The sequence below is a fragment of the Leptosomus discolor genome, chromosome 8, assembly GCF_034619465.1.
Source record: "Leptosomus discolor isolate bLepDis1 chromosome 8, bLepDis1.hap2, whole genome shotgun sequence".
Lineage (NCBI taxonomy): Eukaryota > Metazoa > Chordata > Aves > Leptosomiformes > Leptosomidae > Leptosomus > Leptosomus discolor.
In genome coordinates, this window is record NC_141398.1 from 18,977,160 (window position 1) to 19,121,338 (window position 144,179).

The 144,179-nt window shown below is 41.9% G+C and overlaps 1 protein-coding gene across 1 annotated transcript; it reads right to left on the reverse strand.

Annotated features, from left to right (window-relative positions):
- Positions 1-827: 827 nt before the first annotated feature.
- On the reverse strand, positions 828-104,576 carry ANKH (ANKH inorganic pyrophosphate transport regulator). The gene is made up of 12 exons (XM_086469279.1): positions 104,481-104,576; positions 43,211-43,427; positions 33,846-33,964; positions 32,664-32,747; positions 29,948-30,118; positions 29,208-29,342; positions 25,594-25,686; positions 21,728-21,823; positions 4,968-5,097; positions 3,836-3,959; positions 3,150-3,249; positions 828-944 (listed from the first exon to the last, which is right to left on the reverse strand). Exons 1-12 carry the CDS (start codon positions 104,574-104,576, stop codon positions 828-830), a joined length of 1,482 nt encoding a protein of 493 aa, XP_086325405.1.
- Between the last annotated feature and the right edge of the window lie 39,603 nt (positions 104,577-144,179).

Below are 144,179 nucleotides of genomic sequence, written 5' to 3' on the forward strand. Positions count from 1 at the left end.
AGATTACTATCTTTCTGATGGAACGAAAGCTAAATAGAGTTCTTGTCCTGTATTTTATTTATTGTATGCATATATATATAAATATATATATATATATGTATGTCTCTGTTTAAGTAGCTGTGTGTGTATATACACATCCACACACTTTTAACACAAGAGAGGAACCCGTTTTTCTCCACTTTCTATGTGGAAACTTACACATTCCTCCCTGTCTTGTACCCTGTGCAGTATAAGCTTTAGTGATGAGGCCAAACAAAAAAGATATAGCTCACCATAGTATATTAGTTTATGTAGCAAAGTCACTTTTCAAGCAAGTAAAATAAAGCTCTGTATTCCAAACTTCTTTTCCTTTACATTTCTCATAAAGAAAAGGAAGGAAAAGGAAAGAAGGGAGGAGTAGGATTATGGCAGTAGCATTGAGCCAGTGGCACGTGTGCATGTGTGTGTGTGTGAGTGTGCAAGCGCACACACACACACACTCACAAGCACAGAAAGCAGGGCTTTGGTTGACAAATGCAGATTGTCCGGAGAAGGTGGATGCATGAGTAAGGAAGACTCTACAGTGATGCAATTGTATCTTTTATGTTTGCATGGAGTGAGAAAACAAATTCAATTGGGGGGTAAAAAAAAAAAAAAGCAAAGACCTCTTTTTAGGTCCCTCATCAGTGAGAGCATACTCAGTATGCTAGAGAATTTATCTGAAACCTTTTAAATCAAGGCCTCTTTATTACAAAAATAAAAACAAACAAACAAAAAAGTATGAGAGACGACAAGATGCTGAAGTGTCACTCCGATCGTCCCTGCAGAGAACAATTGCATCCCATTTATTATTCATTCTCTTCTCTCATTTCTACGATGTCTGTCATTTCCTCTGTGTGAGGCATGTCGGTCATTGCAGAGTCTTCCCCTTCTGTAGCTGTTTCATTCTCATTCCGCTTCTTTTTCTAGATTAAAATAAGCATTCAGAAACCTATCAGTAAGTTGTGCATGAACATAGTCCTACAAACTTTGGGCACTGGTAGAAGCGAGGTGGAATAATTTTTTTTTCCTAGAGTATGTTATTATATTATAAAAGCCTACAATATTTGTGTCATATTTGTGGCTTGTCACTAATAAGTTGGCTTAACTTAGAAGGTTTCCACAACCTTCCAGGCGTTCAGCTTTCTCCTTTCTAACACAAATGCAATAACAGAGGCATTTATTATACTAAGCAACATCCCAAACAGGCTTCAGTGTAACTGGAGGAGCATCTGGAGCCTTTGACATCATGGACTTTTATTTAAAAAAAAAAAAAGAAAAGCAAACAAAATATGAGAGAAGATAAGCTGCTCTAGGAGCAGAGACAGAGGTGGCAACCTAATTTCTCGAATGTCAAACTTCAGGAATTTTAAAAGACGTAAGCATTCTGGCTTTTCTTGCTATTACAGATCCACTGTGATCCCCTACCCCACCAACGCCAAGTAATCATAGAGTAACTTTGCCTAGCAGGAGCAGGAGGGCATTCAAGAGTCCCATGATTCATCCAGGATGTCCTGGATTAGTAAAACTAAGAAGCATTCAGCCCCACTACAAAACAACTTGAAGCATCTGTTCCTTATTATCTGTTTCTCAGCAGACTGACTAGTTTTACAGAAAACACTTGTACAGCTGACAAAAATTCCGCCACAGGTTTATTGGTTCAGCTGAGTTGGGCATATCGGAGTTTCAAAATTTCAGAGGTGTCTACACAACACTAGATTTGCAGCTTTCAAACACCACCCACTTATTACCACTGTAGATGAAAACCAGCTGCTGTACACAGCTACTGGTTGGCTCTGCCACTGTCACATTGGCTGTTGAGACAATGCTGCCAGCTACGTACTAATTCTGGTAAGGGAATAAATTAGGCTGGCACAGTTGTTATTACTACTACCTGCACTCATCACTGCAAAAAATAAAGCACCATTTCACTGGCCAGAAACACTCTATGAGCTACTACTGTAACAAACAAATGATGAGGAGGTTAGTCCAAACAGACATATGTGGTGAAACCACAGGCCAAGAACAGTCATTTCAGTGTCTACAGGTTCTCAAGAAAAATGTGACAGACTAATGATGACAGAGATTAAGGTCTTCTATTTTCTTATGAACCTTGTACACTTTAGTTTATTGCCATGGCCCGCACTGTTAATACATATCAAAACTGCACTTAAGGCTTTTAGATATTCCATCTTCCGTATTTTTTTGCTGAAAAATAGAAGCGGCAGGTATCTTCACTTGACCCTTAGTAAGAAGTCTAATTAAATTAAAAAAAAAGTAATTGCATAGATTATATTTTCTGCTCCCATCCACAGCATCCTTCTGCACTATAGTATGATGTACACACTGTGCCGTTTCTGCTTGGAGCTGGACCTGGTGCCCTACACAGTGCCTTCAGCATGTAACTGGAAGGACACCACATGCAGGTACTGCGAGGTACCCAGTCACCCAGATGGTATTTATCTTGCACTTTACTTAATTTAGTGGAATATTCTTTGAAATCCACGTATCACTGCTACTCTGTACATGCAGGATTGTAGTGTGTGAAATATATAAGAGCATGCCTATGAGAAATCCTCACCCATTTAAGTATTTGTAAGCTCTTATCCTGTACTGCTGCAGGAATGTATCTTGTTTTAAGCCACTTCTTCAGGTGGCAAAAAAAAAATAAGGCAACTGTACTTTTTGTCCATTTTCAGCAGAGCTGGTTTTATAAAGAAATAAAAGTATACATATAGACACACATATACACATAATAAGCTTGGACGAGTAGTTCCTATGCCTACACAAAGAAGCTATGTTGTACTGCAGTGGGAGATCTACAGTGCAAAACAGGTGGTGGTAAGGAGATGATAACCATGATACACGTTTTGAGGAGCAAGAGGTTTACTTCAGATCAGCGTGTCCCATGGCCTGAGCACCCACTAGCAGCTGGAGGGCACCTTCTGGTTTTATTTCAACCCAAAGAATCCCCAAGTTGCACATGCTTGAGATCGCACAGGGAAGCAAACCAAATTCAGTCAGTGGGGATGCTGGGGAGTTACATTTCAAAAGTGTACTCTTTAATCTGAACTAAACTCCATTATATTCATCAACTGCTTTCACCAGATCCTGCAGAGCCTAGTTCTTACCTGTTTCCGATAGACGTAACAGGCTGCTATGGCAACCATGGTGGATTCTCCTACAAAACCAGCCAGAAGGGATCCTACTCCAAGAGTGGCTCCATGAACTCTGTGGGTGGCATAAAAAGAAAGTAGTCATGGTTGTGTGAGAATGCGTGATTCATAATTATATTTTCACTGACATATAGAACCAATTTGTTGTTAGAAATATTTCCTTCAAAGACATAATACACTGTCAAAGAGAATAACCGTTATTTTAAAGGACTTTTGTGTTTCTTAACGGCTTCACTGTTTAGTAAAAGAATCACATTCTGAAGCAAATTAGAGACTAAGAATTTAAAGTCTTGTACAGAGCGCTGTAGAATACATTACTTAACTTAGAAACAAGATATTCTTCCATTAGCTTTCTTAACAGTGCATTTAATAACATGGAAATAAATTCCTCTTAGGACAGTTTTGCCTCTGACATTTGCATATTTTTTCAAAAGGGACATCACTATTGTGCCTGCCTAGAGCAGTCACACTTGCAAATTTGTAAATGTTTCATTTCCAGATATTGACACTATTTAGGCTTTATATTATGGTTAGTGTTCGGGGAAAATGTTCTGAGCTACGCAAATTCAGCTGCCAAGTGACAGAGAACAGGAATGAAGAGGAAAGTAAACCCATCAGCTCTGTGGAGAATAATGATTTACCCCAAGTAAGGCAGCACAATGAGACTAGTGATGAGGACGATAATCCGCAGCACTGAGCTGGGCGCCAACACAAATGTCTTCTTCAGAGTCATCAGCCAACCAGTCAAGTGCGCTCTGACAGTCACTGTTCATAAACAGAGGAAGGGGAGGGGATGGGGAGAAAGGGAGGCAAGAGTAGTAATAAATAAGTCAGTCATCTCATATGAAGCTTTTTCACGCAGAGAGCACTGTTCAGAAATAACCCTGGTGAAACCTGTTTCTGGTAACTGCACACTGGGAAACACTACCAGAAACGAAGTAGATCTTGTATCCAAATTGCTTTAATATACTGATTTTTGAAAGAAAAAAAAAAAAAGAAGCCAGTTATGGACAGCAATCTTTCCTAAGAGCTGCTCTCTTACAACCAATGTATTAGATGGTCCATTCTGTTTTCCTCATTAAAAAAAACTTTCCCCTTCTCTAAAGAGAAATCATACCAAGGAAAATTTTCCACCTAGCTCCTGTGTGGTATACGGTGTAACAGCTAGGCACAAAAAAAGATGTCTATATGTACCTATTCTTGTATTTGTAGTTCACCTTTATTACAAAACTGTCCTGTCATAGAAGCAGAAAACACTATATGATGTAGCATTTAATTATGGAAGATAGAAATGTTTTGAGGAAAAACATTTTGATTATTGCTGTCAAGTTTGTCTCTCTCTTGAATAAGGGCATCAACTTTTATTTTTTATTATGCTCTGACGATTATCTGAAAGAGCCACTGAGTCTGGCAGCAGAAGGGGAGACTAATGGAGGTGATGTTACTGTGGAGGTGGTAGTAGATGCTATTCCAAATAGCTAACTTCAGTCTTGGCAGACAGGTATCACTACTGCCATTCATGCGTGTGTTCTTGACCAAGTGTAACAGACAGAATTCAGGCTTTGCTTTTGTCAGTCAGAAATCTGCTCTTACTGCAACATTTGTATCTTGACTACCAACGTAAATAGACTTGGTCTACATCAGCTTCAATAAAAGCAGTGTTACTTATGCTAGGCATGCATTTAGCCTGTCTTGTATGTACAGCCATGACCACATCTATGACCACACCTCACAGCTGGTTTGGTTTTGAGTTTTTATTTTCTTGGTTTTTACCTGGAAGTGGAAAGAAGGAGAAGATGCGCAAAGGAACAACACACAGCTCCGCAAAAGCAAAGTCCACTCCAATTATGTCAACTAAAATCTTCTCTGACACGTTTGGCGTCCAAAACATCACAAAACAGAGCTAGGAAGAACAAAATTAAGAAATGTTTGTATTTCAGAAGTCAAGCACAATAAAAGATAGGCCTGGCCCTCCTGGTCTAAAACATTTGTTTACATACTGATGGGCAGATAGCTCTACTGATGGTAAATTATAATTGGCTTGCATTCAAATATGGAGAGCACACATGTGTACGTATGGGAGGCATGTTAACCTCAGAAGCAATTCCTACTCTTCATGTTCCTCACATACCAAGACTGATGCATACAGAAAGAATTTTTAAGGTGCTTGCAATTGCTTGTACTTGAATGGTTTAATTGTTACAAGAACAGCGAGAAACTTGATTTTTACTGTACTCGCTCTGGTTAAGACACCCATATTCCTAAAAAGATTATAAAGCATTTTAGCAACTAAAGATTTGAAGTACTCCAAGACTTACAGATCTGACCTAAATCTAAGACAAGGGGTTTAAAGGCACTGCTGATACTAGTACTGTTGGTATGCAATAAGCCTGATAGCATGGCAAAGGTGTTCAGCACAGCCCTGCAGACACGGTGCCCCGAGGCCACAAATCCACAAAGACTTGTTATTTTTATTAAAGAGCGTGCTGTTTAGTCCACACATGAAAGGAAAACTTACATAAAAAAACCCACAACGAATTGTACAGCAGTAGCACCTGCTGCTAAATTTTTTGGTCAATACTGAGGCAGGGCTTCTGTCTGAGCTGAGGAGGCTGTTGGCAGCTGGCAGGTCCAGCTTCGGTTCAAGGTACTCACTGAAGAACAGTGCTGGCAGCCCTTACAGGACTTTTCCTGTAAGAAGGGGTACCTGACATCCTTTCAAGTACAACTACTTTGTTATTTAACTTGGTTTTGTGATATTAAAAAAGTTATTTCTTCCTGTTATTCTCACAACAAAGCAGATGTTAAGGAATCAAGTTGACTGAATGGGGCAAAACTTGGGACCTTAAGTACTCTGGCACTCCTCTTGTCAGGTTACAAACCAGTGTACCAGGTACATTATGCGCACTGGCTGTACAATCTGATGGCTCTCTAAGACTCTGTAACCACTCTCTTACAATTTAGCCTATACGCTAGTATCATAGTATCTAGCTCTTTTCTTTTTATCCAGTTGTCACATCCCTACATGTTCAAACAGCTTTTAAAGCTAATCTTTAAAGTCCTACCACCTCCAAGACAGTTGGGATTTCACTCTCATTCTTTGGTTGTGTGCCAAAGATTGTCCTTTCTGTTTAGGCTACAAGTACCCAAACCACAGGAGTTTGCCAAGGCCTGCGACTGAGTCGCCTGTGGGAGGTCTCACATTCTGACTGCCTGTGTGGTGAACAAAACATTTTGTCTTCCTGCAAAAACGCTCATCTTCAGTTTTCTTCTCCACTTCTTACGGTAAGAACGACTATTTATCTTTCACAATTGAATGTTTTACTTGACTTATTAGACGCTGTCTTGAGGTGTATCTCCATCACCCATACAGAGAATAGTAAGTGGAGGAAGGGAAGACCAGAAGACAAACCAACTGAGCATGGATTTTTTTCTGCTTTATCCAGCACTTCTCTCTTCCTGCGAAACTACTTGTACAGAGTACAACTGAAGCAGAGGGGACAATCGAGAGCAGAGAAGGTTGTGTGGTTGAGAACCCAGTTATTAAAAATTAACTGTATAGTGGCAGAGTAAATTCCTTCATTGTTGCAGACACCATTAGGCAGACTGCAGTGATTTGTGCTCTTACTGTCGATGATCTGTAGAGCAACCATACAGGGCATATTTTGTCAAATCTTTCTTCAAAGTCCAGCAAACAAAATAAGAAGCAAAGGTGTCCACTCTTCAATTATAATTTGCTGTTTTCATGAAAGCAAAGACCTTCACACTGCTTGTACTGCACAATGCCATTACCACCCTACTGAGCAGTATAGTTACTGCTGCTGCAAGATTCCATACATTTATGCTAACAGCAGAGTCTGCCCACTGCTAGCAAAGGCAAATAGAGCAAACTTTCCTTCTTCAACAGCCATTTGAAAGAGTATTCTAACATGGTTAGACAGGCAAGCGATTAAGTGACCAAAAGCACTGCATTCAATCCTGTTCTCTTTGAAGTTAAATTTTGATTGTGGCCTTAACAAGAACAGACTCAATCTCCATCGAGCTCCTACGGGAGGAAGGTCAGTTTGCAAATCAGGGGTAATGACTTATAGCCAGGTGGCATGCAGTTACTCCTCAGCTGATGCAAACTGCAGTCTTTCCCACCCCCACCCCCCCATCAGCAGTGCTGACAAATGTCTTCAAAGAGCACTTCTTATAGAGCAGCTGGTAGATAAAGACAGCAGTGACTGCTAGGCTCAAGAATATGCAGTTTGAGGAGGTGAGGCATAGCAGCAGAAGGACCTTCTATTTCTGTCTCAGCATGCTTCCATCTTTTTTTGTTGCAATATTGATAACTAGTTTAATTTTGCTAAGATACTCCTCTCTGTTATCTTATAAGCAGATGATACTCTCATTGCCCACAGGGAACAAAGCCTGAGGAAAAGAAATTAATGCTTTGCATCATGCAACCCCTTTGCAATTTAACTTCTAGAGCACTCGCAACTTGGCAAATTTCCATATTATTTCAAGACAAATTCAAGATGTAGTGGAAAAAACCAGGCTTTACTTCAAGTAAACAGTAACACTAAATATATAAAGGAGGGAAGGTATTTTGGCTACTGATTTTATAACAGATAATGTATACTGAAAACAGGATGAAGTCAGCTTTTTTGTGATGCTGACTGGTCTGTCTTAAGTTTGTGATTACCTTGGTAAAGGGTGATGACTGATCAGAAAGAAGACTGGAGAAGACGGTAACAGATTAAATGATGCCAGTAGTCCAGCAAAACAGGGAGTGTGGCACATGCAATTAGAGATGGGATCTACCGGAGTAAGCGGTACTAACGTCCTGGGGCTCAGACTGGGAAACAATTTTAGGAAATAGATTCACCTATAGTACGTCTCTTATCTTTCTTTTAGTTAAATACCGTTTGCTTCCCCCTCCCTCTTATGTCTTTCTGTGTGTCTGCAAGGTTACAGCACAAATAGGCTTGGGCAGGGTTACAGTTATACCTTCATTTAATTTAATATCAAGAGGTGGAGTTGAAACAGTAAAAGCCTCCACACAGGCTAGCAACACGTATGCATAATGGCACTGCAGCTTCAGGTTGCAATTGCAGCTGGATGCAACGGGTCTATACAGTAATGAATATTGTACTTGGCAACTCTCCTGAGGCTGAAGCATTTTAACGCTTTGGGAGTAAGGATTTTGCTTGTGGAATTCTAGCAACAGAGTTGATTTGATTTTCTGTTACCTTATGGTATGAGTGCAGCATGATATTAAAGGATAGTTTTGTTAAAGCCTTTGGTCATTTATCCAGAACTTCAACTAACAGTGATGAATGTTTTAAAAATACAGGAAAAAATGAAGATACAAACAGGAGAGTGGAACACTACAGAGAATACACAGGCCTGAGTAAAGGCAACAGTATCTATTATGGTGGTGTTATCTCTGTATAAACAGTAGCCTAAGCATTTCTAGAAGTGTCTTAATCATTTGAACTGATCTGAAGAGTTGTGCTATTGGGTAATGTGTCTTTAACTGATCTACAATAGTAAAATTTGAAAGACTTTACTGAATATGTTAATAACTTGCAGCACCATAAGAAAATCAGTACAGCTGTACTAGATCAGACCAAATCTCCAGCTAGATTATCACCATCTCCCTGCTAAAGGTCACTGGGGGTTGCCTAGCAAAAGGGCACATAGAGCTGGGCAAGTGCAGAGTAAGAGATGCCCTTTTGCAGCTGCATGGTCTGAGCTGCTGGGAGTTACGGCTTCACGAGTTCAGTAACTGTGGTGCACCTTCATCCCATGCAGCATTATGTTATGTGTACAACATCTAATAGTGATTTTTTTTTTCAATCCAGCTGTGCATTAAAAAAAAAAAATCAAACCCCCCTTCCCTTGTGGCTTAGATGCTCTCTGTAAGTAGGTGTGCTTGCTTTCACGTGGAACCTTGCTGTTCTCAGCTAGCAAATTCAGTGTCTAGGCACATTAAAAGGTCACGCACCAAAAAGTTCTGCTGTCAACAAGCCTGAGAGAATGCACCAAATCTTTGTTTCAGTAGTCAAAATATCAAACTCCTAGTGCTCAGTCCAACTTCTCTTTAATCTTTTTTCTTAAGTCAAATGCATGAAGTGTACTTTCACAAATGATTGTGACGAAAGACAGTTCATGAGATTTTGTTTCAGATGCTGCATGTGTGAGCTTGAATGCTGGTAGTTCTTGGAAACTAAGAGCCTTTTCATAGGCCATGCATCTCCTCGAAGCTACTTCCATTTATTCTGGTTGCTGACAGGGATTACTAAACCTCAGAGACCCAGTACATAATGCATTATAATACAGTGTGCTAACAAAGGCGACTGTCATGTGTATAGTAATCTGCAGGGTGCTAGACTGATTTGCTTTTTGGAATTTGTAGAAAGCTGCCTGTCTTTTGGGACATTCCTTGATAAATATAAGGCACAAAGGAGTATTCCAGTGAGCTACGAACAACAGCACAGCATTTCTGGACTTCAGTGCAGTCTCCAGTTAGAAGAAACACTGCCTGATGACAAAGGCATGATACGGCTCTATGTTCCTCAGAAAGAAGCTATGGAATCCAAAACGGATGCTTTTAAAAAAAAGGTTAGACCTATTTTTAAAGCTGGTGCCTGGAATGAGACTGGACTAACAGATTCTACCATGGGGAAGGGTACCATTAGCCTGTCAACAGTTCCTCTGTGATGAAATGCAGTTCGTATTTTTTTCCTGCAAAATAAGTCTCAGCAGATGTTTCCTATCATTTGTGAACTTGCTGTATTTGCAGAGTTATGGCTGTCCAAGAGAGGTGTTTTACCCTCAAAATGTCATTCATTGTATTGAGGATTGTATCTCAACTAATTTAACCCATGCCTTGTCCATGACCTCTCTATTCCCATTTACACTACGTGGTGCCCAGTCAGGGCAGAGGAAATCTACACTTTATTACACATCACAGCTTTGAATTGCACCTCAGATCTTTGGGATAGTATCACTTCTATTAGATAGAAGTTTGTCAGATAGTTTGTCACTTCTATTAGTATGGAAGAATAGAAGTCATAATTTTGCCTTTTGAAGTGTGCAATAAACAAATAAAAAAAGTAGCCTGAGTCTTACGTGGTCTGATCTCCTGATTTGTCAAACATCTCCATGGCCTCTCTTTTTCTCACATAAACATAACCCTGTCTCCTTTCAGAGCCTGTATCACACTTAGAAGATGAGCTGATCTTGAGATATGTTTGTAAATCAAAATAATATCTTGTTCTAACTTGCATCAGTGTGAAAAACTGAATTTGACTCCTCTTTTCAATATCCTGTTTTGCAAGATGTTGGGGGGAAAAAAGATGTTGAATTTGTTAGTGCTGTTCTTATGGCTATTTCAAATCCATACCCTGAAAATTTAGTTCCGTAAATGACTTTGTAGTACTGGGGCTTGTCACTCAAAAACTTACTCTAGCATCTTGATCTTAAAGGAAACTGCACTTCTTCTGTATTTTTATTAAGAAGAACAAAAGTAACAATAGTTTTGAACTGTTAACTACTAGTACTGAAACTATAGAAATAGCTATTAGGTACACTCCAACTGTAGTCCGAAAAAGGGGTACGTTTCCATGTTGAATACAGCTGTGCAACAGAATACAAACTGCTAATACCTCCTGAAGCCCTCATTCCACTATGCAGTCTCTGAAGCAGTTGAACCACATGGAGAATGTTCAACAGGGTTCTTACGAAGGAAGGAGATCCAACTACTCATCCATTTACACAAATAAAGGATTTTGTGGACCAAGAAATCAAAAAGTCTAGGTTTTATCATAAAATTATTACTCCCCATTGATAGGAAATCACATGTGAGTTTAACATGAAAATAATCAAGTGAAAAACTTCTTGCCTTTAAAGACTTGGGTTTTTTTTTTGTTTGTTTTTTTAAGCACAGGGCTACAAACAATCATAAAGTTCTTTGGAAGCTGTGGAGAAATTGCAGGGTATGGTATGACACTAGAAGCCAGCATCATTGGCTTGCTAAGGAAGGTTGCTGCATACCTGCACCACAATGGACCTGGAGAATCCTATCCTATTTTTGCTGTAAATCATGTCAGAGAGCAGTCTTTGCACAGCCACCCCGGTTTTGGCAGTTTTGAGGAGTTTTTGATACACGGCTTTTAAGACAAAAAAAAAAAAAATTATCAGCCCAAACAGAGGTATTGAAGGTTCCTGCAGTCTGATGTTCTGTTGGGATATACCGTGATGACGTGTTTGCGTGTCCTGTAACTCTGAAGCAGGCAGAAAGCAGGTCCTTTTCTTGTGTGGGAAATGTAAGGTTTTCAAGACCAGACTGGACAAAGCGCCAGGGAACCTGCCCTGACCTCTCAGCTGACCCTGCTCTGAGCCAGAAGCTGGGCCTGATGAACTCTCAAGGCCCTTCTGACCAGAATAACCCTGTGATCCTATGAAGCAAAAAGCCCTGGTCTGGGTGCAGCAAAAATGTCAGACTGCAGTCATATTCGAAAGTGGCTTATCACAATGCTGATGACTTGAATCACAGGGACATTCTCTTCTAGCAATTATCCCTCAGGCACATGCAAGTCAGTATAGATTTCTGTGATCTTTGTGTTCTGCAAAGGGTGGTGTAAAGCTGAAAACAGCTGTCATAAAATCTGTCAAGCAGCAGGGGGAGCAAAAGAAACCAGAACCTGCCTGCGGGAAAACTCCCTAACTCCACATTTATCACAGAATCATAGAGCGGTTTGGGTTGGAAGGGACCTTACAGATCACCTAGTCCCAATCCCCCTGCCATGGGCAAGGACACCTTCCACTAGACCAGGTTGCTCAAAGCCCCATCCAGCCTGGCCTTGAACATTTCCAGGGAGGGGTCATCCACAGCTTTGGGGAACCTCTTCCAGTGAGTGTCTCACCACCCCCACAGTAAAGGCTCTTGCCCTGAAATAATTGGTTTCTACAGATCTAAGTCTCCTCTTGCCTCCCCCAGCTTTCCTTATAGATCACAGCGACCCAGCATTACATTCTTCAGAAATAAAGTTAGGTCCAGCAGCTGCACAATACACTGGCTCTCCGACAGCATTAACATGATGCCATACCTGCTTTCCCCCAGCTGCTGCCTAAAATACTTAGGTGGTACTTTTCAGGCTGGGTTATCACTAAATTGAGATAATCATTATATCTTCCCATTGAATTATGCTGGTTTATTTTTTTACAGAAAGCAGGATATTTTATTTGGTACATCTTCACTTTTAAAAAGCTCAAATAAATCAAAGCTGGCAGATTCCTAGGCGCTCTTTGAAAACTGTAGACCTCCTTCACAGCTCAGTCATTTTCTTCTGCAGCCCTTGCTGCTTCCTATTGTGATTTCAGAGTTTGAGCAGAAACATGCTGCAGTGACAATCTTTTACCCTTCCTTTTTTGATTGCTCCAGTCACTCGTGCAGAATAGACCTTTGTGTGAAACCTGAACAATCATGAAGGAGACTTTAGTCTCCACCCCACTGGAACAAAGACAAATACTTTGTTCCAAGAGAAAGGCTCAGTGCAGTACCACAGATGGGACAAGGCCCTCATGAGGATTTTATAAAGTCAGCCTCTGGTGGTCCAGCACCTTCTTGAACAGGCAGGAATGCTTCCACTCGTGTCTGAAATAGTTTTTACTGAAGTGGGAGCTAAACCTGACCTTGAAAAGGTAAAAAGCTTCTTGAACGATTGTCTGCCAATATGTCTTTTTCCAATTGTTATTTCTGTGCCAGCAGCCTGAAGATAAAAAAAAAACCCAATCTGGGAGTTCAGAGGCAGGCAAAATCAAAGCAGTGAAAATAAACTCATCCACTGGATAGGGAGTATTATTCTAAAAGCTGTCTTTGGTGTCCCTATAGTGTATGAGAGTAAAGTCCAAAGAAAGTGGATTTAGTCTTAAAAGTTAATGCCATTTTTTAAATGTGGATATCCTAGGCAGGACTTGTGAAATCTCCTTAATATAATGAGGCTGTAATGAAGCCATGGCTGAAATAAGACTGGGAAATGTGGGGGAAATCTGTTCCTCACTTTTTATTTCCTTTTTTTGTGTACTCATGAGAGATAATGACACTGAATTCGGTCACTCAGGGAATTTGAGATACTGGCACTGTCGGCAGCTGAGTCTGTGTCCTGTGAAAGTGACTGGTTTCTTGCTGTGACATTTCTCCCTGTGGATTTTACTGCCTCTCAGTCCTATTATCCCATGACTCTAATAAAGCCCAGTTGTAACCCTTGATAACAAAGCAATGCAGGGATGTAAAATAAAGACAGGAAAAAAATGAATGAATTGAGCACAAATCCAGTGGCCTTTGCAATGGCTTAAATTTTTGGCTGCTTTTTGACCTGTGACACTGAATGTCACATGTATATAAAGTGGCACCAAAACATGGTTCCTATGCACATTTCCCTTCATTTATCTTTAAATGTGTGAGGAAAAAATACATGGAAGGCTAAAGAGTGCTACACAGTACTTTGATTCCGAAGAAAATGCAGTTCGTACTGTTTCTTACAGCCAACTGCTAGCCGGGCCTAAGCTCTTCTTTGTTATAAAAAGGTATTCCTGAAAGCAAGCAACAAATACCAGGAATGGAGAGATACACTGCAGTAGCTATGCTGGGTCTGAAGCTCTTCAGCACTACACAAGGGGAATTATTCTCACAAGTAGAAAAGGAGATATTCAGGGAAAATCTGCTGTTGAGGAGAGCTGTAAGCATGACCTTGGACAGGGAAAGATGAACTCCTGCTTGAATCTGAATGAACCGGACAATGTACCATAAAGTATGATTGCTTTAAATTTGGTAGAAGGGGAATGAAGATAGCCAGTATTAATCTGCGATTTGATATTGTGTGATGCTTTGACAAATTTCAATTATTATTCAAACTCTAAAGTTCCATAGTCAGACTTAACTTCTTTAAAAAACAAACAAAAAACCACCCACAAAAATCATACAACCTTAGTCAGCCTTAGAAAGCAACAAAGGCTTGCTCTAGTTAACACAGTAACAGAATCGACTTTAAGAAAGTCGGCTGTTAAGTAATCTTCCATTTATAAATTCTAGTGCAGGGGCTGGTAACTGATGTGCTGGAACTACAACACTGCAAAACTCTAGCTCATGTCCCTGGCCACATTTGTTGAAACACAAGCATCTCAAAAACTGTTAAGCATCATTGCCATCAGAAGTCATGTTACCTTTCTGATCTGGAATTCAAATTTTTGATTTCTACAGAGTAACTTAGTCTGTGCAATGTTATAGTCTCACAGATTTCATTGTTTACGTGAAATAAATCAACATGACGAATCCTGTTTTCCATGCTGTGGCTAAGCTCTTTCTTCTAGTAAGGCAGAAATGCTACAGCAGCCAAATCCTCAAGATAGATGAGATTAATGAGGTTTATAACTGGCTGTCATATTGCATTCCCCCTCGCAGGAAAGATGTAGAGTATCTGAAAGGCCAAGGAAGTTAAAGTATGACTTGCCCTTTTCAGACCCTGATGCTATTCCCTTGCCCATGAGTCACAAATTCATGAAAAAATTAGGCTTTGTAAGCTTCAGCCCATTTGTAACTACTTGTTCAGCTGCTGGGCTCACCTGCACTGTCACCGCATAAAGACTACATCTTTTGCTCTCTCTTTAGCATTAAATGCTCTCATATTTCACTACACTCCCCTCCAATCCCTCCCCCTTTCCCAATTCCCAACTTGGCCCTGGTGGGCCATCTTCTCAGTATCTGCTATCAGTCATCTATGTAAGAGTTGAGATGGGCAAGTGGGAAGGCTTCAGCATTGCCTGCAGGTTAGGTGTAAAGCACAGAGAGGAATGCCTACATTAAGGACCTCAGAAATCACTACTTTGTTCCAAAAATGCTTTCTTCAGCTTGTGAACCAAGAATGAGCACTAGCAGTCTGGAATGTAAACAGGTCTCAAAGCTATACAAGTTGTAATAATGGGCTGATTTTCCCTGGTAGCACCCCTCTCTCAACACACAAAGCAAAACTGTGGCATCAGTCACAAGGAAATAGAAACAGTATTTTTTCTTGTTCCCCTTTCCAGCATCTGAATCACTTGAAACCATGGGGATGAGGTGGCAGATGCTTGGCTAAAGGCGTTTTAAGTGAGAGTAAAGGGGAGATAATGGAGTAAAAGCCCTGATAGTCTCTTGCATTGGTCAGAATTTGCAAATCACTTTGCTCTACTCTAGGCTGATCTTTGCCAAACTTAATCAAATGTGTACACGGAAACTTTCTCACTCTGTCTGCTCAGATGCACGAAGCTGAGGACAGAAATTCTAGTATTCCTGTATTTTCTTGATACCTGACAGTCTAATACTGATTTCACAGTAGTAGTGGTAACTGACGTTATTTTCTTTAGCAAAGGGGAAAAAAACTAACTACATTTTTGTGAGAGTATGTTCACATATACTGCTAGTGGCAAATTCAATTTTAAAACACTTCTCTGCATACCCTCTGCCTACAGTGAAGCTGCTTAAGGCATCTAAAAAAATTAAAGCTAATCTCCTGTTAGGTCCTGAATGCAATTTAATGTCTCTCAGCCTTGAAGTAAGACCTTTCAGGTGTTTCATCTCCAAAGATGGAAACAAAACAAAGCACATGATACTTCTGTAGGCATTGCAACTCATTAAGTGCATTCATGGTGGCTAAATGTCAGCCTGCGTGGGACTGCAGACACCAACCAGCTGACACCCAGTGAGAGCTGCATACTGCAGGGAACTGCCGTGCAGCTATTTCACACTATGGACATGCCTCTTCTGCCTTCAAGAGATTTCATCAGTGAAACAGGAACACGTTCCTTGGCATTTCTCAATGTGCAAGCCTAATTCATATTGCCCTGAATGCAAGCTAAGGATACCTAGTAAGACAGCAGTCAGTCTTGCTGCAGAGATGCAAAGAATTCTTTAACTTCTGTCCTTTACCAACAGTTGCTTTATGCCTCATTGTTTAGTGGGACAGCATAGCTGAAAGCATCAAATACATTAGCGTCTTACACATGCAAGAGCTTTACTCAGGATACTTTATCATGTGAAAAATTAACTTATTGGCAAGTGCAGAAAATGATACAAAAGGGCATATTTATTAGACTAGAGACTGAAAATTTGAGAGCAAGCGGGCCTACTGAAAACTGGATTTTCTTTGGTGCCCTTGAGGGGAAAAATCAGCTGCTGGACTGATGGCTGGGAAATAAGATTTGCTGAGTTCAACTGGAAATTAAACAGGTATTGAGCATAAAATGTTTGCATAGCATTGGGGAATACCTCAATAAAGCAATGCTATTGCAATAATATACTGATCAGGCTGGTAGGAATAATCTGTCTTCACTTACAAAGGCTCCAATTTTATCTGCCAGTGCCTACACTTCACTGGCTGGTGAAGCCTTGCTGACCAACACGACAGGAGAGTCAGCAGATGGTATTCACTTGGCAGTCCCTAGTTTGGCATAACCAAATCCAAAGCAGAGCACAAAAGCTTGGGCATCTGGAGTTGCCTTTTAAACAGACAAGGCTTCTCAGCCTGAATGAAACACAGCTGCTTCTCTTCCAGAGCAACTGACTCTAGCTCTTACAGAACTAAGAAATAAGTAGAAAGCAACTACTGAGTCCTATATTCTGTATTTTTAATTCTTTCATATAGGGAATTTTCCCTGTTACACTGGCTTCCTTGTTCTTGATCAGGGTTTTTTTATCTCCTAGGTGCTTGATGATCAGTTACAGAAGATAACCAAGCAGATCAAGACTGGAGATTAGGAAAATGATGGGATGGCTTGCAGTAAACTGTCATCAAATGGAACAAAGATTCTTCTGCTCCTCTTCAGGTCCCATCACAGGGACCCAGCAAAAGAAACCCTGTGACTCTGGAGCCCTCTCTACTGTTTTAAGACTGTGATGGGGTCCCTCTATTGAATCTTGCAAGATCAGTTAAACAGTCTATGGTCCCCAGCAGTCTGTCCCACTTTTCTGCCCGTGGTTGGGGGGAAATAAGAGATGCACAGATAAACATGTTAAACGCTTTAGCTTAAAACTTCTGATCATTATAATACAACATTAAAAAACCCCCCACTTACAATAACTACACTCTGCATATGATTATATACTTACCAGATACATGCTTATAATTACATATACTATACATAAATATGTAAGATGAATATAACTGCCAACTGATGGTAGCTTATGCTGCTGTGCTGCAAGATGTAAGCACTAGAGAGCTGACACAATGTCTGTGTCTGCTCTTCCTAAGGGGCTGGTAACTTCCAGCAAATGAAAGAAACAAGACAGTTGACAATAGTAATTCCTTAAACTATAGATGTTCATCAGCAGGAGCCCTTAGAAATCAAGATGTTCGTTCCCCTGTCAAAGGAACGTGTTCAGATATAACCCTAAGCATTACATTCTATTTACAAAAAATGTACTATTTTATTATAGAATATTAAAAATGGCCTAATATAGAAAGTAATATTTTAAGTATTAGAAATATTTTAAAGCTGTCATTGGACTCTTCAATTACAGACAAATCTGAGTGTAAAGCAGGTGACATTTTGGCAAACTGACCAGCTGTTTGCTCCTAAGTACATTAGATTTAAACTTTCACTGAGATTTAACTCTAATGCAGGTTACCTGGCATTTGAATTTCATTACCACAGCACAACTGATGCAGGTCAATTTGTTTGGCTTGAGTGCCTGAGCCTTCACTTTACTTGAAACTTCATGGCAATGTTTTGGGTCCTTTTTTTTTTTTTTAAATAAAAAAAAAAAAAAGGGGATTTACAGTTTTTACTAGTTTGTCTGTTGTTTGAAACAAGTAAATCTGCAATTTGAAAGCCTTGTGTAAACCACACACACACATGAGTGTAAATGTGAAAGCCTTTCCTCCACTCTACCTTTCAGTCTCCTTTTGGAATAGAAGGAATGAAAAAATCACAGGGCAAACTTGAACATCTGGATTTTGTTTCTGAAGCAGTGTCCACTAATTAAATATAAGATAGCATTCTACACAATTAGTTTCTCCCCTTGATCAGTTTGTTTATCCATGAAAACTGCTACTTTCCCTGTTTGTCTGTAACTACGTGTCCATTAAAAAAAAACAAGGCAAAGCAGCATTGAAATTCCTTTTATAATAGCACTGGTGCTATTATACTTAAAGCTGGAAAGAGCTTTTGAGCTGTTTCTAATAGAATACATGTGAAAACTGAGGAGCTCTCCTGCTGTGCGTTAACTTAGCGAGAGATAGATGAATGTGGCATGGTGTGCACAGCATGTCACCCTTCGCACCTTAAGCCTGTCTTATTGGTAGGGAAAACCTGTTGCAACGCATAGAGCACTCAAGAATATGAAGACACAACTGGCCACACGTCTTTCTGACGCTTTAGTCAACAGGAACCATGCAGCTGACAGGAGCTGGTGTTTGTATCCCTAAAGCACTGTGGTCTGTCCCAGCTGAGGCTGCTTGAGAAGGAAGCTGAACTGAATAGCGCTGTTCACTAACTACTGCTGTAAGAACTGATTGCTCCTTCCCTGGTATAAACAAACAGGTAAGCACAGACTATTCTGGGTCATTTCTAGTAATGGTGAGCTATGGAGCTTTCACGGTGGTTTCTGAGAAATCGCTTTCTCTGATCAGCAAGCTTGTATGCTCCTCATGCAGCGATCTTGCCACACAGAGCCAGCCATGCTTTTATCCCAGTGGCAGGGACTTAAAAGAGGGTGCTCATGGCTCTTGTTAAATAAGACATCACTTGCCTTCCAAGCCAACTCCGAGACATGAACAGACGTCATCGCTCCCAGTCCCCTCAGAGTTAAATGTCGCACCTTCCCTAGTGCTGCTTGCTCAACTGATGGCCTGCTTTCAACTCAGGGCACGCAACTTCACTGACCTGCACAGGGTCTGCACATAGATGTGTGCGTGAGGGCCCGGCTGTGACCGCCATGGGGAGGGGGCAGTAGCAGGTGCAGCAAAGGAGCTTGTGCCTTCCTAAAGGAGCCCTCTGATCATCACTTTCATACAGCAGGCACTAACTAACATGAAATCAGCCTGGAGAGCTTTGCAGCTCAGAGGCAGATGACCAAACGCTGATCACATGGCTGCCAGCAGCTAACACTGGCCAGGGAAAAGGATCTTAACTGACTACAACATCTGTGTCATCACAGAAGACTTAAGGAAGAGCTCAACTGGGAAATGCTGATAAATGTCCAGAAGGGTTAAGAAAATAGTTCAGAAAAAGCTTTGAGACTCAAATAGTATTCTCAGAACAATTTATAATGAGGAAAGCTTTCCCCTTTGTGGGTCTCTAACAACACTGACAGCCTTCAAGGGAGGCTCCGCTGTGGAAAACATAACCTTCACTTGGCACAGCACACAAGAAAAAAACCTCAAGGTGTGTGATGGCAGATAACATGAGAGCTGTGGAAAGCCTCCAGACAACGGCCAATTCGGTGGCCAATTTCCTACGTGCTGTAGGAAATAAGTCAGAGCAAGAGCTACTGGCCTCCAAGCTGCATGAGAGGGAAAAAAAAAAAAAAAAAAAAAAAAAAAAAAAAAAAAAAGAAAGAGTTCTACCTGAAAGCTAGGAAATGAATAGACAAAAGTGATGCCACACTGGCTCAACCAATCCTGTCTTTGATAGTGGCCAGTTGTAGCTGTTTAGGGAAAAAAAATACAGGAAACAGAGCAGAAGAAATCTCCTAATTCAGCTACTGATAGATTGAATTGTATTATTTCACAGTTGAAAATGAAGCAAAGTCCCACTTTCTCAGACTGGGACACGGGGTGGGGATGGTTGCAAATACTGGAAGCTTGTGTACTGTAAGGTTTCCTTTGATGTAAATTAGTTCCCCTTCATGCATAGGCCACGTGCGACTGTCAAAAGGCTCTACACTAAAAAGGAGAGGAAAAATTATGTCAGCCCTCCATTACTCAACAGTTAAGTTTGTGAACATGGGGGAAGAGGGTTACAAAGCAGCTCCATGGAAGAAATATAACACTGGGGATACAGAGAAAGCCTGCCTGGCATATCAACAGATTTAGTTTTAGGACTCTGAGTGTTATATCCTAAAACAATTGCAGCATTTCCCACTTAATTTTCTAGTGTGAGGAAGGACTTTTTTCTTTAAGAAACTTATTTTCTTGGCTTTTGCCCTGCTAGTGCAAATACTGAGGAGCTGTCATGGCCCTGAAGGCACCAGTGGCCCTGACCGCCCCTGCCCAGCCCTCAGGGCTTCCCCCCACCTGCCACGCCCCAGGACCCCATGTCAGCCCCACAGGGCAGTCAGCCTCTGCGCCAGCAGGGCCGGTCTTCAGCTCCCCACAGCCCTGCCCAGCCACGAGCCCTGCCCAGCCAGGCCCAGCTGTGGGCTCACGTCCTGGCCTTGGCCCGTCCCTGTCCCCAGGAAGGTGCCCGATGTCCTGGGGCCACCCCAGTGTCGCCGGCTGCCCTTCTCCTGGCTGGGGGTGGGACGGGCCCTGGGTGCCAGGCCCGGCCGTGACCAACGGCAGCAGTTCTGGCACCTGGCAGGGCCCTGACAGGAGCCAGCCCAGGACTCCTTAGGACGCTGTGCACAGATCTGCTAATGGCTGTCATGGCCAGAGTTATGGTTGCTAATGCAAGTCCATCCCAAGTGGGAACAGGGTGGCTTGACCAGCTCCAAGCACTAATGTAAATCCATTCCATGTAGAAACAGAAGTTGGGTTTACCCCAGTCATCTGCTCCGTTATTTGCCATGATCCCTATCACCTGCATGTGTTTTCTTCCACAACTGCCTGTTTGTTACTAAGACGACATGCAGAAACAGCCTTCTTGGGGAAGATGTACTGTTTGTATGTGTGCAAACTAGTTGTTTTGAAATGTTGCAGGCTCAGCAAAATTTCTCCCTGAATGTCAGCTCCTCGCAATGCTTCCCAGCACAGACAAGGCTTTAGATGCTTTTGTCAGTGTCAGCACTGTCTCCAAGATTGCCCTTTTTAGTTAGTTTTGACAGTGAACAAAACCAACATGCATGAAAGTATCGCCAGCATGGAAGACCAGTGCCATACGAGGTGGCAGGGAACAGCTACTGCAGTTTTGACACGTGCTGCCTTTCTCACCGTTGACAGTAGATGAAGGATGACCAGGGACAGGCTGCCATCCCACTGCATATGAGCCAAACGTGGTTTTTCATTTCCCTGACATGCTGGTTAACAGAAGTTTTGTTCATTAACAAAAAAAAAAATAAAAGCAGATCTCTGATATCTACTTGCATGTGTAGGCTGACTTGAAATGATAAGTAGTGAGAATTAAACAAAGTAACTCTAGCCCTTGAGATACCTAGCCTGAGTTAATGATAGCTGATTTTCTTTGTACTCCAGTACTATGATCACAGTCCCTCCTCCAGATAAAAGCAACAGAGCTTCATGAGAAAAGACAACTCACCTTTCTTGAGCTGCTAGTAATTTTAGCATTAAGTTGAGGAGATAATTTTCTGGTTCAGATGAAAGCCAGAGAGTTGAACAAAGATTTCTTACCGTTAAGGACAATGCCATGCAAACAAAAGTGAACTTCTTGATATGTGTCGCTGTGACAGTGCTGTTGGTGTTCACCAATTTATTGCTGGGGTTATTCTAGAGAAAGAGAAAGAGATAACGAGCATTAGCTTGGCTCCAGACTACTGGGAGGCTAATGGTACCAGGGTCATGTGTTGGACCTGACTGTCTGTGCTCATGCATGTCTGCCTTTGCTTGTTTGCTTTTTAACCTAGAGCTTTCCGAGTACCACCACAGAATATTTTCCGCTTAAACTGACAGCAACTGCTCCTGTGGTCACTGAGGGCTGAGTAATCTCCTTAATCTTCTAAGAAATAAGTCCTATTGAAGAAATTGAAAAAAAAAAAAATGAAAAAGGGTGGTAGTTCTTTATAAGGAAACTCCACATGACTTTTTTTTTTTTTTACCTTAAAGTTTGTAGCATGTTTTCACAGGAAAAATAGAATTTCATTCCCTTTTACCACAGAGTGGTACCAAATCCATACACCAATGCAAGCACCCTTACTGATCCAATTAGACAAGTAGGTAATATAAACAAAGCTCCTGGAACAGCTGGCTCCATTAATGCAGTTTAATGAACAGAACATAATTAGGGCTATTAGATGTTACACTCAAACATGGGCTCCGCACTCACATGGCAGTGAAGTTTTATTTAAAATAACAAGAAAAGCTCTCTTCCAAATGTCTAATATAACAAATGAAGCTGAAGATTTAAAGTTGCCCTTGGGGAACACAAAAACAAACTAAATGCTCCATGAAAGCAGAGGATGCCTATCAAAAGCAGGAGACCATTAGGAGCCCTGTAGCAATAGGCTGTTGGGTCATCTATTGCATTTACCCTGGAGCTGTTTGAAATACCCAAGAATGTGCCCCACACTGTCAGCCTCCTTTACTGAAGTCACTCGTAAAAGAAAAAGAAACTTATGCAAACATATCTTGGGAGTGGACAAACCGAACGTGAGCTCTGTGAAGGGCACATAATTTCACACACATTCAAGTAGTTGACAGAATTTTGCAATTTAAAACTTTTGTGGTGATCAGCACAGCAATGGCACCTGGACCCCACGCTCCTGCCTAAATGTCTGCTTGGAAGTTTGGGTGAAGGAAGATGCACGTAGGCAACCCAACCCTAAAGCAGGAAGCTACTCCCACATTTGCCCTTTTGGGAAACAGGTTATGAAAACTCTGTAAACATTTTTTTCATGCATCTATTCTTATTTCTTGTGTTTCTGAAGAAATACTTCGTTACCGTTAGCTTTTCATATATGTGAGGATAGGCCTTCCCTACATTGCTCACCACTGTTTAAATGAACTCTGCTGCATGGCTCAACTTTCTAACAAGGCTAAAATAACAGAGGAAGGAAAGCACACCCAAATCCAGCCACCCAAAAGGTCTGCGAAGAAAAAGGACTCTCGTTCGTTCCTACCTCACTGCTGCTAACTCTGCCCTTGCTCTACCTCTTGACCATGTACTCTATTCCTATCTCTTGCACACTATTTAGTTCTTGGATCAAAACACTAGGCAGATTATGGAGCAAAAAGAGTATCCACTCTCATCTATTAGTCAGATAAACAGCGTTCCCACGGCCTCTCACAGGCGATGTTGTAGCTCCGAATAAGACTGCACAGTCCACTACGAGTAATGGCATTATCACCATATAAAACAGCAAACAGAGCACAGAACTACGATATACCTTTTTTTTTTTTTTTCCCAGAAAATCAGTAGTAACCCTTAACCTGAGTGTAACTGCTAGGCCATAAGGTTGCTCTGGACAGAATCTCATAAAAGACTGAAGCAGGACCCTGCATCTCTCTTACAGATGTGACAGAGATAACGATTTCCCTGTGAAGACAAGAATCTGACTCTCAAGTAGAGACACTAAGCAGGGGCATACTATCTGGACCCCAAATCCCATCAGTCACTTAAGGCAATGCAGTGTGCTTCTGATGGCCACCAGCACTGCCAGCTTTCTGAGTAACTCACAAAAAATAAAATAAAATAAATGGGAGTTTGCATGCATGCAAACTGCTTTGCATCTGAAAATCAGATGGAGGTTTTATAGAGTCCAGAAATAAAAAGTGCTTCTATCTGGATTCTTCTGAGCAAGCCTTAGCTTAAGAAAACAAAGCTTTTGAGGGGCACAGTGACATGCAAATGATGTGTGACTTGAGGGTAAAGCAATTCTCACAACAACCAAAAAAACCCCACTGTAGGTTTCTGGTTTGGTATTTATTACCTGAAAGGTACAGTGGAGACATTTACACACATGGTTGCCAGGATGAGATACCCCTTATACTGCTGCTACCTCACTTCGCATGTTTTATGCCAAACTGCTCTTAAAAAACGCAACTAAAATCCCCATTATATACTTTTTCAACAATTAGATAAACTGTACCTACCTGTTCCTTACCCTAGCTTTTTCTTCCTCACATTTGTTTCACAAGAGCTCTATGACACACCTTTTAACTGAAATAAACAGACAATATCATGCTCTAATCCTGTCACCGCTAAAGTTGTCAGCATGTCTTCCACCAACTAAATGAGACCTGAATTTAGGAGTCTTAATTGCTGTTAATTTTGCTTGGCAATAGTGCATTTGATTGTGGCTCATAACAGATGAGGTTAGCAGGCCCTGCGTTTCCTGTCCCAAACCATTTTTATCTTGCAGTTTATTGGTTTTGCATCTGCAGTTCCTTTCAGCAGCACGACCTCTGAAAAAGCCTGCATGCTGTATTTTATCTAACAGGGCAATTTAGCTGCACACAGACAGGTTAGGAAGTTATGAGTGATTTGACTTTAGTTTGGTTTTAATTTCTCCTTGGAAATACAGTGGATCATATCAAACAAGGCTTGCTTCAGTTAAGTACATCCCAGAGCAAGCAAACATTTTTTCACCGGTATTTGGAACCAGAAAGTTCAGTTACTAATTGGTAAAAAAAGGGAAGGGCAGGATCTGGCATTTGAATTAAGAGTGTCACAGGACATGATGTGTTCTTCGCACAACATTTGGGCTAGTGAGTACCAGTTTAAAACACAGGAAGAAGAGAGTCAAAACAAAATTAATTTTGATTATATATTTACTCCGTGCTCAGTTCCAGGAGCAGTCCTTGCATTCTATTGTAATTACATGATTTACCAACAGAAATCTTCATAGTCTTGGTCACCTAAGTCAGTACTACCAAAATAACGTACGTCATCTATGTTACTGTCAGTCTTTGAAACAACCTTTGCTAAATATTAACATATGCACACAAACCCAAACTCATTTGGGAGATACCACAGAATCTGCAGAGACATGAGCTTGCTCACTCACTGAGGACTTTGTGAGAAATCACTTCATTAGCTAAGTAGCTATATTATAGTGAGTAAGTGAGGATTTTTTTAATCCTTAAAGATACAGCACCTATCTATTCAAAAAGTAGCTTAATACCTTGTAACATAGAGCTAAGGTTAAAATCACGTATCGGACAATAGCTTGAAGCAACCAAAACCCAATTCATTTTAACTAGGCTTTTAAGAAAACCTTATCAGTGAGACAAAGAACATTTTAACTAGTATTTTAAGAAAACCTTATCAGTGACACAAGGAACATCTTTTGATAGGCATCAAAAACAAAGGTAAAGAGAAGGAAGACAATAGATGGCCATTAATACAGCACTATTTAATCTTTGGTTGGTTTCTTTTTTAAAGAATCCGTTACACTTGATTATGGAACCATGAACTAACTTTCTTCATATTTGTTTGGCAGAAATTCCTCTGATGTGACTGAAACTACACCTAAATTAAAATATTGTAACAAAAAGAGGAGGATCATGCATGTGAAACCACGCCTAACACGGGCACTCACCTTGTCAAAAGCAGGGTATACTGCTCTAATCTCAGTCAGCCAGCCATACGGCATGTGTCCCACAGGATATGTAGCTGTCAGAATTGCCACTGCCTATGAAGAGAGACAAGGAAACACGAACTTCAAATCTTTGAACAGAACAGAACTAACATAGGGTGCCACTGCCCACCAATATCACCACATTGACTTTTGACACAGTGAGAAACCAGGCAGGCAACTGGAAGCTCTTTGTTTCAGAAAGACCATTACAGCGGCCATCATTTGGCCTGGTGTTTTAAGCTTACAAAACCTTTCGTGCCATGAAGCTAGGCTACGCAGCTTTGTCATTTCACCATCACTCAGATACTTTGCGATAACAGTTAACTTGACCTGGTGCCTGCCCCTCAGGCAGGCGAATAACTCTCTCCCACATTGCTCCTGAGTTATTGTACCTACAGATACCTGAGTAGCAGAATGCCTTACAGCTCATGGTAGCTTTGGATCATGTTTCATAATTTTAATTCATATACCTTTTACTTAGTTATTCATAATTAAAGCAGCATTAAGACAGATAGACTACAAAACAGCAGACCTCAGTGGCTGACTGACTTTGGACATCTAACTGACCTCTCTGGGGCAGAAGGCACTTCTGAGAAAAAAAAGCAACCCCTCCCCACCTTGATGTTCATCAACAAAAACCAGATAAAAGTAACTCTAGATGACCATTTTTATCATGAGAAACAACTCGCTGCCTGCAATTTAAAACTAGGCCCTTTTGCACTTCCTTGTGAAAGTGCACAGTCCAAGTACAGTCCAAGAGGTACATCAGAGACATATACCCCCCTACATATTAACGTATGAAAGATGTTGCTGATGTTTCTAATTTCTGAAGAAGTCCAAATACATGTACTGCATGTCTTTCATGTAGCGAGGGTGTTCATGGAGCTCTTCCTGCAGCTGCTTGGCAATCCACTGTCACCCCAAGTTTTCTAGTCCTCAGAGCCAAAGTATGCATCTGTACCAATAACTGCCTGGCTCTCTTAATTCCGGAAATTGAAGTGTTCGACTGCCTTTTGCTTGCAGGTTCAGATCTTTTACAATCTGCCTAAATTCAGATTCATCTCACATCTGGCAATTGTAGCATTAAGAAAAACCTTTTTTAACTACTGCTGTCTCTGTTCCACTCCTAAAATTTCTTGGTTATCTGAGCCCATTTTCCCGTTATAAACGTAACTGCTTTCCTTGTTTGGTTAAAAGATCTATACAAATACAGGACCATGTAGCAAGCTAATTTGTTCCCTGTGCTGTTTAAAAACACCAGGGAAAGTAGTGATATTCACAGAGAAGAAGAGAAGGGGATAGATTCTTTCCTGCTAATAATAATGTTTAATGTTCTTTGAAAAGGAAGTTGGTTCAAAGAAAACAAACTGGAATTCTAAGACAGCATCCTTTTTAATTGCACTCCCCCCCTCATTATTGTATTTTCAGCAGAATTTCCATCTGCATGAAACCTAACTAGGTTAAATCAAATAAGGAAATGTCTATGTTTAGCCTGTACCCAGGGCTAAACAGTAACAGCTGCTCTATCACCCGATGAACCCCCAACAGCCAGGGAGGGGAATCAGGGAAAAAAAAGAGAGCAGACTCACAGATAGAAGTACAACAAATTTAACAAAAACACCACCAACACCACCAGAGATCTACTTAGCCAAAAGAATATGCTCTTGTCACAGTCTACTGGAGAGCAGTCCTCAGCAGAAGCCAGAGGAGGAACAGAAAAGACCCCAGTATAAACCCCACATGAGCTCCCCTTCCTCAGCAAACCTTCCCCCTTTATAACGCCCAGGCCATGATGGGACGGGCTACACCTGTACCTCATTCAAGTCAGCTGCCCTGGCTGACTTGAAACTGCCTAGCACGGCTGGCCTATGACTCTACCCCAGCCAAACCAGGACAGGAATATAAAAGATATTTTGCTTATTTTCATGAAGTCCAAAAAGACTGCAAAGACACAGTAACTGTAAAAAAAAAAAAAAAAAAAAAAAAAAAAAAAGTACTTCACTACCACATTTTGTATGCTAGATTCCACTTGGATTAAAATATTGAAGTTTTTAACAGTGATTTTTCTTCCAACATTTTTCTTCAATTGGTGGGATCCCAAAACATGTGCATGAAACCCTTCCTAAACGTCTAGAACCTTGTATTTGACAAGTGAAAAAGTCCCCCATCAAAGCCAACACAAAAAAACCCCATCCCAATCACTATAACCATGCTGGCAGTCCAAATGGAAGCAGTGGGAGTTGGCCAATGCAAGTGGACTTGCTGTCCTCATGAATGTGCTACAGCCTAGTCCTTCACAGGGATATCCTGTCCACACTGATATTATTGAACAGGGGACCTATAAAACTCCTGTGTACACTGATGGTCCAGAACTGATGTTATCTGTGTTGCCAGCACCTCTCTTTTCAGAGGCAATTATTTCAGAAATCAGAGAAAGCTGAGATGTGACCATTACTTTTAGTGTAAAAAGGCCAGCAAACCACCAGCTATGACACGTATTTGGAGTCATTCTAATAATAGCAACAAAATGCAATTGGCTAGCCATGAAATGTGATGCATCTAAAATCACAAGTCACCAAGAAATGCAAAACTGATCTCTGCTAACCTATTCTGGCTCCCCTTGTACTGAGACTGCTATTAAGATGCTATTAACTAGTAACTGCTATTATTAAATCCCTGATTTATGCATGTGAAACATAACAGCATTATGTTTCCTAAATTCCTTCCCCTCAGATGTTTATTTGCAGTCACTGGCAACTCCTGAATGAGTGAAATACACAGTATCACATATGACAAATTAGCAGTGCTGGGAGAACATTTGTTAGGCATCAGCTGTTTGAATTTTCCTTTCCACTTAGTATCTTACAGCTTTGTTTTTCCTATAGAAAAAGCATAAGAGATTTGCTAGTGACTACATGAATCTAGACATCCTCCCACTGAAACTGGCAGCAAAGGTTCCCCAGACTTCTTAAGAGAATAGGTCAGCTTATGGTGAGCATTGGTGAAGGCTCTGCATTACAATCACAAGCATGCCGCCCATCAGCTGTAGGAGACTATTGGAGTAATCTGAAATCCCTCAAGAGAAACAGGGTGCATTTCATATTCTAGCAAGGAGACAGGGGTTTTTTAATGTGCTTCCTTACATCTCTACCCTATTCTGTGTGATGCACTGACTGCTAACGGTAGTTTCACATCAGTTTGCACAGCCATAAATGTACATGACAGGAAAAACAGCGGAACATGGGACTGCTGACAACTGGCCTAAAATCTCTGGGATCTGAATGCTCCAGAGCATATGTACCTATGTGTAGAGCATGAAAATCTCATGAAAAAAACGCAGGAACTGTTCAGTGAAAAAAATTCTACTGGTCTTGTTGAGGGTGAGGACCCACTAGGCCTGGCAGAAATGCTCATGGTAAGAGTCCAAGCAGTCTTCTTTTCAAGCATAAAGACAGCACTAAAGAGAAATGTACTTAAAGACAATTTTTTCTTGTCAGCATGGCTGAGAAGAGAGACACACAGCTAACTCCATGCAAATGATAATTTGCAGTAATGGAGAGCACTGACTTTCTTACCTCTGTGGCTGCAGAACTGCCACCTAGGTCCCGGGAGACAAAAAGGTTGACAATGGGCCTACTTATTCGCTGAGTTGCCAAAATTAATGCCAAAGGCCACCAGAAACTCAGCATCTTCCTTATTGTAGCCTCTCCCTGCAACACATAGGAAAAAACAAAGAAGAAGTGGGTTTGGAAAAAAACATGCAGAACTGAAACGAAAACACAGAGAAAGGATTTTCACTTTCCCACACACTGGCAGTTTTGTACATTAATTTCAATAGTTTTCAACATGAGGAGCCTAAAATATTTTTACTCACGCTAGTAATACTGATTCAAAAGAAGCAGTGTCATGGTTCTCAATAAATAATGTATAAGGTACCTATCTGCATAACTTGCTCTGGCTACCAGACAAAGATATGTGAAAACCAATATGACATTTGAGGAAAAAGAGGAATTTTGGGACCGTCTTCTCTGTGAAATAAGGTGTCCACTTAGTTCATGCTGTGCTGTCTTATAGCTCAGTACAGAGCTCGGTATAGAGGTGCTCAGTAGACAGCACATCCATACCATGGGAAGCATTGCCTCACGTGTACTGCTGCTGGAACAGTTTTTTACCATGCCTCTTTTAGTGAAAATGTTTTTTCCTGCAGGACAGAGAGAGCCAGCCCCTCATGCGCAGTGGTTTAATACAGTATTATAACTCAAAAAGAAAGTTTAAAATTATTGAATTTCAAAAAGTACAAAGTATTAAGACATACCCCCATTTCAGGCCCACTTCTATCAGGAATGACATCATGTATGTTCCTGTAGTATCCGAGGCATAACGTGGTACATCGGACAAGTGCTCCCATGTATAAGGACAAGATTGGGATCAAGAGAGGCTCCCTGCACTCCAAGTGACTGTGAAGCAAAATGGCTACAAAAACAACCTGCAGGGCAAACAAATAAATGATTAGTATTTTGCCTGTGTGTTTCTTTAGGGTCAGCATATTTCCTGTCTGACTCCAAACTAGTCCATCCGAACCAACAACCATGTGTGATTACAGTATCTATCTGACTTCAAACTTGTGGCATTTGAAACTTCAGTTAGGACTCCTCCTGCATTTGGTCATATAAATGAGAAGAACAAGAGTTAACATCATACAGAAGCTCTGTTAAACAGTACTTGAAGGTATGGGCAGGTGTCAGACTAGGAGCCATAAATAGAAGAAGGTTAGCATGAAAGTCTGGCAAGGTCTGCCAGCAAGCATGTGGCTGAATGTCACCCTTCCCAGGAGAACGTGCTATTCTGACATACACTGAGGTTGGACACATGCTTCTAGGGTCAGCTTCTAAGCCCAATTTTTTTTGGGGGTGTGGGGGGGGTGTGGGGTGTGAGCAGTGGCAATGAAAAAGCCAGATGTTGTAAGGCATTCACTTCCACATTTAGAAGCAGAAGTCTAATGTCATCCTAATTTTCTACTTTTCTGAGTGAAATTTCAGTATTTCACCATTCTCTTTTCAGCTGAGTGCCACATTGATATAAATGAAATGGAAACTTTTGGGTAATGAACAGCTTATAATTCAGTTTCTAAGATTAACTGCTCAATCCAGAAAATGAAAAGGAATTGATTAATATGATACCATTCTCTTTGTTAAGTACAGAGCTGATGGCATGCCTGTTAAATCCCGAATGTCCCTGGATGGAGGGCACAACTGGAAAGCCAACTGTGTTTGGTGCTGTGAACAGCAGAATCAAGGACAACCCCACCGGGACGTACTTGCATTCAAGTGAGTTACAAGAAATACAAAACACATTGTTCAGGGGCAGGTTCTTTCCTTCATTGCTAGAGCTCAAGAAATACTTAAGAAAAATCACACTGTGCAAATGTTTATTAGGCCACACTGTTTATGAGCATTTGCAAAACTGGTCTTTCGAACCCTATAAAAGAATTGGTTTTCAGCAAACAGAAGCAAAGTCAGTCACAAAAGTGTGTATAAGAAGCTACCCAAGGAGAATTAGCTACTGCCTGTGCACCTATTGCTTGTGTAGGGAGCAGACCTAGGTCTAGAGAGTTCCAGGGTATGGAGAGGCACAACTTCTGGTCTTACAGATTTGCTCTTGCTCTGTGTAGTATTTTGTTGAGATAAGATGCCAGGTGTCTTACTCTTCACAACCCTGGCATCCCACTCACCAACCATTGTGGAAAGGGCATGTGTACCACTGCCAAAATAGGAATGTGTTTCTGTATTTAGCTGTATATGACACGAAATGCATGCAGGGTCAGCAAACTTTGTAGGTCACATCAGAACAAGAGCAGATCCTGAGGGTTAAGATCATTCACAGTAATTGGTATTATCTTCAGGGATTTAGTCCAGTACTGTAGAGGGGCAGACCTGCCCAACATAGAATAGCAGCTGACTCAATGGTTCAACCTGGTTTATGGTTTGCTCATATTTAGTGGGAAGAAAATGCTATGGAAAATTGAACTAAGTGCTGTTGACTTCATATTTCCTTTGATGTTGTACTGTCATTGTCCTCTTTATTACCTGGCCATTACACCATTCATCTAGTAATGGCGCAGTTTTACTGTTTTACAGGTGCTAGGACTCGTCATTTCATCATTATTACTCTCCATTTTATATATGCTTTAAAAAGAGAGTGGTATATTGCTTCTCAAATGCTACAACACTGGCCATCAGAAATATATACGAATGTTGTTTTTTAAGTGTGTCTAGTACAAAGCAACAGGATAGTTAACACCTCCCTCGCAAATGAAAGTTCAAATCACATTTGGTCTTCTCTGCATCACCCAGGGGCTATCACCACAGATCCCTTCTACTGCAGTTCTGAGCCCTCACCTTTTGGACCAGTGACAAGAACAGTGCCATGCTGGCTCTCAGAAGATGGCTTACACTACTGCATTTCAGCAGTAGGTAGACAGCATGTGCAAACCTGGCAAATGAACTGGAGAACGAAGCCTTAACTTCCCCACCTGCAAGCCCCACTCAGGATTTCAGTGCAACTGTGCGAAGCGTGGGGAGAATGCATGCGGGGGAGAATGCATGCAAGGGACTCACTTTGAAAGCACTCTGTCAGCCTCAGGATTGGTAGCAGCCATTGCTCTCTTTGCCTGACCTTTCTTTTTCCCAGATGTACACATGTATATACAACTTGTTTCTCAGCCATTCTAAACAGGGTTGTGTAGGCACCGGAGAACATGGCCCTAGCCCAAGCAATCCTGGTTCCCTTCTCCTGACATTGGTTTGGGACTGACTTGATCCAGTCAAGTGAGACCAGCCTAAACCACAGCTGCCAGCAAACAGCCTCCACATGATGAGGAAACACCAAGAGAACAGCACACAAGATGACGTTCTCTGATGTGCTGTTAACAGTAGAGAGAGAAGGCAGTCTCTGTGCAACAGAGTTTCTGCTTAGGAAAGCATCCAGTCCATAACACAACAGAAACAGTGACTGCTAAGAGGAGTCATCACCTGAGCTATGACATCTGAGATGGAGGCACATCCCACTAGGAAACTGTATTTGTGTTTCAGCAGAATCCCAGCATGGGTCCATGCCTGAAAAAAGGCAGAGAAGAGTTTGGGAAGTTATTATGATATTTGTGAATAACTTCAGGTCCCAGAATGCTGTTTTCTGGTTGTTACATTGTACACAAACAACTTATGAAGCTCTTTACCACCAGCAGTACCTGGTGTGAACCTGGGCAAATGTTAAGCCAGTAATGCAGAGAAAGCACTGTTGCATTCAGTTCCTCACTGCCAAGGCTGACAGGGAGAATGGAAGTAATTTTATAGATAGCATAGAAATTTCTGAGCAGGTGTAACAAGAAACTGCCCCTTCCGAATAAAACAGATGCTGAACAGGATGGATTATCATACTAAATAATCTGAGGGGAAAAAAATGTTTATTCTCATTCACCAGCTGGATGCGCCTCTGAAGTGCCCGCTCATCGGCCCACTGAGTTATAATGAGTCTTGTCTGCTAAAGAAAACTTAATGATCCAGCTTCTTTTTATTGCCAGTTACTGTTTCAGGCAAAGCGGTAGAGAAAGCTTTACCTATTTTACACAAAAGTCGAGGCATTAAAGAGAGCTGCCATACTTTTATGTTGTGCGGGCCACAAGCAGTAAGCCTGGTGATGTGGCAAGCAGCAGCCCACCCCACGTGTGGCTCTCTTGCCCAAGCATTTGAGATATACTGGACTTAGCTGTGCTCACAAAAATTGATGGTAAAAAAACCCTTTTCAACAAATTTGCTTTGAGAAAATATTGAGCTTATTCCTTGTGAGCTCTGCAAGTGATCTGGGAATGCATGGCAAATCCAACTCTTTCACTACAAACTGGAATGAGAGGACACATACAGACAACAGGTGCAGCTCATCACAAGACGACCAGTGCTTTCCAGCATGCACATACAGTAACTGTAACAAGGCAGCTGAGGTTTTTTACATTTGTCATGATCTCTGGATGTTCAAAGTCCACCCAGATGCTTTTTCCAGGCAGCAGGAGATGATGTGTCCAGAGCTACCACTTGCAAAGGACATACCTTCCTTCTGCACACCTCCAGCTTCCCATCAGGTAACAGACTTTGTGAACTAAGGTCACCAAAGAAAAAAACACATTAATATTGAAATTCAGTTCTGAATCAGGAACTCACCATGGCATCCATAAAAGGGAAGGCAGCAAGATAAAGGAAGGCCCTCCGAGTTTTACTTCCCACTGACTCATCCACATGGTGCAGCTTATTAATAATGTAATACCCCAAATCACTATATGCTGTAGAGACAAAAGAATAGGAATGAATAATAAAGGTTACATACGGACTGTTGGTGAGATACTCAGAAGTACGTGAAAGACTGTGACACCCAGGAGCTCAGACATACATCCACTTAGCAACAGCTGCAGGGGCTTCAGCATATTACAGCCTCACCAGCTGCTGTTTATGACTAAGGAGTGCTCTCGCGGTTCTGTTACAAGAAACCTTTGGCAGAGGAGTGATAACAAATGGCTGGGTTGGGAGATGGGTATAGTAAGTGCCACATCTGTTTGCTAAATGAACACACTGGTACTCCAGAAAATCTACTGCTCTTTCATTAACTCAAGGCTCTGTTAGAAAAGCTGTTTTCACCAGGCACTGTGTATTTCATAGGATGTAGTACTTCATAAATGCTGAAATCATCTATTGTCACTGCATTCGCACGACATTACCTGTAAACCTGCCCAAAGCTGTAAAAGGATACTATGAATTGCAAAGGCATGCAACAAAACATACTCATTATGCCTCTCCCTTACTCTGCCTAATGATCACCTCTGCTAGGACCTGTCAGGGCACTGTGCCCTTCACTATACAGTCTCCGGGCAGCCTCGACCAGCCTTAGTTTCCTTCCTTCTCTAGAGCCAGCATCTCAGGAATCACAACTCAGAAACGAGCACCATGGGAAAACAGGGGGTCGTCACTTCCAATCACCAGTATGTTATTTCCCCGTCCTGTTTCAACCTGAGACAAGCATTTTGGCATTAAGCAACATACCTCTTGTCAGGTCTCTCTTCCCAAAGCGTTGGGTTGAAGACAGCACAGACGCCAGGGACTCTCTAAAGACACACAGCTCTCTAAAGAACTGCTTACATCTCTGCTAGCACCCATGTCATCCAGCTGTTTTAATAACCAGGAATAACGAAGGGCTAGCTAGGACTGGAGTCTCTGAACTAAGGAGACTTACATAATATGCATAGTTAAATAACCCAAATAGTTTTTAACCTTTTATAAACTATGTTCTAGACCTGCATATGATTACTTAGATTCCTCTATACACTTGTAATAGCTGTTAAAAGAATGATAAGGTTGTAAAGTCAACATCCCAACAAGTAATGGCAGAATTACTTGTGCCTGGGGAATCTTACCTCAGTTCCCTTCCAACTGTGTGTTTTCTAAGATAATTATTTCAAATGTGAACATCTATTTGATTTTCCATTTATAACAACTCTATTGCCATAGAATCACAGAATCATAGAATGGTGGGTTGCAAGGGACGTTAAAGATCATCTAGTTCCTGCCATGGGCAGGGACACCTTCCACTAGACCAGGTTGCTCAATGCCCCATCCAACCTGGCCTTGAACAAGCCACAGTTTCTCTGGGCAACCTATACCAGTGTCTCACTACCCTCACAGTGGAGAACTTTTTCCTAACATCTAATCCAAATCTCCCCTCTTTCAGTTTGAAACCGTAACCCCTCATTCTATCACTGCACTCCCTGGCAAAGAGTCCCTCCCCACCTTTCCTGTAGGTCCCCTTTAAGTACTGGAAGGTTGCTATAAGATGTCCCTGGAGCCTTCTCTTCTCCAGGCTGAACAACCCCAACTCTCTCAGCCTGTCCTCCGAGGGCAGGTGCTCCAGCCCCCTGATCATCTTTGTGGACCCTTGTGGACCTGCTCCAACAGATCTGTTTCTTTCTTGTACTGAGGGCCCCAGAGCTGAACACAGTACTCCAGGCTGGGTCTCACCAGAGCAGAGCAGAGGGGCAGAATCACCTCCCTCGACCTGCTGGCCATGCTTCTTTTGATGCAGCCCAGGATGTGGTGCCAGTGACTGGCTTTCTTGGCTGTGAGAGCATGTTGCTGGCTCACGTCCAGCTTTTCGTCCACCAACACCCCCAGGTCCTTCTCTGCAGGGCTGCTCTGAACCCACTCATCGCCCAGCCTGTATTTGTGCTTGGGATTGCCCTGATCCATGTGCAGGACTTTGCGCTGGGCCTTGTTGAACTTCATGAGGTTTGCACAGGCCCAGCTCTCTGGCCCATCAAGGTCCCTCTGGATGGCCTCCCTTCCCTCCAGCACATTGACTGCATCACACAGCTTGGTGTCACCAGCAAACCTGCTGAGGGTGCACTCAATCCCACTGTCCATGTCACCGAAAAAGATGTTAAACTGCACTGGTCCCAGTACTGACCCTTGAGGAATGCCACTTGTCACTGGTCTCCACTCAGACATCGAGCCGTTGACTGTGACTCTCTGAGTGTGATCATCCAGCCAATATAATTGTACAGACCTTCACACAGGGTATTTCAGGAAGGTTATCCTTTTCATGCATGCAGGTCACATAATCGGATTGACAAATGCTAACACTAGCTGTCCAATTCAATCTTTTTAGTCTAAAGCTCTCTCTCATAACTCATAAACAGTGTTTGGAAGCAATTAAAGAGGACTTTTAAGTCATCATTGTTTTGTGATGGCGTAGAGACACAGCAGTTAAATGGTTAACAGGACTGAAAGGACTTTTTCACTCTGAACAAGACAGCGTAAACAAGGTAGTAAAATAGAAGGAGGTGGTATGACAGCACTGGGAACAGGCATGAGCCTCATTCCAGACAATCAGGAGTGCCCGAAAGATGTTAAAATGTTAAAACTCCCCTTTTCCCTATGCTGGTCCCTATCTATATGTCTTTCACCTAAACTGCGACTGTCAGACTCTCAGTCTCCCAGTTCACCCAGTAATCCCCAAGCTGCTTAATCATCCTCATGAGGCACTCCCAGCCTTGTTTCCTTTTGAAGGGTGTTGGGGAAGAACTTTAAACCAGGACTCCAACCTTCCCTCAGTTCAGGGAAGCCAGTTTAGTTCTTGAAGTGTTCTTGTGCTTTTTACAGTCCAGTCACACATCAAGCACACCCTCTTGTTATTTTTGCATGAATACCCACACACCAATTTTTGCTCAGCATTTTGAAAACTGTGTTATGCATGGATTTTTTGCATGGTAAGTCCATGTGGAAAGCCGGTTTTACGGCAGGGCGGCATATGGATGTTTCTGGATCAACTTATTTGAATGAAGAAGTAGTTTGGAAGGCATGTGAGGCAAGCTGCCTGCAAGGGTCAGATTTATCCAGCTGTCTCTTAGGTTCCATTGAAGTTGCTTTACACTTCTGCACAAAAACTTCAAAACTGCTGCAGGAAACACACCAGCCTTATTCCCTACATGGGGACTGACAGAATCAGAGTCGAGGTGCTGAGGAATCTGCTGCTGCGGAGATGCTGAGAAGACAGCATGCCACAGAAGTCCATGCTCTCCATGCACTTCACCTGCTTGGCTTCCCCTGATTCAAGGGAGTCTTCTAAAGTGTTTAGAAAATGAGTAATGAGTAACTTTTTTTGGCTCTAAAAGCCATTGAGATTTTTTGTTTGTTTTTGAAGTTCACTACCACAGAAAAATTCATAGAATCAGAGGGGTCAGAGGCTGAACTACTCTTACTTCTAGGAACAGACAGTTGACCACAGGGTTGTAGTTTATTGGCAGGGCACTCTCAAGGGACTAACACCACCACAGCTCACAGGGATTCTAGGGATATCAGCACTGTGCTCTGTAAGATTTAAGATTCTTTTTTCTCTCCCCCATCCAAAAAAAAAAGTCTAACTGTAGTTTTAAATGTGATTTTGATTTTAAATGGTAACAGCTAAGCTTAAAAGCTAGTTTTAAAATAGTCAACTATTCCACATGCCAGTGAAAGCACACAATTGCTTTTGCTGATATCCATGAATGTTTCCATCCCCAGAAAGAAGGACTCAGCAAGCTGAGATTTACTGACAAATATACAGGCATGTGTCTCTGAGTTGTGAATAAAGCAATTGCTGATGCAATTAGAACTTAACCTTGGCCAACCTTACAAACTTATGATGAAGCATGGTACAAAATTAATAACACAGACAGAGCTGAAGAGTATTACATGAATCTAAAGCAGATAGCTCTTCCATTCCTTCTATCATTTCAACCAAAACACAGAAGTCCAACTCCAAGAGAAGCTGCCTGTTTGCTCTCCTCTAATACCTCATTTATTTTGATGTCTATGGATTAGTTTTGCTACAGAATTTAAGCAGGAGTTCTTGCTTTTGCCTTTTCTAGTTGAGTTTTAAGACCCAGAAGCTTAAGAAATGAGACTGAAAGCTGCATACCTAATTGGATCTCCTCTTCCCTAGACTTCTAAAAGCCAATTACTACCACAGAAACTTCAGGCATTCTTAAAACAACTGAACACACTCTTAATAATGCCAACAGTCTCAAACAAATAGCTGTAGCATAGGCATTTTGGAGCTGTCTACCATCCAGCATGCTATACTTACATCATAAAGAAAACAAAAAGAAACCCTCATAGGAAGCGATACCATTTACTTCCAGACACAAAGCTACATAGGTCAATATTAGCTTTACTGGAGGAGAAAAAAATCCAAAAATGTTTTTGGGTTAAAGTGTGTTCTTCTTAGATGCATTCCATTTTCATACTTTGCTGGCAGTTTTAAAAATGAACTTGAAGACCTGAGGTAAAAATCTATTCTGCTGCTTGTCAGAAAGATGGCTCACCTGGTCAAAAGCGGTGCCGGTCAGGAGTTTGTTCAGCTAAGTATTTGGGCAGATAGAAAAATGCCCATTTGGAAAAAAAATAAAAAACAAATGGCAAATCTTCATTTGGAGATGACAAAGGGCACACAGATTTAGGTCTTTCATTAGCCTGACTTAAAGCAGCAGCAAAAGCCTGTGTCCCCCTCATGAAAGCCTGGATGACTGCAGTGTTTCAGGCACTGTGATTTTTTTTCTTATAGTAATAAATTAAAAACAAACAAAACAATAGCTTAGGATCATCTCAATGCAGACTGATTACTGCAACCACCTTTTTCTGTGCTCAGGTCTAGTTCAAAAATTGCATTACCTGATTTTCTCAAATCTATCAATGACTGTTAGTCTCTGAAATATCTTTAGGTAGGCCAACATGTCATAAGTCTCAAAATTAGACAGTTTTAGCTAAAACCCAATCATTGCTATCCTTAAATCCACAAATGTTTTGGTCATTGGTTTTCTTCCTTCTTCCTTTGCCCTGAATACCTTGCTGATAAGAAAATGCCCCTGTTGTGGGAGAACGGTTGGGGCAGCTGGGGAAGCATGTTACTGCTTTAGCAATGGTCTTCTGAAGATGCTGACACAGGACACATTTTTAATGAACAACATATCATCTTTTAGAAAGAAAGAAAAAAACCAAGCCTGGATTACATTCTGATCTGTATTCCTGTGCTATCATCTTTTTCCTGAGCAAAACATTTAGTACAAGCCAGTACAGTGGGCACATCAGAACAAGACAGACTGGAAAAAATAGCTCAGGTTACCATAAGCCACTCCATAACTCTTTGCCTATAGAAAATTCCAGTAGCATTACACTAGAAGTGGTGGGATTACACCTGTGTCTCACTTCTTATACAGATCCTTCATGTACACACAGTGACCATGCATGCGGGAAGTTCAAAAGAATCAGTGGAACGACTAGCAACTGCTGAAGTTTTCTCCAGGCAATCTCTGCAGGGAGTAGCCCATGCCCACTAGTCTGTCAGTAATAAATTGACACAAAACAAATCAGTTGTGTCTTGACCATCCAGACTGCTATAGGTTTGCCTGGTTACTGAAGTTTCAACTTTTTTTTTTCCTGGTGATGACAAATGATCCCTCATGTAGTTTTTAATCAGGTGTAGTGGGAACCAGTTATGAATGTCTACTTCAACAAAGAGGCTTGTTTCTCCAAAGTAACTTCTGCTTTGTCATTTCCAGAACAGAGAGCTGTAAAAAGTAATATTAATACTGAAAAGGAAATAAACTGTCTCAGTATAGTATTTCTCAGTAAACTAGTGAAATGATGAACAATGCTGGTTTATTGCCACAGAAAATACGCATGTCTTTCATGACATTGGTGTTTAAAGGACCTACTTAGTATGAAGAGCTTACCAGCAACACCATGAAATGCATTATGTTGGCATATTGTTATACAAATGATTTCTATCTGTCAAGCTGGCAATTTACTAAGATGTCAAAAATATGCACAGACAGGCTTAGCATCTTGAGTCCCTCCTCTTACAGCCCAGTATTCCCACCAGAAGTCGATCTCTGAAATACTGAGATGCTTCAGACCTTGGCTACACAGCAATCTTCCCACCAGGAAACCCTAACTGGTGGCAGTAGCTGCCCCCAAAACAGTACAAGGGAAGGAAGGCAGCATACTATCTTCTATTTCCAGTTCACAACTGAAACAGCAAATCCAGGAATACTGTACTGATCAAGGCTTGCAGCAGCATTGTAAGTGGGACAAAAAACCATAGTTTCAAAACCCCTTGGTCAAGGTCAACTTGTTTCTTGGTCCTTACTGCTACCTGTACAGAGGAGTGATAGGAAATGCTGGTGAGGACTTTGTAGATGTTCATGGGGATATGGTGGGGTGATGACTTCAGGACCCAGAACTTGCAGCTGTAAGTGGTTTGGCTCAGCTAGTCACTGCCACAGAGAACCACATTAGCCCCAGTGGGGAAGCAGTACTGAGGAGCTGGTGCTGAAGCAATGAAGCAGGAGTCAGGTGGGTGAAATGGTCTGTTTTGATATTTTAAATAAGCAGAGACTGCTCTTTGTGAGGACTTGTCTGTGCAGACTGCAAACAGTCTCCGTCACAGTTGGAAATGTGGTGATTCATTGTGGTCACTGTGTTTCTACCACCGCTTGTTTTCTTCCTTCTGACTTTTGGTACTCCTCCTTATTTCACCGGGCTTTTTGTTCCCTTTTCCTTCCTGGGCTTCAACAGTCCATGGCAGACAGTCATTTAATGTTCCTTAGCTCCATACACACGGTATCTGGAAGAAATTCAGTCCCCCAAGCACTGTTCGTTTCTTTTTCATCTGCCAAACATCAGTAACCTGTATTTGTGTCTTCTGTAGGTAGCCTGTTATAGGCTTGCAGCTGCTGGTCCTAGGAGGTTGCCTCTCACTGGACTCCTCTTCCTCCTCCTAGGCAGGTTGTGCATCTGTAGGTCAGAGAAGAATAACCAGGATTTGAAACAGGTTCAAAGGAAACTTGGAACATAAAAGCTTGGCAACATTACCCAGGCAATTGGTGCTAGAATCTGACTAATTCCATTATCTCAGGCACTTTGCCAGTCTCTGCTGTGGCCTTTGCATATTTTCAGGCATAGACAAGTTAAAATACTGAAAAATATTTTCAGTCTGCCACCATAAGCAGCTGAAAGATTGTGTGAAGCCCATTAATTCAGGACTTAAAAGCACGGTTAAGTACAGCCTTTTTTTTTCTCCTAGTATCTGCAGAGAGGTTATTTCAGAGGTTCTGAACTCAGCAGGGCTCTACTTCCAGGGAAAGGCAAGAAACTTCTGGTGTGTTTTCCAACGGTTGCCCCAAATATCTCCCTTCAATAAGAAGCCCCACACGGAAAATCCAGCTATGTCTTTCACCTGGAAATTTGATAGTTATGCTTTAAATTTTAAGCTGCAATAGATTTTAAGAAAATGTTGGATGGCTAGAAAGTATTTCTTTATCCAGCAGGCAAAGCCAAAAACTTTGACCAGTACTGGCAGGAAAACAAGCAAGCAACCAGAAAAGCAGCTCTGGGGGCTGAAGAAACATTCCAAGCAAAGAAATATGAGCACCAAATGTACAAATGGCCCAAAGTTTTTAATAATGACTCAATAAAGCTGCCTCAACTGTAAACATATTGAGGAAGTGACCAGTTGATACCAGTGAATTAATTTAGTTTGAACACATGGATTCAGTTTATAAAATTAGCAACAGCTTATCCCTGGCACAGAGTTGCCACAACTAATGAGCCATTACTGTAAGCATTTATTGTGACCCTAACATGGAGTAAACACAAAGAGTACAGGGCTGCCATATCAGTGATGGAATGAGACATGATGGTCAAAAAAACTGGAGTGCTTGGGAAGCACATAAAACTGGTGAATGTAGCTGGCAGCCTGTTAAAAGATAAAACCAGGGGGCATTCACGTTTACCAGACAGCTCTTGTACCTACTTGGGCAGGAACTGAAATGGTCTATCCTGTTCTGTTCTATAGGCTGACCAGCAGCACGTGCTGCTCTTGACATACTATAAGCCTCATCCTGAATGGTACCTCTCTTCCAGGCCACTCCAATCTCACAGCAATTCTGGATACTGCCATCACATTCGCATTTCCCATCTTTCTGCAATGGAATGACCCCCTAACTGCTGGTCACCCAACTCAACCCTACTGCCTGTCAACCAACATATGCCTCCATAGGCTGTTCCATTACCTCCCTCCTCCCACCCTGTAGAGCTCCCAGCTTTTAGTATTTTACCTGTTGAATGCAATGCATTCTTTGCTTCTTCCTCCAGTGTCTCCTGTTCCTTGTTGCTGAGGTCCAGGGGTTTTGGCTCTGTAGAATGAGCCACAAGGTGCAGAGAATCTGATGTAGTTCTTGGAGAGGATGAAGTTAACGTCTTCCAGGTCACATGGCTTTTTATTGCTGTGGCTGATTCTTGGGTTGATAATCCACTTCTCCAGGCTCTCAGAAACTGACAAATCCTGTGGCTGCCTTACTCATCTGCTTGTGTATTTTCTTTCAGAGTACACTCAGGGAGCTGGTCTCAGTTTGGCATACAGTGCTCTTAGTAACTATTTCTCCTACAGATTAATTATTCTACAGAAGTGGATGATGACTAGCACTAGTAGAGAGTAATACCCAATATTTTAATGAGGATGCTGGCACCTACTTGCTTAGTTTTATACTGCAAGATAACTAGCAAAGGAATAGGTACAGAGGGAGTACACCAACAATGCCACCAAGTTCTGACAAACAGCCCTACCAAGCACACCTTGAAGTCCTGCTAAATGCATTTGGGTAGATACTGCTAGTTGATCGTCACTACCTAACAGCAATACTGAGCTATAAGCTTCATGCAACCTGTCAACCTTGCCAAAGTTCTGCTTGCACACCTGACTGAAAGATCAGCAGCATGTTTTGCTCCCAGACAGGAGACCATGGGGGTGGAATCTGCCACTTAATCTGTTTAAAAAGTAATAAAAATTGTGTGGATGGGCATGATACCAGCCCAAGAGATTTAATCTTTTGCATCTCTTGTTGCACTTACAAATGAAATCTTAAGCCTACAGATTAATCAGTTTGCAGAACAGGCAAGGAAAGCAAGTTAAAAGACATTAATTAGACATGAAGTGACCTTACCTATTAAGGTATGAAACACAGCAGCTACAGCACCAGCCACAACCATGCACAAAACTGCTTTGGTCCTGTCTCGCTTGCTGTTCACAAACACCAGACCTACATTTTTGAAGTCACTCATCGGACCTGTGAAGAACTTCATCAGGGAGTATGCCAGCCCATAGCTGGCCAGCATTTCCACAGCATCTTCCTTGACAGCAGCAATGCCTCTATTCAAGGCCTGTTGAAACACAGAAAGAGCAAATAACATAGTACATGTGGAAGTGCATCAAAAACAATCTTCTGCAGCTGGTTTCTGAAGGAATAAGCAAGCTCAGCTCTTACTGTTTTCACACCAAATGGGACCTTATTTCTCTGCGTTCAGCAGCAGTAACTTGTGATACAGGCAACTTCATACTTTCAGACGGACACTAAATTCAAGTCAAGTAGACTTGAAAATAAGGTAAATTTTCTAAAGTATATAATGGAACTCCTGCTATACCAGAAGTCAGTCTTTTTCATTTTTAGACTAATTTCATGACCTGCTAATAATCATGGATGATACAAGACCATTTCAATACCACTTTGAGGCCTCAGCCCTGAACTGAGCAAAGCAGTCCTTTCATGCCAACTTTACAGGTAAAAACTCTGACATCATTATATGCTGAAATTTCAGAAGCTCAAACTTTTTTCAGTGTAATGAGCTTTTCACTACATACCATGTAATCCTTGTGTATAGCTGATCTTATCCTACGACATTTATTATGAAACTAGGCCAAATATGCATGTGACTAAACATAACTGTCCTTTCACGTATTTCACAAGGTTCTGATCCTATATTCATCCGTATCTCCTTGTAACATTCAAAAAGAAATACAGCACATATATTTCAAGGCATACTCAGGCTCAATTAACCTACTAACTCATTCTAGGTCTATATTTAGGAAACATCTGCAAATGAATCACTGAGAATTAGATGGATCATTTTCATAACCAAGATGAACCACAGAAAAATGTGTAATATTGCTTCAGATTCCAGCTTGCAGCAAAATGCTTCTAAAATATTGAATAAAAATGACAGAAAGATAAATTTTATCTGCAGTGTGACAGCATCAATCAACTGGTACACACAAACTGTTAAAACAAGATAGATTCAAAAAGCATGAAGGATGAAATAAGACTTGTTTTCGCAAGTATTTAGTTCCTATGCATTACAGCTGATGCGTGCTGACAGGGCCATGGCAACGAGGCCAACCAGGAACATGTCACTAACCCACCATCCAAGTCTCTGTCTATCCACTTACACAGCAGTTCTAATACCACTCTTCCTGAATGAACAAACAAGGCAGAGTATCATCAGGTAATCATGGTAAAGTCCTTCCATTTGAAATGTAAGCATAGCCTTTTTGTTACAGTCTTTTGACTTTTTTTTTTCCCTTCCAAAGACCATATAAGCAAGCAACTCACTGAATTCAAAAGAAACCATATCGCCATAGCAGAAACAAGCATTTTTCCTACTGTTCTTCTCCACTCTTTCTGCTAGATGTGCTTAAGTTTTGAAACTAAAGCTGCACTGACAACATAGCAAAAATCTGCAGAAAATACCAACTTCTCCATCCTTGGTATCTACGAAATCTCTCTTGCAATGTGCTCTGACCTGAACACCTGAGGATCCAAACATTTTCACCTGTCTCGCTCCACTTCGCCCCTTCCTGCGAATAGGATGTGTTAGATATAGAATATCAGCAGCTGCTATATGCAGCCTTTTCTGAGGTATAGATAATTCCATTTATTGCATTAATAAGAGTTCAGATTATATTTAATCTGCAGATGCCAAAATCACTAGTGGGTGCATAAAACTGTACTCACTTTGTGGAAAAGACTGTGACCTCTAAAATGAATAGTCAAGTTTAGCTGTCTTTTGTGATGATGCTGTAATCAAGATCAAGGTGTATACAGGGTTATTTAAACTTCCTAAAGATGCTGATTCACCCTATTGCTGTTGCCGGTAATAGGCAAATAGCCTTAAATTATGCCATATAGAGGGTTCTTTGATCACTGATTCTTCCCCCTTTTGTCAACAGTGAAGTATTTCTGGCAGCTTCAATTTAAAGAGAAACAGCTAACCAATTTCAGGTAGTTATGTCCAGCACAGTTTCAAAAGCAAGTGCTTCCTTCCTGGTTTGGACAGCTACTGAAAACCAGACTCTGTGGAAGATGTTAATCCACTTCTGACAAGGTCCCTAGGATAAACTAAGAAATCATATTTCATCAAGAGGCACAACACTATGATTCCTCTGCAGAGAGATAAATCTTTGTTGAGCATAGTCCTCAAGCCAGTGAGAGTAGCTCTGTGTGACTAGACCCAGTGTAACTAAGTTTTCAACCCAAGTACGACAGACAGAAAGACCTGAGCACTCCTCTACCTCTCCTTCTGGTTGTCTACATTTAGCCTGTACCTGGGGCTAAACCATAACAGTCACTCAATACCCAACAACCCCGCACCAGCCAGGGATAGGAAGCAAGAAAAAGGAGAGCAGACCCACAGGATAAAGTGAAACAAATTTAATGAAACACCACCAATACCAACAGAGACACATAGAGTTATACTCAGCCAAATGAAGCTCTAGTCCTCACAATCAACCAGAGAGCAGTCCTCAAAAGAAACTAGAGAAGCAGGATAAACCTCAGCAGAAATCGCACAGGAGCTCCCTCTCCTCAGCAAACCTTCCCCTTTATAATGCCCATGCCATGATGGGATGGGCTACACCTGTAGCTCACTCAGGTCAGCTGCCCTGGCTGACCTGAAACTGCTAACGGCCTGCCAGGCATGGCTGGGCTGTGACTCTGCCCCAGCCAAACCAGGAGACTGGTTTTACAGCCTGAACTCAGATCTGTTTTGTATGACCAAATGACAGTCAAGTAGATACTGAGTCATTTTCCCCAGAGACACACTGTGTACCAGGTCAGGTAAACTGGCAAAATCCAAAAGGGACTTTTGTAAGAAGTATGTTGCCATTAATTTATACTCCTGTCGAACAGTTGGCTGACATGAGGAAATACTCTAGAAGCTAGCCCTGGAAAAGAAATCCTCCTAAATGCTTCTTTGGAAAGATCCTTAGGAAATGAACAGTCAGTAGGGCTGTGTACAGATGGTTTACCTTCTGTAGCTTTTCACTTTCCCTTTCCACTTCAAGATGACAATGCAAAAGGTTCTTCATCCTCAGCTTTCAAACACTATATGAGAACTTGTATAGCTTTTCTACCCCATGTACCTTAGAATATTTTTTGCTACTGAAACTGCTGATGTCATATTTGATATCATTAAATCCACAAGAAATCCCAGATACTTGATAAAGGTGCTTTGGGGTGCCATAGGAAAGACACAGCCACTTGACTGTTCATAGCATGCCAGTCATGCAGTTGGTAATCTTGCAGTCTAATTTCCTGTTAGATTTCAAATTAAATTTCTCATAAAGGAAGAAAAATATAAACAAGGGCAAGATCTCTATTTTTTTACCTGACTATTTCACACACTTTTTGTGTGAACAAAAATCAATAACAAAACTTCATCAGTAGCATCTGTATTCCATGTTTATTTCACACACAACAGAGCATATCTCTACAAAGATTTGTTTAGCTTGTCAATGAAATCACACAGAACTAGGTAGTAATAATAATGACAATATTTAACAGGAGAAGTTAGCTTGCTCATACACATTTCAGATACCATCCTACTTTTGGCTGGCTTATTCACACCAAATTTCAAGGGAGAACTAGGAAATCCAGATGCTGGAAGAAAGGCTATTGGTGATGACACCTTCTCCTGAGTTTTTAATGAACAGCTAACCTAATACGCTAGTAGGTGAAAATGTCCCAGGAAATCACTATTCATCAAATGTTATTAAAACAAAGCCACTGACATTGCTGACCCTTCTTTTAGAAACAACAGGAGAAAGCACAGAATACTTAAAGGCTGAGCATAATCTGGTAGGTACATGAACAGGTTAGTTGAAGTAAGTCATACTCCTAAAACACTTCTCAAAAAGGCAGGCACCAGATCTACACCTATTTCTATGCAATGTCTTCTATCGAAAGATGAAACCTTTACTAGAGGGCCTGGTAACAACCCCTTGAGCCTTTTTTAATAAATAATTGTGTGCTGTCTCTAATGTTCACTAAAATCAGAGAAGACTAGCATTTTTAAATTCCCATCCAAAAGATTCAAGTCAGAGGAATACCAAATAATACACTTAATGACATTTCAAGACAGTAACCACATGTTTACAATTGGGTACTGCAGCTGGTTTTATCCTCTTAGAAGTAACATATGAGACCTCTATCAGATTTCTAGGACATGCATAATGGACGAATCCAACAAATTTTGCATGCAAAGGCAGTGATTTAAGAAGCAACAATTGTGAGAAAAATGGCAAGGGTTTAACTTATCCTATTTTGCATGAGCTTTCAGCACTATTCCCTAAAGTTGGCAGAAAAGGTTTGGTTCCAATCTACAGCTACATACCTCTGCTGCCAAAAATTCAAAGTCTGTCTCTTAAGCTGGTTCTATAGAGTTTGACCATTTCTCATATGATCATCCCTTCCCAGAGACCACTGGATGACTGATGTTTTATTTTGTATTGGATTGGACATAAAAAAGCATAAAAGAATCCACTGAGAAAGCCATGTCTATTATACACATTTTCTTCTGCTTTTAAAAATGTTTTATTACCTACATACTGCAGAGAATTTCAACTGTCTATATCTAACTAGAAAGGCACACTTTCTACTTCATTTGAAGTTAACTATTGACTATGCAGTCAATATTTGACAAGTGCACGTGTTTCAAATAAGAGCAAGTAAAATCCAAGAAACATAATTCTTCTCAGTCCTCAATTTTTCTTATCTTGGAAACGCAGACTGTGACATAGTGGAAGCCGGCGTGTTCCTACGGCTTGTTTGAAGCTGGGATTCTGCCCAAGATGTATTCAGGTCTGTTCTAGCTAGTTATCTACCTAAGGGTGACAAAAAACCTGCTCAATTTGGCAGTAACTTGGCCAAATGTATGTTCAGTTCAGCGAACATTTGTAACATGTTCCCCCTCCCCCTACATCTTTCTTCCTACCTGCCTTCCCCTGAGAAAATGGAAGAGAGCCAAAGTATCCAGTTAAAGAGCAAGCTGACATAGGGGACAGTCTTTCTCCTGTGTCAAATAATCTCTCTCTTCATGAGTGTCGGCTGAATTTTCATTTACTAAATCCCGTCACATTGAAATATTCAGTATCAAACATACGAGCTGTCCCTGGCTGTTCTGCCTCGCCCTGTCACCGCTGCAGGAACTGCACTGCCAGAAGGACACCTGACACATCTGATGCTCTGCAAGCACGGCATAATCAGACAACTGTGTTGGTGCTACTTGCTCGTTATCGCATCTGCATCTCTGCCTCTGGCTGGGTTTCTTGTAAAGGCAGGAGACACTGGTAGGCAATTTGAAGGAAATAACTAGTGCTCTGACACAGGTCTGTGGAAGACTTCATGGACATAGACATAGAAGTGGGTGAAAATGGGGTAAAAATAGCACACACATATTTATTCTGGTTCAAGAAGATTGCCCAAACACAGTGTAAGAAGAGATAGCCATGAAGGGGTAGAGGGAGTCTGACCCTCTAGCTTGAAAATGATGACTGCAGAGTGTTCATTGCTTTGGGCCTTTTTTTTTTTTTTTCATTTTAGGGCTTGGTTTGGTTTGGTTTGCAATGCTTTGACTCTAATCCAATATCTCTAATTTTGGGTCAGCATCTGTTGTAGATCATGTCAGATCACTGAAATGCCACCTGAGGTCAATTCATATTAGCCCACTATTAAAATACTTCACTTTCTCCCTGCCCTCTTACTAAAGCTGGCTGTAAGAAAACAGCTAGTCACTCCTGTCCACAGCGCTGCAAATGCTGACATTGGTTCAATCCACTGAAATAATCCCAGTCCCCAGCAAGAGACTGTAGCCCCAAAACCCAGTCTGAAGGAAGAAGAGATGCCTGTCCTGAGAGAGGGACACCTAGACACTCCTATGGTATGTGGCTTATCTCTGGAGAGGCCATCCTTGGAAGAGCATTAGGACTGCCCTGAAAATGAGAGATGAAGTTGTTCTGTTTCTTGCTGCTCCGCAATCCAAAAGAAACTGCAAAGGTGGGGCAGGTTTCATATAAAAAAAAAGTTAGTGTATAGAAATTTCAACCAAATTTACTCTGCTTGCTTAATTAACAAGAACATGGCCTGGAAGAAAGCCCATATACCCTGTGAAACAAAAAACAAGCCATGAAAAATAGAATGCAATCAGTAGCAATTTATCCCCCATCCACAATCCTCAGCAGCAACGAAAAGCAAGAACGATCATTTCCTACTCTTACCCAAAAATGCCTATTACTCTGTGACCATGATCAGGATCCCAGTTTTACTTATTGACACTATCCACTTACCATCCAATGTCAAGGCTGTATGAAACTGTGTCCCAGGAGAAGTTTAAATAAAGACTCTAAATCCAAAATAACAAAATTTTAGAGTACTCACAGCTTTCACTTGACCCGGAATACATCAGGGAACAGCACTTTTTAACAGGCATGGCCAGGAGGTGTAGGAATAACTAGGGCAGCAGCGGCAACATTGAAGTTAGTGAAAATGGGAAATCCTTCCCACTGCCAAGAACCAAGGCAGAGGAGGACATATCAAGGAGCTGGAAGAGTAGCTATGACACACTACCCTAGGGCACCTGCTGCCTGTGTGTGCAGATTCATGAACAAACAGCACAACAAGGCAGAGAATAATACAGAAGATAATGGTGCAGGACCGCAGGAAAGAAACCAGACTCAGTGAAGCCAAAACATGTCTCATTTAAAACTACATTTGACAAAGTGCCAGAGTATTTATGGCAGGGAGCAACCTTGGAGGGGTGAATCAGTTGCTGCAGATGGTTGCCTCCCTGTGGGATGTGGAGAACACTGATCCCGAAGCCAAGAGAGCCACGAGCCATGACGGTGGGAAGCCCTTCAGGACACATTCCCCGCGTAGTGTCTATTGAACAGGGATGGCTGACACCTGTATGAAGGAGACCTAAACCACTGCCATTTTCACTGATGGTTGTGGAGGAACCCAGCCCCTGAGGTGACACCATAACTATTAACTTCTCCTGGCCTTTTTTTAGGCAAGCAGTGCTTGCAGGGGCACAGGACAGAAGCAAAATCAACATGTCAGAGATACTCCCCTGCATTATGACTTTCTGGTATCCTCTGGCTGATGCTAATCCGTTATCCAAAATGTATTTACGCTGAAACTTGCAAGGGAATGCTTTGCTCTCAAAGCAGTACACAAGCTTTTCATTCAGGTTTCCCTGGAGCTCATCCACAAAGGTGAGAAGCATTTGTGATTATGTTATCGAAGTACAGCAAACTCCAGGATGAGGTTATTTGTCTTCAGATCTTCTTCAGAGACTCATTTTCTCTCAAAAGCTATTTCTGTTTCTAACTCTATGAGTATAGACAAATAAAATTGAGACATAAATTGAGACACACAAAACTAGGCGCCCTGTCCCTTCACGATGCCCTGCGGAAAAGCTATCATTTCTTCACCAAATTCCATTTTGATTACTTTTAAGTGGTAGAAAACACTGAGAGGATACACATACATATCATGTGTATCGACACACAAAGAATATTTGCCTTAATCACAAGGGATACAGTATTTGCAGCAGTGCTCCTTCTTTTGTTTTTTAATTTCTCACAGAAACAGGCTCTGTTCTCTTCCTCACATTATGGCCTCAAAGTAAAAAGTAAGCTGATTTACTATCAGTTGCACATTTAATAAAATCACATTTTCTTATGTTTATAAATCAAAGCTCTGCAACGACTGTTAGAAGACCTGTTTGTACACACACAGCAAATTTAACCTACTGAGGTCCCATACTGTCCATCTCTCACAACTCTGGCATATTGCCTTTTTATTAGCATTAACTCAGTCTCTGCTGAAATACCCCTCACAGCTCTCTCCTCCTGAAATGGAGATTGCCACTTTCTCCATAATCACACCTTTTGACTAGGCTCCAAAGCACACAGACAGGTTTGGGTTGGAAAGGGCCCTGAGGGGCCAGCTCAGACCACTGCCCTGGGCTGAACACTGGGGAGAAGCTGTGGACGAGACCCTACACCTTCCCTGGACAACCTCCTGGAGAGGCCATCCTTGCTCTGAGCCTTAACATGTAACCAGAACTGGCATCTGAAGATCCACGGCCATCTCCCTTGCACATTAAAACACACTCTCCTGCCAGCAAAGGCCATGCTGCTAGCATTGGCCTGAATCTCCATCTGCCACATTTCCCCTTCCTTTCCTGAAGGACTTTTTGTTCATCACTCTGTACCACTTCTCCTTGCTGCTTCAAAGACCTGCTCTATACCACTTCTCCTCACTTTCACCAAAGATCTCGTCCTTGACAATAACTCACCTACATTTTCACCTCATGGTAAGCAATTCTTTAGCTCCACTTGCCTTCCAATTTTCACCCTTCCTGTTCTTGGCTTTTTCATAGCTATAACTTACAGTAGAACAGTATTTTTCAGTGATTTAGACATATTTGTTTCTTTTGTATTTCGAAGTTCATGCACTGCATACGAAGCTAGGCTTTTGCTTTCTCATTTTTCCACATACTGGAAAACATACTGTAGTTCTCTTACAAGGTATTTTTTCACATGAGGTCACCTGACACTCCAAATTACAAGATCCTGTATCTAGCCTAAGTCCATTTTTCTCCTTCCAAAAATCAGTCCAGGCAAAGATCCAAATTGAAAAAAAAAAAAAAAAAAAATCCAAGTGAATACTTTAACATATCTGCAAAGATACTTCTGCCAATTGCAAGAATGAGGCTTTGTAGATTTTTTAACCATTTTCCTTAAACTTATCATGCTAAAAAAATCTTAATGCATGCACCATTTGGTGAAAACGTCTGAAATTTGGCAGAGGCTATCAGAAGTGCCTTTAAAACAGACCAAAACTTGGCCAAGCATCTGCAAGGAATGAGTTGCACAGGTTCAGTAGAACTTGCTAAACTACTTCAACTGCACAGAAATCTTAAGTGTATTTCAGCTGTGTTGAGTGTGCTCCTGGGCATTAAGCTTACAGCAGTGAAGGTCAAGCACCACACAACAGAGACCATATAGGTTCAAGCCCTTAAGGTATCAGGAGACAAGGACACACTACCTATATCATTCACTCAAAACAAAAGGGGAAGTATTTCTCTTTCCATGGACTGAAGTTCCAGTACGCTACTAAGACGTCTTTCTCTCGGGAATTGTGCGGTGGTTTCTTCTCCTACCTTGGCTTTTGTGGTAAGGACCTTGGAGGCTAGATCTGTAAAATTTACTTTTATTGCTTCAGCTCTCTTATTCCTGTACAGCCTCCACTCTTTGTTAGTGATTAAGATCTCATGTCCTCCTACTTGGAAAACAAATAATTGGCATTTCCTCTCAATTCCCTTTCCATGTGGAATTTAAGGGATGTAATAATTACATCCAGCAAACTCTGCAAGAGCCAACAATCAATATAAGGCTGTCAATACTACAGCAAAATACTTTAGTATCATCACATGTACTGTCCTACCACTTCATGGTTGCTCTAGAGATTATCCTACTGCTGCTATTGTCTAGAGTTACTAATTTTGCCACAGTCAAAACTGGTAGTCAGCTAGGAGAGGTGGTTTACTTTGTCGGAGTATGGCCATGCAAGCAGGTATTTTGGGGTTTGGTGTGACAAAGTGGAAGCCTCCCAAGATGGATGTCCTGAGGGCAACCTTCTGTTAAATCAGCAGCTGATCCCTTTGGGGAATAAATCCTTGAGACACTTAGTTCAGTGGCAGATGAACTGTTTTGATTGCAGAAGATGGTGAAGCTCAGCCTCAGTGACAATGTACAGGATGGGACCAAAATGCTTTCAGATAAGGGGGTTGTAAGGGAAGACACTTGCTGTGCAAAAATAGATCTTTTCCTTAAATCACTTTTAGACCTGACTAAAGCGCAAGTTAGTTACTCAAAGTTGAAAATGTCAGAAATGGGGGGGGGGGGCTACCTTTTGTTGTCTGCCCCTTGCTCCCTCCCTCCCCCAGTGTTGTTCAAATTCATCAGTAGCCAGCAGCAAAGTAAGTGCAGCTTGCAAGCTGCAACCCCTCTGTTGCCAGTGAAGCTCCCCTAGTCATTCAGAGATCCCTGGAAGTGTCATCACATATATCTGCTAGGCAAAATATCTAAAGTGACCGAGTCTGCCATTTAATGAACATTACTTGCACATGATGACAGGTTAAAGCAAACTGAAGCAAGTGTCTGCAAGTTTTGTTTATTCAGCTTGGGTAAATGTTCTCTCTCCCTGCAGACAGGAGAGGTAAGGAGCCTGCTGAGCAAACTCACAAAGCCCTTGACTTGTCATATGGCTGGGCTTAGGAAGAAGAAAGACAAATAATTGTGGTTTGGTCTTTCACCCTCCTCAGTACTGCACTCTGTCAGAAAAAAAAAAAAGAGCAATCTATAAAATACATGTCAAAGCTACTATGATTACAAAACCCACACATAACCATCAAGTAAGGCTTCTGGCCTAACTTGAGAAGTGGGACCTTGCCCCGCCGTCCCTCAATGTGTAGTACAGCCCTACCTTTATTGTACTTAGTGCACTATGCCATTATCTGCTGTCCATTAGGTTGAAGTATTTACCTCCCCATGTGGCCCAGCACAGACTTGCTACTTATGTTCTAGGGCCTTGCTCAACTTCAGAGGAGCAGAACAGATTTCAGGTCTGTGATTTTCATCAGCTGTTGTGTCAGGGGCAGGGAGCACGGCTGGTTCAGGTCCATCACTAAGCAGCTGTTCCCTCCAGCACACTGTTGACCAGGCAAAGCACAGTTTAGGCTACACAAAGACGAGCTTGTTAGATGTGAGTGCCTGCGACTGCAAGTGTAGAGCTGCCAGATTAGCTCATGTCTTAATTGCTTAAAAGCAACAAATAGAGGGCACCCAGACCACCAGCCTAAAGACAAACTTGGTGTTCCCGCTGCTGGAAACACCCATCATAAACAAATTCCATAACATTGGTAAGAAAACCTTTCATTTGTATCTGTTTTTCTTTCCCTTCCATTCTTATTCTCTGTACCAGCTTTATTAGGATGAGATTAAAGGTATTCAGTCAAATTGGAAACAAACTGTGGATAGCGACAATGATTTCCTTTCTCTAGGGCCAGTGAATTTATTGCAAAACATGCTTTGAAGCACTTCCAGTTATTACAGCACTTTCCAGTACTCCAATACCTGCAGAAAACAACAGTCCCACTAAACCGGTAATTCTGCCTCTAGAATTTGACCTAATGTATCTGTTTAAAATAAATGGGAAGTGGGTGATAAAGCCATGGGAGTGGAGGAAGACAGAAAGGCGAACGTGCAGACTTTCTTCAAAGTAAATTTTTTCCCTCAGAAAATCTAATCTTCTATGCCCCCAGCCTAAGTTTTGAGAACATTGAACTTCCCTCCTGGGTTCTTGCAGGTGATGTTGACAGGATTGGCTAACATTTCCTTTTAAAAATAGCTCAACTAGTCCTCTCGGTATCCAATGACATGAAGCCAACAAGACAACTCACAGTGAAATTGTTGCACATGGGTTTTTCCAGGCAGTGGGTTTATGGAGCACAGATAACTAAGAAGCTTCTCTTGAAATCATGCACTCTTTCTGAAACCCTCCATCTTTCACAAGGGGAAGCACAGTAATGTTTACACACAAGCAAGGCTGAAAACACACTCTCTGACCTAGAAGAGCAGGAGGCCATAGGAGAACCTGATTACTACCGCTTATGTGAACTCATGTCAGCTGAGAGCCCAGTTGCTGCTGTTGTAATAAATGGCTTTCTGTCGTATTGGAAATACAGGTGAAATACCAATTAAACTGAAATGCCATCAGGCTAGATACGCTTTGTCCATACTGGATTTGATAATAAAAAGGAGAACTGGAAAATGTATCAATCACAGAATCACAGAATGTTAGGAGCTGGAAGGGACCTTGAAAGATCAATGCTTCAAGCTCTTCCTCTGTACCTCTTGGGAACACATAAGTTACGGAGGGAAACAAAAAAGCATTCTTTCTGAATATACTGGGACACAGAAACCCACAGAGCCAGGGGGTCACTGGAGTAACCTCTAAATGACTGGCAATAATTAATCCTGTTACACCTTCACCAAATCCTTGGCTAATGCTTCTATTCAGAATTCCTTATGCAGTACCTAGGCAGCCTTCTCCTCAGGGAAGAAGAGACTTGGAAGCACTCGTGGAGTTGCAGCAAGCCTTGTAACTTTTATTTCTATGTGTCTGGCAGGGATGAGTCTTAACCAGCACAAGTGACTTTGTGATTGTGCCAAATACGTAGTATAATTTGATGCTTAGTCTAATTTCAGAGGTGTCTATCCATGGGTTCACAAAATCCAAATTAAAAAAAATACATATTTTTAAATCTCTTCCAGCAGATGAGGTGGTCAGACACACAGTGGATAAGTACCTCCACTAACTGAGGAACTGCAAATAGTGCCGCAGTAATTCTTAAATGGCTTCTGCTGTCTAACAGAATCTCTACAGACACCTTCAGCAACACAGCACCTGCCATCACGAGACACTTGACATGTAAGCTCAATGCTCTCTTAGCCTTGTGCCTAAACCAAACTTAACTCCAAGCTTGAAACCATCTTTACTGACAGCCTTTCTCATTCTTGCATTCCTTACGACCCGATGCAATGATCCCTTCTTATTAAAAGTGATTCTTTCAATAGCAATGAACATTTTTCTACTAACCCACTCCCTCTAACTCAACTTGAATAGCAAGTTAAAACTTAGTAGGTCATCTTCATTTGTTTTAAACAAGCACAAGACCCTGACTTGTTAAGTTCAGTAAAAACACTGAAGGATTCCCAGAAGGTTAAGTGAGACTGATGCTGAAACATCACAGTGCAACAGGTCATTTTGCCTACTAGGTTCTCTATTCGAGTCACTGGTTTTAAATAATGATTTCCTTACTCCTGGATTTCAACAGTGGTAAGAAATACAATGGACTACCTACCATTCTTTCACAGCAGTACTCTACACTGTGCAGAAGTTTCACTGGGAGAAGAGCCTCTCATCACAGTCCCCCCCCCAGTCTTGCTCTGCTTTCTGAGTTATTTAACACCCTATTTCCACAAAGTCAGAGGAGATGCAAACTCTTTTCTATCTTCTCCATACCTGGGTTTTTTTGGCCTCTTACTGATGCAGGATGTAAAACAATTATTCAGCACAGCTAAAATTTACTTCTGAGCTGTTTTAATACAAAACACAAAATTGGCTTCAGATGGGCATCCTGCCAAGATTCTTTCCAAGCAGGACAGTGTCGAGTTGAGTGTCACACTATTGTCGGTGTCGGGACTGAAAAATTGAGCTGGCTTGCTTTGATAGCATAGTATGGCCTATAAGCTAGTCTTACTCAGTGAATCCTTCACAACACTTCTCTGTCTACAAGAACAACAGATTACAATTCATCCTTTACTGAAATCTTCAATGCCAGAGGACAAAATACAATACAAGGTACAAGGCTGAAAAAAACAGAAGAAAAAAAGACTCTTATTTGCAAAGCCCTGGATGCACGGGTAATAAAAGGACCAACGTAACTATGGACAACTTGACGGTCTCTGTAACTAGCTGTATTCTTCCATAACAAAACTTGAAAACTTGCAGGGGGACACACAAACCCAAACACAGTATTTTTCTATGATAATCTACCCAAACTGCCTGCATTCTGTCTGGCTGTACTGACACTTCTGGTAGGGCTTAGCAATAAAGCAGGAAACAAAGGACATGTTTCAGCTTACCTTTGGTTTCTGAAACTCTGGGTGTAAATAGCTTATGTTGTATTTGCAGGTCCTCAGAAAAGTGTAGCATAAGAAACTCTAATGGCTTCATCCTTGGGGCTTGACAACAGGGTTTAAAACCCTTCTGCACATATATGCTATTCTCATTCATCTGTTGATCTAGAAGCACTGTTTTTCTACTGAAAATAATATCCGTGGTGGGTATTTCCTTTTTAAAGCGTGATGACATGGACCAATAGAAAGCAGTGGATGCTCTGTTCATCATCACGCTTCCACGGACTCCAGCTTCTGCGCTGGAGAAACTCTAGCCCTTAGAAGCTGCTGGGCTTTCTTTGTTCAGGCTTGCAGGGCAGTCTGGCAAAAGCGTTAACTGCTCCCAAACCAGCTTTCGAGATGTGATGATGCTAAGGCCACCAGCTTGGACTGCAATGGGCATACCATCTTGGGGTAAATATAATGCTGAAGCTCTCGTAGGGGTGGTGCGTAATACTAGAATACAAACATTGTAGATGCATGCATGAAGCCAACGGTGATCCTGACAAAACTCTGGTTTTTAATTGCATGTTAGAAAAACTGAAATGAGGATATCCACAGCCACTGTGGAACACTTCTGGGAAGTAAGTGCTAGGAAGGCACAACCACTGAGTCAGGAACAGATTAATCTATGCTGGTCTTGACAAATAAATTATTTTGGACATCGGGGAAATCAGGTCCTGGAACAGACCTTGTAGAGTGGTAGTGGAAGCAAACATCTGAAGTATTTTGAAGCAGTCAATGCTGGTTCATGTCTTACAACAAAAGCTGGAAGGTATGCTTGCAAAGAAAATTAAAATTTCTTTGAGATAATGCTGCGTGATGCTTTAATCACCACTCCTCTGGCCATGTTCCTGCTGATAATCTAGTATGTTTGTTCTGAGCAGGCTAAAATAAGAAATTTGTTCATACTAGTCACAGGTCTCAAAGGAAAATTTATAACTGGAGCTAAAACCAGGTTATGTATCCAAGAAGTGCTCTAGCTTAGGAATGGCAATCTGTCCTGGTTTGGGCTAAACCAGAACTATTTCTGTTTATTTAGTGCTTTAACTTTTCAGTTAAGTCTCTTCTAACTAACTGCACTTTCTGAAAACAACAGCATGTTCTTCCAGGCAGTGACTGCTTCTAGCAGTGATAAGGCCTGATGTTTATAGTTCATACCAAGGAATTGGATGCAGAGAGGCCCTTGCTTGTACTTGTTCTTGTAGCGACCAAGGTCACTGCTAAATCTTGTACTCTGTGTTGGGGCGCCAGGAGTGAAAAGGGTTGCAAGCACGAAAAAGGTCGCACCTGCAGAGAGGAGCGAACCGGACAGGTGACCCAAACCTGACCAACAGAGTATTCCATCCCATACACGTCATATTCAGCATAAAGCTGAGAGATCATGAGGGTCAATCTTTCTCCTTCGATGGCCGACATCTGAGGAGGACTCTGTCTGTTCTTCTGTCGTCGATCTCGATCCGTGCATCCCTGAATCCAGTGCCTGAGTCCAGCTCCTGCATCCCGTCCCTGTCTGCTGCCGAGTCCAGCCTGGGACTGCCCCAGTGCCAGCCCTGCAGTGTGGTAGTGACATATTGTCATCAGGGTGGGTGGAATTTGGTTCGGTATTGGTGTTGTATATATTTGTAGATATTGTATATATTTCATTATTTCCTTATTATTATCTTTTCTTTTATTGTTACTGTTTCATTAAAGCTGTTTTAGTTTTCTTTTCCAAACCGTAAAGTCTCTCTCCCTTTTCTCTCTCCTTTTCCCTTTTGGGAGGTAAGAGGGGTTAATAAAGAGTGTCCGTCATTCATTAGTGACCGGCCCAGCCTCAACCCATGACACAATCTAAGAGCTGTAGGAGTATTGTGGGATAGTCCTCCAAAGTACTGTCATTTGGAAGTGGTGATCCTAAAGAGATGTTCAAAACCAGCTTACTAGAACTGTAAAAGCAGTTCTCTACTCCAGGTAGTTAAAGACCTTAGTGATGCTGCACAGCACTATCTTTTCTAAACTCTCTATCTGAAACTGTTTGTCCCAAAGAGTCAAAAATACGACTGCTAAGAACAAAGTGAAAGCAGGTCTCATGACACCTCTCTTGAACAGTCTAACATGAAGGTTTGATGATCTAAAAAGAGCCTTTCTATTGGGTAAGGGATTCCCCCATATTTACTGTAGACAGTGAATTTCCTGAAATTGGTTACTTTACCATGACAACAGCATAGAGCAGGTCTCTCAACCCCCAGTGAGCTCTGGAGCCACATCCCCAGGAAAATATACCTCTATGCCTGTTGCTAGTGGGTAACATACAAACCCCAATGGGTTTGGACCCTGCGGGTTGATCTAACAGCAACAGATGCAGCTTTCTTTATGTCGTCACGCACTTTACCAAAGAGCAGTAGATGGTGTCACAGAAAACAGCTTCTCTCTGCTGCCCACTCTCAGATGCTTTAGATCTTCTTCACACTCTCCTCCTCTCACCCTCTCCATCCTCAGCTGCATCCCTGGCAGCTCTGGCTCAGGCATGGGGCAGGTACGTACATGCTCCCCCGCATGCCAGCAGAGCTGGACCCTGGTGGGCTCCAGCTGTTCTTACATCTTGGGTCTCATCACAGATAGCCAAACTAGCTTTGAAAGTGCTGCAGATTGCGTCCTGCCCTGCCATGGGGTAAGACCAAATTGCCTTAAACATCAGAAAAGGGCTGTATTTTCATAAACATAGAAATAGAGGAAATATATCTCTTCATGTCTATTTCATTCTCTATAAGGCAACTCTTTTTGGAATACCTGACTTCATGTTTCAACTTCATTTTAGTGTTTGATATTGGAGAAAATCCTTAGGTTACACTGGAGGAGAACTGTTGCTGTCACTGCAAATTTAAGCTACCAGTGTGACTGATCTGTCAACTCCAGGCAAGAGTGCCAAAATCTTATTTTACAATAGGAACTGAGCTGCAATAATTGTGTAGCTCAATTAACAATCTCTTAAACAAATACAGTTAAAATCTGGGTGAAGAATTTAATTTCTTTTTTTTAGCTATATGACTTATATTACTCTGAACAAAAGACAGGCCCACTCAATTACATATTCAAATACTATAATCTCTTTTTTTTTGCAGCCAGTAACAAAGCTGCTGCTGTTGATCAAAAGGCTTTAAGGAAAATAATGTATTTCTCTTTATTACACAGCTTTCGTGATGCCTTTCCCCCAAGGGGCTAGACTATCTTGATTCCTTTTAATAAAGATTCCTTTGAGGAAGCAGATGCTTGTCACAGTGGAATCTAGCGGCTTAAGCCTTTTCTCCCTGAAACTGAGGGGATTTATAACCAAAGAGCTTGAATTACAGGCATTGTAAAATTAAAAGGCCATTCTACTTTGAAACTGTTGCATGCTTATCTTAAAACCTGAACAGCACAGGAAAAAGAAGAATAGTTTGAACCTTTTTCAGTCATGGCATTTATTTGACACCGAATTTAGGGATCAACTTTTGAGCCCCAGTTTGGGCTAGCACAACTGTGTTCCCCCTCTGCTCTCAAACTTCTGGAGAAAGATCTACAGCACCAATGGATGTACTGCCGACAACGGTAAAACACAAAGTTCTCTGCTAAACCCCAGACGGCTGTGGCAGGATGAACTGGTACGTTCTTCAAGCTTGTGTAATGAGACTCGCAATGGACACACTCAGCCTGGACCACATCCCAGCCCTGCCTGAAGCATTCCAGTGACAGAAGACCCTTCCTAACAGACCTGGGAAGTAACAGGGCAGTCACTCAGCCAGGACCATCCTTGCTGCCAGCAGTGGGAAAGCACTTGCCCTTGCAACCAGCACAGGGGCAGGCGCCAGCTGATAGGCAGGGAAGGGTTCTGCAGGAGTCAATGGAGCTACATTAAATACAAAGCCATGTTGTTAGAAGCATCTTTGGGAAAGAAACAAGGGCTATAAAGTAAAAAACAAAGGGAAAAAAATTAAAGGCCTTTGAAAAAGGCCATTATAGTTTTTGGTTAGAATTTTATAATAGCCACAAGGACTTCTTGAGATGGGGCTCCAATTGGTACTATGGTAATAACCTGAAATATAAGTTTCTTTTTGCAAATTCATATTTCATGAATGGTAAGTAAATGCATTTAAAAAGACATTTTATGCAAGTGGTAGGACCTGATCCAGTAACCTCTGAGCTCTGTGCAACTCAAAAAGTGTTTTTTCCTTGAGGAATAATTTTCCTTCAGTGCTTTTGCTTCTTCATGTATCTTACCAGAAGACATGGAAGGATATAATCATCCTGTCCAGCCTCACAAACTTAAGCATATGAAATTGTATCAGCAATGGAAGGAAGGAACGGTACAGTTCTACATGAAGTGGTGATGCTAAACTCGGCTTTGTTGAATTTAACATTGCTTTTAATATTCCAATGGTAATACCTTTTAAAGGGTGCTATCAACTCTCAACACTGCTACCCGTGATCATGACAAAAGTTCCATGTCTTGTTTTGTATGATTTGGACATGTTTCTCTTATAGCTGTTAGGTGAAACAGTCTTGAAGTTTCAGTTCAGTAGCAGCCTTTGCTTTCTGTCCTAAATTCCTATGTTGGATATTTGAGGGCTGTTCACAAAGGTGCCATAATCTTCCAGGCAAGTTTACATTTCAGAGCAATGTTGATTTGGAGTATTTCACAGTTTGCATTGCGCTATGATGGAAGAATTGTATAAATGCCATTTCTTTATTTACTTCATTTTAAAAATACTGGTTCAATTAGGATTACCATTGTTCTCTGGAGATAAAAAGAACTTTTTAGAAAAAAACCTAACCACACTAAAGTAGCTTAAAGCACCCAGGAACTCAAAAAGGCTTTGTACCATATGACTGTATGCCATGTGAGGCAAGCCACGGTGCCACAGCTGCAGAGGAGGGCTGCGCAGAGGCTGCTGAGCGAGCTGCTGTCCCTGTGACTCTGGAAGCCCTCACCAAGGGGCTCTCCAACTTTCTGATTCCAGGCTGGGTTGTCTGCCTCCAGAAATTAATAGAGTGCAAAGCAAGCCTATAGTGAACCTAGACAAATATACTTTAGTCATATTTGTACTAGAGGGCATTTCAATAACTTGCCTGTAACCAGAAGTCTTTTTTTTCCCCTGCTCCTAGAGAGCCTGATGTTAACAGTATCATACATTTTTTAGTTATTTCAGTGCCAGCTTTATGTCATGCCATAGAAGATTATGATTTCCCATCAGAACAAAGCAGTCTGGAATAAACAGATTTTTGAAAGAGGAAAGTGAAATCCAGTGCAAGAATGGATATTCCGTTTTGAAGCTGTACATATAGTCTAAGCCCTTATCCTTCATGACATTAAAAACATTTTTGGACACTAAGGTTTATTGACTTGGTAACAATTCAGCGAGTTCTTTGGGACGCTCAGCAACATGAATTCAGCGTGCTTACCAGCTTGCCCGCTACCAGGAACCCTGCGATAAGAAAGCAATTTGTTGCTAGCAGGGAGGCAGCAAACCATACAGAAACATACAGGCAGTCATGCCTGCACTGGTAGATGTGGAACGGAGGGAGAGGACAGGTTTGGAAGATGCCATGAGAAAAGGCTTATTAGGCTTACAAAGGAAGAGACTTGAAGACATCAGCCCAAAAATTACTTGCAATGTATGGCTTTGGCAGAGAGTTACTATCTTTCCTTTTTCCACTGTGGCAGAATCTCCACCTCTGCATCTCTACCAACAACAGTAGTGTCTCAACCAACAACAGTAACGACAGAGGAGACCATGAAGTCAACTGGGGGAAATAAAGCTGCTCGCCTATCACAAATGCTCTTTTGAGCAGCCTATTTGGCTGTAAATGCACATTTTATTTTCAAGGCAATGGTGGATTTCATGGTGGAACGCTACCAAGTCAGTGGGAAGCAGGACTGCTGGTTTCAGCTCACAAAAAAATCCCAGTCTGCTGCAGGCGCCTTTGCACCGGTCTGTGGGAGTACTGCTGGCGCTGGTACTCCAGTGCATTCTGACCACGTTACATACTTTGCCCACATCAAGTAGACAACTAAGCTTGCATATTGCAGCACTCAAAACAAAAAAATGGGAGGAAATCTTCAAGCAGTGATTACATGTAAGAAAAAGTAATGATGAACGCTTCAGAAAACGGCCAATGAAGTAGAACATTCTCCTCCTCTTATCATTACTTAAAATGGTTCAAACTATAATAAACATCATTCCAAAATCAAAAGAGTATCTCACCACTGTATTTTTGGCAAATACAGCGATGTTGAACATAGGCAAAGCTGAGGATCGAAGCTATACTCAGTAAGCTTAAGCAGGGTCCAGACAACAGCAGCTAGGCAGTCTACACTGCAAACCTTTGAAAGAACCAGTGCATGAAATTGCAGGGGGTTTAATTAATTTGTCATGCTGGTGTTTGTACAATCTGATTAGGTAACAGCATCTGATATGGTATCACATAGGAGAGGACTCATCAGACTGAATAATTACATGGATTAGAAGAGGACCTCTGAAATGCTTACGGGGCTGGCTCAAAGAGAAATGTAACCAGCACTGCTGAAAGGAAACGCACCGGCCTCAAAGGAATTTACTGGTGGCGCTCATGAAGATCAAACTGATATTCTTTAGCATTTTCATTAATTTTCATTCACCACATGACAAAGACTGTAAATATGCAGATTACATATGCTAATAATGCAAATCTAGTAAGCACCACTGACACAGATGACTTTGAGAGTTCTGTAATAAAAATGGGATGAAAAAAAGTAGAAAATGCCAAGCCAAATACTGGGGACTAATAACAAGAACTGCTGCCACGAGCCAGTGGCAGTTAGATTTGGTGTACTAACATGCTGCCAAATGACTGACCGGCAGTGCGTGGAAAAAGGCAAATGCAACTGAAGAATGGGTCTGGTAAGGCATTTCTGTTAGAGACTGAGAAATATTTTTGCTGTTTCAAGGCCTTGTTAAGACAACAGCAGGAATAACTCTGCACCGGATCAAGAAGGCTTTCAGAGCATCCCCAGTTCAGTGGAAGGTTACTAAGCTGATCCAGGAGTACAGGGAAACCTGATCAAGTGAGGGGAAACCAGAAGAGCTTGTTTTCCACAGCAAAGTGAAGGCTGAGAGGCTGCTCTGTTTCAACATAACCGTGATGGAAAAAACAGGGAAGAAGAGCCACTTAATTCAGAAGACTCTGTTGGCATTAGAACAAATGGGTATAAACAGGGCTTGGATACAATTTGGCTGTAGTTTAGAACACAGCTCTCTAATCACTGAAACAGAAAACGTTTTTTCCTCCAGAGGTAACAAGGGCAAAAAGATATGTGGCATAATGCCTCTCAGCAATATGTAACTTGTCAAAGTCGGGAAATACGACCTGGACCTGGAAAACCAAAGAGGTGTCTGCACCTTATTTTTTAATTATTTCCACAGGCACTAATGTTGCTTAGATGTCTGGTCCCATTTCACCCCTTCTTTCAGTACAACATGCAGCATGAGGACAAGAAAACACCCCCAAAAGCCAGCTTTCAGCCAAGGGGCCCTCACCTCCGTTTGTGGAGGATGCTCCCAAGGACAACTTCAGCAGAGGACTCTGGCTTAGATGCTCCAGGTCCCATCCCAGAGGTGTTGTCCCCTCCTTCTCCAGCTGTTTTCTAACACAAAACAGCTGGACCAGCCTCTGAGGTAGCATGTTTCAGTGCTGCTGAGAGCCCAGTATGTGTGTGCAACAGCTCTGTTATATAAGGAAAGGTTGTTGAGGGAGGTTTTTTGTTAGTCCTGCTTTTTCCTGCCCGTCACCCCACACTATGGCTACAGCTTCCTCTTTCTTTGCCTCCTCATTTCCTTTTTCTCTTCAACAAGTAATGGCAAATTTATAGTCTTTCAAAATAAGCTTGTAAGGGAGGGACAGATCACAACCACATCATCCCTACTTTCCTGTGCTCTCAACTACCACAGCACCCAGCTCCTCTTTCTCTGTACACTGTGTTCATGTCACACCTGCCTGCCAGCACCATTCAACACTGTTATACCTACAGGTATCACCTCCTTTTTTCTTTAATCATGCCGGCTTCAGCTTTTATTAGCCTTGCCCCAAGTTATCTCTTTTAGCATCAGTTAAACCAATATTTTATCAGCATCACTGTTTTTACTTGACTACATGTGCAAACAGACAAAATAATATATATTAAAAGATCTAATGAAGATAACTGTATGTGCACTGCAAGCCAAGATAATGAGAAATTTGATTAAGGGCCTTTTGTTGTATTTTTTATAAGTGAAGTACCATGAGGACTCTGCTTTCAATAAGGTGCTCAGGCTTGGAAGGCTGCAGGCTCTGAAGTTTATTTTCATACGAGTGTGACAGGATCTGTGTCCTTCTTTCCCTGCTTAGATCTCAGAAAGACTTTAAGTAGGTATAAGATAGGGAAAGGCGCGAGACCTCCGACACCAGTTAGGTACAGGAACCAACTGCTCTGCCTCAAAATGGTTTCAGGCTTGCTCAAAATCACTCTTTAGGCTAGGAACTAAAAAGACTCTGCTTAGTTTGGTACCTCAGTCCACTGGAAAGAAATACTTTTCCTTAACACCACTCCCGCCCCACTGTTTTTTTCACGATTCGGTTTAGCTGGACTTTCTTTTGTTTACATGACACTTTTTGAGCATCAAGGGCTACAGAGCCTGCCCATCTCAAACCACAGTCCCTTCCAATCCATTTACCTGCTGTAAAGTATTACTTTTAGATATATATACTGGGACAAACTTAGCCAAAATGCCTGATCATAAAAGTGCCTTCATTTGTTTTCTGGAGCAGCTGCAGAAGCTTCAGAGGTGAATCCCAAGCATCCTCCCTGACTTCAGAAATCCCCTCCAACAACTTTCTGCGTGAAGAATGAAGCAGGAGGAAGCTTCAGGAAGAATTCTTCACTGCCTTCTACTTTCTATAGGTATTTTTATGTGGATAAAAAGAAGGAAGCTCTCCTCCTGAGGTTATAAGATGGAGGAGAACTGAAATGGAAAATGAAATAAATCTTTCTGTTTTGACTTGTGAGTAATAACTGCTGAAGCCAACCTTTCCACACAAAATGCTCTGTTGGTTTATGTGGCCAGGATGTTTTGCCACCAAAATCTAGGTGGAGTCAATTGAAATCTGTCCTGTGGGTTTTGCGGTACGTTAATATGTTTTCTAAATTTAATATACTCCAGGGCAGAAGGCTTGAATTCCTGAAGATAGCAACTCCTGTATTTTTTTCCATTTTCTTTCTTGCCAAATAGACCTAGATGGAAAGGTTTCTTACAGTTTTCTCTTCTTCCTACCACAGGCTAGTCAATGAAACAAAGTTTATTCACTTTGCTCCTTTGGGAGTGGTGTTCATCTGCACGTCTGAGAGAGCGAATGACTGCTAAAGTGAGGATAAACATCTTGTAAATGTTTGGAATAAGGAGGAGCAAACTTGGACATCTTTCGAGTAATTAAAAACTGACTGTATCTCCTCCATTTTTTCAATCCTTTGAAGAAATATGATGAGCGGTAAGCAGTTCACTGGGGAATCATGAACTTTATTCCCCTGCACTCATTGCTGAAAAACTCACCAGCACATGAATAGTTCAAAGAATGGTACTAAAAAGTGACAACAGGAAAGGCAGAGCTATGAATTGTCTGGCAGTGTACTTCCTGATGACTAAGTACTCACAGCACACGAGTGGAAAAATCTGATACTACACTTGAAGGCCAGAGGCCATGGTCCAAAAAACAATCTTCTATAACAAGCAAAAGGTCATCAAGACTAAGATTTCATTTAGCCTATGAAAGTGTCTTCAGTTTTTCATGGGCACGAGGGCAGGCATGACTTCAAATGCCAGACCTGAAATTTTGATACAGTTTGGCAGAGGATGAATGAAAACCTACCATTCTGCTCCCCAGAGATGTAAAGCCTAAATAGATTTAAAGATATCTGATAGAGAAGAGAGTATTCACTTCTACTAAGTGAAGACAATATAATGATATAAGCAGTCACATGGGTTCTAGAGAAATTGCTTCCCCCTTTGGCTAGAGAACTTCGGTGTTGCTTGTCTTCTGTTCAGAGGTGGCGCTGTAATGTACTAATAGCGAAGAGACAAAGGATGATATTAATTAAAAAAAATATATCCATCAACATTTAAGTAAAAACTCGCCAACGGAATACATTATGGATTCTGACAACACTTTCAAGGTCATAATCTGGGAGCCAAACCAAACAGCGGGACTTAAACCACTGCTCTGAAGTTTTGTTTAACTAAGGCTGAAACTCAACTGAACAATTTGAGCAGATCTGAAATGGAAAATGAGGTGGTTTGCCTCTTTCCCTAATGAACAGTCATACCTTTACAGACTTTTCTATTAGAGGTTAACATCTCAAACCTCTCTCCCTTATTTGCCAAAGAAGAGTGAGGATACAAGCAATTCCCTAGAAAGCTAGTAACAATTTTTAGGATGGTGAACAGAAAATAATGCACATACACCGTGTAACTCTAAGGAACTGGAAGCCAGACCACAGCCTTATTTATAAATACTGCAGTGTTTTCTTCTAATCTCCTTGCTGCTCAAGGACCAGCCCTATTAAGACAGGGAGTGCCTGCATATTTGAACACTGCTTAGCACCACTGCACATATTTATTTTTAATGAAGACATCATGATAACTGAAAATACTGGTCCCAGACTTTTCTGATGATGGAAAGGAGAAAAATAAACTAAGGATTGTGACCATGATGATCCTATAACCAGAGATGTATCTGAATAGTTTCATGTGCATCAGAAGTCCTTTTCAATCGCTGTATTTAAAGTATTAGTAGGTTCAACCCCGATCATGACTTTTTCAGCATTTATTATTTCCCTCACCTTGAAATAGGAACAAAAAACCCTCAGATAAAAAAAACCTGCCACACTACAGCTTTGAAAGGTATCTTCACATGGTTTTTCAAAAACGCTTATCTGTCACTTGCCTACTATCCCATTCTATGGTGAAGTATAACAGATAACATGATGCTTCCTTAAGGCAGCAATAAATGATTGAGCTCATTTTACTTGTCCACTACTGCACAGTTAAAACAAAGCACAAATAGTTGCTATATTTCAAGTTTAGCATACCGTGACAAAGCAGATCCCAAGCCCTTCCATGTAAAGTACCTTAACTGAACTATCAGGCATTTTGTGCCCAATGAAAAAGAAAGAGCACTTGCTAATGAAACTACCCTTTTATTCACTCATTGTTCTCACGCATAACTTTGGTAAGAAAGCTGGAAGCAGAGAAATGAGGGGGATTTTTTATTGACAAGCTCAGCCACGCATGGAAGAAATGGTTTTGCCGAGTTTTCTTTCATGTTCTCTTTCAAATTCGGTAAATTCTTTCAACCAGCATTACCTAAAAACTTGCCATACCTGAGTTAAAAGTAAAAAACCATAACATACAAGCCCTAATGCTTTAGAAGCACAAACCCCCCCCCCCCTACATCTGATATAAAAATATCTGCTGATTAGCTTAAAAATTAAAGTTTGTATCTTTTTAACCCTTCGAGGTGCATGTTCTCAGTTTTTGAGTCTGGAGAGCTGTCAACTTTGAAAAGCTAAACTGTTGGTAAATCACAAAATTCAAGAATTAGCATTTTAGGAAATGCCAAATTAATAAAATTCGAATACAGTGAATGCCCAAGCAATTTTTTTTATTTTTTACTTTATTGTCAACAAGCCTAAGTATGACATAACCCTATATTTATTAATTTAATCAAATTACTTCACCATATTGCTTCCCTGAAGGGCTGAACTCCAGTGCTAGAATAATTTTATACCTTCTGACTGTGCAAAGATATTTCACTTCTATATTTGTATTTAACTCAACTGGCTTACTTGCCCTAAGCCAAATTCTCTCTTTCAGTCTGCACATCAAATGAAAAAACAAGCAAGTACTCCAATGCTGTTATTAATGCCATCAACTGGACACAGGTCTGGAGAGGCACTTTTCTTCTTCACAGGCTCCGTGTTTCAACGGCTTCTTATGGAGGTTCTCAGCTGTCTAATTAATTTCAAAGGTGTCTAGCAGTGCTTAGGAAATCTGACTTAAGTGTGTTTTAAGCTGACTCTTTTGATGCATTTCTTAGCAATGTGCTCAGCTGGGATTTTCTACTAAGAAAATAATTACTTCTTTTTTTCCTGCTTATAGCTTAGATGCTTGGTAGAGGCAGATCATTAATAACTAGCTGGGCAGTATCATTACTTTCTGCTGCTGGCTCACTAGGTGATTCACCTACCTTACCAAAAGAAGACAATCCAAAGTATATAATGACGTGATGTTAATTCCCTTCAGTGAGACAGGTGAAATGCAGAGGCTGAAGGGGACCAGCTTTGGGAAGTGGCAGCTATCCAAACAGCTACCACGGCTGCCCTTTTTCAGACTTTAAAACTACTGCCTTGGCAGAAGGCAATGCCCTGAGCAATCCCTCCAAAGCTATGGTACGTGCTCCACAAGGTATTGTGCAGCTGATGTCTATATGGTGGATATAAATTTTCCTCCTGTGAAAGGAATAAATCTTTCACAAGTAAGGGGAAGGGGAAATATGATTTCTAAATAAATGATTCATTGTTGGAGGGCGCCGTCTTGATTTGCTGGAGTTGCTACGATACCACAGCAGCAATGCCAACTTGTCATAGCCCTTAACGGTCTCTGGAAACTCAGCAAGCCAAAAAGCTGAGAGAAATTGTTTATTTTTAAACAAGACATGTATATTTACCATGAAACTACTTTCAGTCTCCCACCTTTCTCCATAGGTCTTGAAATTAGTTGTAGCCTTTCCCCACTCCCTCCACCCCCCGTGGGTTCTGGGGGAGTGAAGGGCATAAACAGGAAAGCAGTGTACACTAAGAACGATGGCAGGATGCCCCAAAATGGTAATTTAAAAAACTTTCTCGCTGCGCCTGCTAAAACTTGGGTTTGGGCCTTTTTTTGATAAAAAAAGAAAAATATTGTCAACAACTTGCTGTCACATTGAAAGCATATGTGGCTCTGCTCATTCATGTTTATCTAGAAAAAGTATGAAAGCTTACAGTGTATCTTCTTTGTGAAAAAGCACAGGAGGGCTATATAAGAATAAAGTCAGAATTTCTTTTGGGAATTCTCGCATTTAAAACTGCAACTGTAGTAGCACCAAATCTGCCTTTCAGGGGCATAAAAACTGCATCTTATGCAAGCTGATACCTTAATAGGGCTCCTGCAGCAATCTAACAGCACAGAACAGGGAACTGGCACTAATTAAACACCAAAGCATCTTACTTACAAAACGTCAGCAGAGATGGGAGTGAGGTTATAGGCAGGGAGAAAGAAATTAAGTACCAGTATGCAGTATGCAATGCAGCAAATTGCCGGGAAAATACAGAACTGAATTGCCACTGTTGCTGAAGGAAACTTGGCTTCTATTGCAGAAGGGCCTGGGACTGTCCTGGGAACATGAAAGCTCTGGAAGAGGAAAGACTTATCTCACATTCTTCTCACGGGCTGCAGACTTTCAGAGAAAGTGAAACACCAAAAATAATTTAATAAATAAATAATGCCAGCAAGTCATTTCATAAGGATCATAATGACAAAAAGATGACAGCCTCTAGGTAAAGATTACCTAAGCACACACATCTCTTCTGTTGCAAAACCAACTCAATTTTCTACAAAGCGCTGTAGCTCATGCTGCTGCCTCCTTTCTTTCAAAGTTCTCCTTAGTTGTCTTGAATTCAGAAAATAGAGAGTACTACAAAGGTGGGAAGCCAGAGAGGACTGCTATCAAAAAGTCTTCTGGTCCTACATCTTGCCCCTGCCAAGTTACAAAGTACAAATAAAGTAAGCAGGATGGAAACCAAAGTAGGAAATTGCTTGCAGAGAAGAGACTAGATCAGGGAATGGATACCAGGCCTCTACTACCAAAAGCAACTGAAGTGACTTTTAGCTTAGCTTTTTTTTTTTTTTTTTTTTTTTCATTTAGAAAAACTAAAGTTTTTACTTTATTTTTAAAGAAAGGACAGATTTCTTTCTGAATTAATGTCTGACCTGGTATCAGAACCATCTCTGGTCAGCTCTTCACCAAACTGAGTATGTTCTTACTTAGACACTTAGAAGCACCACTCTTGCCTGCTGAAGTCTGGTAAGGGGTGTCTCCTTGACTGACAGCTCTGTCTTATTTCACTTTCAGTGCCTGCTGAGAAATGACACAGATTGGTTTTGTAGAAGGATAAAGCTCCATTTTGATATCTTTTTTCTTAAATAAAACATATAAAAAGTTGCCATTAAATCTCTCTTCTTCATACCACAATTAAAAAGTCTCACTAAGTTACAGTAGTGGGCCCAGAAGGACACACATGAGCTTACTCATGTATATGACTTCTCAAAAAGTAATTCACAGTGCCTGCTCCTTTCTGGTTGTTCTGTAGGACCTTCTGTTCTGATTTTCATTAAGAGATTTTCACTATGCTGACCAATACTGGCTTATTACATAGAAAAGCCTATGAAGATAATACTATTACTATTAATGTCCACATCGGATCCTTGTCTTTAATTCTATGGGCCATTCCTGAGCCCTCATCTTACTGTATTTTGTTCAAAGCAAGAGACATTTCTCCCTTTATTGCTGTTTTCTACCGGTGACTGACTGTTCATAAATATCTAATTAAAGTTGTACAAAATTACCCAACTGTAATGTACCGCTGGCTTATGAACTTATGAACTATATAACTGGCTATGAACACATAAGCTTTAAAAGATACAGCTTGAATCTAAACATATGGAACCTTGGTGACTTGGCTTGTCATTTTGAAGTTTGCTTCTAAAGCTGAATAGGTGGATGTTTCATCCTTGGGCTGAGGGAGGATATTCTTGATAAGTCCTGTTACTTCTCAGTCTTTCCCCCTTGGTACTTCAATTTCTGAAGAAACTAATGAGAATTTCTATTCCTTTGCTGCTTGATAGTAGCAAGAAAACAGGGAAGTTAAAAGAGCAATAATACTTGAAAGGGACTTAAAAGGATACTTAGAAGGACTTGAAAGGAAGTACCAGCAGTGTCAGGAGGAAAGCATGCTCTCTGAATGAATGCACTGCTACCCTACGGCATCTCCAACCTTTGATTAGGCTCAGCCCCATGGAGAATCCTGGAAGGATCCTAAAGGCTAATTAGAAAAATTATATGTTACGATGAGAGTCTTCCCAGCTGGTCTTTATCCTTTGCTTTCCTTCTGAGGGGGAAAAAAAAAAAAAGCAAGAGGAGGGAACACTGTACACACCAGTAACAGTAGAAATGGAGCTACGTTTATTCTGTTGGATTTGTGTTGCAGTTGCAGGGACTGAGCTGCATGAAAGGAGGCCACAGTACTAAAAAAAGGGTCATTCCTAAGAAGTCATCCCTTGGAGTGTGTGTGAAAGATTACGGGAGGAAAGCAAATCTCAGGCAAGGCTATGCTGTTGCCACACCTTTTCTAAGACAGCCTGAGGGGGGAATGGCATGATTAATTCACCCAGGAGACTTGCTAGATTGAAGTGGCAGAAAAAGAAAGTAAATTTCCTTCCTCTGCTGCCAGTATTCACAGACTCTACCTTGCTTTAGTCTCCCTTGTTGGTAATTCTTACTGTTCTCCTCTGACACTGGATTAATTATGAGTTTGGCACAATGTCTGAAAAACAGAGCAGTGCAGTGACACACCAAAAAAAAAAAAAAAAAAACAGGAGCCAAAATTGATCTGCCTGCACCAGCAGCTGAAATACAAGTTATAACAGAAAAAAACAACAGCACCTTCCATGCAAGCTGCTCAGACCATGGAGTTTATACCTAAAGGTAGCTCCACCTAGAAATAGCAACTGCTGTAATTTATGACATGACACTGTCCATCATTTATCAGCAGTCCTGGCTTACTGGGGAGGTCCCAGCAGATTTGAAGTCAGCCAATACAACACCCATATACAAGAAGGGATGGAAGGATGATCCGGGAAATTACAGGCCTGTCAGTTGACTTCAGTGCCAGGGAAGCTGATGGAGCAGATCATCCTGAGTTCCATTATGCAGCACATGCAGGACAAGGTGATCAGGCACATGCAGGACAAGGTGATCAGGCCCAGTCAGCATGGGTTTATGAAAGGCAGGTCCTGTTTAACAAACCTGATCTCCTTCTATGACAGGGTGACCTGCTTGTTGGATGAGGGAAAGACTGTGGATGTCATCTACCTGAACTTTAGTAAGGCATTTGACCCTGTTTCCCACAGCATTCTCCTAGAGAAATTGACTGCTTTTGGCTTGGATGGGCATACGCTTTGCTGGGTGAAAAACTGGTTGGATGGCCGAGTCCAGAGAGTCGTGGTCAACGGAGCCAAATTCAGTTGGCGGCCAGTCACGAGTGGCATCGCCCAGGGCTCATTACTGGGGCCAGTTCTGTTTAACATCTTTATCAATGATTTGGACGAGAGGATGGAGTGCACCCTTAGTAAATTTGCAGATTACACCAAGCTGGGTGGGAGTGTCGATCTGCCTGAGGGTAGGGAAGCTCTACAGAGGGATCTAGATAGGCTGGATCGCTGGGCCAAGGCCAATTGTATGAGGTTCAACAAGGCCAAGTGCCGGGTCCTGCACTTCGGCCACAACAACCCCCAGCAGCGCTACAGGCTTGGAGAGGAGTGACTGGAGAGCTGCCAGGCAGAGAGGGACCTGAGGGTGTTGATTAACAGCCGGCTGAACATGAGCCAGCAGTGTGCCCAGGTGGCCAAGAAGGCCAATGGCATCCTGGCCTGTATCAGCAATAGTGTGGTCAGCGGGACCAGGGAGGTGATCATGCCCCTGTACTTGGCACTGGTGAGGCCACATCTCAAGTACTGTGTGCAGTTTGGGGCCCCTCTCTACAAGAAGTACATTGAGGTGCTGGACAGATACAGAGGCGGGCTACCAAGCTAGTAAAGGATTTGGAGCATGTCTCGCATGAGGAATGGCTGAGGGATCCAGGGCTGTTCAGCCTGGAGAAGAGGAGGCTGAGGGGAGACCTTACTGCTCTCTACAACTGCCTGAAAGGAGGTTGTAGCGAGGCGGGGGTTGGTCTCTTCTCCCAAGTAACAAGCAACTGAACAAGGGAAATGGCCTTAAGCTGCACCAGGGGATGTTCAGGCTGGTTATTAGGAAGAATTTCTTTACTGAAAGGGTTGTCAGGCATTGGAACAGCCTGCCCAGGGAGGTGGTGGAGTCACCATCCCTGGAGGTGTTTAAGAGACAGGTAGATGTTGTACTTAGGGACATGGTTTAGTGGTGTTGGTAGAGCTAGGACAAAGGCTGGACTCGATGATCTTGAAGGTCTCTTCCAACTGAAACTGTTCTATGATTCTATGACATCTAGCTTAACAGGAACATCCTTTGACAACAGCAAACGTAAGAATCAATTTTCCTTGGTCCGGCATTTCTGTGCAGTCAGATCGTGGCTGCTGGCTAACTAAGCCTCGTTACTGGGTACATGACAAAGGAGGAGAGAAAATAAATTACAGCTGTGACAGCTGTCCTGGAGGAAAGAGCTGCACCTTTCAGCCAAGCATCTTAAATCACTTCTGTATACACTGAAACGGCTTAGAAGCATAATGTTGTAAGAAAGACACAGAGTAAGATGCTACTGGTGGTTGTCACAACTAAAAGCTTTAGCATGATATGTCCCCAGGTTACTGATATGAATCTCGAATATCACAAGGGGAACCATCACATAAACCGAGTTAGGTCCCATGTACGAAAGAAGAGCTCTGTGTCTAAGGTCTATTCTCCACCAGAAAGTGACATCTGCTTCTCTTAAATTTAATTTTAACAGGTAAAGGACTCTGTCGCTCTCTCACTGCTGAGAAAACCACAAGTCTCAAATAGTGGCCCACAGATAATACAGGTGTAATAGACAGAGATGTGCCTATTTGTAGGGATGTGCACAATCGGGCGGCAGTGGGAAAAGCAAAGACTATTAAAAAGAAAGATTAGCATGTGACAGTATCTTGCTGAAGGATGAGCTGTTTAACAGAAAGAAAACATGGCATGGAGTTTTTAAGGATGTGATCTGAAGTGAAGAAAGTGGGTCCTGTTTCTTGTCTGGCCATGAACTCATATGATGTTCATTACAACAGTGTCTTTGCAATGTGCACTGAAAATTTAACTATCTAAAAACCACATAGTGGAAAATGCAATAGTAGTATAGAAATAAAGAGCACCCCATGCTGACCTTCACTATGTGGTTTTAGATATCCGATTTCCACATGCAAAAGCTGTGATTTTCAGAGAATGAGAGAAGGCTTTGCACCCTGGCAGGAAGAATAAGGCACCTTCACGAGGAAAGACAACCAAGTACAGTCTACAAAAAAAAAAAAGGTCTGTGCAAGCCTCTGCATAATACAAGTTTAACAAAACTGGAGTTCATCAAATCTGAATCCTAAAAATCTTTTTTAAAAAAATATTTTACAGAATAAAAGGAAACTGATGCTAAGCAGTATGAGAGCTTTTACACAAATACACCTCATTACTATGGTGGCATGTGAGCCCCCATGCCCATTGTGGTTTCACTGCCGAAGACAGACAAAACCTCCTCAGTGGACAAGTTATTCCGCAAACGTCCCTCAGAACCAGCTTCTAACAAATGTTATCAACTGTCAGAACGAGTTGCTAGACTAGATGGATATCTAAGTGGACACTCATGGACAACCAGACAGACACTCACGGACAACCAGCAGGGCTGGCTGCTCTGGTGTTAATAACATAAATTTGCTCCTTATTCATACCATTTGAAATACTACTAACCTACCTCAGAGGACATTTACTGATATTTGAGGTGTGCTTTGAAATAAGACTTATGCACAAAATATGCACCTAAGTTTATGGGAAGTAATCGTCTTCTGTGAAGGTATTTAAAAGAAGAAAACCTATACATGAAACACCAGTCTGCTTAGAAACAATGGCGACAAGAAGAATGACAAGCCCAGATCATTCAGCATTTGCAGGGTTAATTTTCATTTAAAATGACATTAAGTCACACTCTTACACCTGTAAACCTTCAGATACTTTCTGAGGTGGCCAACCAAATAATTTCTATGATATGCATACAGAAATTAATAAACTGACATCAAACAAATTGCACTAATTGATCTGGGGTTTTTATGTATACTGGAGCTGACACTCCAGTTGGTGTTTTTCCTCAGTGCAATTAGGAGAGGTTTTTTTCCAAAAATCCTCCAGAGAATGAGGCACCCAGCTGCTATGGGCTCTCAGCAGCAGCAGCAGGCAGCCTAAATCCCTCAGCCGATGCCGAGTCGGGGTATTTATTACCTTCCCAACCTTCTCCTTATTGCTGTGCTGTTGAACTCAGGCACGGTGGGTTGTTCTCCTTCAGCAGGCAGGAGAACCAGGTCTCTTCTAAAAAGCTGGCTTCTCACCTCAGGTCAACAGCAGGAACCATCCCAACAAGTTGTCCACCATTACTTTTGCTCATCTCTCCTTCAGCTCCCAGCATAAATCTTACGTGATTTCCCACGGGAAGAGCAAAAGGCACACAAACTAAACATATTGCATGGGCAAGCAGTCCAGAAAGTTCAGGACAAGGAACTACCTGATAGAAATAAGCTTAGGAATAAGCTTAGAAACAAGCCAGGTCCTGAGGGAAGAAGAGACCTTGCAGTCTCTGTGTCCCAAGAGTGAGGCCTCTACCGGCGGATTATGTTTTGCTGGGTACCCTATTGGGACAGCATGTGAAGAGAAATCTCACAGTGAAATCGATGTCATGTCTTGCTCAATAGCTTTTTTGGCAAATTGTAGTATCGTATATGAACCACCATTGCTCTTTTCTTTAAAATGCAGATTAAAAACCCCAATGCTGGTTGCAGAGATGCTGGAAGCTGCCCACCAGCAGGCTGGCCTCGCCAGCCACACGGCCGAGGGCAATGCAGTTGCCCGACACAGCCTCCGCCATGTCAGCCTCCCTGGCACTCCTCCTCCTCCAACCCAGCCTCCACTTCAGTCAACGGAAACATTTCTTTGGCTTCAAACGATACTGGACCAGGCTCTCTACCACTGAGTGAACTTGGTTGTTTTCTTCTGGAGTGGCTTCTGCATTTGCAGAAAAAGCGATCACAAGAAACCTAAATTCAGGGGGAAAAAAATAATAAGCAGCATGGACGGCGCTCAGGCCCCGTCAGGCTGCGGGCTGCAGGGAGCTGCCTCCTCCAGGACCACTGGCATTGAACTGGTGGGAGACACTGGCCCTCTGCACCTCTCGGCCTGTGCAAGAGGCGGCCAAGCACAACACCCAGCCTACGCAGAGGAGGGAAGGAAGCAGACTGAGGCGAAACACCGTAATGTGGACGCTGTAATCGGTTTGGGTCCAAACTGAGTCATGTGGGGGGGTTAAAGAGCAAGACTGGAAAAACACACTGCAGAGCTATGCTGTAAAGAATTACTCATGAATCAATCCTAGCTCACTCCTTAAAAATAGTAACTCAAGAGGACTGAATTTGGCTTGAGAAGCCTACATAAATACATACATATCTGAATGAAGAAATGAAAAATGCTCTCAAAGGCATCCCGACAAGCTCTCCTTACTTTAAGTTTGCTAATCTTTACCTAAAGTGAGTGGACATGCAGCTAACTTATTACCATGGTTGCATGTTCCTATGGTAATTCATTAAAACTTTTTTAAAAAAATATTTTGGAAGTATTTTCATTAATAGAAATGTCAGAATCTTTCAGGTCCTCCAGGGGGAATTTATGACTTGTTATTATGCAGCTTTAATAATGCAAATGACAGTGTAACAATCCAGGAATGGAAACAGTGTATTCCATGAATGCTGCAGTAAGTTAGTTATCGTGATCTTCTTGTAATTGCCCATTATCCCCCTGAACTCTATGCACACTAGTAGAGTGAATGTTTTTTTACTGATGAAAATAGTATTAACTTAACAAAATTAACATCAACAGTGGCTTACCTTGTTTCCAACAAGGTTTTGACTTTCTTCATCAATCATATAAATTGAGGTTCAGTGTATGGAGCGAGAGCCCCTACTCCTAGAGCAGGGTCAGGGCAAGAGTCGTGCACTGCTGTACATGTAAATACGGGATCCTGTTACCAGGCACTGCCATTGCAATGTCAACACAAATAATGTCGCTGGGAGAAGGAGAACAGCCAGGGGGGCTAGAGGGGCAGTCAGCTGGACAGAAGACAAGGTAGCAGAGCCATGTGTCCTGGGCAGTTTTTGCATATGCCAAGAAGTATTTTAATGATATACAGGATACACTGAAAAACAGCATATGTTCATTTGGGTGTGCTTTTCCTACCAACTGTCTCACTGAGCCTTGTTCCTCCTTTGACAATATTTATTTTGAGAAAAGAATTATGGTTTGGAGGGGGTAATAAATACAGCATCAGCATAGATTTGAATGAGCAGATGCTGGGTTTCTTGTGTAGATGGCTGAGAGGTCAGATGCACAGCCATCAGGCAGTACCAATAGGAAAGCCTGTGAAAACAGGTATGATTACAAAGGAAAATGTTAAAAGAGGAGTCTGAGATAACAGACAGTTACAGTAAAATAGAAAATGAATAAATGAAAATTGGGAAGGAGACTAACAAGGGACAGCGTATGCAGTAAAGAGTGGTGAACTGCAATACAGATGAAAGGAAAGAAAAAGGTAAAAGCAAAGCAAAGGCTTTAAGCTTTGCCAGTGAGTAGTCATTGTAGATGATGAAATCAATTTCACTGAAACGAAACAGATGTCAATAGTGAATCTAAGAGATTATTGATGAACTGAAGACATTAGACAAGTCAGCTCTTACAAATAAGCAGTTCATAGCACTGGCAGGCCAGCAGCTTGTCAAATTGGTACCCAAGGGCCATCAGGCAAGCGGAAGAAAGATAGGTGAAGGTGCTGAAGGAAGGTGAACAACAGCACAGATAAGTAGGAAGTACCAGGCTGCATGGAAAAAGGAAAGATGACTTTAGTAAAACTCAGTCCAGATCATGTTGGACAAAATGTGCATTTTGGCATCCTGGGCTGTGACACAGGAACATGCTCACCTGAGACTGGATCCATAAACCACACTTGATGCCTTTTGCTGTTCTACCTTGAGCCACATTCAACCACACTTGATTGGTACCGAGTGTCTTCAAGCCTGACCATGAAATAATCTGGAGGCATCACAAAGCTGCTTTGAAGTCAGCGGAGCACTACAAGCATCTGCGCATATGCGTCATGTGCCAGGACCAGACTGACATTGACCATGACAGTATTACTTGCAGACTACTTGTTAAGACACTGCTCGAGCACATAGTGCACGTTGGCTTTCTGTTTTTAAACTGATATATGGAAAATCTAAATACTTTGTAAAGTTTATGGTTATTGCATTGTGTGGAGAAAGCTGTGGACCTGATTCACCTTTTAGAAGTATTTATGGTATCATTTTCAATTCATGGCTACTGCTGAAATCAACAGTAAGTTGGCTATTAGCTGCGGTAAAAGACAGAAAATTGTCTCATAGGTGTTCTTTAAATGACAACAAAAAAGAAATACTAAGACTGCACAGAATGCTGACTCTGGCATTGTGAAATTATGACATACGAAAAACTTTTCCTCCATATGAAAAGCAGTAACACCAAGTGAAGCTATTCCCACACCTTTCCAAATTACTATGGAAGCAAAAAAGTTAACTGCAAAACATCCATGCTTACATATGAAGAAGTCTGTATGTTTAACTCAGCTTGTGCTGTCACTCGCAACCAGTTTGGCAATCATACAAGCAAAAGATCTTTGTCTTTCCTGTGTTCTGTTATGCAACTCAATGTATTTGCCTAATCCACCGTTCATTCAAATCACTGAAGAGGCACAAAAAGTTTGGTAGGACTAGGAATCCACTTTTATCCCAGTGCATACTTCCAAGTATGCTAGACACATAACCGTTTCTAAGCACATTTCTATTCAAGTACCAGCTATGAGAACTTGGTATCCTCTAAAATTCTTACTGATGGCCAATAATAGGACAAGGGGCAACGGGTGCAAACTGGAGCTTAGGAGGTTCCACATTAACATAAGGAAAAACTTTTTCACTGTGAGGGTAACAGAGCACTGGAACAGGCTGCCTAGAGAGGTTGTGGAGTCTCCTTCTCTGGGGACATTCAAAACCCGCCTGGATGTGTTCCTCTGTGAGCTGCTCTAGGTGGTCCTGCTCTGGCAGGGAGGTTGGACTAGATTATCTTTCGGGGTCCCTTCCAACCCCCACCATTCTGTGGTTCTGTGAAAAAAGAATAATAATGTCTGGCTTATCCCAGAACTGAAAGAGGCAAAGACCATATTCTTTCTTTACCACTTTTCCCGTCTTCCTCAGAGTTTTAGATGGGGACATGGCATATGGCAACATGGACTACAAATTTAGCTACTATGAAGCAAGAAGAGAGAGCTTTGTCCTGCTTGTAAATGGAAAATACCTAATTTCTTCTGAAGGGAGTGACCAAATTGTCAAGAAATAGGTGAAGTCACAGGAAACTGTCTATGAGAAAGGCAGGAAAAAACACTCCAGAAGGACACATGAGGCAGGATGGACTTGATACTTGGGAGTTAAAATGAGAAATGCCACATAATTTATCAGATTAGACAACTGGCAATATTGGGAGGTTCTAGATGTGTATTGGGATATTTCTACAATTGCAAGTGTTTTTCCTCACTTGAATGGAGATGCCCAATAATATCAAATCTGCTGGTGGCTTTGAGGCAGAAATCAAAACACCTCACAAATGGGAAAACTTATAGATTCTTGGAGCTGAAACTCTTACATTTACACTGAATGACTGAGTTTTCAGAACCTTAACACAGTATATAAAATTGCATAACCTTGCCTGACAGACACTAATTCAGCTGCAGGTTGTCCAAAGAGACAAAGACAAACCAGAGACTTATGAAAATCAGCTTTAGCCAAGATGGAATAGGAATTAAGGTAAAATGGAAGAAATAGTGTAGACAACACCTCTATCTCCTGCAATAAAATTTCACAAGAGGGAGTAGAGGAGATCATCCTTAAGTGATGTTTACACTGCCTAAATCATGCCATGCAAATAATTAGTTTGTTAACTATTGAGAATGACTTGTTATTTTGAACATGTAGGTTTGCATATTAACAAATACTAACCTAAAATCTGACTCCCAAGTATCAGCCATCATTGATAACATCAGCGTGTAAAAGAGAGATCAAATGAACAGGCTTTCAAATTTGGATCTGCTTCCTGCTACCACAGAGCTCCTGTGTGTGCAGTCAACTTCAGTGTATGAATTTTTTTTACGAGGTGATGATCCAGATTTACAGAGTTTCCAGAGTTTTATGCTCACCAGAAAACGGAGTTTGGATGTGGACCTGTATATTTTTACTTCCCCTTGGCCTGGGGTAGCTCTAAGTGTGAACCTTTTTCCCTCTCCCCAGTGCCCCGAGACATGTTTCTTTCACACAATTCAGTATGTTAACATATAAGAAAGTAAAATGTCATGGTCCAAGTGTCCAGTCAGAGCTATTCCTATTTCCATCCAATCCCACATGCCTTCCTTTACATACACACACATGCACAACCATCCTCATCCATTGAAGCACTAGACTTTCCATTTTCTATGCATTCGCCGGTTGGTGGTTTGCAAGTGCAGAAGCAGATATGGCTGAGATATAGCAAAGAGATTTTGCAAAAGTTTCTGTTAACAGTTGCACAAGAAGTAAACAGGATTAGACAAAACAAAAATTGCTGTTTGCATTTTCCAGCTTTGGAAATTTTTCCTTTTGATCATTGTTTGCTAGGGAATTTGGGGGCCTTTAATGTGTTCAGGGACCTTCACTAACATAGCTTTGCTTTCTGCATCTCCTCTTGAAAATGGCTGGCAAGATAAGTTCTTCCTGATAACTAAGGGTCATTGAGGTTTAGTGACCTTCTATGGACACCCTTGCGACATCGCTGCTTGCAACTGCAGCCAAATGTGGACTGCGGAGGTAATTAAGATAACAGAGGTAGAGACTGGGCTTACAAACAAAATGGAGCTTGCTGTATGATAAAGGTGCTTACACAGGGCTCATAATCTCTGAAATGCAGCTCACAAGTTGCACTGTCCCCAAACAGCCACAAGTGAGAAATCCTTTCTCCAATCTGCAGCAGCCAGCACTCATGCTCGTCATGAGGAAAGCACAGAAATAGCAATGGTGCAACACCATGTTCATCTGCCACAGTCAGCCTCAGCAACGCAAACGCTGATCTTTCTTTTTGGCATGGTGGGGAAAGGGGGCAGGGAGGTATCTTAACATCATGTATTACTTTGTAAGTTTTCTCTTTAGTCTGAATGAGCCCAACAGTATCACCAGGTGCTGAATGATGGCTTCTGAGCTACCTTATTGTATCAGGTTTGGTATGCCAAATCTGTGGTGAACTCCGCAGCATCAGATGCACATCTCCAAGGGTCCACCACAAGACCCTGGCCCACTACAGGACAGTCAGGCCTCCTAGCAAACGATCACATCCACAGCAGGACATCTGTTGTCAAGGTGGCATATTTTCCCAATTTCCTTGCTTCTTCAGTTCAAAAATGCTGACTTGAATTTTGGTAAAGGGTCGTTCTCACTGCTTCAGTGAAGAGCAGGCGGCTGGGTGTCACAAACCATAAAGTGAAACTTGAGAGGAGAAAGGAGGAAGCAAGACTCATCTCCTTAGGCACATTCCAAACATCTTATTTATATTCTACCTTTTAAAGTACAGTTCTGTTGTCAGATACAGCCTCATTCTGCTATCAGCAGCCAGAAATACAAAATGGCCTGGAGTTCAAAGCAGTAAAAAATCAATGCACAGATTTCATTTTATCACACATACACAATGATTGGCCGAATTTGTGTCTACCGAAGAGCCTGCAGCTAAAGGGTACTATTTACAAACTAATTCACATTTATGGTTAGATCAGGTAAGTATTCATTGAACAGGGAGGAAGAAATTGAGCAAACTAGCAAGGGACTTGCATCACACAACTCCATATACTAGATAGGACAGGTGAAACAGCGACAGTCATTAAGAGTGAAGAAAAATCTGAAAGCAGAGTTCTTAACTGTGACAAACATGCAGCAGTGGATTATAATTATTGTTTTGTTTGTTTACAGCAGTCCTGTCCCTAACTTTTACTTCCTCAGCTGATGACCTAACAAGTAAACCAATTACTTAAGCAAAAATTAGTTTTAACACTAATGAGCATTTTTCTGAAAGGAAGTAGCTGCATGGGACTGTGCTGTCACTAAGGCCTCTTGTTTGTCACTGCTTCCCAGTTCACAGGTGATCCAAGTTCTGGCTTGGTTAGCTGCACACTCTGGCTGAAGTTGCCAGAGCTTTGGGACCCAGGTGGGAGCAAGAGTGTCAGCAGTGCAAATATCCCTCAGTGGTTCCCAGTGATGGCTGGGGAAGGGAAGGAAAGAAACTCAGGTGCCATTTGAGAAAGAAGTCCTGAGGACCGGCAAGAGGAGCAGGTGTCTGTGGAAGTGAGGGAACTTCCTTAGGATTGTGAGATTTTCTGAGGCATGTATTTCATTCATCTTTCATCTTAAAGGATACTGACCACAGGGCTATGAATCACCCCAGTGCTAACATCTAAGTGAGACTACAGCAGCAGCGCTGAGGTCAGTGATACCCCAGAAAAGGAAGCAGTGAATAGGTGGTCATTCAGTATAATATCAGGTCGACTTGATATTTAGAGGATTACATATGTTTCCAGAAGAATCATGACTTGGATACATGTGATCAAAAGCATCTGCATAGAAATTGGAGGCAGAAGTTTGATAGCAGGCAAAGTGCTTAGAAGCAATGAGCTCCATTGAAAAGGTAGGTCTTTGGGTTTCTGGAGGGAACAATTTTTTTACTACTTCTGTAACAGCAAATAAGGGATTACAGTTGCTGTGCCATACAAACTAGAAAGAACATTAGAAGAAAACAATTAGTACTTTCTGTGGTTCATTTTAAACAGAAGATGCCAGGTGTTCAGATACTAAGAAACTAGTCTAGGTGATCTAGAATGAAATATGGCGCTAAAATACAGAATACTGTAACTGAACTATAGCAATGCTTATTTAAACACAGACACTGTCCTGTCTTCAAAGTTTAAATTCTCTGGATGCAGACACAGTAAGTCACCCAAGGCATTGTAATATAAAAATCCCTTTCACTGCATAAGCACACTTAACTTTTATGTTAAGCTTTGCTTCAATATATCTGTAAGTCTGCATGTTCACTACTGATGAGATACTGAAAGTCTATAGTAAAAGGCTCCCTAAATGTGGATGAATTGAGTAAATCTCTTGTACTGTGGGGGATTTTTATTTTTTTTTTGAGTATGACCGTACATTTGTGCAGGATTATATCATCTCATCATCTGCAACTTTTTTCTCTGAAATGGTGCTACTTGCTCTCCACAGCTGTTGTATAGCCGTCCCAATTCTGAGCTGTCTAAGGTTTGTCCACTCCTTTTAGTGAATTTGGCTAGACTGATACTGTTTTCTGTTCCTGCTATTAGTTTCATAAACATAACTAAGCCAATGCAATATTGAAATGTTGTTTCTTTATCCATCTTCAAAAAAGAAGAGGAGTTTAATGTATTGGGTGTAGCTACAGAGCAGCCTGCTTCACGGCCCTAACTAGCCATCCTCCTTTGTTTAACTGTGTTAAGAATGAGTATAGTCAGCTGTACGTTCTGTTGCTCTCTAATATGAGCATTTATCTGCACAGAAAATTGTGGAAAATAGAACTATTCATGTAGAGTAGTTCTCAATTTAGAGTTTCAAACAGAAACTACACACTTGCCTGAATCGCTGCCTTAAATTTAATTTGCATGGAATTAATGCTATGAGGGATCAGCTTTATCTGAGCTTTATTCCCAGAAAACATCTCATACTTCTGCATAATGAAAATCAGCTTTTTGCTTGTTCAGGTCTGAGCTTGTTCCGCCCAGCAGCCACCATCCAGCTCTGCCAGTGGGCAAGAATGACTTCCAACAGAGGCATCGCAGACAACACTCCTTGAGTATCCAGTGAAGGCAGATGCAGTGTTTTCCCCATCTCTTCTGGGAGCTCTGCATCTTACTATAATGATATTACGAATTTCTTCACAGAAGTACCCTTCAGTTATAAATAAAGACCAGGTTATTGGAGCAGTAAAAGAAAAGAACATCTTTTGCCTCATTTTGTTAGTTTCATTAAAATCTGTGAGATTTCGCTACAGCTTTCTACAGCTGACAACCCGCAGCCTCATTAGGATTATTTGGTGATAGTTGGTAAGCAAAGATGCTTTTTCACACATTGCTGCTGTCTCTTTTTCTGTCAGTGACAAGTGCCAGCTACCTTCTCCTTCATTGCTGACTTCTCAGGCAAACAAGCCCTGGTGATACAGTAAGTACAAAACAAAGGTATTTTTGAGACAGTAATACAATAATAAGTGTTTCAACTACTAACTTCTCTATTCTTTGCTCTTTCTTCTGAAACACCACTAATACACAATAAGCACTCAGCAGTGATTTCAACTCTACATTATTGGAAGCAAAAGAAGCTGAATCATGTTACATGAACAAGCAGGTGCTCCTCACTTTTACACTTCTGACAGAAGCTGTGAAATCATCAGAGCCACTGGCTTTGATGTTACAAGAGAAACTGCAAGGGCACAGGCAGTGTCATTCCCTGTAGGTGAAAAACAGGTGGACCTTCATCTTAAATCCACATTGGTCTGACGGGTTAACAGACTGCTGTTTGAAGACTTGCATTTGTTCCTCTCTCCTGATCTTTTAATTTATTGTCTGTGTAAAGGGAGATTTGCTTATTGGCATATCCCAGGCTCTTGAGTTTTATTCTGCTTTTTACATAATAAGTTCTTTGTCCAGAAAGCAAAGAAATGTGATGACTATAGCTTTTGTTCCAAGGTCTGGGTTGAGTTTTGGGCCATTAAGACTTCTTCCAATTGTACGATCTTGTTCCCTCAGGCTTTTTATGTAATGGCTGATAAAGGAGTTGGAAAGCAAATTTATTGCCTCTTTTTCTTAAAGGCTTTCCTTTTCATCCTTGACAGCGGTAACGGGACCTTTATTGCTGATGCTATTGGGTTTCTCCTGAGTGTCTTATTCTTCAGTGTCATTAACAAGATAAGTTATCCCTTCCTAAATCTCCTCCTCCTGTTCACTTTCAAGGGTCATGTTTTTGCATGGCTTCAGTGGTAATGGGCAGAAGGTTCCCACTGAGCATATGGAAACTCTACAGATCATCTTGGATTAGAAGTGCACTTATTTGCCATGGATCTTCACGTATCTCTTCTTTGGGTATCAGATATTACAGGCAGCCAAAAACCCCCATTGAGCCAAAAAAGAACTGGAGCTGCTTTAACGTCATGTGATATTCTTCTTCTTTGTTTTTCCCAGACTTCTGTCTATTTTCAGTTTGGAACCCACCATTGTGCCTGATATTCATGTTCTCAGTGAGGATTATTTCTGATGACTTCACAGTTTCATAATGACATTGAGCAATGGCTGACACCTCTCTGCACACACTGCAGCAATTTCTATTTACAGACTGTCTTTATTCCTAGTTAACAATGATACAGCAAATTTCTAATTCACTACCAACAGAGAATGAAAAAGATCAGTCTTTTAAACTAGGGAAGAAAAAAAATCAGTTTACCACTTTCTAAGGACATTGCTACCTACCTATGGCTATGGGGAGCATAATAATTATTCAAGGAGCAAACATATTCAGGGAAACACCAAATCTGCACCCATTCTCCTATGCATTAGTCTAGCAATGAAGATTGATCATTAGAGATGAAAAGGGAATAGCTACACTGCAGAAAGATTTCAACCTTTCTGAGTCTAGGATATAAGTATAAAGTAACCAGATCTGCCACTTTATTTGTGAAAGACTGTACGCTGCCATGATTAAAAAAAAAAAAGTTCAACAGACTTTAAAAAGGTCAACAGACTTTATAAAAGCTGGAGGATTCACCTCTCTTTGTGTCCAGCACTGGCAGAGTGAGAGAAGCCTTTTGCCTCCCTCTCTCACTGGCTGCCCCTCCTCAGCATGGCTGAAAGAAGGAGTAGGGTCAAATGAAGGCTGCAGGTCAAAGCAGGTACAACACACCTCATGGTCTTGCTGTTTGATTCCATCTTAGACCTTGCACAATCAGTACTCAGGCACTCACACCTATGTGGTGGAACTAAAAAGACTTCAGAAGCCCTCAAGTCAAACAAAACTCCCTTTTCCCTCAACCTCAACTCAGACAGATGAAAATGCTTAATCTCTCAGACACAGAAGTAAGCCTTTCGTGTTTCAGCATTTGCTCTCCCTACGAGATTCAATGTTCTGGTCACATGACGAAAACATCTTAAAATCACATTTTTAATTAACTAGAGCAACGCCAATATGGCTTCTTAGCTGCTGCATTTATGCAGAGGTCAATGAATTTAATGCCCGCACTTCTAAAATGCCACAGTTCTGAAGGTACCATGTCCCATAAAACTTGCGATGGATTTTTTTCTTTTAATATCTCATTATTGTCATAATGGTTGCTTTGCCTTCAGAAGGACCAAAGCAGCCTAATTCAAATGGATGGAAATACACAGACTGAGACCTTCACAGTGGTCAACGGGAGTTAAGCATTTCTCTCCTGATGCTCTCAGCACAGTCTGGATGCTTCCGTCTCCAGCGCAGTTTTGGCACTCTTGTCTTTTACTAAGAATACACTACAGCAGCAATGTTTAAAACGATTTTCAAATCACAGCGCCAGCCTGCTATCTGGAACATTGGGAGAAGACATATGCATCGAGAAAATAGGAAGGTATTTCATGTTTTGAGATTGTCCTAAATCAGGGTCAATAGCAACGACAAAGCAAACACCGGCACTGGGCTGACTTATCATTAGCATGCAAAACAGAAAAAATGTACAGATAAGGTGTCCTGTGAACAGTGATAAAAGGGCATTGCCAAACCCTTCTACATTTTGTTTAACATGTCATCACTGAAAACACTTCTTTACAAACCTGAATATACTTTGTTTTCTCTCATTATATTTTTCCTCACTCGACTAAGCAACCTCCATCCCCAAACTCATCCTTCTTCTGTCCCGTCCCCCGCCCCCTGCTCATTCTGCTGGAGCAGGAAATGAACAGAGCTTCGTTTGTTTGCTGGTGCCAGCAGGAGCAGCAGCAATGTCAGCCCTGCAGGAGCAGTCACCCTGCCTCCGTGGCCCTGGGTGAGGGGGCACCTTGTGTTTTTGGGAATCATGCATCCCAATGAACTGCTGTTCCTCTGAGAGAACAAGGTTTGTGGAGGTCTCAAGTAAGCAATTAACTATTTTTTAAAAAAAGGAAGACAGATTCAAACCCGAGTATTTTAGAATGATGGCATATTTAGAGAGATTAGAGAATTTGCTACAAGAAAAGAAAAGTATTCAAAATTAGGGCTTAAACAGCAATAGCAGGTTCTCTTAGGTAATCACTGGACAACATAAGCTGAAGCCAGAGCATCTGCTTTCTTGCAGCTCCACTCAGGGCCTCCCATTCCTTTTTGTGTACATATGGATCATATATTGCAGAGATATATATACAAAATAATAGTTGTCCATACCAAGTTCTGGTTTCTCTCTTTCTTCTCATCACACAGGGAATGGAAACAGCTTCCAAAGGTTTAGGCTTTGGTCCTTTGCTGTGCTCCAGGCACGCATGCAATAGCATGACTTTCATTAACGCAATCTTCAAAACAAGTAGATCAGCTTTCCCACCCTTGTTCTTTTCAGAGCCTCATTCTTCTGGTAGCCTGCAGCCTTCCTCATTTCCAGCTTAAAAGCACTCAGTGTCTGTTTACAGTCAGCTGTTCCTACCCAATTTGCTCTTTTTTTGCAGGTAGGCTAACATCTTCCCGTACCTACTTAGAGAGAACAACTTTATTCATGCACTACCTGCCTTTGCTGGGATAGAGAAATCAAAATCTTTCGCTTTCTCCTTCTCATATAGGATGATGAAAAAAATGGAGAAACTAATAGCTGGGGTTTCTTTTGCCTAATCTTTTGAACAAATTTGAATTGACCTGCCTTAAGTATGTATGGCCAGAACTGTGCAAAGTACCCCAGCTGAAGTCTCACTTGAGGCATATATTATCTGTATTGGGAGACAGGTCAACAGATAAATCATCCAAGATCTCCCATGTTCTCATATTTATGTCATCCTCATGTATTTCATATTCTTCTTTTTTTTTCCCCATAAAAAGGAGCCCTTTGTGGCAATACTTCAGGCAGCTTGCAGTGCTTAGGTAGGGAAACACCCATTTGTATTCGTTAGGAGATCACTCTGCTGGGAAACTTAAAGAGATTTGCAATCTGAACTCTTGAGAGTGCTAGGCAAGTCAAAAGCTATCTGCTACTGAACTCTTGAGAGGGCTAGGCAAGCCAAAAGCTATTTGCTGCTGAAACTGTTATTTCACTAACTTGCTTATTCAGAATACCTTCTCCTAGTTGCATGCTTTGATTCTTTCCACTATACAGTTGGCTTGTTGCTTGTTGCTTCCTTACTCTCCTCCACGCTTCTCTTTATTTTTTTCTTCATTATCAACCCCTGTAGAAATGCTATCAGCAATTTCTGTAAGGTGGGGAGACTTTCAAAAAGAGTCTTAAGATCAATGTTGGCTCAGCACAAGTTTAATTTAGAACATGTGATGAGTCTGACTCACACAGTGCTATTCATGCCATCCATCCCTGATTTGGAACAAGCCTAGTAGTTCAGTTATGACCTGAAAATGTCTGAAGCCAAATTATATATAGCATTTTAAAAATATTTATAACATTAAGAATGGTTATAAACATCTCCAGAGTCCCTGAAGTGATGCACAGCTTCACAACAGGCACGTTTGTGTCTGAAGCCTACAGTGAACACCTACTTCACAACACCTGGACCTCTCCGCACAATACATTCATGCCCATGTACAAATGACTGAGCTTAACATGCTTCTCCCAGGTTTCCTCAAAGGATTGCCTTTGAAAGAACACACCAAAGAGCAGAAGTATTCTCTGATCCTAAAGAGGCTTTGCTGAGATTAGATTCTCTCAGCACTCCAACGTCTTTATCTCTGACCTTGCAGGTAAGAAAACATCACTGGTCAGCTACAGCTATGAGACCTATATGGCAGGATGAACAGGCATGTGAGGAATGCAGGCAATGTTATTCTCGTCTGTGATCCAGAAATTGGCTTTAAGACTTAGTGAGAGAATAATCACCCTGACCTTCGTTTGCAACATCTTGAAAAAAACCACCAGTGAGGACATTTACCACGTGCCACCAGATGCCAGCATACAGGCAGAAAAATTTCACTGCTTCTCCTCCAGAGCATCGCGCTGAGCAGGAATTCAAAACAAGCCACTGGGGTGAGGACAGGACACCAGCAGTGCAGAGCAGTCACAGCCACGTCTCGCCAGCACTGCGACATGCCTGCTCCTAGAGAAAAAGTATCTGGACCAGACTGGCCCTGACACGGTGGGATGTGAAAGGAGGAATACAGACAGCTGGGCAGCACATTCCCTGGTACTGCAACTACGTGTCTGGAGGAAGAAGAGGCGAGCATGGACCCTTTGCTAGATAAAATCTTGCAGCTTTATGTCTCACATTCTTCACTTGAAGCCTGGCTGCCTCATATGAGATAAATACCTGTGCATGAGCTTAACTCAGGCCTAAATTTAAAGCACATAAACATAAAAAAAAAATTGAGTTAAGCATTTTGCTTGCTGAACTGGGCCTCTCGTTTGCAAGGAAGGAATCTGCTGGGGGCAAGCGGTGGACACCTTGTTGTCACGATTACAGTGGGCTGCTTGCCTGCACACAGCAATGGGATGTGCTCTGGAGGCAGTCCCTGGGTAGGCATAGAAAAGGAAAAGTAGAGAGGACAGAATGGAAGCATATATTTGAAGATTATAGACTACTTTGGAGAAAAAAAGGGCAGCAGGTGGGTGGCAGAGTGATGAGGAGGAGGCAGGGGAAGAGGGTCAGGAGGTGTCCAGGGCCACACACCACAGCAGCGCATGGGAGGCCCCAACCCAGGGCCGAAACAAAAAAAAATCCTCAGTTTTAAATAAATATGTACAAACAAAGAGCCAAAAAAAGACGTAAAAGGTGAGACTGATGATGCTTGATCCTTTTGGGTTCAGCTTGGCAGGCTGCAGATGCCAGACTGTTGGTTATGGTGCTGCAGCAGTGCACTGCCACGCAGGGATTCAGTGGAAGGGAAAAAAGGATTGAATTGTGTGTGGCTCCCTATTTTTGTATCCTGTTTCTCTCTTTCTCAATAGGATGTTTTATTTCTTTCACAAAGGAATCACAAGACAAAGGGATATACACAGAAGATTTGAGGTTATAGAATCTTATCTGGCCAAAACAGAAAGAAGAAAAGAGTAGAGGTATTTGATGCTAAATGTCAAGAGACTATAGAGGCACTATTCTTTACGGACAGCAAACGAGAGACACTGATGCTAGTAGTTGCCTTCGAAACCAACTCCCAGAAGCTGCAATAATAACCTCTTGCAAAATGGCTACTGATCCTTTTTTGTAACTGTTCCAAGCTGTCTGGACATCCCTCACCCCTATGCTGTGGCAAAGTAAAACAGTGCTTTAAGTGTGTTAAGAGTAAAAAAAAAATCAAATATCCTTTACTCTTCTTGCTGTAGACATATCCACTTCCCTGGTTATGTCTGGCCAATTTGCTTATTTCTTGCCATAGCACTCCATACTTAAGAGTTCTCAAGAGATAAGGCAAACTCATCTAGAAATCACTGTATTCATATCTAATGGTTTCAGGTGCTGCTACTATTCTTATCTGCTCTTGAAAAAAGGTCAAGGATATTAGTGAGTCATGTTTTTTCCTCCATTTATTCTACAGTTCAATGCAGGTTATCCTTTATCGCCAGCTGGACAAGTATTGCTTTAACATTCTTCTCAGCGCTGGTCATAGAGAACTTGATTGCCTTCTTGTTAAGCTAAATTTACACTGGCATGCCTTCTTTGTCTACTTTAGACTTCCAGTGGGATGAGGGAGGAAAAAATATCTGGTTCGTTATTCAGCAAGATACCAGTGATGAAATTACGGCCCTGCAGCCGCTTTGTCTGTAAGCATCCTAGTCTCTCCAGTGTGGTGGAAAGCTTTCATGACCAAAGACAGGCATTTGCTGGACATTGGGACTTCTGGGATGTGATGGCACTTCCAAAGCCAAAGTTGTCAGGCTTTTCCCTTTCACGCAACTTCGCTCTTGATCTAAACCCCTCTCTCTTACCACTTATTTAGCCTTTCAAATCAGTAGATCCACACAGAATACAAGAGACTCCACATCTGTAGATTCCTGCAAGCACGACCAAACCCTTGGAGCTCAAGTCACAAATACTCAACTTAACATGAGGTTTCCTTGACGAAGTCCCAAGGCAATGATTGTGCCTTTGCTAGCTATTTTCTCCTTAGTGATGCAACCACCCACAATGCGGTAGGAGCTCGCAGCTAACAAAAAAGGCATGCTGTGATTTGGAAAAGCTAGCCCACAACTATACTGGCCTTTTCGGACAGCGATTCAAAGCTCACCAACAGGTCAAGCCTACAATAAGAAAATGTCAAGCAGGCTACCTGCTGTGATTTCTTATAAATTTATTAAAGAGAGAAATGTTGCCCTCTGCACAGTATTAGCAGAAAAAAAGCACACTACTTACATATTAGATCCAGAAGGCATTGCTGACGAAAGCTCTTCCCAAGACTATTAGAATGCTGGAGCATGTCCTAATCAGTAGACCGTTGACTGCATCTCAGAGAGCTCATATAAGAACAAGACGGTGAATGCTGAAAGGTCGTCATGCTTTCATGATTTGAAATAAAACACTCTGAAGCAAAATGACTGCCCACAAGTATATACAGAACAGTGGCAGTGGTGCAGTGACCAGGAGTGCTCTCAAGGTCACATTTTGAAAAGATGAAATCCATGTACAAAACCTTTGATTCAAAAATTAAACAGTATTTGTACATGTGACCACCATAATAGCATGTAAGCAGAGGTGGCTTAAACTATAAAGGACGCATTAGGTGCATGCACAATTACCTAAGTAGTTCCATGCACAACTCTTGTCCTTATTTCCTCAACCATTTTGCCTCGCATATAAGCCAATAAGTAATGAAGAGAGTACTTTAGCACCACTCAGTGTATAATTCTCCTCTAAAGACAGTTTCTACGTACACATGCCTGTGTATGGGTGCACCTTTTGAATTAGAGAAGTATTTGAAAAATGTATTTACCTGTGGCAAAGAGAAAGCTTTTTGTAGATAATTACCTTTGCTGTCTTAAGGATCTGAAACATGTTTTGTGGTTTGGACTTCCTTTCTTTCTTAAAGCAAATGCTTAAGATTGCGCAATTGTTACGCCACAAACATAAACACAGGGGAAGCTGAGAGTGCTGTCATACTAAATTTTGGAGCCCCACACTATCAGCTGTTTTGTACTGATGAAGTGCAGAGAAAAATGACCAGATATGTCCCCGTGACTATACAAAACCAAGGACAACTGGGCCTATTTTGATGGGCTTCAAAAAACTATGAGCAAGAGAGGGCAAAAATTAAAATTTAACGAAGGTGATCCAAATACTCAGATTGGAAGATTTATTCCCCACCACCACAGGCCATGTAAACGGGGAAAATCAGCTACCCTTCCACGTACATCACCCGGTATGTTCACTTCTGCCAGGAAGAGCTGGTGGCTGGTTTGAACTCATCTCCTTAGCTGGTCTCTTGGGCTCAGTGGGTTGCAAGTAATCCTAACATTCAAAGCCATCTCCAAAATGCCACCATGAGGGAGGAAGTGGGATGGACTGATGGAGTAAGTTACCAAAGCCAGTAACAGGATGAGGGCGAAATGGATGGGCTCCCTGGCAGCAATTAGGGTGAGAAGCTGCACTGCAGGCTCCAGCCTAGTGACAAAGCCACACGAATGTCTGCATAACTAAACTGCTCTGGTACCCACAGGACAGCCAAGCAAAGGAAAGGACCCACAGAATCAAACTGGAAAGACAGTAAAGGTGCAGGGCTGGGCACCTTACTTCCACGCTGAGGACATTTCAACACTCCACTTCTCTCATACTGGTAAGGTCCCCGTATTTTGTTTGGATTTTTTCCCCTCAGCTCTGCCGGGGAGTCCCCAGCACTGTGTACTGCTCACCCAGGCAGCAAGGGGCATGCCACTTCCACTACACCCTTCTAAAAGGAACAAGACGGGGTTCACAGTCAATACTTCCATTAGCTAGGTAACTCTGGTTTCTCTCCACAGCTCTCTGTATGCTGAATCTGGGAGGCGTTATGTGAAAAACAGAGTGCTGTAAGAAAACAGTATCATGACCAGTAATCATTAATAAAATAAAATCTGCACTTCTGAGTTCCAACTTTTGTATATTTTACCTTAGTGTGTACAACGTAATAGGAAGAGGCCAACGCTAACAGCCCATAACTACATCACCCTTCTGAACTGCACTGAGTGTCTTTGAGGAATATGTAGTTCCCAAGCTGCTTGTCTCCCTCACCAGAAGATGTGGTCTTCAGGTTTGACCCACCATGTGCAGCATTTACAACGATCACAACACACTTTGCTTGCTGTGACTCACTGAATTTGAGCCTACATAAAACACCATCAGCACCACCTAACACCATCTAAAGCACAGCACTCTTCATGCCACATCTTAGAAGGAAGTAATGTGTGAGAGTGAACAACTCCTGCTTTTTACTTGGAAAATCATCTGGAAACCTTTTCAGTCTAAATTGTGTTTAACCACCCCAATCTTTGCCATTGCTCCCAGCCACGTTCTCCTCCATGGCAGTGACCTAGCTAACCCTGTTTCCTCTCCTTCATGACCACACTGCAGTTCATACAACTGCAGACGGTTATCAAATTCCCTTTTATGTCCAAGCTATAAATGCTTCATTCCTATAATCTTTCCTCTTATGCAACTGACATTTTTTTCCCCCTCTCATCAGAAGCAAAAAGGTGAAGTGTCTTCCTGCCCTGTAATGCTGCTAACTATTCATTTTCTTTTCAAACAGGCTAAATGGTTTTTAATTGGTAAGATGCTGACAGAGGAAATGGTAACGATGGACTTGTGCAAGAGTCTTTCATCTGCAGGATGGCAGATCTGAGATCAAAGGCTGCCAAGTTCTTGGAGCATGTTGGTATGCTGCAGCAAGGAAAGCCTTTGCAATGAGGGATCTGCTGGAGGTGGATCAGAGCTACCTCATCGTAGCTGGCCATGGCTGCAGGACCAGCAGCTGCCACTTGCTGACAGAGAGGTTATAAAAATAAGCTACTGGTCACTGATGCACAGCAGAACGAAGGAGGGGTAACACGGTGTGAACAGGAAGTGAACAGGAAAAAAGCCAAATAAAATCTAAACATAAATCCTGCATTTTCAGGGAAGTAGGTGTCAAACACCATCATTAAGAAAACAGGGGAAGAACAGTGGGTGCGGTGTGGCTGCGACCCTCATACCTACACACACTGCCCATCTGACTTGAACAAAAAAAATCAGTCCCAGTTGGCGCACGTCAACGCTTTCTTCGGCCAGGGTAGTGAAAGCCGTGCAGCCACACAGATCAAAGGCCAGCCCATGAAAGCTCAGGCACGGCCTGCATCTGACTTCACAAAACACAGGTGAGAAGGCCAGAAGATAGACCGTCTCCTGGCCAAAAGCCTTTCAAATATATTTGTCAGCAAACGTACTAGAATGTGCTTTGCTGCAGTGCTTTCAGCCTCCACAGAACCCTGTACCTTAGGGAACATTTAAAAGGAGTCGGAGATGGGTAACTAAACAAAACGTAAACACTAATATGCTCTCCAACTTGTATGGATGTGAATTTTCTCTCCATCTCCACTGAAAAATTTTCTGGGCTATGAAAATTGAAAAAGGTTGGAAACAATCGCCTTAGTGATCCAATAGCAATGCAGAAAAGCTACGTGAAGGAAGCCCCTTGAAAATAAGTTGCATCTTGCAGTTTATTCACCTCCCACACTAAAAGCTGAACTCTTGCTGAACCACTACCTCAGTAAAGCAAACTGGGCATGCTGGCCACAGTGACCACCCCTTCTCCAACAGTAGCACTCATGCCAAATTAGAAATAGTGAATATTCTGCATCATCTTGGGCAAAATAATTAAATCGGCACTTGAGATTTCATGCCATTATTTTTTAACAAACCGCTCTTAACTCTCCAGTATTTTGGCTTGGTCCTTTTCTAGAATGCTTTTGGAAAGGCTATGGAAATCAATCATGTTTTTGCAAATAACAATGCTGTACTTCGCCCTCTTTGGAACCAAACACGTGTTTACACCTGGAATTATTCTTAGTTAATGTTTCATGTAGGCACTGTTATTCTGCACTACATCAGAAAGGATATAGTCTAGAAAAAACTGCATATGCAGACAAACTCTAAAGCAAGGTAGGAAAGTTCTGTGGAAAATCTGAAAGAGAAGTGGTACCATAGAGGAAACAGAAGACAGGGGAACTGCAGAGCTTTGCTGTTTCCCACACTGAAGTTCATGGGTCATTTAGATCTCCTGTTCTTATGGCAGTTCTTTTTTAATTCTCCAGCTAACGGTTATCTGAAAAGGCAGCGTTAGTGTCTAAAACCATAGCTACTGCAATATCATGTCAGCAGAAAATGAAGCAATCAGAAGGAAGTGTAATATCTGATGATCTAATTGCATATTAATACTCCTATTCCCCTCTCCCCAAAATCCACAGGTTTCCAAGTTCGAATAGGATGAGGTCCCAATAGCTAGTTAGATTAGCTTGTTAAAATCTAAGGTCATTACAAATTTTTCATAATTTTTTTTAAGCAACACACATTATGATTTGCCATTTAAACTGGAATTGAGCTCAGCAGTAATACATATGTTATTTAAAAACATCAGAGATTTCTGAAAGTAGCTACAAAGCAAAATCTGTTTGGAACTGCTCAGTTTTATGCACGGAGGTTTCTGCATGAGCTGGCAGATATATTTAAATTTCCTATTTATACAGCAACTTACATCCACGTTTTACAAACACGAAGGACTAAACCTCGTAACTGGCTTGTGAAACACATCACTGTTTTAGAACTGACAAAACTCACACAAAAAGAGAGACAAATGTCTTGTCTAGGATCAAGATAGGAAGTCAATGAATAGCTAGACTCTGCACTTTCAGAGCTGAAACCTTGTGTATATGCCTTCTTTGCATATAAAAAGTCACTTATCTTCAAACAGTCATAAGACTGGTCATGTCATATAAGCCTTTGTATACAACCAAGTTCTCCCTGCAGCAGCAAAATGAGTGACGACTGAAAAGAAATCAGTTCAGACCAAATCAAACGCAAAGAGAAATCAGCTTTCTTGTTTTTGTGAAAATGCAACCAAAAGAAATGAACAATAAAATGCCTTAAACAAATCAAACAGTCAGTTCAACTCCAAACCAAAAGTCTTACTTTGGGAATTTCTTTCCATGACACACAATACGGTAGTTCAAACCCCTTTCAAAATTTCAGTTTTGAATCCATGTTTTAAAATTAGGCTTAGGGTATTTTCATCTCTCCTTCCTGATGCTGGCGCAGGGAGGAGAACCCAATCCCCCTATCTCTGAAATAAGCACCAGAAGCATTCAGCTACCCCATGACCCTTTCTCAGTGAATATACAGTGATACTATGACTGGAGTATCTCTGGAGAGGGCCCTCTACTCCACAGACTCGAGCTCGGGACTGCCTGGCAAAGTGGAAAACACACCTGGTCTCCCACCGCATCAGTCACTCTTCTGGTAGGGAGAATCATTTCCACCCCACAGACCTCAGTTTTATTTTCCAGCAACCTGGTGGGCGAACATCATCTGAACTCACAGTTTTGAGATGAATCAAACTACTTCAGAAACAAGTAAGTGGCTGGTTGGTGCTGCGCAGGGATGTTTCTCCCTCCCTCCTTCCATCCCTTTCTGGAAAAAGGCTATCTCTGCAGCTACATAGGTAGCCAACTACTTCAGACATGCTTAATGGGTATCATCAAGAACAAAACCTGCCAGTTCTTAACAGTGAAGCCTAAGAAAGTCTGGAGAAGTCCTTAGAGCTGAGCTGACACAGCCATAGGGGATGGGAGGCAAACTGAGTGGGAAGCAGGGAACTGGAGGGTTTTGTAAGGGAAGGAGAGGGTACAATGAAAAAGGAGTAGGCACTGACAAACGAGGCATACCACAGATCCTAGCTCTAGATTATGTATTTCACACTACAGCCACATGGAGCACTGCACGGGATGGACTCCTCATTTCTCATAATTTCCAGCATCATCTGAAATCTTCAGCTGTGATAGCCCCATTGCTCTTCATAACCTGTTTATTTTGTACCTTATGTGCTACAAAATGCAAATATATATTGGTTTAGCTGCCGGGAGTATGTGTCTCTGTTACCTTTAAGAACATTAGTGCTTTGTTGAGATTTGGCTTTTATCTGCAAAAGTTTCACGAGGTCTTTAACTTCTTCCCAGATCTCAGCATGCACTGCTTGCTGTGAAACTTCATCAAATGCTCTGCATGACTGGTGAATGCAATGCCTGGTCTCTAGTGCCCGCTGCAACTAACACAGACATATAAGCTAATTAATGACTTCTGTAGTCTCAAGAATTATCTCTGTGGTCTACAGGCCACTTAGCACTGACTTGAAAACCCCCAGCACTTGGCAGATAACTATCAGGAGGTAAGGCATAGGGCTCAGGCTGGCATGCAAAAGGAAGCAAAGCTGCACTGCCCAGGTGGTCTCTGGAGTCAGTACTGAGGTACAAATTCTGAAAACTGCTACTTCAGATGTGTGTGGTTTGGGTTTTGATCCTTCATATAAGATCTCACTTGGATTTTCTCACTCTGAACAGGGAAGTTAGATGTCTTTCACCGATCTTTCCTAGCCGCTTCCCTGACTATTTGGCTTGTGAAACCTGCAGGAGAAATCAATTTCTTCAAAATATTACCACAGGTGAAAAAAAAAAAAAAAATTCTGTTGATAGTATACTCTGTAGATATTTGCTTCTTCAACACAATTTCATCTAAATTTAATTTAAAATGCTGTGTAGTCACATTAATTTAAAACAAATAGGGCAGTTCCACCAGCATACCCTACTGGTAATATGGTTGTGGTAATAACATACAGCCATAGTCTACACCAATTATAAGACCTTGTTACCTTTCTTCTTTATATGGTACTAAAGTCCTACATGATTTAAATGAGTCTCTGACCTCTCACAACAGCAGTAACAGGAGTACTTTGCACTCATACAGCACCTTTCATCTTGGAGCGCTTCTGACACATGAAGTTTCATTGCATCTCTGTGACACACAGGTAGGCGTCTAGGCACACTTCAAAGGCAGGGGAACTCTGCCACGGAAAAGTTACACAACTTGGCCCAAAGCCCCAGGGAACAGCTGGGAATGTGAACTCTCCCATTGCTTGTTCTGAACATCCAGACAATAACACTTACCCCAAAAATGAGCTTCATAAAGCATTAATCAAATTGTTTAACCCCCTACTAAGTTTGCAAATGGCATGGGCAGACGGTAGGTTCACTAATTCTTTTTGATACGTTATTCATGACTTGTTCTCCTTTTCTGGCAACACTTTTTTTCTTAAGGGAAAAAAAAGGCAAACCAAAAACCATTCAAATACAAGAAAAAAGTTTGTTTTTCAAGCAATTATTGCAAAATAATCTGGAATCCAAAACATTTAGGACTTCCTTTATGGCTCGCCTGTTTGATCCCAAGCACTACACGGCATGCAGTGCATAGCAATTTCTCTGCAGGACCAGAGCACTCGAGTGACCTCAGGAGAAAGTGGCAGCAGGACTCTGCTTGCTTGGTTTTAGTTTCCAAGGACCCACAAGCTGTTGAACAACGTTATGCCTGCGTACCTAACTGTTATGTTGGCAAATAAAACTGCCCAACCAACAGCTGGGGACAGCAACTGAAACTAATGATTCAAGGGCTGGCTATACGATAGCTAGAAAGGAAAAAAAGCCTCCCACTGTTCCCATTGATAATTAAGGGACGACTGCAGACAGGCCCTGAGTTCAAAATATGGTTCTCCACCTGGCCTTAGCCACCCTGTGAGCAGCAGAGAGATTTACCAGCCATATTTGCAAGTTGTATTTAATGCTGCCTAGGGCTGATTCTGCGCTTCTGAGAAAGTTAGTGAACTAATGTGCACCTCAGTTTTCCCCCTTTATAATAATGCTAATGCAAATGTACACATACATTACAAATCAGGCCACCACAATATATGTGAGCAGCTCTGAAACTGTGTTAAAAGGAAAACTGATGTGGGTGGTGATGGATTTTTGAGTGCACAGGTTAATGGTGGTATTATCTGCTGGCTGAGTTGTTCGAGGTTGTATTGCGCTCCACCACATGGGAGTAGTTTCTTTATTTATTTCCAAGCAAGTACATCCAACAGCATCTTTCACGAGAGCTGGGATTTTTAATGCAAATTCTGCTCTCCAACAGCTGAGCTCTAAATAAAACACTAATTATTGTGAATATCAGGATAAGAGGTTGAGTCTCGAATGCTCTCACTAGCAGAATGAAAGGCAGGATCTCTCTTCTGGTGGTGTTAAGCTCTTGGGATGAAAATGCTCTGTTGTGTATACTTGTGTGTGCGTGCGTATACCTAGAGAAAAACAAATAACTAAATACATGCGTGCACACACGGGCACACACACACAGAGGCACATATTTGTGTGGAGAAGAAATATTCAGCCAAAATATTTGGGACTATTTTCCTGAAGGCCTTACTCTAAGAAGAAAGCTATGTAGTATTTTATTTCATAACGGCTATGTAGTACTGTAAATAAATTCTAAGGGAAATGGGTTGCAGAAGGAAATCTTGGATACAGGTTAGAAATGACTTATTTCTCTGATCTTCTGGTAACTTCCCTGGTCATACATCAGGACTACCCTTTTTAGTGGGGTGGGAAAAATCAGGTATTTGTCTAAGAAGATTTTATGAGGTGAACAGATGAGGTTAGCTCACCAGATCGGAGTATCTCTGTAATACAGCCTTGTCCTAAAGCGTTACTGGATCAGAGTCCAAGTGTAAACAAGAGGCTCTTCACTGGCTATAGCGGTCCTGGAATTGACTACACGAGTTGAGCTTGTTAGTTCTCAGGAGCATTGCTCCAGCATCTTTTACCTCCTACAAACGAAACAGACTTGCCATAGCAAACATCTCACATGGGGCAATGGTGACAGTCATAAATAATGTTCTGCAAATATCCCCTCGCCTTACTGTAAATTTCCCTTAAAGCAGCAAGAATTCTAGAGACAGCCGCACACTGAGGACCTGGCAATGCCCTAGTGATAATTTGCTATTGAATAAAACTATCCAACACCTAGAAAAGTCTCTCAAGGCAAAAAAAAAAAGGTGAGATTCCCTTTGTTTCTCACTTTTCCATCTCAGGTACCTCAAAGTATTAGGTTTTGCTAAAAAGGCTCTGCTTTGAACATTCCAAATACTCTCCCCGCTTGAGACAGCAATGTACGAATACGACACATCAAAAGGATTTACGACTTACAGCATTTCTTAAACACCTCTTCTTCCCTTGTCAGGCAAGGTCCTGTCCATTCTCTCCCTAATTTTCTACAATCATCTCTTATTTCTGACCTATAGTTCTCCTGTCTCTATTACAGTATTTTCCAGAGCGGGTAACATTACTCCATGCAAATTTTACTTCCCTTATCATTCTTAGAAATCTTTTTTATCTGCAGTATACATTCACAGAAGGAGGTATGGCAGCCTTTTCAGAGCTATCTGTTGGCACACCCATTCTTCTATGTTGCTTCCATTCAGCCCTGTCATTAAAATTATTACAGTTTTGAAGAGCAGAAAGGTGACTGGCTCAGCAAGTCAGTATATCTTCAGCCATGCAAGTCTAACAGTACTGTCCTACAAGTGTAAAAAATAACTTCCTGTATCATATACAGGAAAATAAACCCCCTGTCCTTTTGTCTGTAAGAGGACCTCTTCAGACCTAGAGTAACTTTGTCCCTGCCTTGGTTTCCCGACTTCCATGCAGATAAGCCTTCCACTAGGCTGGTGCAGAAAGCATCTTTCCAGCTCCCACTCCTGAGCTGGGGTTTTCTGCAGGAGTCTCCCTGCCTGCAGACTTCTCCCTTCTCAACTAAGCACCTCCCCAGGCTGCCATCTGAGATGGGGGATAACCCCATCTCTCCTGGTAGGCCAATCCTGTGACTTGGCTATCAAACAAAACACAGTTTCTGAGATATTTTGTCCCTAACGCTGTCAAAGTTAGTTAGGTAAGTGCCTACATGTATCATCCACATGTTAACATCCCTCCCCTGTCACTGGTACCCAGCCAAACACAATGCTCCTCACTTATAAAATTTTATCTCTTCCTTGCTGATTTTTGAAATCCTAGTCCAGAGCACCCTGAAGCCAAGGGGATGTTTTTTATGGGCCAACATGGGTTTTGAGTCAAGCTGATCTTGTATGAAGCAAACTGTATACACACACCTGTTGGACTGAGTTCGCTGAGTGAACTGCTTTCAATTTAACTTCTGCTGTATTTTATTAACATGGCACAGTCATTAGCATTTAAATCACCTTTTCCCTTGTCATTTCTATCTTTAGTTTTCCCTTTTCACCCCCAAGGATGATTTATCGAAGACCGACTTAGTAGGAAAGTACGTAGTTGTTAGACAAGGATGGAACTGCATTTTTTAGTATCATGCCTTATTTAAATTTAAAGGACTAGGAAGCAAAATGTGATTAACACTGCCACGACAAACACATGATTAGTCAGCTACTATCTTCCCACTGTAATATTTTTCCTTTCACTTTCTTCTTTAAAAACAGGTGAAAGTACCCACTAATTTTCTGGTATCTTTGCTCAAGGAGCAGGGGAGCAAATGACTATTCTGCTTATAAAACAAGAACTTCTCAGCAAAACTGAGTGACTTAGGACAAGGATGCAATACTTACTGTGGCTGCACAGCTTAACACTTGTGATTAAGTGTATGCCATCCTACTAAAAACGTAATGATAGGCCCCATACAGTGCAGCCTGACACAAGACTCCGGGCTTACCTGTCAGAAATACCAAAACGAGAGAACAGAGATTTCCCCACACCACAGTGCTGTGGCAAACCAGAACCTTGCGTAGAAAGCTCGGCCAAAGGAGGAGTGGGTGCGTCAAGCACAAAACATGTTTTCAGTGCAAACGCAGCTCGCGGGGGTTAGGAGGACGAAGCAGGAGGGCTGCACGGACGGCCAGTCAGGGGACACCGGGGTATTCTCCTGGTACCCAGGACAGGGGACAGCCTTAGGTCACCAACACCACCAGAGATTTTCAGCACGGCTAAAGTGTACACATCCGTGCACGGCTGAAGTGCGGTGGCAGCAGCTCCTCCTGCCGTGCCCCGATCTTTCCGCCCTGTGCCCATCACCGCGGACTCCCGGCTCGCGAAACACCAGCGGAGGAAGGTGCGCAGCCAGAGGTTCACCTGCCCGGAGCCCCGCCGGGAAGCCGCCCCCTCACCCGCGGGATGCGGAGCGGCCCTCCGCCGCGCTGCCGCCCTCCTCCCGGGATGCCGCGGCAGGGGCTGCCGGCGGCGGGGCCGGGGGGGGGGGGGGGAATGAGCCGCTGCGGCAGCGGCAAGCGGCAGCGCGGTGGGGCGGGGGCGCGGGGCCGGGGGGGCCGCGTCGCCGCTCGGCAGCGGGCGGCGGCAGCCGGGCCTTCCTCCCCGCGGCCGGCTCCGGCACGCCGGGTCACCGAGCTGCGCCGGCTGCCGCCGCCTCCGGGCGTGCTGGCCCCGCCGCCCAGTTGCGCTGCACTGCGCCAGGGGCTGCTGCACCTGAGCAGCCCTGCCAGCGGGGGACAAACCGCGACCAGCCCTGGGCGAATGCATTATGTAATTTCGGATTATATAATCCTAAAATAGAAGGGGGAGGAAAAAAAAAAAAAACAACCAAAAAACAAAAACCAAAACCAACCCCAAACCTGCCGTCCTTGCCCGTGCATGTAGCGGGGGTGCGGAGCAGCCCGTGCTCTCGGGCCGCCGCCGGGGCACGCACGGCGGCACCGGCCGCCCGCCGCCCCCAGCGGCGCAGGGGCCGCCGTCCCCGCCCGCCGCGATGCGCCGGAGGAGGACAGCAGGGCCCTGCCCGGCCCGGCCCGGCCGTCCTTCCCTTCCCCGCGGAGGCGCCGAGCCGCGCCGGGTCGGCCCTGCGGGAGGGCGGGGGTCGCCCCCGGGGGGAGGCGCTGCCTTACCTGCTCCCCGAAGTCGATGGCGATGTTGGTGATGCCGAGAGGGACCAGGAACCGGATCAGGGGCCAGTAGTTAGTGAGCGCTGGAAATTTCACCATAGTCCCAGCTGCGCGGTGACCCCCAGCGCATCTGCCGCGGCAGGAGACGGCGCGGGAGGACGGCGGGGGGGCAGGCTGAAAGGGCAAAGGAGGAGGGTGCGTGCGTGTCCCTGTGCGTGGTGCGAGCGGAGCGGGGGGGTGCGAAGGCGAGGGAGAAGAGTCGCAGAGCCCCCTAAAAATAAAGCAGCCGGGGGAGCGGGTGGGGGCCGGTCCCTCCCTGCCCGGCGCGGCGCGGCCCTGGCGGTGCTGGCTGGGCGGCGGGGCGCGCTGTTCTGCCGCCTTAGCAGGAGACCCGAGAGATCAAGTCCATCCCCGCCGCCCTCCTCCCACACAACAATGATCCGCCGCCGCCGCTGCCGCCGCCGCCGCTGCCGGAAAAAAAAAGAGGAGGGACACCGCCGCCAGCCACTCGTGCGGGCAGCGCTGCCATCCTCGGGGCGCGGGGGCCAGGGGAAGGGCCGGGCCGGGGCCTCCCCCCCCCGCCTGACGCTCGCCGGCGGCGGGGCGACGGCCGCGGCGCCGCGCAGGAAAACGCCGCCCTCCCTGCCGCCGCTGCCGCCGGGACGGTGCAGGCCTCGGGGCCGCGGTGCGGGGCCAGGCGCAGCCGCCGGCGGAGGTCCCTGCGCGGGTCGGCGGAGCGCGGTGCGGGGCCGGCGGCGGTGCGGCAGGGCCCAGCCGCTGGGCGCCGCTCCCCGGCGCGGGCTGCCGGAGCACGTGGGTTTGACACACGCTCGGCAGACGGGCCGGCTGGCGGCGGCGGCGGGGGAAAGAGCGGCACCGAGCGGCTCCTCCTGAAGCCGGCGCGGCCGCGCTGCGCCCCCCGCCCGCGGCGGCGGGGCCGAGGGACAGGGGCCGGGCCGGCCACCTGTCCGACCCCCCGCGCTGGGCCCCGCTGGGCGCAGTGGGGGTCCCCCCGCCTGCGGGACCCTCGCCCTCCTCGTGCAGCCGGGGCAGGGAAGGCTTTTCCTGGCAGTGGGCTTCGGTCAGGGCACTTACGGGCACCCATTTTTGGAAAGGGTAGAAAGGAGAACCTTGGGAACTTACCGACCTGTCAGCCTCACCTCTGCCTGGGAAGATCATGGAACAGATCCTCCTAGAAGCTGTGCTGCGACACATGGAGACAGGGAGGTGATTCGAGACAGCCAGCAGGACTTCATCAAGGACAAGTCCTGCCTGACCAACCTAGTGGCCTTCTGTGATGGAGTGACTGTGTCAGTCACAAGGGAAGAGCCACGGATGTCATCTATCTGGAGTTCTGTAAGGCCTTTGACACGGTCCGCCACAACATCCTCGTCTCTAAATTGGAGAGATACAGATTTGACAAGTGGACTGTTTGGTGGATGAGGAATTGGTTGGATGATTGCATCCAGAGGGTAGTGGTCAATGGCTCAATGTCCAGATGGAGATTGGTGACAAGTGGTGTCCTTCAGAGCTCTGTACTAGGACCAGTGCTGTTTAGTATCTGCATCAATGGCATAGTCAGTGGGACTGGCTGCACCCTCAGCAAGTTTTCAGAGGACATCAAGCTGAGTGGTGCGGATGATACACCTGAGGGAAGGGATGCCATCCAGAGGGACCTAGACAAGCTTGAGGAGTGGGATCATGTGAACCTCATGGGGTTCAACAAGACCAAGTGCAAGGTCTTGCCCCTGTGTCAGGGCAATGCCTGGTATCAATACAGGCTGGGGGATGAAGGGATTAAGAGCAGCCCTGCTGAGAAGGACGTGGGGGTAATGATGGACAAAAAGCTGGACATGAGCCAGCAATGTGTGCTTACAGCCCAGAAGGCCAATCTCATCCTGGGCTGCATCAAAAGAAGCGTGGCCAGCAGGTCGAGGGAGGTGATTCTCCCCCTCTACTCCGCTCTGGTGAGATCCCACCTGCAGTGCTGCGTCCAGCTCTGGGGTCCCCAGTCTAAGAAGGGCATGGACCTGATGATATCTCTCCAATTTAGAGACGAGAATGTTGTGGGGGACCATGTCAAAGGACAGAACTCCAGATAGATGACAGCCGTGGCTCTTCCCATGTCCACTGATGCAGTCACTCTATCATTTTTGTCCAGACAAGGGCCACAAAAATGATCAGGGGGCTGGAGCACCTTTCTATGAGGACAGGCTGAGAGAGTTGGGGTTGTTCAGCCTGGAGAAGAGAAGGCTCCAGGGGTACCTTATAGCGGCCTTCCAGTACTTAAAGGGGCCCTTTAAGAAAGAGGGGGCAAACTTTTTAGCAGAGTCTGTTGTGATAGGACAAGGAGTAATTGTTTTAAACTAAAAGAGGCCAGATTCAGACTAGATATAAGGAAGAAATTTTTTATGATGAGGGTGGTGAAAACACTGGCACAGGCTGCCCAGAGAGGTGGTAGAAACCCCATCCCTGGCAAAATTCAAGGTCAGGCTGGACGGGGCTCTGAGCAACCTGATCTAGTTGAAGATGTTCCTGCTTATTGTGGGGGGGTTGGACTAGATGGCGTTTAAAGGTCCCTTCTGACCCAAACTATTCCATGATTCCTGGGAGCTACCGTGTCCTGGTTTGACTGGAGCAGAATCATGGCCCAGCCATGCCAGGCAGCCTGTTAGCAGTTTTGAGTCAGCCAGGGCAGCTGACCTGAGTGAGCTACAGGGGTAGCCCATCCCATCATGGCATGGGCATTATAAAGGGGGAAGGTTTGCTGAGGAAGGGGAGCTCCTGTGGGGTTCCTGAGGGGTTTTCTTTGCTGGCTTCCTCTGAGGACTGCTCTCTGATTGATTGTGAGGACTGGATATTCATTGATTGGCTGAGTGTATCTCTGTTGGTATTGGTGGTGTTTTCATTAAATCTGTTTCTCTTCTACTTAGAGGTCTGCTCTCCTTCTTCTTGTTTCCACTCCCTGGCTCGTGAAGGTTCATCAGGTGATAGAGTGACTGTTATAGTTTAGCTCTGGGTATAGGCTAAATGTAGACACACAGGGAAGGTGGGTGTCCTTAATGAGGCATTAACTAAGATGTCTGACCCACAGCTTTTCTGCTAGTCAAAGACACGAAATTAGCAAACATTCACCATTTACTTCTGTGATGTCCATTTTTCAAAGTCTCTGCCTGAGTCCTGGACAAGGAATGCATTTGTGGCCCCAAGGCAGCTTGTAGGAGGGCCCTTGCTGGCTGGGAGCACAATCTGCTTTCTAACCCATGGCTTTAACAAACCCTGAGGCTCTGTCAGTATAAGCACTGTGGGAAAGAAGAGAAAGCAAACACCTTCTGAATGAGTTATGGAAGTTTCTCAATATTTTCAAATTTGCAATGGGTTTTTAGGGGTTTGTTGTAATTGAGTTTCTCTGGGGCATTGAGGTTTGTGGTGTCACCTTCACCTTGCCACCTTCAAGGAGGGTTGGTGAATGTTTCAGGAAGGTGGAAGCCCTGTGAGGAATCAGATACCTGTATCTAATCTCAGAGGAGCAGTGGCCAGCAGAGGAGTGGTGGACAGCCTTCCTCACACAAAGACTCCTGAACTAAAAATGTTCCTGTGACCAAAAGCCATTTGATGTGTCTTGGAGAGTCAACAGGAGCTGAGCTCTGAAAAATCCCTGACAGGCAGATGACAGACTGTGGGTGCAGTTGGAGTGGGAGAGTCCCTGGCTTTTGAGGTGACTTGGCAAAGTCAGCCCCAGCTGTCGATGGAGGTTTGTTCCCTCCTGCAGCTGGAGTTTCTCACCTAGCAGCCCTTAAGCTGGTATGGCCTTCCTTATGAGCACACAGGACCAAAGTCAACTGCTTATCATAGTGTGAACGTGCCTTTGTCCTGTAGGCTATTTAAAATGCCATGGGCATGGTATCTGAGGATGGTGGAGTGGAGCAGTGCAAAGCAGGAGAGGACAATAAACTGAGAAGAGGGAAGCAGGAGTTTGTGATTGCCTGAGTATGTCTTTGATTTAACAGCACCAAATCTTCATCCTGAGGAAGATCTAATCGTCTCCAGATGGACCAGTGGTTGGTCTATTGGACAGCTTCAAACCACATCTGCAATGGGGAACATTTGTCTCCACCCAGCCAGACTAAAGTTGGACTAAAGTAGAAACTCTAATGTAGATGCAGGGGCCTTATGCCAGCTGCCTTTTTACTTGCTCACTTGCATTAAGCTGAATTACTTGCCAATTTAGGTGTAGTCTGTGTGTGTACTTACGTGTAAGTTGTAGCAGATCCGCGTAGTAGGCGCCTTTGAAGCAAGTCTCATGGTTTTTGAAGACAAGGCTGGATATATTTCCAAGCATTAATTCAATACTAAATTCTGTCTTCTGGAGACTGTATTTGGTTTTATATAACTGTATTGCCAGTAACTAATTTCTTCCTGATAGGACTAGATTTTATTGGGAGTGAGGCCATTCCTCCTTGCCATTGGTCTGAGAACAACTTTTAGATGAAATTACAGAAGAATATTATTTGCAGTTCCATATTTTGATATATTTTCCTGGTAAAGTTTCCCTATTTTGTTTCATTCAGAGGATTTTTTTTTTTTAGGGGAAAGAAACCTTTAATGCTGTTCTTCAGTCAGAGAAAAGTAAAAGGGAAGTCCCGAAGACATGGGTAAATATGATTTTTAACTTGCCATTTGAAATTTCAGGTGAGCTGATATTTGAGGACTACCTCCTCTCATTCCTGGCAAAAACAAGCCACCACAAAATTAAAGCTTCCTTAATCAAAACATTTGGACACTGAGCATGTGGCTCACAGTGCTAACTATAAAGCATACATAGTGATTAATTACTTTGTCACAAAATTGTGTTCAGTCCTGGAAATACTGAGACACCAGAGTAGTTTAATGGAGTGTAAGAGAAGCACATCCATTTGGAGGTTTGGTGTGTGTTCATAAGGTAGTTGATACTTTTTAACTCCAGTAGATAATGAATCGGGCCCCTTACATCTGTAACTAATTTCTGTCTGATAGGTCTCTTGAGAGCTCTGATTAACTTTATCTTCCTGCTGCCCAAAGCAATAGTACAGTTTTATATTGAGTAGTTTACATTTTACTTTCTAATGTGTACTGGAATGTCCTGGGCAAATGTTAACTGAATGGATGCTCTCTAGAGTCTCCTATATTAAAATAATTAAACTTACGTAATAAACTGTTAGGCTATGTTTTAGGTTAGTCTGCTTCCCATTCATGTTGTCTTTATGCGATGAATGTAGTCATTGTGGCTTCTCTTTCAGCCCAGGTTGTATTTGCTCCTCAAATTCGTTACAGAAACAAAATTGTGTTTGGAACTGAAGCACAAGGATGGTTTCTCAGATCTTGAAGTCAGTAGTTTGCTCAGCTGATGGGCTGAGCAAATAGGTCATTTTAGCTGTCTTGGGTAAAAAGCAGTGATTAGTAATCATTTCCTTTCTAGCACACTTTCTGTTACACTACATTTCCTACTCATACCAAACACTGTCTGTTTGTTTAATGGAATAAAAAAGACACAGAGAGGACAGGAGGAAATAATTAGCCATAATCTCTCTGCTTTTGGCAGAAAAACTATCTAGTCCAGGAGTATCTTGAATGGAGGCATTTCACTGGAGAGGTCCGTATGAATCAGGTACAGTGCTGCAATGTGTTACAGTATAAATGATGAAACGTATCAGAAAATTCCCTTGTGCCTGGTAACAAGATATGTCTGCAATCACTGCTTAAGCAACAGGGTCAAAGTCTGAAGGTGTTCCCAGAACAGATCATATCAGGGCAGAGCACTCATGCAGTCGGAAAACCAACATGCAGATCAGCACATGAGCTTTAACATGTATTAGAGTAGCCATCCTTTCCTGAACTTAAAGGAGGCCACTCACCACAACTACACGATGGGAATCTTGAGAGGACCCTGCTGTGGTATTGCCTTGCTTCAAAAAGATGCCTGTCTTTCCTTGTTGAGGCTGCTGATAATTAACTACTAGAGAAAATAGGTGGTGGGTTTTTTTTTTTTTTAAATAGCTGTGCTTGGTCTTTCCAGCCCCAGCTGTGCTTGGTCTTTCCAGCCCCAGTTGGCTATTTAACTGTCACCTCTGATTTTTGGAGCTACTGCCTCTCTTCCAAACCTTATCTTCTACCTAGATTTTTTTCTTAGATTGGGAAGCACTTATTGTATAAAGAATTCAAACTAGTGCATAAGAACTTGTGAGCCAGTCATTCCATAAGAGGACAGATGAACTGGATTTCCCAGCCTACAGAATGGCCAGATTCTGTTCTCTGAATGACCTTGAGCTGGGAGAGAGCAAATGATGAGTGTCCTTCCCTGTGTGGTGTCTGACAAAGTGGAAGGATATCTCCACAGTCATATTCTGCTTCTATCTTGAGTTATTCCTCCCCCTGCAACAGACATAACTTTTAAGTTGGAACTGACTCTGATGTCTATTTCCAGCTCTTTATACAACAGTAATTAAAACAATAAGATTGTCATTTGAAAATGTTGTCAAACTATGAATGTTACTGCAGGAATGCTCAGAATGTGAGTCTTACGTACTTAGTGTAAAAAATACTCATTCCTATTTAGTATTAAGAAATAAAAAGCAAAATTCCTCTACCCAGTAATTCTTTTAGGGGACTGGCCAGACACAAAGCTGGGTCTTAAGGAATACTTGTGACGCAGCTGAAGGTTCCCTTCTTTCCCCTGGACCTCACTTCTGCAGAAAGCCTATTCCTAGGAAAAATGTATGTTCAGCCTCTTACTTTCCTGCAAAGGAGAGCTGTATGCACAGCACTCTAGCTTCCTAGGAGTAAACTAAGCCTATGTCACTGCAATCACTGAGTTGTGCAGAAAGCCTTCATCTCGAAGTGTTGGTGGAACTCTCCTTGTCTTACTCCTCGTGCATGAGCCTTAGGATCAACGGACACTATGTTCTTGGGCTGTGTGCCTGACTATGCCTTCTAGGCTATTGCAGTTCACAAGACTACAGAAATGCTGCAGGAAAAGTCTGTATATGATGTTTTATTCTGTGAATGGGTAGAACTGACTTGAAAGATCGGAAAACAGCCAAAGGAATTGGGGTTGTCAGTCAGACAAGTGTCTGACTAATCCAATTCCAATTTAGCCACATCTCTGTGTGAAGAATAAAAATGGTCTTTACAATTGACCTGTGTCCCCTCCCTAAGGCCAGTCTTCTCCAGCTGCAGCTGGCTTGTCAAGTTAGATAAGGACGGTGCCCCTGCAGGAAGCCCATGTCTTTCTTTTTTGGCTGTCTGGCACAAGTGCACTAGCAGCTTCAGGCAAAACTGTTTCCCAGCAGATGAAGCAGGAGAAGCTTCCTATTAATGCTTAATAGACCAAAATAAAAAGAATATTTGGTTTCAGTGGCACAAGGAGACCCAGGTCACTCAGAAGTGCCCGACTCATTATTCAGGTGAGAATCAGAGAGCTGTCTCTGGTCACTTGCAGCAGGGGACCAGTCCAAAGCATGCCTTCTGTCCAGGGCACCTGTGAGTGTTGCCTGTTCACCCACCGCCTTCACAAGGGTGCCTGCTCACTCAAGGTTATGTCCTGGGGTAATCCCAGCTGTATGTATGATTTGTCATTCCGAATTTAATAACCTTATTTGTCTTTTGGGCTTGTATTCTGAGTCCAAAACTATCTTCTTCTGAGGTGACTAGGGGCATGTGACTCTACAGCAGCTCTGAAACGAGGGAGCTGGTGGGAGCACCTGGTCTCAAGCTGCAGTCTGCCAGTGGGGTATGTAGTGATGCCCAGCTGCAGCTCTACCCACTAAGGTGACGCTGTGCCATTTCTTAGCAATTTCATTCCAACAGCTTCTTCCTCAGTTTTGGAGTTGCATAAATGTGAGTAATGCACTGCGGGAGGCTCGTTGGACCAGGCTCTGCCCGAGTTAAAGATTTCTCTCGGGTGCTTGTAGTGTGGCATCTGCAATCCTCAGGGACTTGAGTGCTTATGAACCTTGAGTGCTACAGAGGGGCTTGCATTGTCCTCATATCAGGCCCAAGGCTCTGGCCTTGTTTCATGATCAGAGAGAGACAACCTTTCTCATCATCAAAGCATGATGAGAAACTCCCTCAGCATGGGAGGAGTTAGGTCTTTAAACACAGCATTTTTGTGTGTGGGGTTTTACCCCTCCTAATTTCTAAATAATGGTTTATTTAATGATTATAGCATATGCACTCAAACATCTTGAAAGAAATACAAGTAATAATTTAAAATATTTTCCAGAACTTATTTCTAGCTAATAAGTTAAAATGTATTTATATGCTTAATAAGCTTTGATTTGCCTGGAATTCAGATTCCATTTTTTAATGTACATTTGGCATTTTTGCTCCAAGCATTAGGACATAGTAGGACTTTCTGCAGCCTGTTTGCTTATCACTAAAACATCTACATGTAATATCACTTGCTGTGCTGTATATGAAATGTAATAAGCGTGCAACCTTACCAATAATGTAAAGTTGCAAAGGTCAATCTTTATGGCTTGGTATATCATTAAAACAGTAACCAATATTGGACTTTAGTTGTCTGTGGAGATTATTGGTATAGCTGAACACCATTTATCTGAAACTTGTAGAAGGTGGTAGTGAATTTGTGTTCCAAACTCATATTCTATGTCCTTTCATGATGTTGAGCCCAGTAATTACATTAATTATTGAGGATAAATTTAAATGTTTCAGAAATAGGCATTTATGAGCTTGGTCCAGTTTTCTTTAGAAAGGGGTCAGTCTAGCCTAAATATGCGTCTTGCCAAATACTGCTTCTGTGTTACTGCAGCAATCCTAAAAATAGCCTCCGTACAGCACCTGTAGTAAAGTAACAAGTAATCTAACATATTTGTGAAAAGCTAGTAAAAAAGCCATTATTCCCAGAGTACTCTAGAACTTAAATTAGTAGTAAGTTTTATCTTTAAAAAGATGTCTTAAGGCACTGCTACTGTCTGGCATCTAACTATAATATTTGATAAAATTTGCTAATTTTAGAGAAATGAGATTTTGTTTGTAACTTTTACTCACTGGGAGCTTTAAAGAAATACTTGCTTTTTGGAATGAGCATTCTGTACTTTTAGGATGAGCATGTTATTCAGCAGGATATAAGGAAATGTTAAGATGCCAGGGCAGCCAATTTATGAAACTATACAAAACCACTTTTCAGCACTTTCATTGCCTTTGCTCCCTGCTGGACCCAAAGTGCTTTAGAAATCAGAGTTGTCCTTGTGATAGATGCTGCAATACCGGAAGTACCAAGGGCAGGAAATGCCCCTATTTCACAGGTGGGCAAAACAGAAGGAAATGAATGGCTTGTGCACCTTGGGCAGGGGACATGTGTCCCAGACCTGTAACTGACCCTTTTGCATTTTCTGATTTATTCCAAGTTTTTCTGCTGAACCTAAATGAAGAGAAAAAAGGATTGGTTCACAGACAGGGAGTCTAATCTGCCTGGTTAGTTTACAATTATTTAGAGAACAAGCAGAATTTTAAAGCCAAGTATAGTGTGTTATTTGTATGTGGATAATGTCCTTATCCAAGGTCTCAGACGTTTATTGTTCTTTCATAGATAAAGTTGTATCATTGTCTTCTCTTACAAAGAAATAAAAGAAGAAAAACAGGACCAGCTTCATCTGAAAGTTGAAAATATTTCTTCCAAGGCCTGTATATTTTGTGTTCTTAAAAAAAAAGCAGCCTGTGTAATTGATAGCAAAATGTAAGCTGCTCTCACAGCCTAATTAGTATCTTGCATGACTTTTCAAAATGCTTACCACTGAAAAATGAATTGGCCCTTGATCATGTCTCTCTGTCCCTGTTCATCTCTTCTAATAAGGGAAAGATAGATACTGGATGACTGAAGGAAGTCTGTTCAAATTTCATGCGCTGGTTAGAGGGACGAAGTCAATATTGACCTATCCAAATCAAGGCAGTTGGTGGATTGATGAAAAATAAATGGTAAAATCTAAAAGCAGTTCAATTCCAGCAATACAAAAATTTCTCTTTTTTTATACAATTTATAACTACCCAAAAAGGCAGGATGGTCAGGTCCTCTGAAAAAGGAAGTAGTGATGGAAAAATGAAAGAGACATAACCCTTTAATACTGAAATCACCTAGTAGCTGATAAAATTCAGCAGATCTCTTGGTGTTAAATTTTGTTATTTTGATCAAATGTGTTCCCACATATAAACATGAGTTTAAAAAAATCTCAAGTATTTTCTTGAACTTACATTCAAATCCAGAGCACCTGTAAACCTATTCAAGGAGCATAGAAGTTGTCTTTTATTCTGTGAAGGATGATGAATGACATAACTGTTGGCATTTTTCCTTTTTGCTGTCATTTTTTTTCTCTAGTTTCAAAACAGTATTATGAAGGGACAGAAGAGACTAGGCACAGCACTGGCTGTCATTTGCAGGTGGACACGAAATATCTTCAGTGGGATTCTTTCAAAACTCCCCAGTTTTCCATTCTGGAGATTCATTAACAGGATTCGTGTTCTTCCTAGGACATGGACATCTAAATATTTTGAGTTAGGTTATCAAACTTTTAAATTGTTTGCTTTTTTTTGGTGCGGTGCAATCAGTTTGCTAATCCCCTCGGACTCCAGATTTATGCTTATTTTCTAAACAAGGGTATTTGTATCTGGTCATAGTCAAAGAATTTTTTCAAGCACGCGGGTGTAATGAGACTCTGATTAGCTGAACCACGTTGTGCTAAGAGAGGACTGAAAGAGCACTATGGCATAGTCTTTTCTGCCTATAAGGATTCAGATTAACATGTTATCTTAAATTGCAAGAAAGATCTGTCATATCCAATAGAATAAAAGAGAATTGATCTACTCGGTTACTACTGAAAGGAAAAATTGCGTGCTGAATGGATTCCTTACTAAAATTCTAACAAGTGTGTTGTCTCAGTTGGTGTAGACAAGCTCCAGACCCACCAATGTGTTCAGCAGTTGATCACTACATTTTCCTTTCCTTTCTAGAAAAGAGCTTTCCAGGAATAAATAAATGCATTAAGAACTGTGTTAGACCTGGGGCAGTCTTGAACAAAGACTGATTTGATGAATAAAATCCCCTAGCAGTAATCAATCTCCCTCACATCCAAAACACATCACCATCACTGTTTAAAGTACCACAATATGTCATAAACTCTGTGAATCAGGGCTCCTCCAACCAGAATTAACAAGTTTGAGCTGCCAAGCCTAGTCTAGAAGAGGGTGGTTCAAGTTGCCCTAACCCTGCAGGTATGAAGGATGAAGAAAGAGGGGAGACCTGTTGTTCCATTTTGGTCATGCACCGCTCTTTCTGACATTTCAGCATCTCTTAGCAGACTGGACAGGGCTTTCACCTGTGAAAGTGAAGCACAGATTTTTCTCCACCCAGCAGTCATGCTATGGATTGTTGGGAAGAGCAGGTGAAAGGAGGCAATAGAGAATCCACATGTGGGCTTGGTGTGTTTGGGAAACCCTTGTTGTTATGGAAATGGGCTGGGGGTGGCCCTCTTGCAGCTTGGCAGCTGGATCAAGCTGGCCAGATGCATCCCACCCTGCAACACCAGAAAGCTGCACAGAGAGCAAGTGCTCTCCTCTGGGTACAGGGGAATGGGGATTTGCTGGAAGGGGTGGGGGGGAGCACAAGGGAGTTAAAGCAAGCCCTGCCCTTAGAGCAGGGCTCATTGGGTCGGTGGCAACGACAGCAGAGGACTAACCTTATCTTCTGCCTGTGCAGGTGGAGCTCGGTGGTGAAAGCAGCCTGTGATGTGCTTTCTTGCTTCTGCTTGAGGAGGCACTCGTAATGGGCTGTAAATTTATGGCATGACACCAGGGTAAACCTTTGATTTTCCCCAAAGGCTCTGTCCTTTACTGGATGTAATGGCATTGCCTCTCAGGGTAGGGGAGCAGCAGCGTCTCTCAGGGGTGTAGGGGAAGACAGTCATTTGTGGGCATCTGTCCAAGAATGTATGAAAGCATCTGCAGTAGGTCAGGCTTGCTTTGGTGGTGGGTAATGGCTTGGGACTTTGCTGTTCAAGATCAACCCTGCTGAGAGTTTACTGAAGGAAGGTGTGGTACCTGCCGTAGTCTGCACTTTAAAATGTAGAGTTTTGTTGGTTGTAGGAAGGTTTTTTCCCTTGTTTCTTAAAGGATAGGAAAAGACTCCATGTAAAAGGTTATCTGTTTTGAAATACAGATTCTGTGAGGATGCTATCTGCCCTCAATCTCCTGATGAAATGGCTGTATGGTATTGCAGCAGTTGCTGTGAAAAATAGCCAGAAGTGACTGCAGCCAGCAAGGACAGCTGTTGATTAGTGTCCTGGTTTGGCTGGGACAGAATCCCAGCCCAGCCATGCCAGGCAGGCTGTCAGCAGTTTCAGGTCAGCCAGGGCAGCTGACCTGAGTGAGCTACAGGTGCAGCCCATCCCATCATGGCATGGGCATTATAAAGGGGGAAGGTTGGCTGAGGAAGGGGAGCTCCTGTGGGGTTCCTGCTGAGGTTTCTCCTGCTCCTCTGACTTCTGCTGAGGACTGCTCTCTGGTCGATTATGATGACTGGATATTCGTTTGGCTGAGTATAACTCTGTTTGTCTCTGCTGGTATTGGTGGTGTTTCATTAAATCTGTTTCACTTTTACCTGTGGGTCTGCTCCCCTTTTTCCTGTTTCCCCTTCTTGGCTGGTGAGGGGTCATCACGTGATAGAGCAACTGTTATAGTTTAGTCCCAGGTACAGGCTAAACATGGACAATCAGTACCTGTAGCAGACATCCCAGGCACTGCCATTCAGTGCCTGAATCGCATGGAGGCTGCTTTTCCCAGATGCAGTAGATAGTGGAATCCTCAACCCCAAATATCCATCAAAGGCAACAGATTTACTTCCTTTTCACGTGAGATCTCCTGAGTCTGGTCTCCTTCAGCATGATCTCATCAGAAGGGGGAATACCTTTCTAGCTACTCACTGTGGATGGAGGCAGACTAAGTCAAGATTTTTGACAACGTACTCTGAAGGATGTCAGTCTCATCTGCTGATATTTTTTAGATTTTTCCAAGTTTGTGTTTTCTCAATAAAATTTGATTTTCTTGCAATCAGGAAGCTATTTGTCATTTTTGAATGCCCAGACAATAAAATTTGGTATATCAGATGCTCCTACGATCCCCAGATGCGTAACTGCTGATGCTTGGAGAACTTGGAAGATTTTCTGAGACTTTTCCTCCTCTGGCAAAAATTAGTTGAAGGTGGTCAGATGGCTTAAAGAGTGTCAGGCAAGAACAAATGGATGGAGCAGCAAACAGCAGAGTGGTAGACTCATGTGCTTAGGAAACACTTGTTCATACTAAATATGACCTGTAACAGCTGTGTTTTAAGGCTGAAAGTTTTATTGGTCCATAAAATGGGAGGAAAAAAGTGTTTTTATCAGATAATTTTTGTCAATTTATTGACTTATGCAAAAGCCATTTGAAAATTTGGGTTAGTTTTTTATAAAGGTGTCGTGGATCCTTATGACCTATTAATGCAGATAAAAGGCGTATCACTAAGATTTATTAGTGCGGGTAAAAGGCATGTAGGAAAAAACCTCATGAATGTTGGCTGACATGAATAAAAAATCAGTGCTATTTGCCTAAAGATTAATCTTCCTGTTAAATTTAGGCATTGTTTGGTTCACTGCATGCCAACTGTCCAAACGATTTCTTTTAACTCGGGGCTTTGGTACGGGAAGATGTTACGAATACCATGAGCTAATTTTCCAGCCCCAGGTTCCTGCCATGTGATCTTCCAGCTCTGGGTAGAGCTCCTGGGGCTTCACATATCCTTCGGACAAAGTGACAAGGTTCTGTTACGTGCACTGAACTGAAACTGCATGAATAAAGCACTGTCTTTAATGTTGTAGTGCTGTGCTTATGTATTTTGACAAATTTAATTGAATCTTAATTATTTCTATAGCTCCAGAATGTAAAGGGATTCCTTTTTGCAAAAATAATTGCTCTTGTAGCAGGAGAGTGATCACGTCATTTTTGCTAGGAAGTCTCTTACGAATTAAGATGTGTCACCAACAAGCCAGCAATTGCTGCTTGTTTCCGCTGGGGGGTATCTTAGTCATCTAAGTTTTAGTATAGAAAAATCACTCTTTATCTTATTTTATCATGTAATTTTATAATGCATGTGATATTTTAATTATTCACTTAAGAGTTACCGTGCTACAGTCATTTCTCTGTGTGTGAACTAGCATGAGTGGAGGAAAGCAACGCAGTGCTGTGGGATTCCTCTCTCACTGTGTGTTAGCATCCTGCTGCTGGTGGGTTCTGTGTCATCAGTGGGAGGCAGGCTGAGCAGGGTGAGTGTTTTGTCTGGTGCTATTCGCACAGATTTTCTAGACTTGAGCATTTCTCCTGAGCTTGAAAACAAGGACTAAACTGGGCAAGGGGTGTTCTGCACTATGAAGCAGCAGTGTGACAGAAAAATCCCTCTGGTAGCTTTGTGCTGAGCTTTTAGGTTGATGAGAAGCAGTTATGTTAAATTTAGGGCTGGTCATTTGCCCATAATGGTCAGAAGCTCAGGATCTGCTTTTGGATTCTGGCTGATGGTACAGTTCAGTGCAGACTGGTTTAGTGATTGTGAGGAAAATCCATAATTATGACACTTTGGTATCTGTATGTATATAGGTAATTCTCAGACAGACTTGCTGCTTGATTGTAGATCTTGTCTTCCAAGGAAAGATCAAATATTAAACTTTTTAAATGATTGATCCTGAACTGTTTATGTGCAGAACACATTATCACTGAGGTCATTGGAGATACAGGTATACAAGTGCTCTGAAGAGACAGAGTTAAGAGATATTTTCTGCATTTTTGCTTCTTACCATACCCCATATCAACCTAACTAAATAATTCTTCAGAAATTGATATTTATTTTGTCATTCTACCAATAAGTATTTTTGTAAAAAACTAACATGTATTTAAGATTTCATTTTCAAGAGCAAATAAATTGAAGCTGATAACCAGTTCTCCATTAACTGACTGTAAATTCTTCACTTTGTTTTGAGTACAGATGTGTGTACTAACATGTACCAAACCATTCCCTCTGAGATTCCCACTTATTCCAGATGTGGATGTGGAACTGGTTAGGTCATTCAGAGATGCCAGATTTCATGGAAGAGTCTTTATTAATGCTCCATGTGAAACTTGACTTAACTTTTTTGTATGTTTTTCAATAGGTCTGACAGTTCTAGTCCTATCACAATTCATTGAACAAATCTTGATGTTTCTTCTTAACATTTCATTATTCCTCATGCACATCTAGAAAGCTCTGGAATGCAACAATAAACAAAAAAAAACAGAATACTTTATTTTTATTATCACATGTATATTGAATTGAGTTTAATTCTTTCTGGAACTTCTGGTATTTAAGCAATAGCACAGATTAATTGTAGTCTATGTTCAATTGTTAAATGACAAAATACAGATGAAGATATTTACATGTTTTCCCCTGAGGGATGCTTTTGCTTTATTAACATTAAGTTAAGGTTTGATTCTGCTGTGATCAGCAGTTAACTTGATTGTGTCAGTGTTTTTACAGCATAACCAGGTACACAGTATTTTAAAATGAACTTCTCATTTTATTACTAAATTTGGATCACTTCTAGGACAAACTGCTTTTGTTGAAGGATAAACATGTTTGTAATTCAGTTTGCTAATGTAGCATATGGGAAATTCTGTGATAGCTCTTCTCCCACTTCACTTGGTGGTAATCTTCCAGTTTTAGTTGCAACCCCAGCTACAACTGGAGGCTAGACCTCTTGTGGCTGTCTGGACCAAAGATGGTAATCTTTCCAGGATATGGGTGAACACAAGAGGTGTGGTTCTTCTAGTCCATGAAATTGTTCATTTAACAAGGAAAACACCATGGACTGTTAAAACTGGTGTAAGGATGTTTGACCTGGAGTTGTCCTTCAAGTGTTGAAGCTGTTCCTAACCTTTCTTCCATCTAGTTGTTGCTGATGAAGTGTCAGAGCGCACTGCATTTTTCAGCCTCTTTTGCAGGCAATACTTTTTGTTTAAAGGTGGTGGAGTCCAGTGGATAGGATGCAGAGGTGCTCCCCCAAGGTGGGGTCCTCTCTAGTTTCTGAGAATGGAAGTCCTTCCCAGTCACAGAAGTAGCCCCTAAAACCGCTGAGTTAGTGGAAACCTGGTCTGAGTGAGGTCTGTAAACATTTTGTACTGTACAAAGAGGGTCTGTTGGTTCAGTTACCCACTGTTTCTCAGGGCAAGCCTGTCATGCTTCCAGAGCAAACAGGTATGGGATTTGGGGAAGAACATGCAATACCCATCTCAGGTTTAATGTAGATATGTGCAATACAACCTCAGATACACGGCGAAGGGACCGAAGCGGCTAAATTCAGGTGGTAGGTGGATGAGTGCAGCCGGTTTTATTTCAGCCTGAGGTCCATCCTGCACACAGGAAGCTTCAGCCAGTCAGACATGATGTTTCTCTGCTGGCTGCAGTTTTTTGCAGCAGCGTTTTAGGTTTCTTATTTGACCTGTGAGGATATTAGGCTGCCTGAGAACTTTTTCAGGGGGGGCACCCCCATGGGAGTGGGTGGTTGGCAGCACTCCCCCAGCCACCCACTGTGCAAATGGGCACCTTGTTGTAGTTCAGCAGATCCCTTGTTCCAATGTGGTATCCCCCAAGAGTCACTTATTTCATGTCTCGGAATAAGTGAAAATACTAATTTTTCCAGGTGCAGTGTGAAAAGTAACGCATTCATTAGCGATGGACAGCCTGTGGCTGCACTGGCCCTCAGCCTGGGGAGCCAGCCCTCCAGGAGGGTCCCCAGCACAGGACTCTCAACTTGATGCTGCTTTATCAAAGGGAAATAATCTGAGATTTGCTAGTTACTGAACATGCTTTGTGCATATCAGTTAATTGAATAGAGATTTAAATGTGATGCTAATTTTTAATCTTTTGCAGGTCACTATTAATCCATCCTGTTTACACTTCCACACTCTGAGCAGAAACAGTTTTTAATTAGTCAATACACCAATTTGCTGTTTTACCTAGGAAGGAAGCAAGGATTTGTTGCCTGTACGCTTTCTGCATAGGGATACCAATGCTGGGATCCCACAAGCCTGCGTCGGAAGGTGTCTGGGAGCTAGAGAAGACTTGCAGTTGAGCAGTTAACAGTGATTTCTTTTCTTCAGTCTGGCAGCAGGTGTCTGTAACGGACTCTGTGCTTTGCATGATACTTCATTGAATGAATAACGCTGTCGAAGTTAATTAGTTAGATTTTATTTTGCAGTTTACCTCCAAGATGACATTCTGCCAGTAGTGAAAAGTGCTCAAAAAAAAAAAGGTCATTTGTGCTCTAGCTGGTGGATTTTCTGAACATGAGAAAATGAACTTTTGGAAAAGGAATATGAAGGCTCGATGTTTGATTTTGCTTTATTGGTTGGTGTTGACAATATAATTGCTGTTTAAAGCTTTTGGAGATAATGTTTCAGGAGTCTGTCAGCTGTCTTCACTTAATATCTCCTGCTCTTGTAGTGAAGCCATGAATGCACGGAAACCTCTGAACTGTGATTGAACTGATCTTTAGAAGGGTGACCATCATTTCATGTACCACTTGTGAGGCTACAGAGGAATATTATTCTTCAGAACAATCAGTGAAGTATGTCAGAGTGGTTGTCTCTTATTCTGTGAAATTATATAAAAATTTGGGGCTGAAGCAATGTCAGTGAATGAAATTAAGGTGCTCATCCATCTGCCAGATACCAGTTCTAAGAAAAACAGCACGCTGACTGTTATTTTCGTAGCTGCCAAACTGTTTGGCAAGGGGTTCAATACAGAAACGCCTGCATATTCACAACGATTTGGGCCATCTTTCTAGAGATGGAGACCCCATCAGCTCAAGGAATGAGAGAGATAGGTAATGCCTATAGGAAAATTCTCACCAATGCAGCGGGATAATTTTTGACTTTGTGTCCCAGATACTGACTAAAGACAGCATTCATTGAAATACTCAACAACAGTGCAAGAGATGGAAAATACATAGCAGTAATTATTAAAACAATTGTAGCATTATAAGGATTACACTGTATGTTGCTTACCTCTCAGCAAAATAAAAACCAATAAATGTAGAAATGCCTTCTTTTAGCAGGAGGATGCAGTACAAATCTACTGGGACAGGATAATTGGTTCATTTTCTTTAGAAGTCTGAAAAGTAGCTTATACTAATAATCATCATCAGCTGAATTGCTGAAGAATTGTGTTGTGCTTTAATCTGTAGCTAAAAGCAGATGTGCCATTTTACGATTGTGAAACCTGGATTTCACCTACGCTGCCAACAAAGGCTCTTTGATACTGCAGGCCTGTGAAGTTATTCCTTGACAAACTAGCATCACATTGATGCAGATAATGTCAAATAGTAAATAGATTTTGGGGTGTCTGGTATGTTTTAGCCTCTTTCCCTTTATTCCAGTATCAGGAAACACCTAGGCTAATAAATGCCTTACTAACAGAATAAGAGGATTCATTGAAAGTTTGTCCTTAGCACTCTCAGGATCTTTCAAATATTCTGGTCAGAAAACTTCAGTGTTATCAAGGTGCTTTTTTTAAACAGCTCTGTTCCAGGAGGCATCTGTGCCAAAATATCTCACGTATTACTGACACTTGCATTTAAAAGCAATTGGGAAGAGAATCTAGCCAGGGCTTGGCTGTGATATCAAAGTAATAGATGAGCTTCTGTCCTCCTAACTGAGAGGCTTGTCTTAAGATGAAAATTGTTCTACCGTTCTCCTCAGGTGGTGGAAGGACATAGGCAGTTCCAAGATATGGCTGAGAGGGGCTGAGTCACCTTTTTGAGGTTCATGCTTCACCGTGATGATTACCTAGACATAAGGGAGTCTAGTTGTGTAAATCATCAAGGATGCAGTCACGCCTTTCTGTGTGTAGTAGGGCATTGCACCTACATTCAAAATCTGGACTTTCTTTTTATTTCTGTTCTTAATCAGCAAGTTCTTACTCTATCATGGGAAGAAAATTGGTTGGGGAAAGGGTGGGTATGGCACTGCATACCTGCCAATTCCATAAGGGAATTAAACTGGGCCCTATGGTGAATCTCAAAAGCTTGTCACTGCTTCTGGGAAGCATCCTCAGTCAAGTAGACAGCTTCCCACCGCTTTGTTTTTTAATGGGGTGGCCACATCCTCCCCATTTACCCCCCAACGCCTTCATCCCTTGCAAAACTGCTGTGACAGTGTAACCCACAATTACCAGAAGCAAAGACCCATCATTACATTTCCGTCAGACTGTGCAAATACTAATTTTAAAACACAGGAAGTCCTTGTGTTGCTGCCTAACTACATTCTTTAGGAAGGAAACAGACAGGCAGGGGTTAAAATGTAGGTGACTGATGCTACCATCTTGACAGGCTTGGGTTTTGTACCAGTAAATTTCAAAATGCAATAAGACTCTGTCCTCCTGCCTCTCCTCAGACAGTGAGGTAACTGTCATGAAGATCAGCATTCAGTAGGAAAAAAACGGGCTCTTCCAAAACAAGCTGTAAATTTTGTTTTGTAGTTTCACTATTAAAAAAAGTGCATTTATAGATCCTTGCAGGTCGATTTCTTTGGTTATGATTGCTATCTACACATGCCATTAATGTTCAGCCCTGAAATGCTGAGTCAACAGCTTGCAGTTAAAGTAAATGCTTCCTCAGTGGAGTGTTTTCTCCACTATTTTTTTTTTAATCAAAAATCTTCTTTTACAGGTCTGTCACTCATCAACATATGGCCATAATTAGCTGTTTATTTAGTCAGAATTGATGAGTGGCTTCAACTAAACTTCAGGAAGCTTCAACCTTGTAGCTAGGGACAGAATCTGGATTGATTTTTGCCTATTACAAGACATATATAATTGTAGAAGTCTTATGGTGGATTAAACACGCAGGCCCTAAGCATGTGTGCTTCACTTTCTGTCCCACAGTGGCTAGAAACAGCAATTCCCAAAGACACTGACCTTTAAGTATTGGAATATTTAAGCTGAAAAAGCATCCTATCAAGTCTGTGCGATACTCAGAGTGCCTGTGGAGGCATGCTCCATATGTAAAAGCTCCATAACTTGCAATAGCAATGAAAGGATAAATGTATAAGGTGGCTAACCAGGGGACCAGGTGGGGGAGAGTAATATTTCCTGAGCTTGGCATCTGAGAAGGTGTGGGTTTGTTTTTTTTTTCCTTTCTAATTCAATAATGGTTCTAAACTTACTATTGACCTAAGCATATATGTGAAATCAGTGAAAGAGGTTTTTCTGTGTTTTTGCAGTGATGAATTTTCTCTGAGACTAAAAGCCAGCAAGGAAAACAATCCAGACCAGAACAATATAGTAGCTGGAGCTGTTGGTAGAGCTCTGTGATCAGTAGGTAGAATATTATTTTCCTTTGGGATGTAGGCGTGGAAGAAGGGTAAACTACTTTGTTTTTCCGTTGTGATAAATTTTCGGGAAGACCTGGGCTCATGGAACTTCTTTTTTTCACAGTCACTTTTTGGGTTTTATGGTAAATTTAGCAATCAGGAAGTGGAGTCATCCTTCCTGACTTATGAAGTGCAAATATCAGCTCTTTATTCTCCTGCAGGTCATATGACTTGAGAATTGCTATGAATGTTGGCTGCTTACACCAAAAAGAATAAGCAGTGTGTTTTCAACTGAAAGGCCACTAGGTTCACAAGATGCTTAAGCTCAATACAGAGTAAAACCTGTGGCAGTCATGTCTCTTTGCATGACTGTATGCCTCGTATGGTCTCTTAATATGTTGAACGCAAATAGATTTTATCAGCTCTCAGTAGCATGATAATATTTATTTTTCTCTTATTAGTATAGACATTATAATGATTTAGCACTTTTAGTTATGTTCTGGTAAATGTTTCAGATTCAAAGAAAGTTGCTGACTTGAAGAAAATGGAGGAAGCCTGTTACGAAGATTGGATATCTGTGCAGGGTATGGGAGAGTCATAGCTGACACTGGTGTAACAGTGAAATGGCCATCAAGAAGTCTTCGTATATGACAGTACTTCAGTAGTTCCCAATGTTTGGAATAAGAAATAAGGGCAATGTATCCAGTAGGATCTGCTAGATAAGTGTTGAGTTCTTAATGGTTATTAGTGGACCATCCACTTAAGATCAAAACCTCTAACCTCTCACAACCAAACCTCTTCTAGGAGGATCAATTATACAGCTCTTTTTAGTAGAGGCAGCAAAGTTCAGTGGCAACTTGATCGCTGTGTAAATGTCTGGCATTTCCTTCTATTCAAGGAAAATTGTATGGTACGCATTTACTCTCAAGACAATCCATCTAGAGGCCTGCGTAAGCAAAGGAGTGTATGCTCATGTCAAATATTTCACCCATAATTCTTATTTTTTCATCCTGAAGTTTGCTTAAGAGTAGCACAAAGTGGATATGTGTGGGTGCTTAGGGGAGGAGGAGGCTTTCCTAGCTGAGACCCACATGTCTGGAATTCTGTCTCCATAGTCATCAACTGGCCAAGTAAATATCCTGTGTGGGATCCTTCACAGAAAAGCTCAAGATCTCTTCCTTTTCTCTTTATCATGGTTTCCCTATAATTGTTGTTTTGTGTGGTTTTGACATAAGGGAAAAAGGGGACAGTGTTTTGTGTTCAGAGTATCTTTCAGGTGCTACTCTGAAGTCTCCTAATGCAATTATTTTTAGGTTATGCAGTTTGATTAGTTGTTGATGAGATTCTAGTCAGTAGTTATTGAGGAAAGAATTTTCCAAGAAAGGTTGCTGTTAACTATTTGAAGGAAACTACAACAGTCTGAATCTTCATTAAGTTTTGAATGGCCATCTCAGTAATGTCTCTTGCATTCTTGTTCCCTGAGGACATCTGGAGAGTGTCAGTTGGTCATATGATGACCTCCACTTCTGCTGGCAAAAACCGGGCATACAATCACTGACTGCATGGTTATGCAGTCTGTGCTGTTTAGATTCTAAATCCAGTCTTCCGTGTATATTTGCTTTGAAGAGGAATACAATGAGAAGAAAATCTTATTCTTCTAATGTTTTCCAGTCTGTTGTGCGAATGATATTAAGACTTGGGATTCAACTACTGACCTGGGGTTGGCTAGGTTGTTTTTCCTCTTGTGATTAAGTGGCAAGGTGAGTTTGTATTGCCAGAAGCATAGCTGCAGCACAGGGAATGGACTGAGACAGACTAAGAGTTTTGTTTTGCAGACAAGCCAGACTTATTTTTGGTGGCTTTGGCTTGGTCATGTTTCAGAAACCTCATTCCATAAGGGTTTTTCCTGCCTTCAAAACCTCAGTTGTTTTAACAATAACAAATTATAAGTGTCTCCGTCTGTCAAAGAACTAACTTGATCAAACTGAAACGCTCGTGTTGCCCAAGACATAGGCGACAGTGTGCTTGAGTGCTCTGCAAACATTGTCCAGAAACACTGCTTTTAGGCCCTGTGGAGATTTCCAGACAGCAGAGTACCTGCAGGTACAGAATTTCACAAAATATCTGTCTTTACAAGTAATGTAGGAGTAGTATTGAATCTAAGCTAGTTTCTAGGCTTCTGTTCTTGGTTTCCTTGCAGATGGATAGGTAGCTTAAATATAAACCTGCCATTCCACCTGGCATGGCAGAAAGGCTGAAGAGTAGACTATACCACCATTTATAGTTTGCTTCCAAAACTGGTCTGCAATTAATTCTGTAGTTCTATGGTTTATTTCTTGTGTATGCTTATCTGGTTAATCCTTATCAGAACCTGAGTTATATGGCATAAGGTCACTTAAGCCCTCAACAGCTTGTTTTCTCTTCTTTACATTAGCCTGCAGTGAAACCACATTTGCTTATGGGACAAGAAGAGATGTTACAGACCCCCCCACTGCTGACTTGAGGCACATGACTAATATGCCTTAGTGAACAGAACCCTTTCAGTGGCTTAAAAACAAAGGCCTTCAGGCTTAAAACCTGTCAATCTGGTATTCCTTTATAATGAAAAAAATGGAAATTCTTTGATCTTGTCTAGGTTTGTTGTAGAAATGACAACTGCCACAAAGGAGTTGGTAGGGAAGGAAGAGGGATGAGGTATATTTCGTATTAGAATAATAATTTAAAAACTGAAGCAAAAGCTACTTAATTCTGGAGCTCTGTTTTCATTGCATTTTACTGTCTAATGAATCATAAAGAAAATGTGTAATTTTATTGAAAATATAAAGTAAATCCAGATGTTTATATACAGTAATGTCACTAGAATCTACAAGGAGCATGTTATCCTGTTAGATTTGTTCCTCCGAAGACAACAAAACAGCTCATGCTGAGTAAGACTGGGGCTTCCGTTCAAACAGCAGTGGTAAGACTGTGGGACTGGAATCTCCTGTATGAAGGGAAAATTTTAAGACTAATACACAAAGTCTGTGGAAACATAATACACTGGCCTCTTTGTGATTTAGAAACATGCAACGAATTATTGGGTTTTTTACTTTGAGAATTTGATTGTGTTGCGTTTGCAACTGTGCTAAAGACTTTATATTAACTTTATCTAAAAGTGCACCAAAATATTGGTTAGAGAAAGTTGTTCACTGTCTGGGAAAAGTTTTTTATTGTGATTCCACCTGGATGGGATATACATTTGGCTTTTAACCTGGTGATCAGGTTGTGGTAGCAATCTGAGAGTCCTCAAAGCTGGAGACATCTCTCAAAAGGAAACTGATTCTTTACTTGAATAGGAGAGTGAGATGACCGAATCTAGAGCTTCACTACATAAAGTTTCCCCTGTTATCTTTTCTGGGCCAGACTTTCATCCCTTGGGTAGATGTTCACCCAGAGCCTGTTTCCAGTGACTGAGCTCTTTCTGTGACATACCCTGGCCAGCCATAGGCTCATACTGAGGAGTGGCTTTCTGGTTAGTCTTATGGGATGCCAGCTCTGAAAAGGAGAAATGACAGGGTCCTGCTCTTTCAAGAGTCCCCATCCGGGGCAAGCATTGACAAGGAAAATTAAGGCAGCCTAGCATGAGTTTAAAACTGTTTGAAAATGCAGTGCTTTATATTTAATCAAATTGAGCCTCATGGATTAAAGGAGGAATTTATTGGTAAGAGAAGCCTCATAGTCTTGAGTCTATGTGGTGACAAAGTAAAAACATCCAGCATAATCTATTATTTGTAACTTTTGGTTCCTCTGACCACTGTGATTTTTTTTTTTTGTTTGGAGGTGTATGGCAGTTAAACTGTTTGAAACATTACAGTAAGTGAAGTCATTGGGGTAGGAACAGAGGTATGGAGACTGTTCAGACAGTCTTTTTCCATTCCTGTCTACAGTTCTAGTTTGGTTCCTTGATTGTGTGGATTGATGCAGTCTTTAATTAGATCACCATATACTGTTTTTCGTTCAGAGGCAAGATTGAGGATCAGCCCTTCCAAGACTGTTCTGATTCCAAAGTGGTTAAATGCTGTTTTGTCTGAGGCAGTAATGAAAACTGCATGCATTTATCCTGTATTATTGACTGAATTACATATTATGTTCATATACATTGATACATAATCTCCACAGTGAAACACTTTTCACACAGAAAAATGCCAGCAAGTCGCCCCCCAAAAAAAAAATCCCTCATTGAGGCAGGAAGTTCTTCAATAGCCAGGCAAATTATGGGACATGACCCTGTAAGATATCTGAGTGTATTGGCAGACTTTGCAGTCTCCTCACACTCCCTTGGGGCCTGAGTGGGGAACTGGCATGGTGGGCTAGGGGGAGGCAGCTGTGTCTCCCAGTTACCGTTAGCAGATAGGAGGGTCTTGGGCATACAGCAAGATGTTGAGGTGTGTCTGGGCAATTCAGGGCTCATAGGAAGATGTCACATAGCTGCCTGAGGTTCTCTTATTCCCATTCCTTTCATAATGCTAGAGCCCATTTACAGCATACTGTGCCACACCTGATGACAAGATCTTTGAGAACATTTCTGTTGTGTACTTTGAACAGTGTCTGTTCCAGAAACATTCTTATAGATACTTGTATGACCTGTGCAAAGTGCGTTGCCCCAACTTTAAAGGTGATAATCAGAACACAGAGACATTGAAGTCAAAGCTCTTTGATAACTTGGAGTACCTGTACTGAGATGCCTAAAACCTGAATGTTAAAGAGCACGTATATACTACACGATATGTTCAAAGCATGGCTCCCCCTCTTCAACTTTGTTTGTAACTCTCTATGCTGAGGATTTTTATGACAGACTGAAGGGCCCCTTGTGAGTGCCTAGAATTAACATTTTGAAAATTCTGTTTTGGATGATTGTCCTGCATCCTGGGGACTGTTTCAGAGATGGGCACATCATCTCCTTTTCCAGCACCAGTATTCAGTTGCCTGAGGCAAGAACACTCAACCTTAGCGTGATTTTCCCTGCAACTGCATCTTCTGACTGCTCATCATTCTTATTTCCAGGGAACAAGTAGAATCACTAGATATGTCTGTGAAAGATTCATTGTACACAGTACAGATAAAATCTTTGGGGAAATACGAGTTTTATGGTTAAGTGAACTGCTCTGAATTCATGGATTATGATTAGTACAAAGGCTTGTATTTTGTCTGGATTTCACAGTGATTGTAAAAAGTGCATTCCTTTTACCCCTGTGACTGTAGTCCCACCGCAGCAGACCTCAAATCTTGCTGGAAAACACTGAGCACTGAGTATGATTTTCAGAAAGGAACGTTTTTCTTTTTCTCTTTAAATCAGGAAGAAAGACTGAAAAATACTCTTCCTGCTTCTTAGAAATGATAGAATTTATTCTGTTGCAATCTAAACTGCAAAAGTATGCAGGTTGAGGAAGAACACAATGTGGAAGATGTAGTTTAATTCTTTTGGCAACTGAGGAAAGACTGTTAAAAGGGAGACATGTTGGCTAACTTACTAGCTATACAGTATGGCTATTTGCTTTACAGTGCCAGATAAAACTTGTCTCTGTTTAAAATCTAGAAAATGATGGAGTCAAGCCAAGAACATTAAAGGATATTTCTCGTACTGCACCACCAGCACTATGAAAAAACAGAATTAAGTGATAGCAGAACAGAAGAAGGCAGAAAACTTACAGGGATCAAAGTAGAGTCTGAACAAGAGCTCCAGGTTTATAGTAGGGATAAGTTGGAATAAGAACTGTGTCCTAAAGATCTGCTTCTTGCAGTTTAATTACTTTAAGTTCCTTTGGCAGTATGATGGCAGAACAAAACATCAGTGTTTTGATGTTTAGAGATGTACAGTCCTTTGTTTTGAGATTTTTTTGTGCAAGAAATTTCATTCCAAGTTTACTTTAGGGCTAACAGGTGATTTGACACTGATCAGTAGTGGTATTTTTTCTTCTACTGCTGGTTCTTGCCCAAATCAAACATTTTGTGCTTGGGAGATTACACAAGAAACAGAAGATGACTCTCCTCTTCATCAGTAAACAGAAGTCTTCTTTCTTTCACTCAACATGCTCTTCACTACCCCTGTTTTTCTTGCAGTACTTAAGTAATTGGTAATTATGTTGCCCCTGTCACCCTTACGTCCCAAGATTCTTTCTCCTGTGGTCAGGTCTTTCCTGCCTTCTTTTGGAAAACAGGACTGTGACTTCATCACATTGTGTAATAAAGTTTAAATTAGTGCAGGAAAAGATTGTACAAAATAACATTTTTTATTTCTGAAATAAGCTTCATAACCTGAGGGTGAAAAGAAATAGAGGTCATTGATCTAAAAAGCAGTATATTTGCAAAGCATTCTACGTAACTGCTTAAAAAAATGAAGCATCTTTACCTTAAAATTAATAGTTTGGTATATAGATTGGCTGCATATAGCATTTTTTTGGCAAACTACTGTTCGTTATCTTGCAGCATAGTTCAAAGTATTTTGTGAATAGATCAATGTTTGCATACTTCATCTGGGTGGAAGGTTTTGTTTGGGTGTTTTTCACCAAAAAAGGAAGGCCTTTGTTTTAAAGTTGTACTGAACAACAAATTTCGTTTGTCCAACTGTCATGCAAGTATTGTTAAGCACTTTCTTATGTCATCTAATAAGGCCCATTACAAATGCCATAAACAGGTAGGCATTACAACCTGCTCTTAGGAAAACATAAATCAATTCAAAAAGTTTGAGTTACTTTCATGTGATTGCACCACAAGTCAGCATGCTTTTTGAATTCTACCTGAAATGCTCTTCCAAAAATTATAGTTGTTTTCTTTTTCAGGAATCCATTATAGCTCTAAATATACAAATACATTTTCCTTATTTTAGGTTTAAACTAGTTTTCAGATTTATGTTCCTCACTTAAAACTCCCATACTGACATTTTGTACAAGTTGGGGTCTTTTGACAGTTTTACTAGTAAGGCAGTGACTGATGATGTGACATATTATGAAAATCTGATTTCTGGTTATAACAAATGATCCTTGAAGTGGTGTAGAAGTAACTCTTCCTTCAGTGTTTTGGAAGAAATTGGTCACTAGTTCTCCTTTAGAGTGAGAAAACTGTGATTTGCATATGAGTGCTATCTATTTCCATTCTTATGGTGCTATCCTCTTCATTTGTGAGGGAGACGTCTCTCCCTAATTTTTTGTGCACTTTTACCACAACAGAAGTGAAAAGCAGCTACTGCCATAGCTTCATCTAAACAGCTGCATACCCGTTACTTTTCTTCAGTTAAATTTAAATTCTTAAGTTAAATTCTGGCTAAATCTCATCTGTTGAATTTCCTTTCTAGTGGAGCGATTAGTAAAATAATTTGTTTTAAACCTTGTGCAGGGCAGAAAGATCCAGTCCCAGAACTGGGTCAGCCAATGATGTGCTACGCAATCTACAGCAAGCTACCTTTATTGCACTGCAGGAAAGAGTCTTTGACTAAACCAGGATTTGGGCATTGAACTCAACATGAACAAGTGTGACTTTCAGTGTCATGAGCTTCTAAAGGTCATTTTACTTAGTATTTCAAGTGGATGCTGTCTTCAAAAAATTAAGCCAAATATGTCTAATATGCACAAAGATTAGACATGTGATGAACCAGCTTGACAATGTTGTCTCTAGGCAAGAAAGAGAAGAAACCATGGAAATGTTCAAGCAATCGCCTCTCAGTCCCTGTCTCTTTTTCTTCCAAAAGGAAATAATCTTTTGATCACCTTTCTAAAAGTAGGCTTTGCACCTACTGATCATCTCATGTTTGCACACAGACTGTGTCAAGATCAGGGCTGCTTCCTAAGGGATGGGGAGACTGGAAGCCAAGGGTGATCTCTGTACTGGCAAGACAGGGGCCTTGCTGGCCAGGGCCCGTCCTCCAGTACCCACATCACCCAAGCAGGATAGATCTGGAGATGGCGACCGGGTCCTACCAAGAGTTTGGATCATGAGACAATATAATGACCTGTGGGTCAGGGTTAGGATTAGGTCCAATGATCACCCAGCAGGTCAAGCTAGGAAGCCGGTCTGTGGGTCAGGGCCTAGATTAAGGGGCTTCCACGGCCATATCTGGCCATGGAGACCAGCACTCCTCTACCATAGCCCAGGCAAAAAGTGAAGGCCCAGGACTGAGCTTGAATAAAGCTCTTGGGCCCAAGGGTGTGGGAGCAGCCTCAGGTTTAAAGGAAATTGCTTTACATTATTCCTTTATTATCCTGGATGTCCCTTCCTCCATATTGGAGCCATCAATATATGAAAATAGCATAGATAAGTCCTTCTTCTTCTTTGAATATACTGGATTCTTAATAAAGCCTCTCCTCTCCAAAGACAAGTAGCTACTTCATTTTAGGGATCTTTGTGGTGCATTTTCATTAGTCTCCTTTTGCCATGCTGCTAACATATTCCTTAAATATCACAAGTAGAAAAATCAGATATAGATAAGATGTTTCATTATGAGTTGAAGGTGACTTATGAAAGCCAAATTCTACAGTCTGCAGAGCACCAGATGCTTCTTGTTTCTTAAGAATGTCTTAAAATTCATGAGGGAGGTGTCTGTGGAGAGGAAAAAGTAGAATTGCTGTCATCTTACAGTGGTCTGGTGGGAGGAAGGAGAGGAAGAGTCTTGACTCCTATATTTGAAGATATCCTGGCAAGACTGAACGGGAGAGTGTTTTATGCTGTAAAGCTAAGACATTAACTGTGGCCCTGGGCTGCTGATGAAATGTGTCACAGAGTGAATGGGAGAAACTCCTGTTTCTCTTGATAAGAGACTTCAAGTTGAGTTGTGAGCAGCTGAAGTGGAAAAACCTGGACTTGTTGGTGGATAAATGCTCTCCATGAGTCTGGTCAAAGCCTTCTGTAAACATCTTCACATTTCTGTAGATGTGAGCCAAGCGGTTTTATGGATTTTTTGTGCTTGAAATTGAAGCTTTACATGAAACCCCATGTGACATTTTCCTATCTTTTGCTGTCTGATCTGCCTATCTTTGTGTGGTAATAGCTGTACAATGACTTTAAAATAACGTTGGTGTTTGACTGATACACACATGCTTCAATTTATACCCTACCTTCGGGATGCTGTACAGTCATGAACCTGATAGAAACCTGTAAGTGAGCACTTGGTGGAGAACTAATATAAAAAAGCAGTGTAGAGTTGGAAAAAGGGGATTGCGAGAGGTGCTGAGCAGTTTCTGGGAAGAGAAACAAATCTTAACAACTTGTTAGGGGTTAGGTTTCTGATTCAATGAGGTACTTCAGTGCTATCTTGTATGGTAGTTTATGTTTTGAGGTTAATGGAGAACCTGTGCAAATGTCTGAATTCTTTAACCAAATGAAAGTTAAAATGGTCTCTTTTCTGTACTGCTAAGTGTTAAAATAAGAGTAATTTTTTTATCTGTGAAGTTTTGCTGGCTTATTATTTTAGTGAGTTGACTCTACAGTTGGATGAGTACCTGACTTGGCAATGTGTCATGAAGCATATTGTGTTCATTTTTTTCCAAATCCTCATTTTTTTCTCCCTTATATTGTGAAATTCTCAAAAGCATAACTGTCAAACCAGAGATTCGTGCTGGGAACATGGATTGGCAATCATGAAACTCTCTTTAAAATGTTATAAGATTGCCATTTGTCCTCTGAACAAAAATTTATACCCTGTTCCTTGCTTAACTGGAGTTTCCAAGGCCCCTGTGATATTTGGGACGGCACATAACAGCTATCTTCTCTCACCTTGGGTACCTTACAAAATGGTACCGGCTCTCTCATTACAGTGTTCTATAAGGATCCAGAAAGTTGCTGTCCAGAAATAGTGCTGTAATTAGCCTGTTATCCTGCACAATCACCAATGACTAACTGTCTGAAACTCTTCCCTGGAAAATACTGTTCTGTTGACATCAAAAGACCCATGCTATAAGGGTAGTACTCATGGTGATTTCTGTCCTCCTGACTTGACTCTGGTAGTTTCCAGAACTCCCTCAACTTAATGGAAAAGTAATGGAAAAAACCTGCAGTGTAAAACATTTCATGTGCTGAGCAACCTCCCTGATCCTGTGAATCCCATGCAATGCAATAAGTGTGCAGTGGCATTAACAGTGCATAGTTTAATGATAGCCTTTATCTTGGGATGATCTGACTGGGTGCTCCTTCTCCAGAACCGAGTCCTGCTCCCAGTGATGTCCTTTTTCTCATGCTACTCCCTTCCTCCATCTTGTGTTTTAATCTGTGCCATGTTCTTTTGTTCCTGTTGGCTCTAGGCATCTGGCCCGGGACATCGGGTGGGCATAGCATAGAGATAAAGTAAGTTCTTGTGTGGTGTTGGGAGCAAACAGTTTAGGAGAGTGAGGTTTCAGTTTGGTGAATAGTTTCTATAAAGGAAAGAAGTACTTAATGTTCTCCACTCTATTCTGCTGAAAAGCAATGATAGGTTTTGTTTGAAGTCTCACGATAAAACTCTTGAAACTAGAGAAACTATTTCACTCTGAAAAACATACATAGGATGAGAAGTAAAAAAAGTTGGTAATCTTTATATTGGCCTACTTTTAATCTCCATTTCTCGTTTTAAAAATGCTGCCTAAAATCATTCTGATTTGGATTCTGAAAGCATAGTCACATTTTTAAGTGTCCCATCTTATAGTGTACTGTGAAGTTTTCCCCGTTATTGTAAATAGCATAATTGTAGAGGAAAACAGCAGAGGTGCTCTCTTCAAATGCCCTTTGGTTTTGTTTCCTTATTCGACACTCTTTGTTGAGTTGAGTGAATCTCTTTGCTATTTTTTAAGTTTCTTGAACAGCTTTGCATGTTTAAAAAGTTATTTGTAGGTAAATGCTGTTTTCTGCTCGATAAACCCTTTCTCCCCTCCTCCTAACTATACTTTGAATTTAATCTAAAATAAGTAAAGCTGTCTGTGTTCCAGTCACACTGCTGGACTGTGGAGTGGGTACAGGTATACGTATTCTAGCCAGAAGAGACAGAACATACAAATATGTATTGTTTTACACATACTCAATGCACATGTTGTTTGCATTTGAATGAAGGACTAGAATCTTACAAATGTCTGAGTTAAAGCCTTCGTTCTGACTCCATATCGATAGTTTGGAAATATTGGTCCACAGTTTCTTACTATTGCAGAGTTAAATAACTCACTTTGGGATCTTCTGTTTGTAAAAACTCTTTCCATGTTAAGAAACAATCCATTTTGTAGCTCCCTCACTGTCTCATCATAGTGTTTTACCATGTGACTGCAGCCTTTTAAACTGTCATTCACTAAAGTTGAATGGAGTCATGAAATACAGTAAATCCCAGAAGTACAGATTGCTCACTGCTTTATGTTGAAGCCTTGCCCTCCAGGTTTGAACGAGCAGTTTTACATGTAAGGATGAAAACTCTGAAAACCCTGTCCTTGATTCATGTGATTGATAGGCATGATAGAGTTAGACAGTGCATAACCCCTATGCATATGCCAGTGCATGATCTTACATGAGCTTGTTGGGAAGTAAAGAATTTCAGGTTTGGATTAATTTTTTACTGTGGTGTTAAGAGAATAATTGACATTTGGAATCGATAAGACTGTTTTCTGTTGTGTGGCTTCTATGTAAATACATATAACAACAACTTTAAGAAGGTATGTCTCTGTGCCTTGCAGCAGGTAACCTGTAAATCGCGTGGGTATTTTAAAATCATTTCTTTCCCTTGAAAAACTAAAGGATGACTTACTTCTTGGTGTGGTCTTTATTCGAGGTGAATAAGTGATGATCCCTTCAAGTGCTGTCACTGTTTGTGAAGAAATTGGAGTCTGCAGAAACAGTGCTTGGCACATTCACAAATTATATTTATCAATAGTACGGCCTAAAGAAAAGCCAATTTAATTGCAGTAGATCTCTAGTTCAGAATGACAAACTAAGGAAGTTTGGCTCAAAATGATAGATAGCTTCTTGCAGAATAAACCTTTCTCATTCATTTTAGATATTTCATGGTTTTATCTTTAGGCATAGAGAACAGGTTTTTGCTATGCCAAATTTTATCACATTGAACAAGACATGTTTCTATGGTAGCTGACTCACAGAAGATGATGATGGATTGGACTGGGATTTCAAGTGTGGTAACCTTGATTTTTTTAGACCTAATTTTTTTCTTCACTTAACACTTGAATCCAGCTGATCATCCCTTAAATGAGAGTACAGAATTATCCACTTAATACTATCTGCTTGATAGTATCAGTGGTTTATTTTGCCTTCTTATCAACCCCTTTACAGTAAAAATGGTAACTTCAGTTTTGAGGTTGCTTTAACCACATAGGCTGATACTACTGGTTAAGCTGAAAACTAGTAGCAGCTATTTTGAAAAGAAAACCAAACCTTTGATAAATTGATTTCAATAGCAGTGTAGGAACCATGTAGCTGTGTTCTGCAGTCTCAGCACAGGGTGAGGAGCACTTAATTGCTTGAATAGCTGCTTTGTAATCTGCAGCTGTTCAAATCTGTGTAACTTTTACCTGAGCTGTCCATCAATGCCTCTCCTACATACCTGTGCTCTGCATATTGCTCACAATGTGTGTCTGCTCAGCACAAGCACAAGTGACCAGTACAGAAGCCTGTAATTCAGTTCTGATTTGAGATTTCTCTAGTTGAGCATTCATGGGTCAAATTGATATGACTCAAATCCCCCCTCTATCTGTTAACTCGATGCCTCTGTCCTGACAGAGTTGATTGATTGATTGTGGGATTGTGCTCTGGTTAGGTGAGCGGCAATTGAGCTGACAAAGCAGTAGGTTACCCCTGCTGGCAGGGAGGCTTATTAGTCAAAATCATAATGAGCTCCACTGAAGGAAGACAATGGCAGTAAATCACAAATTTTTTTGTGCTGCCTAGAAGTCATCTGAATACTCAGCCCATGTGCAAAAGAAAATAGGTTCTTTGTTTGTCTTAAAAGTCACATTTCAGATCACCTTTACTGTTAGGGTGCTTTTCAGCACCACTAGAGGGATAATGATGTTGATTACCTTTGCTTTTTTTCCAAGGGATTGCAAACTACTTGCATAAAAACATTTCTGTTTTTGTGGAAGTATGTATGCCAGGGCCCTATTTTTAATGCGGTTTTCCATTTTTTGTTTATGATAGTGATGTGTATTCTGTCAATTTGGAGTCATGGTGGGAGGCTGGTGTAGCAATTAACACTTGAAAGACGAAAAAGGGAAATATCAGTATTTGTGACTAAAATCAGAAGTCTCTGAGTTTACCTGCTTTAGCATGCAGACTGAAAATGTTAATGAAATCCCTGCAAGTAGGCTTTAGTAAGATCTGAACCTGTCCAGACCCTCCATTTGCCTAGGAAGACCAGCAAAGGCCTTAGCTATGACTTTAAGTGCATTCAGATGCAAAGCCTGTTTTGTAGTGCAAGTGTTCTTCTTTCCTTGCCATGCTGGCTGCAACAGCTGAGCTGAGGAGAATCCCTAGGCAAGCTAAATGTTGGACATTTTCAAGAAGTGCTCCCGCTGTGTGAAAGAAAAACAGAAAGGATCAAAATATTCAAAACAACAGGCTGAACCTGCATGTTTTTCAGAGCTTTTTCAGTAGCTGGAATGAAATGGTAATATTCAATACAATTTGCTAAGGGAGGATTCCAGTTTGGGATATCGTAGGAAAAATGAGTCCAACGTAAATCTGATTACAGATCCTGAAGTTAAGTATGCAGGAAATTGGTTTCCTTTCAGACAGTTAGGAACCAACCCTCTCTCCTCAAGATTTCTAATTAGAGCAGCCAGTTATAGAATCAGTGCTGGTTCGTCACTAAGACCCTCAAGTTGTGCTGTTGGTCAAGGCAGCAGAGTAACTTTGTCAGCTCACAGAGTGTGGGCAGGTGCCATTCAGAGAGAATTTTCTCACCTGCCAAGCAGGTTTGAGGATGTAAGCTGAGAAATGAGGTTTCTGGTGTTTTAAGCTTAGTGACTTACATGCTGGTAAGGAGTTATATTTAGAAATATGACCCAACATCTCCTTGCTTTTCACTTCTTCAAGAGCCAGTCATGAATCTTATATTCCTTGGACTAAGAGGGGAAAAAAACCACCTTGAAAAACCCAATAAAAATAGCTCTGTGAATACCATTTCTGAAGAGAGAAGGAGAGAAAACAGACAGATGCACTTTGTTGACCCTTCATTCTCTTCCCCCACGCACTCCTCCCACAACAGCTTAGATCATTAAGCTCCTGTATAATTAAAACTTGGTCCAAGTCACACTAATTCTGTTTACTGGCCACAGTGAAGGATATAAATACCTAATCACTTCCTTACACAGAGGCTGCTTCCTGCTGGTGGTTTGCAGTTGTGAAGGACTCGGTCCCTCAGCGAGCTCCCTGTACAGCTGCTTGCCCTGTGTGAAGGAGCCTTACTCCAAAGTGGTCCGCTGCCATGGCACATTTATTTCCACAGATTCCTCCCCTTGTATTTTCAAAGGGAATGATGTCACTTTCTATAAACAAACGGCATAGAGAGGCTATTGTCAATGCACATAACAGCTGAAATTAAATTCACAGAATGAAATTAAAAGGGGAAGAAGAGACTGTCTTTTGAGGTTTTCCCAATGGATGGCTGTTCTAATGGGCAGCTGAAGCCACAGCACCGAAAGGCTTCACAGGCAAATAAGTCCTGAGCATAAATCTGCTGAAGTCATAGCAATGGTTAATTGATGGCAACGTAATTAATACAAAGTGTTCTCTCCTTAACATGGAATGCAAAATGTCCATCAGTAATCTTTGGAGCATGTAGAAGTTAAAGTGCTGTCTGCAGTAAGATTTCATGAGCATGCTAGCTCCATCCAACACCCTTCTCTCTCTGTAGGAAGGAATAGCTGGGAGAGGGAGGGTAGAGAAGAGGGAGAACCTTCCTAATTCACATCATCATGGTCTTGTGGAAGTTGTCATAAGCAGCAGGTTTGAAATAAGTAGCTACCCTTGAGCTCTAGTAGGATTCACGTGGCTCTGACTCTTTGGGGAGGAGGGGGAGATGTTCTAACCGTTGTACAATGTGCTTCAAGACTGCCTGTGGAGAAAGTCTGAAAATTAAATTGATGGTCTCCTCAAGATGCTGAACACCCAGAGCTGTTATTCTTGCCTGCCTTGGGCCCAGCAACTCCAAGAAGTTAGTCCATGAGGTCCTGATTCCCCTGTGCAAGCAGAAAGAGCAGAATTGCAACCAAATGTAACTAAATAGATGCACTGCAGTCACAGCCCTTCGCCTTCACTGGCAATTTCAGGGGTGCCCGCTGTTTTACTGAGTGTTTAGAGTAAATTATTTATTTCTGTCTTTTCTCTCTCCTTATTTATGAAAGCTGAGTGCTGCTATAATCAAATAAGGTTGGACTGTATTTTGGTGATGTGTTACCTATGCAACTAAGTGAAGTGCCTGAGGGGGGGAGATGCTAGTTACATGAACAAGACCTTTAAAGCTCTTTAATGAAAATTTCCAAGTAGTAGTGACTAATCTAGTGTCTAAGCTATACTCAGAATGACACAAAATACATCAGTTCTGTCAAGATGTACACAGGCTTACTGTGCTTTGGTGTTTGAAGTGAATCTGCTTTCACTTGGAGTGTTTTTAATAGTTTTCTAAGCTATGTGGGGATGAAGGCTAGTAGTTGCACACTTAGTCTGTGGCATTTGATCTGCACTGATGCTCCAACTGAATCTTTTATAGAAGCATTGGCTTCTAGTTTTAGTTACATGAGATTTTAATGATAGAAGGAACCTCAAAGTAGTAGCCATATTAATAAGACCTTGAAATTTATAAAAAATTCTCTGGGATACAAGCTAAAAACAGGTCTATTTGAACCAAACCTGTGTGAAGTAGAAGCAATTTTACAGATGTGAATTTAAAACATATGTCTGTTTTGTCTTTACTCATTCTCTACAACAGATTGATACTGACCGATAAGTCCCACTGCATTTAATTTCTGGCTAATGTTGCTTTGTTGTAGAATTAATGATTGAAACAATTTTATTTGAATCTGGACCACTTAGTGAGCATTAGAATTGATTTGTCTTGTTCTCCTGTATTTGTGCCTTTGCATGTCTCCCTACATATTTACAGTCTGTTCATCACCTTCTGCAAGGCCACCTAACATCTGTCATGTTTTTTCCTCCCACCTTGTGGAGGCAGAAATGCAGTGGAATGCCCTGTGGGTGCTTTTTTCCTTTATTTTTAATTATTACGTGAAGTTTTCTAGAAGAGACAAAGCAAAGTAGTGGGGATGAGGTTTGTGTCGTATATTTATTTAACTGACTGAATGTGAGACTTTTTGTCTCCTACACAGCCAGCACTTCTTCCTCCCTGGCCCCCTCCTTCCTTTCCCCAGGAGATACCCACGAAGTCAGAAAGGAAGAGCGACGTACTCCAGCTGTCGGTTAGAAGTTGCAGATGGTCTTTTAAAATAAGCCATCTGAGCTGTGGTGTGCCTACTGTTTTACCTACCTCAGCTTCAGTTTTAACTGGCCTTCCTTCATCTTGTAATTGGTCTTCTCCAAATACTGAGTCATTGGGTGTAATAGTAATGCTCTGTCAATAAAGAGCTGTATGTCATCTGAGTATTGCTAGTAAGTGTGGGTTATCTGGCTAATTTATCTAAGTGTTTAGCATTGGAAAATGTGTGTTTGCAGGGTTCAGTGGATCTGTGATAGAGATACTGTTCATCATCGTAAGAGTTTAAGCCCTTCTAGTATACAGCCATAGGACCCTTTTGACTGTCTGATGGGAAACAACTTCTGCTTAGATGATGCAGCATGGACCAAAAGACAGAAAAATGTGTATATCCGCCAAGGAGAGAGAAGTTACGACTAAAACAACTCAGAGAAAGACAGTGAGACTTCCACACAAGCTCCATTTTGTTTTCAATGTAAGCAAGGCTTGCTTGTATATTAAATCAATTTAAAAATTTCAGAAACTTTATGTTAAAAATCCACAGTTTTGAAGCAAATACTCGATTCAACCTTAAGCATGGTACCACGGCCGTTACCTCCATAATTAACCATTGCAGAACAACTGTCTGTATAATGACAGTAATTAGCTTTCTTGGAGCTTTTCCCTCTAGTTTCAGAACTTTCAGGTTCCACGTTTAGTTGTCTTAATGTGTTATTTAGTGAAAATAGGAGACAAAGTGGTTCTATATGAATAACAAGATTTTTCAAGCTGCAAAGAATGGGAAAGGAGGAGTGAGAAGTTATTTTCTGAGCATTTTTTAAAGTGCTTTCATTATATTAAAGACATTGTGCACAACCTCTAAAAAGAGGGACAAATGCTGTTTCTGAGTCCTTAACTCCTGAACAGGTTCACGATAAAATTCAGAGACTCAGAGATCTTCAGAGATGATGTGGAGTTTTTGTGGCCTTAAAATGAACCCCAAATCACTCTCTCTCCTTTTCTTTAGCTTCTCTGGTAATTTAGAGTACCCTGCATATGTAATCCTGGTTGGAAACAGGAACATGCTTGTAAAGCTAGTTCTAAAAAAGCTGATTTTGTTTTAATTACGTATCTTAGCAAAATAAGAAATATCTTCTGAAGATGAAAGAGTGAACTCAAGCTAAATGTCTTGCCTGGAGTCCTAGCACCAGGAGCTCACTGACATGTTTATTTGTGTGTTTTCTTGTTGCTTGTGTGGTTATCTGGGATTTATATGCTGCAACAGGTATATAGAAGTCACTGTAAGTTATGAATCTGCAAATTGCACAGGTACTTCAGCTGTGCTGCTTACCTGGTTGTTGCGAATGCCATTATTCACATGGATCAGGCTAGTGTGATTATGATACTATGCAAAGCCCATGACAGTAATCGCAATATTCTTTGCTCCATCCTCCTTGCCAAGTCTGGATGATTTACTTTGCAGGTCAACCTATAGCTCTTGGCTAACTTCCAAACTCAGTATCATCTAATCTACAAATTGCTGCTGTTCCAACAGTTCAAGTCAAACAAACAAACAAAAAAAGAACTTAAATAAGCAATGGAAAAATTTTGCCCAATTGAATGAATAATTGAAGATGGAGTTTGGTCCAGAGAGAGAGATATTTGAATCTGGGGAATAAGGAGCAGAAGAAGAAATGGCAGCTGCCTAAATAATTGATGAAGTCTCAGCAGATTTGTTGTTGTTGCTGAGACTGAGGGAAATAAGGAAGTGGTGCTTTTCAAAGCAATCTGTGTGAAAATTAAAACTTTTTTCATTGGGGTAGCACTACCTAGCGGTCAAAAAAACTGCCTGCAGATTTAAGGCTTACTACGTATCAGTGAAGGCTAACCATGCCAGACAGATACAAAAACTGAATGTTTCCTCTGTGAGGGTTTGATAGCTTAAATCAGTTCATTAAGTCACAGTGAATGTCCACCATATGTAATTTCTCCCTGTGGTGGAAAGACAAAATTGTTGAGTTTTCACAGCACATATTTCAAGTGTTTTCCAGGACGGTTCTGTCCCAGCAGGACTCCACTGTGTAGGATGATAGCTTTGCATTTGCAGGGGGCACATACGTTCATTAGGTTCTTAAACTAATAAACTTCTTTTATTATTGGTTGAAAATACATATTTAAAAAAAACCCCAGTTTTCTTGTCTCTATCGCTTTCTAAGACAGACAGGACCAGGGCTTATGAACTGTACAGTGATTTGATAACCATAAACCAGCAAACTTATAAGATCAACTTGGAGAAGTCAATGTATTAACAATCACTGTTTGTATGGCTCTATTCATACCTCAGTGATATATACAAGAGGAGGTGTTTTGACTGGAAAAAAATTAGTCAGCATCTGAAGTGCTGTCTACTTTTTTACTGAAAGAAAGGGGAATGAAACCCTTGAGTCAAAGCCTTTTTATTGCTGTATTTGTGGGAACACTCCAGCATGGAGAGAAGTGGGCACAGCATTTCTTATCCTTCAATGTACTCAAAAACTCAGAAGTGGTCAGGAGACCAGAACTGTTTAATTAGGCTTCTTGTCTAGGTCTAGGGTTGAGCATTCTTGACAGTAAGTAGTTTGTCACCCAGCCTGTTGACCATTACCAGTATTACAGAAAAGCTATCCTTTTAATTGTTTTGCTGCTGACACCATGGCATTCAGGGTGTAATAACCGAAGCAGGCTGTAAAGAGTTGCAGAATAACCTCATGGCACTGAACAGCTATTGAAATTCCATGTAGACAGGCATGAAGTGATGCTCAAGGGGGCAGGTAGAGGGAACAATTGCCATCTTGAACACATGGCACTGTTTGTCTTCTCATATTTCTGAGAGACAGAATATA

What these genes read in the sequence shown, in the direction of transcription:
- ANKH (XM_086469279.1), bottom strand. Translation starts at nt 104,576, where the DNA reads ATGGTGAAATTTCCAGCGCTCACTAACTACTGGCCCCTGATCCGGTTC. An exon ending in TGTGTTTCATACCTTAATAG is followed by an intron (nt 33,965 to 43,210) that starts GTAAGGTCACTT and finishes TTGTCTCTACAG; the next exon opens with CATATAGTGATTTGGGGTAT. An exon ending in TCCCTTTTATGGATGCCATG is followed by an intron (nt 32,748 to 33,845) that starts GTGAGTTCCTGA and finishes GCCTTTTTTCAG; the next exon opens with GCATGGACCCATGCTGGGAT.